The sequence below is a fragment of the Heterodontus francisci genome, chromosome 15 (assembly GCF_036365525.1).
Source record: "Heterodontus francisci isolate sHetFra1 chromosome 15, sHetFra1.hap1, whole genome shotgun sequence".
Classification (NCBI taxonomy): Eukaryota; Metazoa; Chordata; class Chondrichthyes; order Heterodontiformes; family Heterodontidae; genus Heterodontus; species Heterodontus francisci.
Genome location: NC_090385.1, coordinates 24641427 through 24762053, shown reverse-complemented (window position 1 = coordinate 24762053; position 120627 = coordinate 24641427). Strand labels below are relative to the sequence as shown.

At 42.4% G+C, this 120627-nt stretch overlaps 1 protein-coding gene across 2 annotated transcripts; it reads right to left on the bottom strand.

Annotated features, from left to right (window-relative positions):
• Nucleotides 1-21137: 21137 nt before the first annotated feature.
• Nucleotides 21138-119153, bottom strand: slc16a2 (solute carrier family 16 member 2). Of its 2 annotated transcripts, XM_068047262.1 has the most exons (7): nucleotides 119052-119153; nucleotides 118444-118787; nucleotides 75240-75384; nucleotides 33319-33769; nucleotides 30568-30711; nucleotides 28641-28869; nucleotides 21138-23960 (listed from the first exon to the last, which is right to left on the bottom strand). In XM_068047262.1, exons 2-7 carry the CDS (start codon nucleotides 118781-118783, stop codon nucleotides 23734-23736), a joined length of 1536 nt encoding a protein of 511 aa, XP_067903363.1. In that variant the 5' UTR covers nucleotides 118784-118787; nucleotides 119052-119153; the 3' UTR covers nucleotides 21138-23733. The 2 variants fall into 2 exon arrangements, with proteins under 2 accessions (XP_067903363.1, XP_067903362.1); XM_068047261.1 differs by lacking the exon at nucleotides 119052-119153 and having other exon boundaries at nucleotides 118444-119015.
• Between the last annotated feature and the right edge of the window lie 1474 nt (nucleotides 119154-120627).

Here is a 120627-nt window from a genome sequence, read left to right as displayed (position 1 = left end):
TTGGTCAAGTTGGCTTGTTAGTCAACCTGGTATCAAAAAATACTGTAAATTGTGTCCATGTAGAAATCCACAATGTTGGAGGAAAACTCTGTTGGTGGTAATAACTAACTTTTTGTATTGAGGATCACTCAGTCATGCTACAACATGCTGCACTACTGGGAGATGGAACTTGGGTTTGGTCCTTTTGATTCTGCATAACCTGAAACTGAACAGTGATGGGAAAGGTTTTTCTTCAATAAAATTTATACAGCGTATATATGCTGCCATTATTTTTGTTGCCTTTGGTAGTCAAATATTGCCATACATTTGACCATGAGTTTGTACATTCAGCAGTCCCAACACTTTCAGATTTTTTTAAACCTATAATTCTCACTCTCTAATGTAGCTAAATCTGTAGCAGTGTAACAACAACTTTTCCATAGTACCTTTAACATAATAAAACCTCCCATGGCGCTTTACAGGACTATTATAAAACAAACCAAGCCACAAAAGGAAATATTAGAAGATTAGTCAAAGTGATAGATTTTAAGGAATGTCTTAGAGCAAGAATGCAAAGCGGAGAGGTGTAGAGAGGGTATTCCAGTGGTGGGGTAATTAAAGTCAGGGATGCATATGAGGAGAATTAGAGGCATGCAGATATCTTGGAGGGTTGTGGGGCTGGAGGAGATTACAGAAATGGGGAGGGGTGAGGCCATGGAGGGATTTGAAAATGAGGATGGGAATTTTAAAATAGTGTCTGACCGGGAGTTAATGTAGGTCAGCAAGCACAGGGATGATAGGGGACTGGGACTTGGTGTGAGTTAAGAAACAGCAGAGTTTTGGAGGACGCCAACTTTACAGAGTGTAAAATGTGGGAGGCCATCCAGCCGTGCATTGGAATTGACACATCTAGAGGTAACGAAGACATAAATGAGAGTTTCAGCAGCAGATGAGCTGAGATGGACAAGTCGGGCAATATTATGGAGGTAGAAATAGGTGGCCTTAGCGATGGTGCAAATATGAGGTTGCAAGCTCATCTCAGGGTGTAACCTATGAAAGATGCTATATGAGCCTCATTTATTGTAATTCCCTGCAAATGCAGGACATTTTGTTTTCCCCCTGAAATTCTGCACTTGAGTTAGGACTGCGGAACTGGTAAACTCAAATTCCATGGTTACCTTATGCATCTTTCTCCAACCTTAACTGTTTAGGTAAGGGGCTGGATCTTGCCGGAGCTAGACATCTCACAGCATTACAGATTCCGCTCAAAAATGTTTTGTGTTATAACTTGCTGGAACTGCAAGCTGATAACGCCACAGTGAATGCAATGGTCACAGGGACCTTAGTGAACAGCAGGATCAACAGTATTTCCTTGAGCGATGGCATTTAAAGATTGAGAAATAAAGGCACCACTGAGTAGGAGGGTAAATAAGATGCAAAAAAAAATCGATTAAGAAGAGGAAAAAGATGGAAAGGAAAAGTAAGAATTTTTCTTTTTTTAAAAAAACTTTACAATTGGAGTTTTTATAATCTCTTAATTGTCCATATGTAGGCATGTAGTTGAACAGTTTAAAATTATTCCCAATCTGAGCCAGAGGGGTTGATTGGCATTTCATTAACAATTATCACATTATTTAAAAAGTCTTAAACTTAACTTTTAAAGACACCATTAACAGGAAGGCTAAGGGTGGGATACCTTTTGTGCGAAGCAAATGATGGAACGGCTTAAATTTGCCTGCGAATTCTGGTGATATGCTTTTCCAGCACGATCTGGCCCATAATGTAGCCTTCTCCTGTTCTATCGAGACTTGATTTGGAAGGAAGATACTAAGATCTCCAGACTTAACCTTATATTCTGAACCACAGTAATTCAGTTTGATTTTCAGTGGGTTACACAAGTTTGCCAATTAATAATAAAAATAAATCCCTATTGTGAGAAACATAGCCCACTTAATAATAATTTACACCAAGTCAAACTCTGAAGAAGTAAGTTTATTTAACGTTCTTGCAAGATCAGGTGTCCTACAAGCAGGCACCCCGATCAACATATTCAGTTCATGTTTATACAATACAAATCCATTTGTCCATTACATTATTGGTTATAACGTATTATGACACTAACCTATCCTATGGTTGCTACAGTCTCCTCCTCTGTTTACTTCTCCCCCTACTCTAACTTTCTAGCCCCTAACTCTTGTTTTTGTTTTACCTTATTTGGCTCTCCATTGTGTGTTTTAACTTGCAGCTGTCAGCCTTTATCTTAGTGGGGCAGTTTCTTATTCACTACATCCTTTGTTCTAACTCTTGCTGTTTCTCTTTTATCTGCCTAAGCACAATTTTTAAGTGATGTACTGTCCCAAGGTCTTTACTTACATACCCTTATCAGTTCTCTTTGTCAGTGATGTACTGTCTTAAGGTCTTTACTTACATACCCTTATCAGTTCTCTTTTTCAGTGATTTCATTATGTTGAGTACAAATGACTTCTTGGTAACTTTCCACAAGCTGTAGAAACAACATTTCAGTATTTCTTATTCTCACACTATTGAGCTGCAGCCAGGTTGTCCATATGAAATTAAAATTCTTAGCTTGCATCACTATAAGCTGCTTTCACTTTGAAGTAATGGGAAGTTTGCAGTATATCTGGTTAAACTGGTGCATATACGTCACATTTGAAAAATTTAAAGTAGCCCAGCCAAAACCATCTGTTTTACATACTTGGGAGAACAAATTAATTGAAGTATTAAATAGACTGTAGTTATTTCGTAAATTTGCAACAGTATTTCCAAAATAAGTTTGACTTAAATGTTCATATGGTGATTCACTAAAATTTACAATAGCTGCCCTAGTTTTAAGCTAAACTAGCAAATTGCCAATGCTCATGATCAGATTGGGTTTTTAAGTAATGCCTATTTTAAATAAATAGATGGCAATGAAGTTAGAAAATGTCTTCAGAAACTAACTCCACACCTTTGTAGCCAGAGCCTGCAACTTATTGTGACAGTTGATAATGGGAAATTTTGATGTAGCATTTTACATCAGTTAATGTTGTCAGAAAAGATGAAGCAAAAAATTGTGACAACAGGAAATATGGTTTGTGAATAGGAAGTGTATGTCCTATACAATATTTTTCTCCAATCTCCCACAGCATTTCACGGGGGAAATGAGAACATGTTATCTCCAGGTGAAGTATTGTTAGATGCTGAAGGATAGTTGGACCAGGGATGGCAGATGGAATTCAGTTCCTGTTTTTTAAAGTCATACATTTCTTTATTTTTATTCCCATGTTCACATTTATAATAGAAATGTCTTCATTAAAGTTGTCATAGGCAGTTCCCATTGTAAATTTACACAAAGGAATTGAATAATGGGGGGAAAATTGACATGAAGTGTGCACAGATGTACCACTGTGAACAATAGATCTAGGTTTGTTTTGTGGATCTATGACTTTCTAATATACTTGCAACCTCCTATATTTACTGTCTATAAGCTTTTAGATTAATTTAGATAAGTGCATTTTCAAAAGTTTTGTTATCCCAGCTGTTGAGAGGTATACAATATATTACTTGTTCATATACTGTGCTAGTACTCGCATTTAAATATAATGAACTTTGACCAGGACCCACTGCTGCTGATGGATGATGTTCAACATACTGTGATTAGAAGTGGAGGCCTTGCTCTCTCTTGTTTTGTCACTCTGTAACCTCATTCTTTGCCTCTCTTTCTAATGTCTTAGTTCACAATTCATCCCTTCAGCTTTATTACTTCATTTGCTGCCATTTGTACTTATCACCTGTGCTGTGTTGGTAGTACTCTTAACGCTTGAGTCAGAAGATGGGCTAAACTGACACCTCAGTGCAGTACTGAGTGCTGCCTTTGGAAACAACTGCCTGCCAGCTCAAGACAATATAAAAGATCCAGTGGAATTATTCAAAGGAAGATCAGGGAGTTCTCCTGGTATCTTGGACAACATTTTTTCTCCAACTCTACACAATTAAAACTAGTCAATCACTTGCTTCTTGTGGGGTCTTAATGTGTGTAATTAACTGATTTTTTCTTCCGACAAATAGTACAAGTAGTGGCTGCCTTTGAAAAGTAATCTATTGACTATGGAGCATGTTAGGATGTCCAACATTGAGTTTTAAATAATTTTTTAAACCACATTAATTGGAATACAAATAAACTGGGAATTTAGCTGGAACTGCAAGCTCTTTAATTTTTTTGCAATTAATTTTTGAATATTGTCATTTTATCTTGGTAGATGCATTGTGATATACCTGTATCTGTGATTCTTGTGCTGGAAATAAAATCATTAAACAACTGCAGTCATTCAATAAAATGAAATGGCTGTTTGCATGAGCTGATTTAGGAGCTGAATTCTGTGCAATGGGATAATTTTTGGAATCTAGTATTTTCATTGATTATTGTCATTCCTTATATTTCTTGATGGGTTAATTCAAAAAGGATTATTTTCCTTGCTACTTGCATAATCACAAAGGCACCTTCACTATGGGCATGCAAATAAATGCAAATGAGCTTTCAAATTTACAGAACATAACTGAGCATTGCAGTCACACAGACCAGTGGTCTGTATTGCATGTCGTAGCAGTACACCTGTTGTAAAATTCTGAGTTTGGGCATCTTTAGAAGTAAAACTCACTATTTTTAAAATTTGGCTGTTCATGAGTGCAGTAACTGAACAGCTTGAAATTAAAAATAAATACATTCATAAGTCAAAAAATAAATCTTTTCATTAGACAATATGAGCATGCTCCAAAATGAAACCAGAGTAAAAATAAGCTTTTGCAAGATGTGCATAACCGCATTGGGGAACGAATAGTAAATTACTTGTAGCCAGACTCTAGAAACCACCAACTTATCTGAAATGTTTCTCCCTCAAGTTTGTGTTCAAAAATTGATAAGTGTTTTACCCTTGCAGCCAAACTGACTTACGTTGGACAACCTTCATTCACCTGATCCAATTGGTTCTTGAAGACAATTTTCAAGCACAGTGGGGGAAGCTTATTTTCTTCCTTGTGAAGCAATAACAAGCTGATGCATGGGGTGGAATGCTGATAGCACATATGAAGGTAAGAAGTTTTAGCTGTGGTTGAATTTGCGAGAGACTTTTGGGAATTGAACAAAATAAGATTTTCAATGCCCCGTGGAGAGACAATCATGACCCAATGATTGCATTGCAATGAGAGGAATGGAGTGCTGATTGTGATGAAATATTTGAGTCACATTCTCTTCCATAGGTAACAATTCTTAAGGCAAGTGTAGTGTTTTGAAATTGCATTGTGTACACTTGGGCTGCTGTAGAACACATGCTAGCAAACAACAAGTGAAAGTAAAACAGAATAAAGAAGACACCATTATGTTCAACACCCTGCAGTCTCTCACTCATATGCCAAATTCGGCTAAACCTCACTCCAGTCCTGAGAAACATCAAAATGGCAATGAGGTAAACAGAAAGGGACAGTGAAAAACTGGAAACATTGCTTTCAGGTCTGAACATTTTGGAAGGTTTTTGTTTACGTTTACAGCCACCATTTTAAGTTGGAGACTGTTACTGTACAAACTTCCTGTGTGTCACTGTGATCTCACACACTGATCACCAAAATAACCAATCAAAACATATATATATAATTGCATCACTGCAGAGAAGTTTCTTCTGAAACAAACGTGATCCTGGATCCTTCATCACGGCATTGCTGATTAGTATGGTGTTGTCTTTGCCCAACCTACCACCTTTCGATGTGTATTCAGAGCCATCATCCATATTCCCATGTTAGTAAAAGTGGCTGAGACGTTTTGAAGGTGTGATGGTGGGTTTTGCAATCACAAACGACACAAGGAAAAAGGCTTTGCTTCTACACTATGGAGATGAAGAATTAGAAGATATTTTTGAGACACTTACACCTGAGGAAAATGACTACAGCTCAGCAAAAATGCACTGGCAACCTACTTTATGCCCAAGAAAACCACCATATGTGAAACTATTGTCTTCAGCCGCAAGAAGCACCTGAGACAATTGGCCAATATTGCACATCATTTGAGGCAACTAGCAACCAGATGTGACTTCAATGATGTTGAACATGTCGAATGGGAAATCAAAACACAAACTATCAAAAGTTGTCTCCAGTCAACTACGCTGAAAAGCACTCGAGAAAAACAGAAAGCTGTCAGAGCTGCTGGAGTTAGCAAGATCACTAACACTTTGAGTCCAGAGCTACTGAAGTTGAGGCTGCTATCAGTAACTACCACACTCCAAGTTCAAGTCCTGTGAACACTATTCATCACTCATGTGCCAGTAAACCACCTGCAAAGCAACAACAGCCTTCACACAAACAGAGTTATGACTTCTCCAAACAATCAACCACTTTGCTGTGCTTGTCACTCATCAGCAAAATCAACTACTAAGGCCAACACCAACAGAAGGGTGTCACGTCCGCGTGCCACAGCAAAATGGCGAGAGAATGTAGCCAAAGTAAAGGCAGATGATGCTGAAGATACTTTTGAGCTCGCACGCTCTCTCAGCAGTCACATGTGTGACTGTGACCATTGGCAGATCAAATGTAGATGCTGTCATAGACACTGGTGCTTGTCAATGTCATGGGAGACAAAGCATAAACAAAATTCAAGATAGCCACATTTCTGCAAACCAGGGAACGCAAGTTTTTTCCCCTTACAACAGTGACAAACCACTGAAAAATCCTAGGGACTTTTGAAATGCTAGTCTCATTCAAAGGCACTAGAACCTATGCTGTATTCTGTGGTATATCGAGAGAATGTGATGCACTTATCAGTTTCCATACAACAACAGATCTGCACATGATTGCAGTCACATACACAATTCCTTCGCATAACAAAAGCATTCTCAAACTGTATGCTGATTGCTTCACCGACATCAGCAAGCTGAAAGGTGTTACATGTAAGCGACTTGTAGACTCTAATGTGCCCCCAATTGCACATCAACGGCGATGAATACCGTTTCGTGTCAGGAAACAGAGAAGGAGCTTCAATGTCTATTTGACCTTGACATTGAGAAAGTTGGGGATGAGCCTACCCCATGGGTCTCATGTATACAAGTCATCAAGAAACCCAAATACGTGAACCAGATTAGAATCTGCGTTGATATGTGATCAGACCAAGCCATACAACAAGAAAGACACTTGACACCAACAATCGATCACATCATAGAGCAAGTGAATGGTGAGAAACACTTTTCTAAACTTGACCTCAATGAAGGCAAACATCAAATCGAGTTTGCAGAAGAAACGAGATATCTTACTGTATCCTCTACTCACATTTTACTTTTCCGACATGAGCCTCAACTTTGGAGTCAGCTCAGCAGCTGAGGTCTTTCAGCACTTGATTTAATCTGCACTTCAAGGACTTGAAGGCATGTTGAACACCAATGATGACATTCTCACCTATTGCCGCACTGAAAGGGAACGCGAGACACCTACCTGCATGCCTACAACATTTCAGAAAATGTAACCTCATCCTGAACAAAGACAAATGCTTGTTTAATGAAAGCAGAATTTAATTCTTCGGTCATGTGTTCAGCAGTGAAGGAATGTCACCAGATCCACGAAAAGTTGAAGCCATTGCAACTCTTGCGGATCTTACAAATGTGCAAGAAGTCTTTTAGGACTCATCATGCACTGTAGTCATTTAATTCCTGACCTCGCTACACTATCCTCTCCCCACTGCCCCCGCCCCTTAAAACCATGCGATATGACAAAAGAGACCACCAAGTGGGAATGGACGAAATCACACCAACAGGCAGTACACCAGACCAAATGGTATTTGTCAGCAAGTTGCACAAATACCTATTTTGACCCTGAGAAAACCACTCAGCTAGTCGTGGATGCAAGTGCAGTTCTCGTATAGAGAAAGACAGGGAACCCATCAATCGTTGCAATGGCAAACAGATCATTAACTCCAGTAGAGCAACATTATTCGCAAAGAGAGAGGGAAGCGCTCTCAATCAAATGGTGTAGCTTACACTTTTATCTCTACTTATATGGGAGTGAATTTAATGTAATAACCGACCATGGACCACTAGTAAGTTTGTTCAACAATCCACATAGCAACACATCCACTGGAGTGGAATGTTGGATACTCAAACTACAAGAGTATGAATTCCATGTTGAATATTAGCCAGGCAAGCTCAACTCAGTGGACTACCTTTTGTGACCTCCACTGCCAATAGTTGGTCCTACTAGTCATGAGGAAAAGGTTGCTGAAAAACATCTTAACTACGTAAGCATTTATGCGGTGCCGAAGTTGTTAAAACTAGCTGATATCACAGCAGCAGCAAAACAAGATGAGGCTTTGCAATTGTAAATGAAGGCTATAGAATCACGAAACTGGAAAGACGTCTACAAACGAAATCACTCACACACTACAAGGTCCTCACAATATTAAAAATGAGCTAACTGTTACAGACACTTCTGATCTCGTATTATGTAACAACTGTATTGTCATTCAACACTCATTGAGGGGGTATGCTGAAAAGCATACGAAGGACACCAGTGAATTGCCAAAATTAAAAAACTCCTTAAAGAAAAGGCATGGTTCCCAGGAATCGAACATATGGTAGAGTACAAAATCAGTCAGTGTTTGCTACATCAAGCAACTACAATGTCAAATCTTCATGATCCTCTCAAGATGTCCAAACGACCTCCAGGACCATGGTTTGAAGTTAGAATTGACTTCACAGATTTTCCCACAGGTGAACACCTGCTTCTTGTCGCTGACGACTACAGCAGATTCCCAATTGTGGAATTAGTTACGTCAACTTCAGCGAAAGCAGTTATCAACCAGATCTTTGCCTTGGTTTGTCACTTCTTCTTAACGTTTGAGGGATTCCAGTGGACCCACATTCAACAGCGATGACTTCAGCAAATTGGCAAACTACCTAGGGTTCACTCATGGGAGAATCATACTCCGTTGGCCAAGAACTAATGGAGAAAATGAAAGATTTATGCAAACCTTGAAAAATATATGTCCAGCTATAGCTGAGCACAAGTCATGGAAACAAGAGCTATTTCACTTTCTTCATAATTACAGAGCGCCACCTCACTTAACCACTGGAAAACCTCCAGCTACTCTCATCTTTGCACATCCTATGCACACACATCTCCCTGAGCTACCCTGCGGAGATAATGTTCAACAGCTAGGCAATTGAGACAGAAGGATCGAATGAAGATACATGCAGAGTGAAACATGAAATTTAGAATTATGCTGCTTAAGCCAGATGATAAAGTACTTGTGAAATGTGATGGGCAGATTGGAAAACAAACAACCTCTTATGACATCCAACCATTTGTTGTGACCAATACAAAAGGATCAATGATCACTGCTATAAGCGTGATTCACGAATATCGTAAGAAATACATCATTCTTCAAAGCACTGAAAACATCACTTGCAAGCATTGAATCTGATTCCAACATCGACACCTCAGATGAAGAACATGAGTCAAATGAGACCGCACCTGATGTCAGACGATGTTCTATTCGAGAGAAAAAACATTCACCATAGTTAAGTCACGATGTTACGCAGTGAGCTATTATGTTTAAATTTATTGTTTACATTTTGGAAACAAACCATTGAAGTATGCTATGTCTTTCATTTACTAAGAAGGGGAGGGATGTAGTGTTGTATTTTGAAATTGCATTGTGTGCACTTGGACTCTTTTAGAACAAGCATGCTAGCAAAAGGAAAGTGAAAGTAAAACAGAATAAAGAAGACACCATTATGTTCAACAGCCTGCAGCCTCTGTCTCTCTCATATTATAGTAAACCCAGCAAAACCTCACTCCAGTCCCAAGAACATCACAGGAAGCAGTTTTTGTGGTTTTATAGGGTTTTTTGGCTTAAAAGTAACATCGTGCAATTGATTCACATATATTGGAGACTTATTTAGGGGCGGCGCAGTGGTTATCATCGCAGCCTCACAGCTCCTGTGACCCGGGTTCGATTCTGGGTACTGCCTGTGTGGAGTTTGCAAGTTCTCCCTGTGACTGCGTGGGTCTCCGCTGGGTGCTCCGGTTTCCTCCCACAGCCAAAGACTTGCAGGTTAATAGGTAAATTGGCCATTGTAAATTGCCCCTGGTGTAGGTAGGTTGTAGGAGAACTGAGGGAAGGTGGGGATGTGGTAGGGAATATGGGATTAATGTAGGATTAGTATACATGGGTGGTTGATGGTCGGCACAGACTCGGTGGGCTGAAGGGCCTGTTTCAGTGCTGTATCTCTCTATGACTCTATGAAACTAAAAGCCAACAAAACTGAAGAAACTGTTGATTTACAAGAACAACTCAATCGTGAGGTTTCCAGAATCAGCTTCCATTGTTCACATTTTGTCCTAAATCCCCTGTTCATGTACTGTTCTTGCAAATTCTGTTTGTATATTAATCAATCAAATGTTAATCTTTGTTCAAAGGTGAAAAATTTGTCCAAACTAATAGATTAAACTGTAGATGGTGTGGTAATCCTCCCAGTGTCTGATGTTTTTGAGTCAGGGTATAAATCCTGAAAATAGCTATGAACAATGCTGTTCTGTATTAAATTGGTGCAGAACAATTCAAAAAATGTTGTGTAGTACAGTTTCTTGTTACTCCAACTTCAGCTTAATAGTTTGGTTTGTTCTGGTGCTTAAGGCCTATCTCATTAAGGGATATACAGTAACTAAATGTTATTGACAAAGTAGACTTGGAATATTATTTCCAACTAAGCCAGGAAAGTTGGTCCAGAAGCTATCTATAAATTAGTGGAGTGTAAATTTAAAAATCAATGTTAGGAAGAACTTTTTGATAAATATTTGGGGTAAAAGCATAAACATAAGGGATGTTCAAAGTGCAGCTTGATGTTCTAATGGGAGAATTGGAGTACTGGAACAATGAACTTCCGTTACTGAGGTTTTGTTTGTTGATTTTTGTCCTTTATCTGTGTGGAGACTCAGTGCTGTATGGAGATCCATTGCTGAAATTTGCATGCACACGTTCAGGGAAACTCAAAATAACAGCGCTTCCTTTTAGGCACACATGCATGTTGACACGTAACTGGTGTGTTTATTCATTTTATTTGGATGGGGAGGTGGTAGCAATGGGTAGTGCTGGAGCTAGTGTTAAAGGTAATATTGGTGTAATGAAGGTTGGGGAAGATAATGCTTTGTGTCTGGCAGACTGGTTCTGACTGCAACTCTGATGACCATTTGCATGATGATGCCTTGGAAATGACACTCTACACTGAAGGAGATGTAGTGGAAGGCAGGAATTGAATTCATAAGCTAGTATGTCTCTTGATAAATGATGTTTTCGTGTTTACGTGCAGCACTTTGTCCTTTATCTTGTAATCTTCTTTGCTTAGTGCACACACTCTTGCTGCTGCTGTTTTTGCTGCTGCTGGAGTTCAGGAGGTCACGGCACATATTAGTCTGAGTTTGCGCCTGGGGGTAACTGGCTCCTCATCACAGACAGATCCTGACAGTCTTGTGAAAAAGAAACAAAACCTTCAGGATAGGAAAGAAGCTACAATTTGTAAACAGCCATCATTAAAGGCCGGCTTGGGTCTGCAAATGAAACTCGACCCGAGCCCGACCTGGCCCGTGTCCTTTCATTTTTTCCCGCACCCGACCCGACCCGACCATCAGTTAACCTACCTTCCGTTTTTCACTTTGTTACTTATCTGCACAAGCTTAAAAAAGCTGTAACTAAACAACCTTTCTAGTACAAAAAGTACATCAACATTGGAGCCACTTACCGGAGGTGGTGATAGTGTGTCCAGCCGGGCCTGAGCCCGAATGTCCGACCTGACCCGAACCCAACGCATGTCATCTGGTTCGGGTCGGGTAGCCATGCTCTAGCCATCATTACTCAGCTCCAGTTAAGCAAGGTTGCACCACAAGGTGGAGACTGGAAGGTGCCAATTGTGCATCTAGTTTCCAAGACACTCTCTGACACTGAAACTGCAGTTTCAAATAGCCAAAGCATTCCTTAATTTTATTTGCATAAATTAAATTCACAGGGATAGAATTCAGAGTGACAACAGCTAACTTGAATGGTTGCTTCATGCAAGACTCCAAAGTTGCGATTGTGATCAGTTCTGGTCGAAGCTCCGATGCTGGGAGCAGGTTAACAAGCACAAAAAAGAGAACTTGGATGTTTATTTTCCAGCAAAGCGTTTGATACAGTGCCAAATAGGAGATTGGAAGTTACAACATGGGCGGAGTGCTTCTGCAATGAATTGAAAATTGGTTACGACCATATGAACTAGGAGCAGGAGTAGGCCCCTCAAGCCTGCTCCACCATTCAACAAGATCATGGCTGATCTGATTGTCAGCTCAACTCCACATTCCTGCCTGCCCCCGATAACCTTTCACCCTCTTGCTTATCAAGAATCTATCTACCTCTCCCTTAAAGATATTCAAAGACTCTGCTTCCACCACCTTTTAAGGAGGACAGTTCCAAAGACTCACGACCCTCAAAGAAAAAATTTCTCCTCATCTCTGTTTTAAATGAGCGACCCCTTATTTTTAAGCAGTGACCCCCTAGTTCTTAATTCTCCCACAAGAAGAAACATTCTTTCCACATCCACCCTGTCAAGACCGTCAAGATCTTATATGTTTCAATCAAGTTGCCTCTTTCTCTTCTACACTCCAGCGGATACAAGCCTAGCCTGTCCAACCTTTCCTCATTATACAACCCGTCCATTCCAGCTATTAGTCTATTAAACTTCTCTGAACTGCCTGCAATGCATTTACATCCTTAAGTAAGGAGACTAATACTGTACACAGTACTCCAGATGTGGTATCACCAATGCCCTGTATAACTGAAGCATAACCTCCCTACTTTTTGTATTCAATTACCCTCTCAATAAACAATAACATTCTATTAGCTTTCCTAATTATGTGCTGTACCTGCATACTAATCGTGTGCAATTCATGCACTAGGACACCCAGATCCCTCTGCATCTCGGAGCTCTGCAATCTCTCACCATTCAGATAATATGCCTCTTTTTTTATTCTTCCTGTCAAAATGGACAATTTCACATTTTCCTACATTATATTCCATTTGCCAGGTCTTTGCCCACTCACTTAACCTATCTATATCCCTTTGCAGATTCCTTATGTCCTCTTCGCAACTTACTTTCCGACCTGTCTTTGTGTCATATGCAAATTTAGTAACCATACCTTCGGTCCCTTCATCCAAGTCATTTATATAAATTGTAAAGGTTGAGGCCCCAGCACAGATCCTTGTGCCACACCATTTTGCCAACCAGAAAATGACCCATTTATGCCTACTCTGTCTCCTGTCAGCTAACCAGTCTTCTATCCATGCCAATAAGTTACCCCCTACACCATGAGCTTTTATTTTCTGCAATAACCTTTGCACCTTATCAGATGCCTTCTGGAAATCTAAGTATAATACATCCACCGGTTCCCCATTATCCACAGCACATGTTATTCTTCGAAGAATTCCAATAAATTGGTTAAACATGATTTCCCTTTCACAAAACTCTGCCTGATTACCTTGAGTTTTTCTAGGTGTTCTGCTATAACTTCTTTAACAATAGCTTCTAAACAAGGTGGTGGAAGTGGAGACAATTAATAACTTCAAGATGAAGTTAGTTGGCCACCTGAGAGAACTAGACTTGCTGGGCTACAGGGATCTATGATTCTATTTTCCCTATGATAAATGTTAAGCTAACTGACGTGTAATTTCCTGCTTTCCGTCTCCTTCCCTTTTTCCAATCTAATGGAACCTTCCCCGAATCTAGGGAATTTTGGAAAATTAAAACCAACACATCAACAATCTCATAAGCTACTTCCTATAGGACCCTAGGATGAACATATGCACCCGGGGACTTGTCAGCCCGCAGCTCCAACAATTTGCTCAGTGCCACTTCCCTGGTGATTGTAATTTTCTTGTGTTTTCCCCTCCCTTCTGTTTTCTGATTTACAGCTATTTCTGGGATGTTACTTGTATCCTCTATATATTGAACACCGATGCAAAATACCTGTTCAATTCATCTGCCATCTCCTTATTTTCCCTTATTAATTCCCCAGACTCGTTTTCTATAGGACTAACGCTCACTTTGTTAACTTTTTTAAAATATCTATAGAAACTCTTCTTATCTCTTTTTGTGTTTCTAGCTAGCTTTCTCTCATACTCTAATTTTTCCCTCATTATTGTTGAAGCAGAGGAAGCAAGAAGTTGTTTGTAGAGATGGTTTGCCTGGAAGAAGGTGACCAGTGGAGTGCTTCAGGCCTGGGCAATTGCTATTTACATGTATATATGCCATTATCCTAACTTGCTGTGGTTTATACATTCCATGCTGCTTGGGCGTGACTAGACTTTCCATATCATCTGGCATATATGTTAATTGTAGAAACATGGGAAATCGGAGCAGGAGTAGGACATTTGGCCCTTCGAGCCTGCTCCACCATTCAACCAGATCACAGCTGATCTACCTGAAAGCCATTTTCCCACACTGCCCCCATTTCTCTTGATGTCTTTAATATCTAGAAATGTATCAATCTCTCTTGAAAACACTCAATGACTGAGCCTCCACTGTCCTCTGGGGTAGAGAATTGCAAAGATTCACCACCCTCTGAATGAAGAAATTCCTTCTCATCTCAATCCTTACGGCATATCTCATTAAGGGATATACAGTGACTAAATGATACTGACAAAATAGGCATTATTTCAAACCAGTCCCCAGGAAAGTTGGTCCAGACGATGTCTATAAATTAGTAGAGAGTATTTGTTTAGTTTCTCTGCCATTTCCTTGTTCCCCATTATAAATTCTCATGTTTCTGCCTGAAATGGGCCCACATTTATCTTTACTAATCTTTTCCTTTTTACATACTTAAAGAAGCTTTTACAGTCCATTTTTGTGTTTCTCGCTAGTTTACTTTCATATTCTATTTTCCTTTTCTTTATCAGTTTCTTGGTTCTCCTTTTGCTGAATTCCAAAATTCTCCCAATCCTCAGGCTTACTACATTTTTGGCAACTTTATAAGCCTCTTCCTTTGATCTAATACAATCTTTAACATCTCTTGTTAGCCACGTTACAGAGCACTGTTGGGTTTTCGTGCCTCAGAGGAACGTATATTGGTTCTAACGCATTTTTTAATTCTTTAAATGCTAGCCATTGCCTGTCTACTGTTATACCTTTTAATGTAGTTTCTGAATCTACCGCAGCCAACCTGCCCCTCATACCTTCGTAGTTTTCTTTGTTTAGATTTAAGACCCTAGTTTCAGGTTGAACTATATCACTTTCAAACTTAATGTAAAAAGGCTCCTTTACAACAAGATTATTAATTAGCCCTTTCTCATTGCAGAATACTAGATCTAAAGTAGCCTGTTCTCTAATTGGTTCCTCAAGGTACAGTTCTAGAAAACCATCTTTTATACATTCCAGGAATTTGTTCTCCATAGCATTAGTGCTAACTACATTTACCCAGTCTATATGTAGATTGAAGTCCCTCATGATTACTGTATTACCCTTGTTACATACACCTTTAATTTCCTGATTTATACTGTGCCCTACATTACCACTACTGTTTGGTAGCCTACAAACAATTCCTACCAATATTTGCTGCCCCTTGCTGTTTCTTCACTCTACCCAAACTGATTCTACATCTTGAACTTCCAATCTAAGATCCTCTCTCACTAATGTACTGATCTCATCCTTTATTAACAGCGCTAACCCACCTCCTTTTTCCTTTTTTGCTACCCAACCGAAATATCAAATCCCTTGAATATTCAGTTCCCAGCATTTGGTCACCCTGCAGCCACATCTCCATAATGGCAATTAAATCATATTAGTTTCATTCTATTTGTGCCGTCAATTCATTTACCCTGTTCCGCATGCTGCCTGCATTCAGATAGTGCCTTTTTAACATTTTTCAGTATTTTGACCCTATTTGATGCTGGTCTTTGTTTCCACTGCCTTCCAATTTTGCTTGCTACTTTTCTTTCCACCATTACCAGTTTTGTTTCTCTCCTATCTGAAATCTCCCTCAGGTTCCCATCCCCCTGCCAAGCTAGTTTAAACCCTGCCCAACAGCACTAGAAAATCCTCTTGTGTGGATATTGGTCCTGGTGCTGCTAAGGTTTAACCCGTCCCACCTGCCCCAGAACCGGTCCCAATGCCTCAGAAATCTAAAGACCTCCCTCCTGCACCATCTCTCCAGCCATGCATACATTTGCTCTATCCTCCTATTTCTGTACTCACTAGCATGTGACTTCAGGAGTAATCCTGAGATTACTGCCTTTGAAGTCCTGCTTTTTAATCTCTTTCCTAGCGCTCTCAAATCTGCTTTTAGGACCTCATCTCTCTTTCTGCCTATGTCGTTGATACTGATTTGGACCACGACCTTTGGCTGTTCACCCTCCCCCATAAGAGAGTCCTGCAGCCGCACAGTGACATCCTTGACCCTGACGCTAGGGAGGTAACATATCATCCTGGAGTCACGTCTATGACCATAGAAACGCCTGTCTGTTCCCGTTACTATAGAATGCCCTACCACTATTGTTCTTCCACTTTTCTTCTTCCCCTCCTGTGCAGCTGAGCTACCCATAGTGCCACGGACTTCACTCTGGCTGCACTCCTCTTCCCACATGTCACAGGATGCACATTCCATGCGGCCGAGCTGCCCTGCCATGCCTTAACTTCACTTTACAGTCTATTTATTATAAACTGGAGACTAGAAAGTAGAATTACTCACCCATCAGCTCCTTCCCCTGTGCTGATGACACTTTTTCCTCTTGACGTCATGTTTCGAACTCTACCTGTGCTTTGCGCTCTCTGCCGCTTTTTATACCCCGCTTAGCTCTCTCTCCTTCCGGCTCCTCGGTTAAACTCCCCACTGGTCTCGCTCATGAGCATAGGAGAAACAATGACTATCAGCGGCTATTTGATGCATAAAATTAGTTCCTTTCATAGATCATTATCCTAGACTTGATTTCCAGATTCATGTCTCACTTTGAATATGTACAATCCTGCAAACCTCAGATATATCTCCTCAAATGAAATTTCTGCATCGATTCAACCAATCTGCTGTAACTTGGCACATTCTGTGGGAACTCCATCAATCTCCTGTCAAAGTTACAGGAGTAAATTAGGAAAATCTCATTGAAGTTTAGTACCCTAATGTTAATGAAGCTTCTAAAAATATTAAACTGAGCAATGCCTATTCCCTCGATGATTGATTGTTTCTAAATATTTCCAAGTGTCCTGATTGCCTTGTAGCCACAAAATTCTCTTGAGCTTTTGACGCAGTATCCAATTGTGTTATGTCCTAGATCAACTGCTCTTCACATGGAGAGAAATACTCATTGTAATATTTAATACCTGGTTTGTCAGTTTGTGAGATTCAAGTGTAGAGAAAAACAGTATTGAAAGTGAGTAGCACAAATTATGCTGCTGGCCCTAGGGATGGCAAATGGATTTTAGTATAGATAAACGCAAGTGACTAATGAAGCAGAAAAACATGTACAATGCCAACTTACACTTGTGGTGCCTTCAATTAGTAAAATGTCATTATTATTAACTAACTAGCATTATCTAACAAAATTTGACACTGGACCACATAAGGAGATTAGGACAGGTGACCAAAAGCTTGGTTTTAAGGAGAATCCTAATGGAGGAGAAGTAGAAATGCAGAAAGATTTAGGGAGAGAATTGCAGAGCTTAGGGCTTGGGCAGTTGAAGGCACGGCCGTCAATGGTGGAGCAATGAAAATCAGGGATGCAGAAGAGACCAAAATTGGAAGAGCGTAGAGATCTCGAAGGGTTGTGAGCTTGGAGGAGGTCACAGGGATAGGGAGGGGTGAGGCCACGAAGGGGTTTGAAAATGAGAATTTTAAACAACATATTGCTGATCTGGGGGCCATTGTAGGTCAGCAAGCGCAGAAGTGATGGGTGAACAGGAATTTGTGCAAGCTTGGATACAGGCAGCAAAATTTTGGATGACCTCAAGTTCAAGTACAAAAAGAAGGGATCTTCCTTAGCAAGTTATTTCCCTTTGCCATTACAGTTTCTAATTAATGCCATTAGCCAAACTAACCAAGTGCATCTCGAGGAGATTTGACCATAAGTCAAAGCAATTTATTTGAATTATGTATAGGCCACTGAGTTTATATTCAGAATACTGTGCACTGACATTCAAAAGGATGTTGATAAATTTGAAAGAATTCAGATAAAAGTAATTGGGATAAATCCAGGTTTAAAATACAAGTTGTGAGGAGAGACACAGAGAATTGAATTTATTTTGTCATGTAGGCCCCCCTCTTCCAAGAATGAGGCACTCATTATTTCGCCGCATGAACATTAAAAACCTAAAAATGTTGCTGGGAAGAAAAGAGGGCCTATCAGAAGGAATTGCCAGGCCGCTCGCCAGAGAGATATTTTTTGCATGCTAGCAGACAGTGTTGGAACAAAGGACCCAGTCCCTGCTTCCCCAGTACACAGAAGAAGTGGTCAGACCAGTTTAGTCAGTTTAAATTTTAACTTGCCACAGAGTGTTTGAAAAGCAGAAAGCTCTTTCCTCCTGGATCGAGAACATCTTTCTCCTGTCTGCTTCCATCTTGTTCTCACGGAACAGAAAACCATTGAAGACATATGAACCCCAAGAGAGAAAAGTCTCCTACAAAGTTTAAGAAGAATACTGGGCCCCAACGAAAAGCAAGACTACCTACAATCAAGGACTACAGCGAGCTTGAAGCACAGTAAAAACCCCTCTTCAGAGATTGCCTCAAACCTCTCCATTTTACTTTTCTTCTCTTTTCTGTCCCTATTTGTATGTGCGTATCGCATATGCATGCTAGCGTAGTGCGTGGCGTGTATCCATAGGCCAAATTAGAGTTTAAGTTTAAGGTTTAATAAATTTAATTTTTCTTCTTTAAACCTAAGAAAGCCTGGTTGTGCTCATTTCTTTGCCTTATAATTGGAAAGTGGTGAACAAGGATTCACCAAGGGGGAGCTCAAAACATGGTGTGTTTAAAAATTAAACCCTGTTACAATAAGACCAGGAGATGACAGTAAAAGACCCCTGGACAGCTTTCTCACCTGGTCGTAACAATTTACATTGTAGAAATAAACATCGAGGGGAACCATTTTCTAGACCTTTAAAATTCTGAGGCATAGCTGATTTAAACAGTAACAGAGTGCAGGCACAGACAGAGATAATACGGGTTTAATATGACCAAGTGTGTGTTTGAGATGAACTATGGAAAAATATGATTAATACTGCAGTCTGGAACCTAAGAGTTAGTTGGTTCTTTGTTGTATAACATTAACCACAAAATGTTTTCTGAATAATTTTTATTTTGTTGCAGTAATGAAGCTATAATCTTCTAAATATAAATGCTGACCATTTGTACTCTGCTCTCAATTACTATTGATTTTGCTACTGAACTGCAAAAGAAGTCTGCCTCATTATCCCTCACAATGGACTCTCAGCCTTTGTCTCGGGTGATTTATTCTACACATCTGCTCATTCGTAATGATTGAGTACAACAGGCAGCAAATTTCCCAAGGTTTAAATAACCCTAATGAACCCACTGCTCTATAGTAATAGTGAAGGTAAAGGAACTTGGCCACCAACATTTCATTTTGCAAAAAACTACTTTTGTCCTTGCACAATATATATTAATGATATAAATGAGGGAATTAAATGTAATATATCCAAGTTTGCAGACGACACAAAGCTGGGTGGGAGTGTGAGCTGTGAGGGGGATGCAGAGAAGCTCCAGTGTGATTTGGACAGGTTGAGTGAGTGGGCAAATACATGGCAGATGCAGTATAATGTGGATGAATGTGAGGTTATCCACTTTGGTGGCAAAAACAGAAAGGCAGATTATTATCTGAACGTCGATAGATTGGGAAAGGGGGGAGGTGCAGCGAGACCTGGTGTCCTTATGCATCAGTTGCTGAAAGTAAGCATGCAGGTGCAGCAGGCAGTTAAGAAGCCAAATGGTATGTTGGCCTTCATAGTGAGAGGATTCGAGTACAGAAGCAAGGATGTCTTGCTTAAATTATTCAAGGCCTTGGTGAGACCACATCTTGTATTGTGTATTGTGTGCAGTTTTGGTCTCCTTATCTGAGGAAGGATGTTCTTGCTATGGAGGGAGTGCAGTGAAGGTTCACCAGACTGATTCCTGGGATGGCAGGACTGACGTATGAAGAGCGAGCGGGTGATTAGGCTTGTATTCACTAGAGTTTAGAAGAATGAGAGGGGATATCATAGAAACCTACAAAATTCTAACAGGACTGGACAGACTAGATACAGGAAGGATGTTCCCGATGGCAGGGAATCCAGGACCAGGGGTCACAGTCTAAGGATAAGGGGTAAGCCATTTAGGACTGAGATGAGGAGAGATTTCTTCACCCAGAGAGTGGTGAACCTATGGAATTCTCTACCATGGAAAGCAGTTGAGGCCAAATCATTGAATATATTTAAAGAAAGGGTTAGATATAGTTCTTGGGGCTAATGGGATCAAGGGATATGGGGAGAAAGCGGGAACAGATTACTGAGTTTGGATGATCAGCCATGATCGTTTTGAATGGCAGAAGAGGCTCAAAGAGCCGAATGGCCTACTCCTGCTCCTATTTTTCTATGTTCCTATGTTTCTATTTTCAACAATCATCTGGGCAGCCACCATGATACATTTGCTATCTTGATTTACATCCCTTTAATTTTGGGGCCTTCAATAGGCTCGGAATGGAGTACACACCTGCTTTCAACAGGTGAGAACTCTACTGACCCTATCGAATGCTTCACTGGGCAGAGATCCTGAAGGAACCTGGAAATGCTGCACAGACCTCCAGATTATGGCAGAGTATAAATTGGAGGGGCTTAAGAAGTTCCCACCCCATCCATAATTTCCCAAGCAAGTTATGTGAGGCAGAATCCTGGTGGATCTGGATTCCACCCCAAAATGTGTCCTGCCCAATAGTCTGCTTTCCCATAGGGAATAAACCACATTTCACTGTCCCTGACCCTCAGAATTTGGAACTGATACACTTTTGTATTCACAATCACTATAGCACATGTTTATTATATCAAATATAAATGGCAGCAGATCTATTATTAAAAGGTGTGAAATAAAAGAAACAAGCTTATTATTTTATAGTTTTTCAAAGTTTATTTTGTACTTTATATAAAGACATCCTTACATTGATTCAATACATCACTTGGCAACCTCACTTGTGCATAATACAAAATCTGGTGAAGAATTTTCAACATGAAAGACAAAAATGTGTTTTATAACATCAAGTTGTTTTGTTAAACATTAGTGTTCATTGTTAACAAGAAAACATTGCGTATAAATAATTGTTTACCATTCTTTGCATCTCACTTTGCCACATTTGCCCTATTTTTACGACAGTGCTTTAACAGAATGGATTTTAATGTTATTTTGATTGCTTGTCAGCTAAAAGGTGGAGCCCGACATGAAAATTACTTCTTAAATCCATGACCAATCATAACTGCTTGTCATGTTAATCTTTAAAAATTTCATTGATTGTCTCACAAATTGTTGATTTTCCACAACACACTTATGCCTTTTTGATGAGTTTCTGAATCAAGTTTTTAATAAAATTCAATTAAAATGATGGTAAACTATCCTGTTCATACAGCAGATAAATTGTACTGTTGGTTTTGATATTTACAGTTTACCCTGTACAGTGACAGTCTAGAAATCTTTAAATGTTTTGGAAGGTGTAAATTTCAGTGTAAAATTATTTATAGCCAAGCTGATTATACATTACAAGGATTTAAAAGAAACTATCACATATTAAGTTGGACCTGTATTCTTAGTGAACATCCTCTATGCAGCTGTGTCTGATTTCAGACAGAGCAGGAGGAAGGTGAGTGCCAACTAAATGCTTTTCTCTGGGGAGCAGTCAAGTTAATTATCCTGGCAGCTGGTTGCAGTACAGTACTGGCCTAGCCTGGGAGTAGGTCACCTACCTGCTCTTATAATTGGAGATAAATGTGGGGATCAAAGAAAGTGGGGGAGAAAAGTCTCAAACAGAGAAAAAGGAATAAAGAATCTTTCTTGGGGAACAAACATATCCAAAGGAAGGGGAATGAGAGTTGAGACACAGCTACAGGGACAGATAGAGAGGAAAGTTCCCTTATTAAACTTAATTTGCGTGCCTTTGGAAATTAGTCCAAAAAAAACTAAAAACATTTTCTTCCTGCACCTTACCCAGATTTTTTTGTACCATTTGTACATAAGATTTTGTTTCTTGGGTTGGAACATTCCAACTCAATTGAAATATCAGTGGTGATTAACTGGAATTGAGGTAGTCAGTAATGGGAAGCCTATGATGTCAGAGGGAAACAATAATAAGGAATAATATTGGCAACAGCTAAAGATAATACAGCTTCTGTCTTTGGATGTCCTGTAGTTTGTACCACCAGGTTCTTGGCTTGGATTAACTACAAAATCACACCAATATCTGATATCCAATTTCAGAAGGTCCTTAAATGAAAGCACCATTTAGGAGCTGTTAATCAAACCTCCAACTTGTAATGAAGAGTTTCAGCAGATTTAAAATATCTGCTCACATAATTACAATTGGCATGAAACCCTACTTTTTGGATCCAGAAACCTCACGTAAATTACTTCCAGTTGAGTAGTGTGAGGGGGGAGAGAGAAGAGGAAATATAATTAACTTTAAATAATGCATTGTCTCTCTCCTTTAACATTTTTAATTTCATAAGGATGATCCATATACTTTAATATACTTTATATTCATATACTTTAATGAGGTCAAGTGTAAAATAATTGATATTTATCACCTCATATTGATAAAGCAAATAGGATATTCCTTGGTGAAGATTACTTGCGTTGAAAGCATCTTACTGATGTAGACTGATTCTTCAGATTTTTGTGTTCACTAATTGTGCACTTATCAGTGCTTTTGCCTTTCCCTGCTTTCACAATGAAATGTTTTCAACCTCAAAACACTAAAATACAAAAATATTACATGACAAGCAATCAGGCTGACGAAACACCTCTCAGATCTGTCTACAACCAGGTATCACAACTAGTGGAGCATTGAATCAATGTGCTGAGTTCTTGGTCAGCCAGCAGTAAATGACCATGGGTCAGAGAGGAAGTGAGATCCTAACTTGCCATTATTGAACCAATGGCACATTAGCATGGTATGAAAATACAATAAACAGCTTCACAGTGAAAATAATTCTTAAGACATCCACATCTGTGAATGTCCCTGTTCTTTCCCTGTTCTTTCCCGACACACAATCATCAACACTCATTAATTTTAAGAGCTCCTGCTAAAAGGAAAAACACTGACAAATTACAAGCTTTTAGGATCATGGATCATGACTTTTTTTTTAAAAACTAGGTGATTTTAATTCTATAGATTCTGTAATGGTTGGTTGTACCTGGCTAGCAGAATAATGATTACTTCTCTCAAATTATTGTGCTGAAATGCAATCAGTGCAGCTGGTCTCTGACTAAATTCAATATGGTACTTAAGATGCAGGCACAAACCTGGTACATTACCTTAAAAACCTTGGCCACGTTTTGACTTTTCACCCTCCAGCCTTCATGGAGTTTGTTATTTAAGGACTAATCCTAACATTATACTTGGGGGAAAAATGTTATTTCAAATTACATGAATATACTGAAAGAAAACATCATTGTATGTGCTAGGAAGGATCCCATTTTGGAATGTAGGAGAGGATAGCTTGGCATCACTGTCTATGCTGAGGCTTCTGTATTAGGATTGCCAGGGAGCATGTCCCCGTTTAATACATTTTCAGAAGCTAACAACATCCTGTCAGTGCTGGGATCTTCTTTTGCTTGCCTCTTGCGAATTCGGTTATGGATTATGGGGACAAAGAATAAGACTGATCCCCCAATAATCGGTGGAATTCCAGCCAAGTAAAATGCCATTCGATAGTTGCCTAAGTGATCAAACAGAATCCCTGCATGGAGTAATAGGCAAAAGGTTAAGAGAGTTAGTATTAAACTCCAACATCAAAGCTAAAGTTTAAATTAACCACTAATCTATCTGGAAATGTACAATTCTAGTAACACTGCTTAGTCAAGTGATAAGCTGAATGTTTGAGCTGTGGGGGTCCAAACAGATCTCGATTAATATTGGTAATTTCCCCCTGCCCTTTTGTCCTGAGCACTGAATTGATGTAAACATATAAACTGATTTTCAATTTGATAGAACCGTAAATAAAAAATTCACAAGACAAAGATTTTTCTGTAGGCTAATCTTACCAATAATCTCTCCCCAATTTAAGAGAGACTGGGGTTTAACGACACATTGTTTATAACAGTATAAACAAGTTATATTTCTGTATGGAAAAGCAAAATAGTACAAAGGAAAATGAAAATATTCTGGAAATAAAGATGATGGGACGTTTCACCTATTAAACCATTTTATTTTTATTCTCCTTCCCTCTGAGGAAGTACCGAGATTACACTCTGGGTTCCTACCACTAACAGTTTGACCAGTTACATGATAATTGAAGTTGTGTAACACTTGGCCATTCCCCACCACAGGTTCGGGCATTGCTCGTCCACATGATGAATTCTGGATCTTGAGCATGCTATCAGATGAAGGACTCCACATGGAGGCAAGTTCCTTTCCCAAAGGGAAGGACACATGAGACACTGTGCCTTTCCTATACAGATCCTACATTACAGTCAGTACATTTTAACAGTATTTAAATGTGCTGTGTTAAGTCTGTCTGAGAATTATACAATGTTACTGTATAGAAACATATCAAGTTTGTGCTGGTGTTTTCCCGATTTGCTCATTCCCATTAACCTTTGATTCCCTCCAATTCAAGTAACTGCACAATTTTCCAAAAGAATTTATAGGCTCAGCTTCAGCATAGGTTTTGTTTTTCATACCACACAGGGGCTGGAGTCTGACCATCCTCTCAGTTTAGAGTATGTGTATATTTATATACATCTCTGTACATTCCCATTAGAAATTCTTTGGTCAAATTAGCTTCTGGCAGTAGTGCAAAATGGAGAACAGTGAATTGGCAGCCCGTTTTACACCTAATCCAGTCTTCATTACTAATGGCTAAAAAGGGAAATGAGATGAGGTATAAAACTGGCTACCAATTCGCTATTGCCTGTTTTCCACTACCACCAAAGACCAATTTCACCACCGCCCCCCCCCCCCCCCACCAACTTATGTTCACATTTATAAGGGAATCTGCCTAGGTAAACTTTCAAGCTGTAATTATATTCCTGCAGTAGTACCTCTGCCTGCACTTCAGAGAATGTCCTGGATTATAACCAACTCTAGTCACTTTTGCTACTTGACTGTAACTATATAATCAAATATCATATAAAAATAAGGATGGGATGCATGACTTTAAAATGGGACCTGAATTATGTCAATGTTCCCTAGTAAAATTAGTCCAGCACAAATGGGGTGGCTCAAATTCACCTTCATGATACTGCCCTCTCTCCTGAGGACATCTCATTGGACAACCCTCAGATACCTACATGAACAAAAACTGCAGAAGTTGGAAATCCAAAACGAGAACAGGAAATACTAACACTCAACAGGTCAGGTGACAGCTGTGCAGAGAACAAATGTTAGTATTTCGGCCACGGACTTTTGTCAGAAATAATCAGCCAGATTTTTGCTGGAGCGGGGCATCTAGCAGCATGCTTTTAGGTTTTAGCATTTTTTTGCCCACGAAGTTGCCGGAAGTGCAATCTGATAATGATGCAGTGAGGGCAGCTGGGACCTTGGGCAGCTGACCTGGGACAGCACAAACAGTATCTCCTTAACTAATTAAAGGATTGGGAAATAAACACAGGAAGCACTGAGAAGGAGGGTGAATTAGAATGGGCGAATTTAAGAACAGAAGGGAAAATATAGGGAGGGAAAGTAAAATTAGATTGAGAGAGAAAAACAGACAAGTACAAAAAAATGTTTTCCTTGTAAAAATTTGACATTTTTAAACTCCTAAAGCAATTCACAACCCGAAGGAATGAGATTCCATACTTATAATTGTTCACTTTTTGGGCAAGGGATGTTGATTGGCAGTCATTGACAATTAACATGTTGTTAACAGGGTACTTAAGCTATTAATTACTAAACATAACTTTCTGTGGCAAGTTAACTGGGCAATTAATGTACAAATCCAGCATTCATGAAAATCATGGGGATTTTACGGGTGAGAGTGCTGTTTTTGCAAAACTAACAATGGAGTGGTGCAAACTGGCCAACAACTTGTGGTGATTTTCAATTCACAGGTTATCTCTTCTTTGCTAAAAGTTGCTGGCTGAATTTTGCATTGATGACTGTGTGCGTTGTTCACAGGCCTTTACTTTCACAGCAAAATCTGGCCCTTTAGTCCATTTGTTCCCTTCACAGTCTGCCGAACCCACTGAGCGTTTCCAGCATTTTCTGTTTTCCCCTCTGATGTCGGCTCATGAAGGTTTCAGGATACAGGAACAAGCTGCCCATGTATCTGCAGTGGCAACCTACCCTGATGGAACATTCCCCTTGAACTCAGATACCCTGAAAAAAGGGACACCTTGATGACAAGAGGTTAATTCTCAGCGTAGCCAAGCACTATTTGAAATCATAACCCTCAAGACTATGAAGAGAGAGTGGGGAAGTGGGATTAAATTTATATTGATACTGCGCCATGGAGACAGAGTGGCAGAATAGTACAGAGACAACACAAGAAGCACGGTGGTTAAAGAAAGAAAGATTTGTAGATAGGTACGTGCTACTTTGTGAAATGAAATCTAGGGTTCAGAAATGCATTTTTAAAAAATGCTTTTGAGAAGATATTTGGAAGCCGCATTGCAACAGGAACCAGTTCCTTCCGTCTGTCCTTGCAGAACTGTTGCTTACGTAAGCACACTTCTTCTGATACACCTTCAAGGGAGTGGTGGGTCTTCTCCTTTGGTGTAACCTTATTTCATGAGCCTCTCATTTCCTCCTCTTACTGCTTCTGTTTTGCCTCTGTCATAAGGGATTGGCCATTGTGAACTCCATGAAAGAAAGGATGGGATGAAAAAGATTTCTCCACTTAAAGGCAACTGGCAGAATTCATTTTTTTAACAGCACAGCTGAAAAATGATTTTTCCAATTGCAAAGCCTGAGGACTCGTCCATTTTCTGGTTTGGCAAGTTTTATATGTACCTGAAGTCTCCCTTACACAGACTTTAATCAAGTCAGGTGCAATTGTGGTTTAAATGACAAAATTTTTGACAGACTGGCTTTGGTCTCTCATTACCCTAGTACTTCCATTCATGCACCACTTAGGAGTAGGATCCACCTTCTGCCCAGCTCTATTTCCACCAACTTTACTGTTACTTTAGAAAGGCTGGAACTCCACCATATCTAGCTAATTCCCCAAATTCTGCCCCTCGCCTGAAAATGCTTCACTTTTGTCACAGTCATCGAAGTTCTAGCCCCATATATCTGAATAATCACAAACCTGATCCAAGTTCCTTCTGGAACAGTCAAGCTTTTATCAGTATTCAACTGTAAATTAAATTTCGATTTAAAAATGATCCACATGCAGAATTACGAAATGGGACAAAATTGTTTTTTTTTAAATAAAGGAAGATTTGGGCGGCGCAGTGGTTAGCACCGCAGCCTCACAGCTCCAGCGACCCGGGTTCGATTCTGGGTACTGCCTGTGCGGAGTTTGCAAGTTCTCCCTGTGACCGCGTGGGTTTCCAACGGGTGCTCCGGTTTCCTCCCACAGCCAAAGACTTGCAGGTTGAAAGGTAAATTGGCCATTGTAAATTGCCCGTAGTGCAGGTAGGAGAATGGTGGGGACGTGGTAGAGAATATGGGCTTGATGTAGGATTAGTATAAATGGGTGGTTGTTGGTCGGCACAGACTCGGTGGCCTGAAGGGTCTGTTTCAGTGCTGTATCTCTATGACTATGACTAAGATTTCCAACAGTAAATGAAGTTTGTGTTGGGGGGAAGCTTTCTCTGTCTTCTATTTGCAGTGAAATCATAAACATATTCTTCACATACATGTTTATGACTTTGCTATTAATAGCAAACAGAGAACATGTTCCCTGCCAGGTCACTTTTAGTTAGGATTTGCCAACTGATTTATTGAATGATCTTGTATAATAACGGAGTGTGCACATGGGGAATGTTGCCCAGTGGAATCTCTGCTGAGAAGATGAAGGGTCCCACATCAAACAAAGCTTTCTTTCAGTATTTGGCTGGCCTGCAGTGCAATTTCAACATTTTCTGTTTCGATTTAAGATTTAATATTTCATGGTTACTTATGTACAACTGACATCCAAAATCTTAAAGGGGCTTCAGTTCTTGTTCTGGTACATCACTACTAGATCATATCAATCATGGAATAACTTGCGTTTCAAATACAGAGATTGGGAATTCCTTAAAATGATACCTGGGAATTAAAATTACAGGATTAAATAAATTTTATCCAAAGATGGTCAGATTCTACTTAAAGTTAAAAAAAAAATACAGATTAAGAACTTTAAAAAATGTAAGAATGAATGTCAATATCCTGTGTCTTCTTCCTCCAACCCTAAATACTAGCTCAATTTTCCATTCTTAGCCTGTCTGCCCAGTATTAAATGTTAAAACAAATACCACTTTCATTTGTCACTAACCTGCAATGGGTGGTCCTGCAGTCATAGGGATAGCCATAAGTCCCAGAAGGAAGCCAATAGCCTGTGAAGCCTCTCGAGGTCCGACAAGCTCAAAGGCAATAGGTGCCATAATGGTGATGAAACAGCCATCACAGAGTCCCAGGAAAAGACAGACAACAATGACACCTTCAAATACATTGCACAGTGGTATCATGATGGACATAAGCCCTAACACCCAAAAGGATGCCACCTACAAGTGAGAAACATAAGGAGTTTTATTTCTAATAAGCCTTTTTTCATCAGGAATTACAATACCAACGTGAGCACCTTAGATTAAAAATAATAGCCAAATTGGTGCATTACCATTAAACAGCTATACACTTAATAAAGCACCTTCACAGAGGACAGGTGTTGAGCAGAAGCATTAGAAAAGGAATTGGGGTATAGCTCTTTTATTGAACAACCAACTGAACTTATAGCTTTTCCTTGTACTATATTTTTCCATGTTGCCTCATTCACAGAAACAATTGACAGGGTTAAGTTTTGTTTTTATTATTTCTGAACAGTTTGTATCCAAAGCAGCTCTTATTCTATCTCTACTACTGTAACAACTAATAAAAAGTGAATGTTGGCAAGCTATTTGACTTCATTGAGCATCAGAGCTGTCCTGGGCTAACCTGATGTCCGCATATATGTATTTTCCAGCAAGATTCACTTGACAGTGCTCGGAAGTAAGAAAACCTTGCTAAATTTTCCATTCCCTAACCTGAAGGTGATGAGGCCAATTGTAGCAACTGCGTCTCAGCTCTGGCTAATGTCAGCTGGCTAACTCATAATAGACTGGGCACCAACTCTGGTACTTTACTGGTTGGTGTGGCTCGGTACTACACTTGATGGTGCATTTACCCACTAAGTTCCTTATGTCTGGCTCTTATTTACAATTTTAATACTTCAATAGAAATCAGAATAGGCAATTTTAAGTCCTAAAGGTTAACTAACAATTTCACCTTAATAATTCTGAACATGCTACATTTAAGTGCTATAAGAAATCAAGAGATATGGGTAGCGGGCAGGAAGGTGGAGTTGAGGCAGAAGAGCCCCCATGATCGTACTAAATGGAAAGTAGGCTTGAGGGGTCATATGGTCAACTCCTGCTCCTATTTTTTATGTTCTTACATATACTAGGATTATAAAGCCATGAATGTTGACTCTCAAAATGACTCCCATCATAAGAACTTCATGTTTATTATTCCCTAAGCCAACACTCCTATCTCTACAACCACCAGACTCATCACATTGGTTTTGAAGATCTGAGCTGAATCATTATCCAGACAGAGTTGGCTAAATTAATAATTGAATCTAGTCTTGCTTGAAGGAGTTTGATTTCCTGTTCAGTTTTTAAAAACTATATATAAATTCCTCACGTCTGGAAGTTGGTGATATTTCCTACCCTAACATACTTTCTGGGGAAAAACAGTCCAGGGAAACCATAGTAACTGAGCCCAGGAAGGTACCATTGAAATCCCTTTAAAGCCACCAAATACTGCAAAAACCATTGAACCCGGGTCCCATAGACATTCAGGTTGCAACCCAGAGCCCGAGTCCCAATTTTATATTCAGTTTATTCTGAATACACATCTAATGCAGTGAAGATTGAGTGCACTCTTCACTCAGTTTTTGTCTTGTGAGATGTAACTCTCTCACATCTTTGACTAAAATAATTTAGTGGATGACAGTTTGTTGTTATGTATTTAATAGGAGCAGCTTTTTAATGAGGGAAATGTTCTCATGACTTTCCAATTTATATTAACAAAACATAAATGTGTTCATTTAATTTCCATCAGGGAAATCCAGACAACACTGTAATGATGAACATTGGAAATATATACAAGTTTAGAACAGGAAGTTCTCTCCTCAACAATGGAACATTTCTTGTGGGTTGATTTACCTGCAGGTAGATCTTCTTAGGTCCAGGGATGCAGTCACCAATTTTCCCAAAGGCCAGACGTCCAACTCCCGATGAAGCTCCAATGCAGACGAGTAGTATCCAGTTTTTCTCAGTTTCTTTGAACTCTTGTTTGACGTAATTCATCTGCAACAAAATCATGTGATGGATGTTAGAATGAATACAAGAAGTTACTATGGGGCTTCCGACAAAGTGAGTGACCATTTTATCCAATAGATAAAGCATGGAAACAATGTGGGTGTTCTCCCAATCTTCTGCCCTAACCTAGGTAAATGGTGCAAATGGCTATTTTCAGCACTGTTTCCTTAGGGATTCACCAATCTGCCACTATCAGCAGGATATCTGAGGAACCTCCACAGAATTTCTGGGCACCATATTTTTTGATAGTCACACTTGTTATTAATGTTATGCATAAACTGTACCAATAAACAGTGTTAGAAAATACTGAGCTGTTAGGATCTATTTGATATTACTAATTAATTTATAATGCATTTCGGGAATCTCACACATCTGCTTATATACCATTCTCAATGTGCATTATGACCATTCTAATCTTGTAGTGATCTATGGAAAACTGAAAGAAGGATGAGTTCAATCCAAGTTGGATAATTTGCGTTTGTTAAGGAATATCTAATTTGGAGGGTTTTGATGGCCTCTCCTTTCGAGGAAGATATTCCACTGTATTAACTAAGTGACAAATATAATACTTCAAATGAATTTGTCTCTAATCTTCTCCTCTCCTCTCCTGAAGGTTCCAGTTGAGCAATGGTTCTAGCTAACTATTTTTCACTTGTGAGTCTACACAGTGACGCTGCATCAACATGAAGGGGATCACTGCCAACACTGACCGTCCTCTCACCTGAAATCCACATAAGTGTAAAGATCATAGGATATCAATCAGGAGTCAACTGAGATTAACTAACTCAGTACAGCTTGGGGCTTTTCCTGGTCTGTATGACTCAGTTCCCTATTGAGCAGTAATGAATGAGCTGCCAGGGTAGCAACTAACAACTTCTTCACTATGTTTCAAGCAGATAGAAAATAAAATTGTCCTCTTGTGTTAATGTTATACGTCAGTGCATCTTCACTTCCTGCTGTTGTCAAAGAAAGTGTTGGGTACAATTTATTTTCTGATATTTTCTGCGTCCCAATCCACTTTCTGTGTGTGCACATCCAATCTTGCTAATCGTTCACCAGATAGTCAGGCAAAGTCTAGAGAGACTTTCCATCCTCTTCCTACATTTCAGAGTCATATTTTTTGACTTATTTGGAAGGGATACAAATCCTTGATGCATCAGAATATAGAGATGTTGACTTAATCGGCTGGATATTGTGTAGGAGGCAGGGCTCCTGGCGCTGGGCTGAAAAGGCGGGGAGAACCCCACCTCAGCCTTTTCCTGTTCCCACCCCCCAGTCCGGAAGGCCCTGGCCCCGAGGTCATGTTACAAGTTAATAGGCCGCTTAAGGGCCTCAATTAGCCTCTGGGCGGGAAGGCTGCCGTCAGCCTATCCCGCCCCCGGGAAGATCTCTTGGTGACAGGGAGGTGACAGAACCTTCCCCCCCCGCCATCCGCCGTGATACTCCGTGGCGCCCCCCCCCCCCCCCACCCCCACCCCCACCCTGCCTCTGGGGGCCCCATAAAATCCCGGCCAACGTATATACATTTTAAATATTATATTTTGTGGAAACTACTATTTAACATGCTTGTTACACAAAGTTCTCAGTAGCACTCTTGCCTCTGAGCCAGAAGAAAAAGCCTCCACATCGGACATGTGAGCACATATTCTAGGCTGGCATGTCAACATTGTGCAATCAGAGGTGCTTTCTTTTGGGTGAGATATTCAACTGAGGCCCTGTCCACCACCACCTCAGGTGGAAATAGAAGATCCATAGTGCTAACTGAAGAGGAGCAGTGGAGTTCCCGCAGTGCCCTGACCAAAATTTATCCCCAAACAACACCACCAAAAACAGAATATCTGCTTATTTATCTTCTTGTTGTTTGTGGGGTGTTATCGTGTGCCAATTATAATGTTGGCTACACTTCACAAGTACTTCTTTGGCAGTGAAAGTACTTTGGGACATCTTGAGAGGCTGGAGGGCTGGCAGCAGGGAGTTATACAAAGTTATAGCTTGGCACATGTAGAGTTGTACCAAATGTCTAGTTAAATTTTTAATGTTAACAAACAGCCCAAGGAACGGTCACCAGCATATAAAGATTTAAAAGAGTTTGCTTTGAATTTACCAGAGTTTTACTACAGCCATTGTAAAGTGGTGTCACATCATTTCTGTTTGAACAAAGCCACATTGAGATCATTGTCACAAAAACAAGAAATGCTGGATTCACTCAGCAGGTCTGGCAGCATCTGTGGAAAGAGAAGCAGAGTTAACGTTTCGGGTCAGTGACCCTTCTTCGGAAGAAGGGTCACTGACCCGAAACGTTAACTCTGCTTCTCTTTCCACAGATGCTGCCAGACCTGCTGAGTGAATCCAGCATTTCTTGTTTTTGTTTCAGATTTCCAGCATCCGCAGTATTTTGCTTTTATATTATTGAGATCATTGTGTTGTGCTCCAGATTCTTTGAAATCAACCATATTTTTGCATCAAATTATCAAATCAATTGATCTGAGATGCCAATCATTAATCCAATTTGGCAGATCAGTAGCAGTCCTTCTGTGCTCAGAACCATTTCAAAAAGGTATTCCCAAAAAACAGTAGCAAGATTGCTGCACTTACCAAGTGAACATATGGTACAAAGTAGCCCAGGACCGCAGTGGCAATTCCAAAGGCCCAAACCCTGTATGTTACCTTCCTGAACACTCTCAGATTTAGGTATCTCCTGCACTGATGAAGACATTTCGGGCTTTCTGTTGTGTGAGGTTTCTTTCTTTCTTCAGCAGCAGGCACAGGTAACAGAGGTTTATATGTCAATGATAAAAATATCTGTATTAACATGAATACACTAAGAATTTGCAGTGTATGAGCTAGATCCAGGGCATCACCAATCTTCTTTAAGAAAAGAGGCATAGTGACGGAAAACACGCTGCTGCCAGCTGTCATCACTCCATTCGCCAGGCCTAATCGGCATTTAAAGTAGTGGCCAAGGATGACTAGTGAAGGCTGGAAAGCAAAAGATGATCCACATCCAAAGAGAATTCCATAGGTGAAATACCTCAGTTCTAGAGACCTGTTGAAGACAACAGAAAGTTGCATTACTGTACTAACATGAAAGGGCCTGCTCCCATTCAGGGTCAAAATTTTCTCCAGATAAACCCACTAAAACACCAGGTTTCATTTTATAAAATTGCTTGATGGAGATCTACTTTAATTTGCAGGAAAAAAAGAGACTGACACCATCTGCCTTAGTCCATTCGAACCAGAGAGCCACCATACACCAAATAGGGAATTCATGGAATGTCTCAAAAAATTCCCCAAATTGAATATATCAATTCTGGTACCTACTAGGGTGATAAAATTATCAAATACTTTTTCATTGTACAATACAGTTAATGAGTAGACAATCTTCTTTGATTCCAGCATGGGATATGGAATCTTCAATTTATGTCTCCCAGAGTGGACTATTAAAGAAGGTGAAGAATTTGAGCGAAATCTATGGTATTAAAATCACTCACTGTGAACTGGGGCATAAATTCCGGGACTTGATTCCTTTGCCATCTGAAGTTAACATTATGAGAAGCTTCTAAAGCTGCTTTCCCTGGAATGTTAAATTGAATCAGTTCCAGAGATAGAAAGCAGTGCCTAAAATTAAGTGAAGTAAGGGGAGGTGGGGGGGAACGTGGTTGCTGGTGGTGGTGGTTTGTCACTGAAATATATAAATTCTAAATGGAGTAGATAAGGTCCTTCAAAGTAAGTTAGGATTCTAGGACCAAAAAACTGTACATTTAGATTAAAATTAGTGAAATATAGATTAAAAATATATTAGGTAGTACTCATTGTTCAAAAGGGTGACATATATTTGGAATAATCTGTCCAACAAGTAGTGGAGACAATCACATTAAGGACTTTCAACTCCTAGGCTACACTTGGGTGAGTTGAATGGTCCTTTCTTATCTTTGACATTTCTTCTGTTCCTAAGATTATCTTATTCTGCTATGCTAGTCACTCTTCTAGGGAGCACTTCTATAGAGGAGGAAACCCATTATCTATTTGCTGCAGCAGTGTGTGAATTGCACTGCCTACAGAACTGATGATTAACACCTCTGAATTAATATTTACCATAAACTGAAAATTTTAAAATTTCAACTGCTGTACAATTTACTTGTGTTTCTACAATTGCAGTGTTAGCAAGTCAGAAGGCTGGAGGTTCCAGTTCTGTTCTACTTTTGCAATTTAGGTAACAAAAAGAAATGGTACCAGTGTACACAATTAGAGCCAAGTCTACAATTTCTGAGGCTGTGCCAACATGTACCAGAACATTATGGACTCAGAAAATTCAACCCCACTCACCCAACATCCACCACCCAACTCCCACCAAATGTACAAGTCACTCATGAAGATGAATCACATTCCTAATCTTTGGTATGTTAAACAAATACCAATCTAAGTCATTTAGTTATGGGCCTTTGGATCTCATAGGGTCATCCAAAATCAGCATTGCAGGGTGAGCTATCCTTCAAGATGCAAGCAGAAGATTAACATTATTGCTGGTTGAGCATCTTCTGTACTTATTACACTGAACTTATATTCATTGAAACAATCGAGAAACCAGTTTATCCAGAAAAGTAACTACTTAAAGCATAAGTATCATCAGAACATCAAAGTCAAAATCATAGAATAGGACAGCTCAGGAGGAGGCCATTCAGCCCATAGAGTCTGCACCAGCTCTTTCAAAGAGTAATTCAGTTAGTCTCACTCCCCTACTCTTTCACCAAATCCCTACAATTTTTTTATCCTTCAAATATTTAAACAATTCTCTTTACAAAACTACTACTGAATCTGTATCCACCATCCTATCAGGCAGTGATTTCCAAATCCTAACCACTCATTGCGTAAAAAAGATTTTCCTTGTGTCATCTCTGGCTCTTCTGCCAATCACCTTAAATCTGTGTCCTATCTTTGTTGACCATTTAGCCACTGGAAACAGTTTCTCCTTATTTACTTCATCTAAATTCTTCATGATTTCAAACATCCCTATTAAATCTCCCCTTAGCCTTCTCTGCTCTAAGGAGAACAACCCCAGTTTCTCCAATCTCTCCACGTAACCGTGATCCTTCATGCCTGGAACCATACTAGTAAATCTCTCTGTACTCTCTCCAAAACCTTCATGTACTTCCTAAAATGTAGTGCTCAGAATTGAACACAATATTCCATCTAGTGTGTATACATTAATAACTGTTTTTTAAAAACCTGTTCTGCCACCTTCAAAGATTTGTGCACAAACACCTCCAGGTTGTTCTCTTCGTGCAGCCCTTTAAAATTGCACTTATAGCTTTTATTGTCTTTCCTCATTCTTCCTACCGAAATGTATCACCGCACACTTTTCTGCGTTAAATTACATCTGCCATGTGTCTGCCCATTCCACCAGCATATGTCCTCTTGAAGTCTATTATTATCTTCCTCACTGTTTAACGACACTTTCAAATTTGATGTCATCTGAAAATTTTGAAATTGTGCCCTGTACCCCAAGTCCAAGCTGCAATGTAAATCAAAAACACCATTGGTTCTAGTACTGAGCCATGGGGAACCCCAAGATAAATCCCAACAGTGCAACAATACTAAGATTGATTTGAGCACATCATTCATAAAGGATGATGAGAAGTTGTGTTCTGCAAACATTATTACAAATACTACTTTGGGTTGACACGTCAGTGCAGAGCTGAAGGAGCACTGCACTGTCCGAGATGCTGCCTTTTGGATGAGACATCTGCCTTCTCAGGTGGACATTTCTTCATTCATTAAGGATGATGATAAGTTGTGTTCTGTAAACATTATTACAAATGCTACGTTGACTACTTTGGCATCTCCTGCATAGTAAACAACTCATTCAATTTCATGCTGCTACATGTTTTGCACACTGCTTTTATCAGAAGCAGTGAGTCACTCATGATCCTTTTATTTCTCTCACTTTGAAGCCAAAAGAAGTGAACCTGGAAACTTTGTCAAAAAGGAAAAACAGCCCTCGGCTCAACAAGTCACATTTAGAAAGAACTCCAGTTGCTCTCTTCTTTTTCTATCTGGACATTTTCCAGCATTCCCTCTGATGTGAGAAGCAAACGGTTGCCCTTAAAGGTTGCTTTGCAAAGCTTTGGCACAAAAGAGCAAAGTTAGATACCAATTCCAATACCAATGGTGGAAGCAAGTACAATAGTGGCGTTTAAGAGGCATCTTGACAAATACATGAATAGGATGGGAATAGAGGGATACGGTCCCCGGAAGTGCAGAAGGTTTTAGTTTAGGCAGGCATCAAGATTGGCGCAGGCTTGGAGGGCCGAATGGCCTGTTCCTGTGCTGTACTGTTCTTTGTTTGTTAATTCCAAACTAGATGTAACTGCATGGTAAACCACTTACTAGTGTTATGATCCTGTAGTTTTTTCTTTTCTGGGAAGTAGTGTGCCTTTAAGGCTGTAACAGGATCAGTACTGCTCTAGGGACTGAGCAAAAGAATGCATTCTCGTTGCCATAGGATACAGCCAGCTTCATATATGCATTCTTGTTGCTGTAGGATACAATCACTCAGGACCAAGGACACGAGATATAAAGTTGCCGATTGACATTTGAAACTAGCTGAAAAACTGGCTTTTGACTCACAGTTAATAGATACACAGACAGACAGCTGGACCGGCATGTACTGGAGGAAATGAGACCTCTCCCACGGTTTATTTAAACCCTATTTATTATACTCTCAGAATTCTGATGTCGAGGCAGATTAATTTCTTAAAAGAAAATAACCGAATTCCTTTAACTGCTGACTATAATTGCTGAAATTCATTGCTGGAAAAGAAAAGCAATTCAACTGCTGAACTAGGCTACGGACTGTTCTACTGTTGAAGAACCTATTCTTCCCCATCGGCGGCTGTGAGGACTTCAAGCAACCTTAGACTGTTCCACACCGGAAGAGTCCACATCAGCAGGAGCATAAATCTGCAAGGACACTAATTTTTTTCTATTTTAAATGTTGTTTATATCCTGGTAGTGTCTAAGAAATTAGTTTTTCTAATTAAACAGTTAATTTGTTGATCTAAACACACCTGGTTTGGTTTGCCTCATTCGGGGGTTAATAGATGGTCAACTTGGCTATGGTTTTCTTTAATTTGGAAAGTTTAAAATATATTAGACGTTCTGTGGAAGGACTAGAATGAATCAACAGTGTGTTTCTCCCACCACAATCAGAATCATATATTTTGATTGGGGGGCTTTGACTTGAGTGGTCGGTCATAACGCTAGGAACGCTACAACTAGGAACCAATGACTTCATTCTCTCCTATTTCAGTCCAATAGTAAAACTGATTTCAGGAACAAAATGCGATTAAGCTTGCAGTGCAAAGTGAAAGAATAGCAGAAATACTAAATAGGTCATTTTCTTCAGTTGCAACACAGCAAATAGATATTAGGGTTGAACCGTCAGATATGGTGTAGAATAGATGGTGGACATAATTATTTCAAAGGTCCTGAAAGAAGTTAGAGAAGAAATAGAAGAGGCTCTGGCCTATAATTTTATAAAACTGTGTCAGAGGAATGCATGGAGACAAACGTGCCACCCACTTCTCTAAAAAGGGAGACAGATAAGCCAGGAAATTTACACCAGTTTGAGTTACTTCAGTTGTCAGTCAACCAATAAAGTCTATAATTCAGGACGAAATTACTAAATGCGTTGAGAAACATAATCTTAATCAAGGCCTGTCAACACAAATTTTCAAACTTGGTCCTGCATGACCAATCATAAGATAATGGCACGTGGAATCAAGGAGAAATTGAAATTGCATCCAAAATGGGTACAAAGTCAGCAGAGCGACTGCTCCGCATCTGGTGTGAGGCCAGAGTCAAATTTGACTTTGGCCTTTAATTAAATGCTGTGGACAAAGTCTGGGCTCCAAATGGGCAGTCGCCATTTGGGGATGGCAGTTAATCAGCTGACTGTCACGGGAAGGGGCAATAGAAAACTTACCAAAGCAAAAGGTAAGAGGGAAGGGAAGCTAGTCAAGCTGGAAGAATATGGTGAGTGGTATGGTGTTGCACAGGGGTCTGTGTTGGGGAAACTGCTCTTATTGACTATATACATAAATGATCTGGATTTTTGATTAGGGAGAACCACAATTTGCTCATGGCACCAAATTGGGCAGGGGTGGGTGATTGGCAGGAGCGGGGAGTATAGAAAATTCCGCTGAAGATTGTGAAAGAATATAGGAAGTCATATATTGTGAAAGATTGTAGGAAGTCATATATAGGCTTGGGGATGGGTAGATAGGTATTGGATGTATAAAAGCAAAATATTCCAGATGCAGGTGGAAATATGAAATCTGGTTTCAGATGAAGTTCAATGCAGGAAAATACAGAGTAATAGATTTCATAAATAATTGGGAAAGGAAATAAACTTTAAATGATACGATTTTAAATGCAGTGGAGGAGCAGAGGGACCTTGGGGTGCAGATTCACAGCTCAAAGATAAGGCTACAAAAAATAAAATTGGAATCCTTGGTTTTGTATCTAGAAGCACAGAATATAACAGCAAGGAGGCAAAGTTGGATTTGTACAAGACCGTAGTTAGATCATAGTTGGAATATTAGTGGGCGGCACAGTGGTTAGCACTGCAGCCTCACAGCTCCAGCGACCCGGGTTCAGTTCTGGGTACTGCCTGTGTGGAGTTTGCAAGTTCTCCCTGTGACCGCATGGGTTTTCGCCAGGTGCTCCAGTTTCCTCCCACAGCCAAAGACTTGCAGGTTGATAGGTAAATTGGCCATTATAAATTGCCCCTAGTGTAGGTAGGTGGTAGGAGAATGGTGGGGATGTGGTGGGGAATATGGGGTTAATGTAGGATTAGTATAAATGGGTGGTTGTTGGTCGACACAGACTCGGTGGGCCGAAGGGCCTGTTTCAGTGCTGTATCTCTACGTAAAAATAAAAATTAGCTATGATTTTGTGCGACCTTAAGAAATTGGCAGTGCATGTCCAAGGTACAGACATATTCACGCCAGTCCTGTGGGCCTGGGAGAAAATGAGGAAGAAGTCTTTGGGTATCTTCAGAAGTGTGATCACTTGCACCCTCTTTTATGGGCTTTAAAGGCTCCCCCTTGCCCCTGCCTCCTAAGGTACAGGATGAGAACATGTTTCCTTGCACGCAATAAAAAATATAGGAAATATATGTAGTGGCCAGCCTAACATTTCACTATTACCTTTCACTTAGCACCGGCAAGTTCTGGTCCAACTCAGTGCTTGCCACCACAAAGACCACACTGCAGTCCTCTTGGCCATGGCAAAGTGCAGATCCCAGAGTGGGGTTTGTACACCCAGGGTTGTGCTGAACATGCAGGATGCATTCATTTAATATTCTTCACTGAGTTCTTGCAGACCAAAACTGAATATAACTATCTGGAAAGGTCTACAACAGGAACAGGCCCATTGTTCATTAAGACCATGACTCCACATGAGAATTATTGCCTTTGCTTTTTTCCCAGTTGAAGGCATTGGCGAGGCTGCATTTAGAAGCACTATTATTGCCCAACAAGTATCTCTTCTTTGGATTTCTTCCCCCTCATTCCATGTCTCCTGCTCCCTTGGGGCGAGATCTGCTAAGCTATTTTGTCATTCACAAAATGTTGTGTTCTTATCTGTTTTTGAAGGCATTGTCTTGGGAATGTGGTTGTGACTGGTTGTCCTTTTCCTCTTTCTGTAGATCCTTCCCAAGGTGAGGGTCCAGGACATAATGGCACCACAGTTCTGTGCACAGCAGTCCATGTTGCGCCAAGTATTCCCCCTGTGCTCAGCATCAACCAAGCTACCAGCAACTTAGACCAAGCAATGAGTGAGTGTGAGGACGACACACCGAGTGAAGCACTTAGTCACACATGAGGAAGCAGAAGAGAAAGATGCCAGGTTGGAGCAAGCTGCAAGCCCATGTCACATTGTCAGGACATAGGCAAGAGATTGGTATCCAACTAGGACTGCCTTCAGATGCAGGTTAATGCAAAAGTGCAAAGCATTAGGTTCAGCTTCAGCGACTGCCATGAGCAGCATGCAGCACTTGTCCAGAAACATGCAGCAACGCATTGGATGTCACCACAGTGCTGCAAAAGACTATTTTTTAAATGTAGAATTTCCTAGAAGGGACCAAGTGCAGAACAGCTTTGAGTGCTGCAAACAAGACCTCGAGCATCCTCTTCCAGGAGTCTGTCCCTGCTGGATTGGTAAAGCAGTGACAGCGAGCTTCACTCATATCGTAGAGACACTGTGGCTTGTTATCTTGCCGTCTGCTGCCTCTCCATGTGCACTATCCAGCAGCAGTGCTGTTGCTGCAAGATGATTCAGAGGTGGTGTTCTCTCAAGGTGGCTGCATATCCTGCCAGACCCTACCGAAGACTGAGCAAGTGCCTGAGAGATGGCAGGTACTGGCAGTCATTGCCTTGTTGCACTTGGCTCCAGCTGTTGAGAAAACATTTGATGCCCTACACTCAGTGCTGCATGGGCCTGACCATCACAGGCAGCTTGTAGAACCCCACGTCTCTTGCCCACCACAGGTGCTCCTGCCACTTGTGAAGCACTTCGTAAAAGCTGAAGCTTAAGAAGTAGCTTTAGCGCAACAAATAGTTACCAATGGGAGGCAACAGTTTGGGATACAGATAAAGTTAGCTTTGTGTAGGCTCTGAATATTTAAACGTTATTTCCCCTTCAATGCTGTTTGAGTGGTGATGGGGGCGGCAGAGGTTAAAATATGGGGAATGGGAGCCTAACTGGCAGCTCAGCTTAAGAACAGGGAATGGGGGTGGGTTGACTTATGAGGAATGGTTGGTCAGGCCAGGCTTGTAACCCCTGGAGTTTAAAAGAGTAAGAGGTGACTTGATTAAAACATAGAAGATCCTGAGGGGTCTTGACAGGGTGGATGTGGAAAGGATGTTTCCTCTGGTGGGAGAATCTAGAACTAGGGGTCACTATTTAAATATAAGGGGTCGCCCATTTAAGACAAAGATGAGAAATTATTTCTCTGAAGGTTGAGAGTCTTTGGAATTCTCTTCCCCAAAAGGCGGTGAAAGCAGAGTCTTTGAATATTTTTAAGGCAGAGGTAGATAGATTCTTGATAAGCAAGGGGATGAAAGGTTATCGGAGGTAGGCGGGAATGTGGAGAGGTTACAATCAGATCAGCCACGATCTTGTTGAATGGCAGAGCAGGCTCAAGGGGCCGAGTGGCCTATTCCTGCTCCTAATTCGTATGTTCATATGTGGAATTTGTGAAGCAACTGTACTGAAAATGAGATAAGAATGAAAGCTAGAAGGTGGGAGTAAACATCCCTTACTGGAATTAGTTTGCAATTACTGAGTTTTCGGCCATTTGGCCTGCCTGCACAATGGGAACCGACATCTTTGTCTCCTCTTCGCCATCGCCCTCTTCCTGTGGGCCTACTGCCTGATGGCCTCCGCATCTTCCAGCTGCGTGTTCATTCCTCTCTGTGTAGCACGATTATGTAGCATAAAAAGCTTGGAGACATTGACTGGTCCGGAGAGCAGCACCCTGCCAGAAAAACAACCAGCAGAGACATTGCTTAAGCATTTCTATAGTGTGCTTCACTGGGAGTTGGATGATGATATGTGCATCGTCATATCAGAACTCACTTTTTTTTTTAATTCTTTCATGGAATGTGGGTGTCGCTGGCAAGGCCAGCATTTGTTGCCCATCCCTAATTGCCCTTGAATTGAGTGGCTTGCATAGCCATTTCAGAGGGCAATTAAAAGTCAACCACATTGCTGTGGGTCTGGAGTCACATGCAGGTCAGACTGGGCAAGGACAGCAGATTTCCTTCCCTAAAAGACACTGGTGGACTAGATGGGTTTTTATGACAATCGATGATAGCTTCATGGCACCATTAGTGAGACTAGCTTTCAATTCCAGATTTTTAATTAATTGAATTTAAATTCCACCAGCTGCTGTGGTGGGATTTGAACCCGTAGCTCCAGCGCATTAGCCTGTGCCTCTGGATTACTAGCCCAGCGACCTTACCATTACGCCACCATCTCCCACTGTTGTGTATAACTTGTGAACTGAGGTTAGGATGGTTGCAACAGGCAGCCTTGGTCTCTCAAGATCCATCTGAACATCCTGCCATCACCTTCAAAGTGATGCAGGCACTGTGGACTGCTGGAGAATGAACGTATGCATAACACTGTTAACTACAGGCTGACCTTGTTGTGGTCGAAAACAAGCTGCACATTAAAGAAAGTGGAAATCCTTCTTGTTCTTGTAGGCATTGGGATTCTTCTGAAAGAAAATAAAAAAGGATCTAGATAGCACCTTTCATATCCTCAGAGAATCCCAAAGCACTTAACAGTCAATCGATGACTTTTGAAGTGCAGTCACTGTTGCTTTATAGGCAACGATGGTAGGCAATTTGCGCACAGTAAGGTCGCACAAACAGCAATGCAATAAGAACATACGAAATAGGAGCAGGAGTAGACCATACAGCCCCTCAAACCTGCCCTGCCATTCAATACGATCATGGCTGATCTTTTGCCTCATTTTTACTTTCCTGCCCGTTCCCTATAATCCCTTAATTCCCTGAGAGATCAAAAATCTATCTCAGCCTTAAATATACTCAACGATGGACCATCCGCAAACTCTCTGAAGTAGAGAATTCTAAAGGTTTACAACCCTCTGAGTGAAGAAATTTCTCCTCATCTCAGTACTAAATGTTGCCGCCCTGGTGCCAGGGTCAAGGATGTCTCTGAACGGACAGGGGGCATTCTGAAGGGGGAGGGTGAACAGACAGAGGTTGTGGTACACATCGGTACCAATGACATAGGCAGGAAGAGTGACGAGGTCCTGCAGGGGGAGTTTAGGGAGTTAGGTAGAAAGTTAATAGACAGGACTTCTAGGGATTACTCCCTGTGCCACGTGCCAGTGAGGCTAGAAATAGGAAGATAGTATAGCTAAACACCTGGCTGAACAGCTGGTGTAGGAGGGAGGGTTTCAGATATCCGGATCATTGGGATCTCTTCAGGTGGGACCTGTACAAGAAGGACGGGTTGCATCTAAACTGGAGGGGCACAAATATCATGGCTACGAGGTTTGCTAGCGTCACTCGGGAGGGTTTAAACTAGTGTGGCAGTGGGGTGGGAACCAGAGCAGTAGGACAGCAGGTGAAATAAATGAGGGGGAACCAGTAAATAAGGTCAGTAAGACTAAGAGGAAGAGCAGGCAGGGAGATGTTGCTGAGCACAGCGGGACTGGTGGTCTGAAGTGCATTTGTTTCAACGCGAGAAGTATAACAGGTAAGGCAGATGAACTTAGAGCTTGGATTAGTACTTGGAACTATGATGTTGTTGCTATTACAGAGACTTGGTTGAAGGAAGGACAGGATTGGCAGCTAAATGTTCCGGGATTTAGAAGCTTCAGGCGGGATAGAGGGGGATGTAAAAGGGTTGGGGGAGTTGCATTACTGGTTAAGGAGAATATCACAGCTGTACTGCGGGAGGACACCTGGGAGGGGTCATGCAGTGAGGCAATATGGGTGGAGCTCAGGAATAGGAAGGGTGCAATCACGATGTTGGGGGTTTACTACAGGCCTCCCAATAGCCAGCAGGAGGTAGAGGAGCAGATATGTAGACCGATTTTGGAAAGATGTAAAGGTAACGGCTGTAGTGGTGGGTGATTTTAACTTTCCCTATATTGACTGGGACTCACTTAATGCCAGGGGCTTGGATGGGGCAGAATATGTAAGGAGCATCCAGGAGGGCTTCTTGAAACAATATGTAGATAGTCCAACTAGGGATGGGGCGGTACTGGACCTGGTATTGGGGAATGAGCCCGGCCAGGTGGTCGAAGTTTCAGTAGGGAAGCGTTTCGGGAACAGTGACCATAATTCCATAAGTTTTAAGGTACTTGTAGATAAGGATAAGAGTAGTCCTCGGGTGAAGGTGCTAAATTGGGGGAAGGCTAATTATAACAATATTGGGCAGGAACTGAAGAATTTAGATTGGGGGCGGCTGTTTGAGGGTAAATCAACATCTGACATGTGGGAGTCTTTCAAATGTCAGTTGATTAGAATCCAGGACCAGCATGTTCCTGTGAGGAAGAAGGATAAGTTTGGCAAGTTGCGGGAACCTTGGATAATGCGGGATATTGTGAGCCTAGTCAAAAAGAAAAAGGAAGCATTCGTAAGGGCTGGATGGCTGGGAACAGACAAAGCCCTTGAGGAATATAAAGACAGTAGGAAGGAACTTAAGCAAGGAGTCAGGTGGGCTAAAAGGGGTCATGAAAAGTCATTGGCAAACAAGATTATGGAAATTCCCAAGGCTTTTTATACGTATATAAAGAGCAAGAGGTTAACCAGGGAAAGGGTTGGCCCACTCAAGAACAGAAGAGGGAATCTATGTGTGGAGCCAAAGGAAATGGGCGAGGTACTAAATGAGTACTTTGCATCAGTATTCACCAAACAGAAGGACTTGGTGGATGATGTGCCTAGGGAAGGGAGTGTAGATAGTCTCGGTCATGTCGTTATCAAAAAGGAGGTGGTGTTGGGCATCTTGCAAAGCATTAAGGTAGATAAGTCCCCAGGGCCTGATGGGATCTACCCCAAGATACTGAGGGAGGCAAGGGAAGAAACTGCTGGGGCCTTGACAGAAATCTTTGTATCCTCATTGGCTACAGGTGAGGTCCCAGAGGACTGGAGAATAGCCAATGTTGTTCCTTTGTTTAAGAAGGGTAGCAAGGATAATCCAGGAAATTATAGGCCGGTGAGCCTTACGTCAGTGGTAGGGAAATTATTAGAGAGGATTCTTCGGGACAAGATTTACTCCCATTTGGAAACAAACAAACTTATTAGCGAGAGGCAGCATGGTTTTGTGAAGGGGAGGTCGTATCTTACTAACTTGATTGAGTTTTTTGAGGAAGTGACGAAGATGATTGATGAAGGAAGGGCAGTGGATGTTGTCTATATGGACTTTAGTAAAGCCTTTGACAAGGTCCCTCATGGCAGACTGGTACAAAAGGTGAAGTCACACGGGATCAGAGGGGAGCTGGCAAGATGGATACAGAACTGGCTTGCTCATAGAAGACAGAGGGTAGCAATGGAAGGCTGTGACTAGTGGTGTTCCACAAGGATCAGTGCCGGGACCTTTGCTGTTTGTAGTACACATAAATGATTTGGAGGAAAATGTAGCTGGTCTGATTAGTAAGTTTGCGGACGACACAAAGGTTGGTGGAGTTGCGGATAGTGATGAGGTTTGTCAGAGGATACAGCAGGATATAGATCGGTTGGAGACTTGGGTGGAGAAATGGCAGATGGAGTTTAATCCGGACAAATGTGAGGTAATGCATTTTGGAAGGTCTAATGCAGGTGGGAAGTATACAGTAAATGGCAGAACCCTTAGGAGTATTGACAGGCAGAGAGATCTGGGCGTACAGGTCCACGGGTCACTGAAAGTGGCAACGTAGTTGGATAAGGTAGTCAAGAAGGTATACGGCATGCTTGCCTTCATCGGTCGGGGCAAAGAGTATAAAAATTGGCAGGTCATGCTGCAGCTGTACAGAACTTTAGTTAGGCCATACTTCGAATATTGTGTGCAATTCTGGTCGCCACACTACTAGAAGAATGTGGAGGCTTTGGAGAGGGTACAGAGGAGGTTTACCAGGATGTTGCCTGGTCTGGAGGGCATTAGCTGTGAGGGGAGGTTCGATAAACCCGGATTGTTTTCACTGGAACAATGGAGGTGGAGGGGTGACATGATAGAGGTTTACAAAGTTATGAGCGGCATGGACAGAGTGGATAGGCAGAAGTTTTTTCCCAGGGTGGAAGAGTCAGTTACTAGGGGACACAGGGTTAAGGTGCGAGGGGCAAAGTTTAGAGGGGATGTTCGAGGCAAGTCTTTTTACACAGAGGATGGTGAGTGCCTGGAACTTGCTGCCGGGGGAGGTGGTGGAAACACGTACGCTAGCAACGTTTAAGAGGCATCTTGACAATTACATGAATAGGATGGGAATAGAGGGATACGGTCCACGGAAGTGCAGAAGGTTTAAGTTTCAGCAGGCATCAAGATCGGCGCAGACTTGGAGGGCCGAATGGCCTGTTCCTGTGCTGTACTGTTCTTTGTTCTTTGTAAATGATCAACCCTTTTTCCTGAGATTGTGCCCCAGTGTTCTAGATTCCCCAGCCAGGGGAAACAAACTCAGTGTCTACCCTGTCAAGCCCCTTCAGAATCTTGTATGTTAGAATGTGATCACCTCTCATTCTTCTAAATTCCAGAGAGTGTAGGCCCAATTTACTCATCACAGGACAACCCTCTCAACTCAGGAACCAATGTAGTGAACCTTCGCTGTACTGCCTCCAAGGCAAGTATATCCTTACAGGTGTTGGTTGAGGGATAAATGTTGGCCAGCAAACAAGGAGAATTCCCTGCTCTTCTTCAAATGTCATTCAACCTTTGTGTCCACTGAAAAGGTAGACAGGGCCTTGTTGAACGTCTCACCTGAAGGATGATTGTTCCAACAATGCAGCACTACATCACTACTGCAATGAAGTATCTGCATTTGTGTCCATCTGTCCAAATGATAAGGCCTGACACAAATTGAACAGGCATAACAAAAAACATGACACTACGTGTTCTATCACCTATGAAAGACAAGGAAGTATTAGGACCTTAAGAAAATATGGAATGGCAAAAGGCTACTTTGGGCAATCAAGGCAGCTCCAACTTTTATTCAATCTCAGGAGGGAACAAGTGAAATTTCTTCCTCACCCTTTAAGAGAATCAAGTGAAACTCCAGGTTATCAACTAACATTACAATCTGCTGCTTCAGCACTGACCAGTTGCATTCCGGATGAGATTTTCTTGATTCCAAAATCTTCTTTTGGTCCATTCAGTATTGCTCAATTATTTAACAGAAAAAATCTTATGAGAGAAAATCACCAAGTTCTGCACAAAACAATAAACACAATCCACATTTATACAAAACACATCAAAAACAAGTATTTAAATAAATTTTAATTATTGCCTGAGTACAGCACCTCCTCTTCCAGCCACTGGGTGTCAATGTAGCAAAAACAAAACTGGCCATTTTCAAAACTGTTCCTCTTAATGGACAAATGGGGCTGAATTTTTGGGGCCCCTGAAGACAGAAATGGAGGTGAGAGGGGGCGCACTGAAAATACCGGTGTCAGGTGGTGTGTCAATTTCAAAGCAACAATACCGTCGCCAGCAATAATCAGCAACGCGAGGGGAGGGTATCACAGGAATCTTGTGCTCTCTCCAATTCAGGCCAATTAAGATAAAAGCTCATTAAGAGCTTTTAAAGAGTTGCAGTTTGGATTTTAAAGAGTCGGATAGGTTACCCACACTTTCAGAAACTGACCACCTGAAAACAGGTGGGTACAGAGTGGGGAGCCAATCATGGCTGCCCCAGGGCAACATCCCAGTCCCATAAGAGGGTCAGAGGGGCAAAGGAGTACTGGGTAAGGGAGTTCCCTTGGTGCCACGCAGGTGGCAGGGAGAGTGGATATCACTGATTGCACCCATGTGGCCATCAAGGCACCCAGTGACCATCTAGTGAGATTCATCCACTTGCTCAACATCTAACTGGTCTCATCCTCCGCCAGTCCAGGCTGCCTCAGATCTTCACTCCAACCTCCAAAGTGCGTGCATGGATCCTAGGGGACAAGGGAAATTCCTTGAAGAGATGGCTACTCCCCCTCGACAGGAGCCACAAAGGTGATATAACCAATGCCACGTGCTCAGCAGGAAAACCATTGAGCAGGGCATCCAGCTTCTGAAGATGCAATGCTGGTGCCTGGACCAGTCAGGTGGCACCCTCCAATACCCTCCTGCAAGTGTCTCAGTCTTTGTGGTGGTCTGCTGTGCTCTCCATAACCTACAGAGATGTAGTCCTTGACCACAGCGAGGCCCTGGAAAGAGACAGCTCACTGGGGGAAGAGCACGAGTGGAGGCAGAGGGAGATGATGCTGAGGTACCCCTGCTGCACAATGAGGTTTCTGACCCAAAACAGACCTGGCTCCTGCTTCCTGCCTTTATGGCGAAATTTCAACCCATGATTTTTTTCCAAAATAAATGGTCCTGTTTCTGTCAGGACCTGGCTGACCCTCCTTGTGTACAGCAGAGGGAAAAAAACATCTTTATCCCTTTTAACATTCTTCTTCTGTATCTGCAACAATTCCAAATGATGCAATTAAATTGCCTGCACTTGGTGAAACTATGTGGTCTAGTTCACAATTTAGTTTCTAATTAATACTTGGTCAAGTTTTGAATGGTGCAGGAATTCGAGTAGTGTATTTAGGAAGGGTGTACTCGAGGACTGAGTAAAAGCACATTGTTAAGGTAGAGCAAAGGGAGTTTTGCTCTGTTTATCTGACAAATGAGCCTGGGGTGTTGGCACAGGGAGCCATAAAGTGGAAAAAAATTCATTCTTCTGTCATAACATCACCTTGAAAACCATGCCAGCAAGACTAAGTTACCTGCTGCAGCTTATTGTGCAATAACTCCTGCTAGAAATTCTTCGAAATCAATTTCTGGTAAATACAGGATTGAGCTTGGTGATGATGACCCTCCATAATTAGATAGCCCCCAGATACTGTCCAGGGTCACACATGAAGAAAGGCCACTTGGGAGAGATACTAAGTGAATGATACCCCACACAATGAGTCAACATATGCAAATGAAGAGGGAAGTAGAACTGGAAAAAACATGCCCCCGAATACCAATCCTCTTCTTGACTCTCTATGCATTAGAATGTGGCATGTGGTAACACAGCATTTCCAGGACACAAAGACATGGATGGCTGTTCAGCTTCATGTTTAGTGTGTTGCCTCTGCAAAATTCAATTTTTCAGGCTGTAGCTACCAGACTGAATTGTATGTAATTCACTATTTTTTAAAATTACTTCTATGGTTTTAATGGTGAGGAGCTTTTGTTGCATTAAATAATGAGCTGCAATTTTAAAGGATATATTTTGCTAAAGGCAAGACTGTGCCACATTGACTTTATGTTTAGCTTGTGCATCAAGGTGTCCTAAGCCATCTTAGATTCCAGTACTTGGAAGCTGCCCCCATGCTGGGTGGAGACGCATTGGGCAAGAATTCTCCCCATGCCGATCCGTCTGCTCCCCGTCCCTACATTGGCCTGTATTCCTCATGCTGTCTGTTCCTTGTGGGTCGGCCCCCTGTTCAGCTGTCTGATGCTGCTAGGATTATGTTAATATCTCACACTTGACGTAAGAAAGATTCTCCCCTACACTGGGGAAACAAAACACAGATTGCTGAACACCTCTGTTCAGTGCGCAAGAATGAGCCTGAACTTCTGGCCATTTGCCATTTTAATTCTCTGTCCCACTCCGACCTCAGCCTCACACACTGTTTCAATAAAGCTCATCGGAAGCTCGAGGAACAGCATTTTATAGCCTTCCAGATTCATCATCACATTCAAGAATTTCAGATCATAACCACTGCTGCCAATTATTCCGGACAGCAAGTACTGGTAATGGTTTGGGCTATTGCCACTTACAACTCTTCTAGACCCACCTTTTCTTCCTTTACTTAACCCCTTTTTGCCTTGCACCATCATTCCTTTTGGCATTTAAATCTCTCCTGCCTTCCATTCCATTACAAACGTTCCCTTTTGTTCTTTCCTCCCATCCCACCTTTCCCTGCCCTTGTGGACATTTTCTGAATGTCACATGGGTCCTACACAGTGTCAGGAGCCTGTCAGCTCAGAGGAGGCGAAATCGCATGGGGAGTCATCGATACCTGCAAATAACAGGCATTCATTTTCTTAATTCATTCATGGGATGTGGGCATCACCGGCTGTGCCAGCAGTTATTGCCCACATCCCTAATTGCCCTTGAGAAGATGGTGGTGAGCCGCCTTCTTTAACCGCTGCAGTCCACATGGTGTAGGTACACCCACAGTGCTGTTAGGAAGGAGTTTCAGAATTTTGACCCAATGACTGTGAAGGAACAGCGACATAGTTCCATGTCAGGATGGCGTGCGGCTTGGAGGGGAACTTGCAGGTGGTGGTGTTCTCATGCATCTATTGCCTTTGTCCTTCCAGGTGGTAGAGGTCGCAGGTTTGGAAGGTGCTGCTAAAGCAGCCTTTGTGCGTTGCTGCAGTGCATCTTGTTGATGGTACACACTGCTGCCACTGTGCGTTGATGAAGGAAATGAATGTTGAAGGTGGTGAATGGACTGCCAATCAAGCGGGCTGTTTTGTCCTGGATAGTGTTGAGCTTCTTGAATGTTGTTAGAGCTGCACTCATCCAGGCAAGTGCAGAGTATGCCATCTTACTCCTGATTTATGCCTTGGACAGTCATTGGGGAATCAGGAGCTGAGCTACTCAAAGAATTCCCAGCCTCTGACTTGCTCTTGTAGCCATAGCATTTATGTGGCTGGACCAGTTCGGTTTCTGGTCAATGCTAATCCCCAGGATGTTGATAGTGAGGGATTAAGCTATAGTAATGCCATTGAACATCAAGGGGAGATGGTTAGATTTTCTCTTGTTTGAGATAGTCATTGCCTGGCACGAATGTTACTTGCCACTTATCAGTCCAAGGTCAACAAAGGAGCAAAACAGCAAGCTCAGGGCTGGGCTAAGTGAAATAACAAATTAATCAGAACCAATAAGAAGGAACAATTACATATATAAATTCTGTAGGGAGAAAGGTGAAGGAGTTCACCTGTGTGACCATGTGTGAGGAAGTGTATCCAGCTGCAGCTACTGGCTACCCGCATTACGGAGCTGGAGCTGCGGGTGGATTCACTATGGAGCATCTGCGAGCTGAGGACGTCATGGATAGCACGTTTAATGAGGTGCTCACACCGCAGGTAATGGCTGCACAGGCAGAAAAGAGATGGGTGACCACCAGACGGAGTAGTAGGCGCAGGCAGGTAGTGCAGGAGTCCCCTGTAGCCATCTTCCTCTCCAACAGATATGCCGCTTTGGATACTGTTTGTGCAGTGGGGGGGGGGGGGGGGGGGGGGAGATGGAATGACCTCCCAGGGGAAAGCAGCAACAGCCAAGTTCGTGGCACCACGGAGGGCACTGCTGCACAGCAAGAGAGGAAAAAGGGTGGAAGAGCTATAGTGATAGGGGATTCTATCGTAAGGGGTGCAGATAGGAGTGTCTGTGGCCACAAACGAGATTCCAGGATAGTATGTTGCTTCCCTGGTGCTAGGGTCAAGGATGTCTTGGAGCGGCTGCAGGACATTCTGAAAGGAGAGGGTGAGCAGCCAGAGATTGTGGTCCATATTGGTACTAACGACATAGGCAGGAAGAGAGATGAGATCCTGCAAAGTGAATTAGGCAGAAGGTTAAAAAGCAGGACCTCCAGAGTTGTAATCTCAGGATTACTGTGCCACGTGCTAGTGAGGGTAGGAATAGGAGGATTGGGCAAATGAATGCGTGGCTGAAGAGCTGGTGTAGATGGGAGGGCTTCAGCTACTTGGATCATTGGGATCTCTTCTGGTGCAGAGTTGACCTGTACAAGAAGGACGGGTTGCATCTAAACTGGAGGGGGACCAATATCCTTGTGGGGAGGTTTGCTAGCACTTCTCGGAAGGGTTTAAACTAGTCTTGCAGGGGGGTGGGACCCAAAGTAGTAGTCTCTCAGATGAGATAGTTGAGGTAAATGTAGAGGTTAAAGCAAGCTAGTCCAGTAGGCAGGCCGGGCAGGACAGGGAGCATGGAAGGTCTGGTAAGCTAAACTGCATTTACTTTAATGCAAGAAGCCTTACAGGTAAGGAATATGAACTCAAAGCATGGATCAGTACATGGGATTGTGATATAGCTATTACGGAAACGTGGTTGAGGGGTGGGCAGGACTGGCAGCTCAATGTTCCGGGGTACCGATCCTTCCGGCGTGACACAGGTGGAGGTAAGAGAGGAGGGGGAGTTGCACTATTGATTAGGGAGGACATCATGGGGGGAATGTCCAGTGAGGCCATATGGGTAGAACTTATTTATTTAGAGATACAGCACTGAAACAGGCCCTTCGGCCCACCAAGTCTGTGCCGACCATCAACCACCCATTTATACTAATCCTACATTAATCCCATATTCCTACCACATCTCCACAAATTCCCCTACCACCTACCTATACTAGGGGCAATTTATAATGGCCAATTTACCTATCAACCAGCAAGTCTTTGGCTGCGGGAGGAAACCGGAGCACCCGGCGAAAACCCACGCGGTCACAGGGAGAACTTGCAAACTCCGCACTGCGCCACCAAACTTAGAAATAAGAAAGGGGTGATCACTTTGATGGAATTATACTATAGGTCCCCCAATAGTCAGAGGGAAGTGGAGGAGCATATGTGGAGGGAAATCACAGATAGGTGTAGGAATTATAGGGTTGTAATAGTGGGTGATTTTAACTTCCCTAATATTGACTGGGACTGCCTTAGTGTTAAGGGATCAGATGGGGAAGAATTTAAGTGTGTCCAGGATATTTTTCTGAAGCAGTATGTGGATGGCCTTACTAGAGAAGGGGCTACACTCGACCTCCTCTTAGGAAATGAGGATGGGCAGGTGGTTGATGTGTCAGTGGGGGAGCACTTTGGGACCAGTGACCATAACTCAAGATAGTTATGGAAAAGGATAGGTCTGGTCCTCAGGTTGAAGTCCTAAATTGGGGGAAGGCGAATTTCAATGGCATCAGACAGGAACACTCAAAAGTTGAATGGGAGAGGCTGTTTACAGGTAAAGGGACGTCTGGCAAGTGGGAGGCTTTTAAAAGAGAGATAGGAAGAGTTCAGGGCGGCATGTTCCTGTTAGACGGAAGGGCAAGGCTGGCAAGTTTAGGGAACTTTGGTTGACGAGGGATATTGAGGGTCTGGTCAGGTATAGGCAGCTGGGATCGAGCGAGTCCCTCGAGTATAGGGGATGTAGGACTACACTTAAGAAGTAAATTAGGAGGGCGAAAAGGGGCTATGAGATTTCCCTGGCAGATAAGATAAAGGAATTCCTAAAAGATTCTATAAGTATAGTGAGAGTAAAAGGGTAGCGAGGGAGGAGAGTAGGTCCCCTTCAGGATCAGTGTGGCAATCTATGTGTGGAGCCACGGGAAGTGGACGAGGTCTTAAATGAATACTTCTCGTCTGTATTTACTGTGGAGAAGGTCATGGAAGCTACTGAGTTCAAGGGAGGGAACAGCGATATCCTGGAGCATATCAACATTACAAAAGGAGGTGTTGGAGGTTTTGAAGCACATTAAGGTGGATAAATCCCCAGGGCCTGACCAGGTGTATCCTAGGATGCTATGGGAAGCAAGGGAGGAGATTGCTGGGGCCCTGGCAGAGAATTTTGTATCATCGTTAGCCACGGGTGATGTACCGGAAGACTGGAGGATAGCTAATGTTGTGCCTTTATTTACGAAGGGCAGCAGGGATAAGCCAGGGAACTACAGGCTGGTGAGTCTTCCATCAGTGGTGGGAAAGTTATTGGAAGTGATTCTGAGAGACAGGATTTATATGCATCTGGAAAGGCATGGTCTGATTAGGGATAGTCAGCATGGCTTTGTGCATGGGAAATCATGTCTCATGAATTTGATTGAGTTTTGCGAGGAGGTGACCAAGAGGATTGACGAGGGCAGGGTGATGGACATTGTCTACATGGACTTTAGCAAGGCCTTTGACAAGACCCCGCATGGTAGGCTGGTCCAGAAGGTTCGAACACAAGATCCAGGGTGAGCTAGCAAATTGGATACAAAGTTGGCTTGGTGTTAGGAGGCAGAGGGTGGTAGTGGAGGGTTGTTTTTCAGATTGGAAGCCAGTGACCAGTGGTGTGCCACAGGGATCGGTGCTGGGCCCTTTTGTTTGTCATATATTAATGACTTGGATGTGAATGTAAGGGGCATGATTAGTAAGTTTGCAGATGACACCAAAATTGGTGGTATAGTGGACAGTGAAGAAGGTTGTCTAAGGTTACAACAGGATATAGATCAAATGGGAAAGTGGGCAAGGGATTGGCAAACGGAATTTAAAGCAGACAAGTGTGGTGATGTATTTTGGGAAGTTAAACCAGGGCAGGACATATACAGTGAATGGCAGGGCCCTGGGGAGTGTTCTTGAGCAGAGAGACCTTGGGGTGCAAGTACATAGTTCCCTGAAAGTGGTAACACAGGTAGACAGGGTGGTGAAGGCGTATTGGCATGCTTGCCTTCATCGGCCGAGGCACTGAGTACAAGAGTTGGGATGTCATGTTTCAGTTGTACCCAACGTTGGTTGGGCCGCATTTGGAGTTCTGTGTGCAGTTCTGGTCGCCCACACTACAGGAAAGATGTGATTAAGCTAGAGAGGGTGCAGAATAGATGCACAAGGATGTTGCCTGTTTGGAGGGGCTTGAGTTTATAAAGAGAGGTTGAACAGGCTGGGTCTGTTTTCCCTGGAGCGAAGGAGGCTGAGAGGGGACATGATAGAGGTATATAGAATTATGAGAGGCATAGGTAGGGTAAATAGCCAGAGTCGGTTTCCTATGGTATGGGTGACTAAAACTAGAGGGCATAGATTTATGGTGAGAGGGAGGAGGTTTAAAGGGGATCAAGGGGTAAATTTTACACAAAGAATAGTGGGTATCTGGAATGAGCTGCCTGAGGAGGTGGTGGAGGCAGGAACAGTAGTGACATTTAAGAGGCATCTGGACAGGTACTTGAATGAGCAAGGCATAGAGGGATATGGAATTAATGCAGGCAGGTGGGATTGGTATTATGGTCGGCATGGACGCGGTGGGCCGAGGGGCCTGTTTCAGTTGCTGTATGACTATGATTAGAGGGTGAATAGAGGGTCAAAGAAGGACCTGTAAAAACTATAACTGGAGATATAAAACAGTAAGCTAGTATTTTAGCAGTACAACAATAAGAAGGTAGGTGGAGAGATGTAAATAAAGTAGAATTTAAGGCTGAGCCCTAGATAGCATCTTAAATGATTCCTTTCCTAGTGAAAACTTGAAGAAAATACCATGCACCATGTTCTCCCTCAGTAGCAATACTCCAAGTAGAACTAACTTCAGCATAAATCAGCTGGAAGCCCGAGACAGACTAAAAGGTTCCAAAGAAATGATTCTCCAAGAATCGGTTACTTCTCTGAAAGTAGTGAGAGAGGGAGTTAATCATTACTGGGGGTGGGAGGTACACTGTACAGGCTACGGACATCCCTTTAAATATAGTGCTCTCCAACACGCTGCTGACCCAACCTCCTACACGCAACACAGTCTCCTACAGTCCCTAACTGGATGATGAACATAGAGGCAGTGGGGTCGGGCCACCAGCAAATTTTATAAGTCTGGAAGATTCCGGCTATTAACTTTGTTTCTTTCCCCACAGATGCTGCCTGACCTGCTGAGTGTATCCAGCATTTTCCATTTTTACTTATGATGGGTTCAGTGACTCAGATGGACAGACAGACTGGTAATTTAAATACAGAGACACACACACCGGAGAAGCAGAAAAAGACACAAACAGAGCTTGAGAGAGAGAGAGAGAGAGAGAGAGAGAGAGAGAGAGAGAATGTGTCATACAAAACATGCATGCAAGAAACGAAAGTAATGTGAGGGATGACAAACTAAATTGGACCGATTATGGCCATCTATTGTTTTTGAGCTTGCAAACAAATCCCTCGAATGTATTGGTTATTCCTGTCAAATAATGCTGGTAGAATGCTGAGCTTTACTAACAATCTTTGCCTGCTGCTATCAGATTCAACTATATTCCATATACTATGAAGTGTTTGTATCAATGAAGCCATAAAGAGAAACAGTTTCCAGTTGCAGAAAGTAACCAAAGGACACAGACCTAAGGTAACTGACAAAAGAACCAGAGGGTGACATGAGGAAACATTTTTTATGAATGCGGTGAGTTGATGTGATCCGGAATGCACTGTCTGAAGGGGTGGTGGAAGTAGATGTAACAACTTTCAAAAGGGATTTGGATAAATACTTGAAGAGGAAGAATTTGCACTGTTATGGGGAAAGTGTGAGGGAGTGAGACGAATTGAATAGCTTTTTCCAAAGAGCTAGCACAGACACAATGGGCCAAATGGCCTCCTTCTGTGCTGTACCATTCGATGATTCTAGGATTTCAATCAAAGTAGCAATCACCTCAGTGGAATTGTGACTGCATGTAGTTTTTTAAAAATGTATGAACCATAAGACTGTCCAGAACGTTGAGGAAGACCAAGGGTGCAGGCAAAGAGCGCGTGACTCAACATCAATTCCATCATTGCCTCTGGCTCTAGTTCAAGCTCACTGAACTTTAGTTTACTAGATTGTACTGTTATTGAGCTTCTGTGACCTACATAAGTAGATTTCTCTTTTTTTCTGTGTAGCTGATTGAGTGGCAATGAATTGTGTGCACTAATATAGAATGGACGCATTCAAAGCTTTAAGCTCAAATATTTTAGGAAGTGGTCAAAATTCTAAGAAAGAATGCAATTAATCCTTTGTTCCAATTGTCGGTTCAATCCAATAATCTAAATATTGTTGATTTGCCAAGCACTGGCATGGCTACTGCAACTAAGTGAGGTACGCTGTGGGAGCATGTATTACCACTAGCAATAACTGGGGGCTTGACACAATGTTCAGAGTAATGAATTGTTCTATCTGTTCATGAGATGTGTAAGTCGTTGGCAAGGCCAGCATTTATTGCCCATCTATTTATTGAACATATTGACATGTGGGAAGCGATGCCTATGAAGTTTGTCACCGCTATCTCATTCTTTAAAATAATATATGCCCAATATTGGCTCCAATTTCTTGGCAGGTTACTGCTGACACATTTATGGAAGAAAATGAAGTTTGAGAAATGAGTCAAAATGGAAATAGTTTGTAGACACTGGCCTAGAAAATGGACCCCATTACACCTGTTTCTCGGGCAGAAAAATGGGGTCAAAATTGACCAATTCCACCAGGCAATATCCCACAGCCTGGAAGCACCTGAAATAAATGTTGGGCCCCTTGCCTTTGCTCATGAGGGGATCCAAGTCAGTTTATGGACCTCTCTATGCAACAGGTTAGTGCTGAGCAGAGCACACACTAGGAAAAGATTTTCCAGTGATCACTGCAGCCTAACCAGCAGCTGCCAATAAAGACTAAGTTCTTATTTTTCCACCTTACTTTTATGTGGAGCCAGGAGATGCAGGAGTTATTCTCCCAGCTCAACATCACTCCTGAGGCGCACATCAATGATCCTACCCTTCACCCAAAACCTGTCGGTCACTGTTGACGAGACAGCCAGGCCAAATTAGTCCTATTCAAACCAGCACACTGCCTCGGGATGCCAGATTGCCGTTTGCAGCTCGCTGGAAATATGCTGATGAAGCCTGAGGACTAATTTCGAGTGACCTCAAGCCCCCAGTTCCTGGCGTGCATTCCCAGCAATCCTGTACCAGAGTACAAATTTGAATTAACTTGTCAAAGTTGTCCATGTCAGTATGTGTAGGCCGCAAAGGAAACATATCAGTTTTGTAGATCACAGAATAGTTAGTGCAGGAGGCCATTCGGCCCATCGTACCCGCACCGGCTCTCTGAAAGAGCAACTCCCTCAGTTCCATTCCCCCGCCTTCTCCCTGTAACCCTGCACATTCTTCCTTTTCATATAACAGTTTAATTCCCTTTAGAATGCTTCAATTGAACCTGCCTCCACCACATTCTCAGGCAGCACATTCTAGACCTTAATCACTCACTGCGTGAAAAAAGTTCTCATTTCATTTTTGCTTCTCGTACCAAATACTTTATATCTGTGCCCTCTCATTCTCGATTCTTTCACAAGTAGGAACAGTTTGTCTCTATCTACTGTCCAGACCCCTCATGATTTTGAATACTTCAATCAAATCACCTCTCTGCCTTCTCTTCTCCAGGGAAAAACAGTCCTAACTTCTCCAATCTATCTTCATAACTGAAATTCCTCATCCCTGGAACCATTCTCGTGAATCTCTTCTGTACTCTCACCAGTGCCCACCAGTCTTTCCTAAAGTGTGGCTCCCAGAACTGGATGCAATACTCCAACTGAGGCCAAACTAGTGTCTTATACAAATTCAACGCAACTTCCTTGCTCTTGTACTCTATGCCCCTATTAATAAAGCCCAGGATACTGGATGCTTTATTAACTGCTCTCTTAACCTGTCTTGCCACCTTCAATGACTTATGAACAAATACACCCAGGTCCCACTGCTCCTGCATCCCGTTTAGAATTGTACCCTTTATTCTATATTGTGTCTCCATGTTCTTCCTACCAAAATGAATCACTTCACAAATCTCTGCATTGAACTACATCTAATATTGTTCTAAGTACGGTTACTAACTCTCTAGGATTGCCCCAGAATCTCCATGATTAAAGACTAATCTCTAGGACAATGCTGCGAGCAACCCAGGAGAAAAATCATAGGGGGAATTAAAAATTTGTGTCTTTAATATTTTCTTTGAACGCTTTTATTTACAAGATAGAAAAATATCAGACTAACAAGAAAAGGCTGTTTAATTGACAGTCAAGAATCATCCAATCAGGTAAGAAAGATCCCATTCAGTTTCCAATCAGTGTGAGGAGGTAGTGCACTCTGGGATGGGCATATTGAGTGACCAATGGCAGGTGTGTGGAGGGAGGGGGTGGGGTGAGGTAAAAAAGGTCATGCAGAGACACGTCCAGGAATACATCCAGAGTCAGCCACCTGAGTGTTAAGTGGTAAAAAATATGGTGTAGCTGCAGCTAACTAACAAGGAAAGATGTCTTACATATAGAGTTAGACAGCACAGAAACATGCCCTTCAACAAAAAAAAAACTATAAATGTTGAAAACCTGAAATAAAGAGCAATAATGTTGGAAACACACAGGAAGTTAATAGGTATGTGAATGTGAAAGCTGGGTTAACGTAGCAGCTATGAATGTGGCCTAATGAAGGATCCTACCTGAAATCTTAACCTCTTTCTTTCCAATGCTGACTGACCTGGTGTACATTTCCAGCACTTTACCTCACATGTTTAACCTTGGTAGTTGCTGGGACCACAGGTAGACTTGAAGAAATTGTAATTGAGGGCACTAGCTATTTAATGCGTATCCCGGCAACGCTGGTTCATCGAGTGATCATCAAGTACCTGTAAGCCCAAACTTCTGCATATACAGCTGCAAACAGTGATACTGCCTGGGAGAAAACTCCACAGGTCAGCAGAAGCAGTTTGTAAAGATTCACGGGCAATTTTGTGCACACTTTCTGTACTGATTTTGGTAGAATAGCTTGAGCACCAGCAACCCTTGCGGTCATACTCCAGGACGGACAGCCAGGACACAGCTCTATTCAGACTCTTATCAGCAAATTCAATTGGATGACAAACGATACAATTGGGCAACATTGAGTAAATGATTAAAATTTGATCTCAGTGGCATCACTATTGAACACATTAGCTCCTGTGTACATTATGTGGAAGATATCTGTGCAACCAAAAAGAAATGCGACTGCTGGACAGACACAAGGCAGGATGGCATAACTTAATTTTTTTTACACTTTAAACAGTTAAACTTATTCAGCATTCATGTAAGTTATTAAGCAGTTGACAGCAATAAAATGATTTATTTAAAGAGACAAAGTGAATTTCAAGCTTTCCCAATAACAAGGAGTTAAAACTCTACAAAGCACTTTACAAAAACAACAGTAGGTCAGGCAAGAGGTTTATAGTCTCAACCACTGTGAGAGGCCAGTTTGGGGGATGAGAAAACAAAATGTAAATCTCTTGCTGGCTGCTAAGCCAGACGATTTGTTTACAAAGCCAAAGGACTTGTTGCTGCAGCAGCTATATTTACAGAACTGTGTATCACTCGAGGCAACTATAAACCAGAATGTATGTGATTTGCATTGCACCGTAAGGCAATCAGGGTCTGCAGTGGTTTTAAAACACAATACAGACATGATGTTCAAATCTCCAGACAAAGAGGGAAAAAACGTACCCAACGTCGCCCTCATCCTGCTGGCCACCTTAGTGTGTGGCTGAATCAAGCTGTGTGCAGAAATCCAGCACGCAAACACCAAGTGTCACTATGTGCTGAGGTTCTAACTGTCCCCCGTGTTGTGAAGGATTGGTCTGGTCATATTGCCGCAGAACACTCCACCCAATTGGACTGTGCTGTACCACCTATCCTCCGTGGGAAAGTTTCTGTGGGAAAACACTTTTGACCACCAATCCATCAGGCAGTGGTCTGCACAGAATATCCTCAAGGCCCTACGGGAAAAGGAGATGGTGGTTCCTGTCGATTGGTTCCCCGAGCAGACTGCCAAAGTCATTTGGCAGAACGCCGCATCACCAGAACTTTCAAACAAACACCAAGATGTAGCTCGGCTGGTGGTTAGAAGAGCCCTCCCAGTCAGAACCTTCCTGCACGCCCGAAGTCTCACCCCCTCCGCACAATGCCCTCGAGGTAGCTGTGGTGCGGAAGAGACGGTTGCCCACCTCCTTCTGGAATGTGTCTTTGCAAAGCAGGTGTGAAAAGAGATGGTGATTTTTGTCAAGGTTTATGCCAAGCAGCTCTGTAACACAGGAATCTGTGCTCTACGGGCTGTTCCCAGGGACGCACACCGAGATAATCATCAACTGCTGCTGGAGGACCATCAATTCAGTGAAAGATGCTCTTTGGTCTGCCTGAAACTTACTGGTCTTCCAGCGGAAAGAGTTGTCCACGACCGAGTGTTGCAGACTGGCACATTCCAAGGTCCAGGACTATGTCCTGAGGGCCGCACTAAAGCTTGGGCAGCTGCTGCAAAGGCTCACTGGGGAAAGAGCACTGTGTAAGGTCCCCCCCACCAAAGTGAACTGAGGAGCTGGATCCATGGAAACCCCTCGGGCTGTATACACCAAATATGGGTTTGCTGTAAAATGTACATGGCATATAAAATGGAATGGAAGGGTTGTGAGGCAACTCACTACTATATTGAAAAAAAAACTGATTTCCTTTGCACTTTTTGGAATGTCAACTTGGTGCTGTTTTGAACAGTTTTGTAATGTATTTTTTACAGATTTTTATGAATAAAGTATATTTTTGGGGAAAAAAAACACAATACAGACCCTCGAGTGTGGACTATTGTTCTGTGTGATTATGTAACGTACCAACATTCAGCATCACAGGTGGGATGTGAATTTGAGCATTGGTGCTGTTCTGACCTTTGCTATATAGTTGTAGGCAAACACTAAGAGAAAAGACAGTTTCCTATAAGGACCAACGTGAGGGGTGGATGTGGGGGAGCTGGGGGCAGGTATGGGGAGAATTAAAAACCAGTCACTTCACCCCACATACTCATTTTTAGCAGTTAGTGAAGGCTCATAAACATAGAAAATAGGAGTAGGCCATTCGGCCCTTCGAGCCTGCTCCGCCATACATTATGATCATGGCTGATCATCCAACTCAGTAACCTGTTCCCGCTTTCGCCCCATACCCTTTGATCCCTTTAGACCCAAAAGCTATATCTAACTCCTTCTTGAAAACATACAATGTTTTGGCCTCAACTGCTTTCTGTGGTAGTGAATTCCACAGGTTCACCACTCTCTGGGTGAAGGAATTTCTCATTTCAGTCCTGAAAGGTTTACCCCATATCCTTAGACAACGACCCCTGGTTCTGGACTCCCCCCACCATCGGGAACATCCTTCCTGCATCTACCCTGTCAAGTCCTGTTAGCATTTTATAGGTTTCTATGAGATCCCCCCTCACTCTTCTGAACTCCAGCGAATATAATCCTAACTGACCTCATACGTCAGTCCCGCCATCCCAGAAATCAGGAATCAGGCTTATGAGTAGGCATCTCGTGCATTGACATGGGGAAATACCAAGGGAAAACTATAAGTAGTATTTTACTTATATTCCTTAATAAAATGTTATCCCACCAGACAACAGGGACTGGATTTTCCCTCTGGGGGCAGGAAACAGAGATCAGGACTGTTTCCAGTTCCTGAATCCACTCCGGGAGAAAAAAAGTCACTCACGTGATTTTCCCCCGAAGTGGCCAATTAATGGTCAGAGGGCAAGATCAGTGTCCAATTAGGACAGTGGGTGGGCTCTCAAAGCTGGAAGGCCAGTCGGAGGCCTTCCAGCTTGAGAAGAGCGGCAAGCTGCAATGGAAGGAAAGTGAGAGCAAAGGCACTTCAAAATGGAGATACCCTCTACACAACTTTTTAAAATCTTTACTTAAATAGATTCAGGAGCCAGTCTACCACGTTGGAGGGAGGAAGAGGGGAATCTCTCTACAGGGGAGCCTGTGGCTGCCCCTGCACCCAAGCAGACAGGGAGGGCCTCTAGGCCTGCCTGGAGTATTGACCCCCCTGCCCTGCTGTTCAGTGCCTGCCTCCAGGCACCTAAACTGACCCCCATTGCCTGTGAGAACCTGGAGGCTGACTGGAAAATGACAGTCAGCCTTTTTTAATTAGTCTCAATTAGGTTCATAAGAGCCTAACTGGCTACCCGCCACACGCGGGTGGGTAACCTTGCCGGCCCCCGATCGCACCTCTATTCCTGGTCCCAATGGGGGCCGAAAAACCAGCCCCTGCTGCATGTTAAAATCCACCCAAGATTAAGTACAAATACCTTGAATAAGTACTTGCCTGGAGATGAACACCAGCAGGTTATTTGAGACAGTCACTGATGAATCTATGTTGAGAAGGGATTTCTATGACATCCTCTGTCCTTTTTTTTTTAAGCTGTAACATAAATAACTGGCAAGGTACTATTACAGAAATACCTCACTGACTGTAAGTGAACACAACTTCCATCACACAAAGTTCGCAGTTTTAGTAATGCTGCTTCAGAGATGTAGTGAATGTAGCTCCGATATTGCTACTTAAGAATGGGCACACTACCCCAAAGGTGCCTCTTGTGCACTTTTGTTGCAGTTGAGTTAGTAGAATGAATTCAGATCCTGCATGCTCCACAAGAAACCTCACTCAAAAGGAATGTGGGTCAGAAATAGGCTACAACACTGGTGAGGATTCTCCAAGCGACACTCCCTTCGAGCGCAGCTCCATTGGGACCAAAGGTTCAGTGAATTTACCCAATAATGCATGTTTGCAGAAGCTTGGCTACATGTTCGCTTGCCTGCTTGCTTAGTCAAGGAGCACATGAAGATAAAATAAGTGAAGAACTCATCCAATTGACAATTCCTCTGTCTGCTGCATGCTGTAACAATTTGTGGAGGACATTAGATTGACATACATCTAAAGTGTAGGGAAATTGTACCGGTCCTTTCAAAACCAACAGGCAATCTGAGGAATAGGATCTCTGCATCACAGCCTTCCTCTTTTTGGACAGAAAATACTTAATCTCGAGTGCCTTGAAGACCAATGCGTCACTGTTGCTTTACCTTCTCCAAGATAAAAAAGTTAGAAACTGGCAACACAAGTTTTATTTTAAAAAACTTTTTTTTTAGTAAAAACATTATATTGCTAATTTTCCAAATTGTGGTTAAAAAGACCTGCACTCAATGCCTAGTGGGGGACCTGCTTTGCTGGATGGCATGAGTTCACAGCTCAGTTAAATATTTTGCATATGCTGCCATATGTGCAGGGACTGCTGAATCATCTGGTGGGCAGGGAATCAAAGTGCAGCAGGTTTTAAAAGGTCCTAGTCCCATTGTGCTAGTTAGAGTTCTGGTAATAAAAAAAAAAACTGGTGTCGGTAAAGTGAACATGAAGATTATTGTAAAATTTCAAGTAATGTCCTTCAGGAAAGGAAACCTGCTGTCTTTAACTAGAGGTGACATCAGTCCCACTCCAACGTGCTGGACTCTCAACTGCCCTCTAAAGTTGGGCTAGCAAGACACAGTTGTATCAGTCATCACAGGGACTGCAGTGGTTCAAGGCAGCCAAACAAGCCTTGGCCACAACTGAGGCTCTTGAGGTTGAGTCAATCATATTGTTTAAGAGGGAATCAAACAAGAACGCAAAAAGAAAAAAAAATTTAAAGGTAAAGTGCAGGGAATTGAGATTAGATCGGTAGAGAGTCACCTCCAATACTGGTGTGATGGATTCAATTGCTTCCTTCCGTATGGAATTTTTATGACTGATTCTCGCCTTGTGTGTTTCGGAGTCTGTGCAGAATGGAATGAATAATATTTATAGATATTACATTTTCAGGGTTTAACAGGAATGTTCTATCCTTGCTATACTGTACTGCACCGTCTCAGATTTGCACTTACTAAACTGGAAAAGGAAAATGTAGTACTTTACCCCGAGAAAATATATTGTCGCACTTCCAGAAACTTCAACTTCTCCTCACTATTAATTCCTTAAAAGCCGAATGCAAAATGTTTGGAATGTGGTTGAAATACAGATCAGAATTTTGTCTTTTGAGGAAGGCTAGAATCTCCCTTTGGTGATCTAGATGCCAATTTCACACATTGAAAATCAGCCTATCAGCAAGAATATCGTGGAGAATATAATGCATCGGGTTCAGCCAAAATCAAAATCCAAGAGAGCACAACTTGAAAGTGTATTTGAACCTAAATAGTAGAATACTGCTTTCTGTTTGAAAGGGTTTCCCCTCCCTTTCCCCTTCTCATTTCTGAAGATGCCTATTCCTATGATTTCATGGGTCCATCTAAACTGACCTCTTTAAAAGTGGTGTTCTTGTTAACTACAATCAGCACATGCGTTTACCTGGCCAATATCTAGGTCACTGGTAGTGAGCCCAGGGGGTCCACCAGTAAACCTCCGTCACTGTGTTTCAGCTCACTGATTTTAACACATGGCTTCATGTGATCTTCCTCAATTTCAGACAGTGATAGTCCATATGGCTTAGGTTGTAATCTACCAAATAAATTTATTCAATAGCAAACAGATAACTAACATTAGCAATGACAAAATACACACCTACATTTATAAGCTTAACATTGCTGTGGGTCTGGAGTCACATGTAGGCCAAACCAGGTAAGAACAGCAGATTTCCTTCCCTAAAAACATTAGTGAACCAGATGGACTTTTATGATAATCAATGATAATTTCATGGCACCATTACTGAGACTAGCTTTCAATTCCAGAATAAAAATTTGGAATTGTAAGCTAGTCTCAGTAATGCCGCCATGAAAGTATTGTCGATTGTTGTAAAAAAAACTCACCTGGTTCACTAATATCCTTTAGGGAAGGAAACCTGCCGTCCTTACCTGGTCTGGCCTGTATGTGACTCCTGAACCACAGCAATGTGGTTGACTCTTAACTGCCCTCTGAAATGGCCTAGCAAGTCACTCAGTTGTCAAGGGAATTAGGGATGAACTACAAATGCTGGCCTTGCCAGTGACACCCGCATCCCATGAACGAATAAAAAAATCCCTCCCTGGAAGATAGAAAAATTATACAACCACATCTGCTGCATTAAACTTCAATATGAAGTGGACCTAGCTCAAAGTCCTGAATTATATAACCTCCTGTGGCAATTTACAATGAACGTCTAAAGGAGTCTCGCTCACCTATTGATATCATCCCCAGGTGGATTCCTAAATTAAAGCGTCTTTTATGCTCCATTAGATCTGCCAACCAAAAATATATTCACACAAAGCCCACATATTTCAGAATTTTTGATCATTCTTTTCATTACAGAAAGGATTTTGGTATTGAGTTATGTTTAAGTGTTCTGTTTTAAGAGAAAGTGAATTCATACAAAAAGTCAGAGGCTAAAGGAATTAAAATGTTCATCAAAACCATGTGGTCATTTTGTGGAATGCTGCAACTCAGACTACTCCAAATTGAGGCAATTCTTTCATTCAAAGTTCAAGGTTTATGTGCCAGGATAGCATCCATTCATTTTAAACAACAGCAACAGATGTTTTCTTTAGATCAATACCCCACTGTGGGTATTGACGGTCCTGCTGTTAAATCATTAACAGAGAGGAAGTCAGCATCACAGCCACCCATGCCCCTCCCATCCTGACTGGGAACATGGAAAAAAAAGATAGACACAGAGGCAGTCATGTTACATACAAGAAGCTGTGTGGTGTCGGCTGGGGGGCCCAGAGAGTGAAGCTGAAATGAGAGACTGTTTTGCAATTAGAAGTTATCTAGACAGAAGGCAATACCAAAAACAAGTCAATCAGTCCTCAAAAGGGACAGGGCACATGGCTTATTACTTATGTCTGTTTTTCAAAAGTTAGAAACAAGATTAAGTTAAGTAAAGTGGAATTGTGTTGACTGTTACTCTACATGTTCACTTGTTGCCTCTGAAATAAGGATAGTTAATGAAAGAAAGAACCTAAAAGTATGATGTATGGAAGGGAGCCCTCAGTTTATGCAACAGCTTAGTTGGACTGTGCCTTCAAATACAGATTTCAAAGGGGTGGCAGGCTTTCAAATGATTTGTATACAATGCTAACAGATGCTGTAATTTATTATATGTCATACCTGTAACATTACATTTTGCAAAACGGTCAACGACCATGTCAGAAACTTGATCTAGCTACATTGCTTTCTTTTTTCAAAATAGTTGATTCAATACAGTAAATGCAAATGTGTGAGTAATCATCATATTTGTAAAATTACGAAGATTCCCAGCTATCTGACTTTGGCTTCCTCCCCTGCCAAACATTTTTAGATGGGAAAACCTGTCTTTGTTCCAGGTCATGGGGTAAAAAGAAATGCTGTCAGATAATTGATCTAAGGACTTGCAATTAAACTGAGCCTAGAGCAGCCAAATCATTTTGTTCTTTATTGTTTTTCTCCTCTCTGCTGATAGCCACTGTTCAGTTCACATAATGATGGCTTCCAGTATTCCCTGAGGTAATTTGTGGCCCCTATGATCTGAATCTGCTCATACACATTTGCTGTATTTTGCTTGGGGGGGGGGGGGGGGGGTTATATTTAAAGAGGTGGTGTCACCATCCTTACATAGAATTACACAAAAAAAAACTTACAGCACAGAAACAGGCATTTGTCGCCACTGTCTTTGCCAGTGTTTATGCTCCACACAAGCCTCCTCCCACCCCAACTTTGTCTCACCCTATTAGCGTACCCTTCTATCCCTTTCGCAGCCTTATCTAGCCTCCCCTTAAATGTATTTATGCTATCCACCTCAACCACTCTGTGGTAGCATGTTTTGCATCCTAACCAGTCTCTGCGTAGACAAGATTCTCCTGAATTCCTTATTGGATTTATCAGTGACTATCTTATATGTGACCACAAGTGGAAGCACCTTCTTTATGTCTACCCGATCAAGCCTTATGGGCTGAATTTTAACGTTCCAAACTTTTCACAGCCCTGAAGCTGGAAGTGAGTCAGAAGCCTGGAATTTCCAACAGCACATTTCTCAGTGGCTCTAACCCAGCTACAGCATTTACATCTGACCTCCGGGTTTCCTGACCAATTAAAGCAGGCAGGCGCGATGACAACCTGCTGCAATCTGTTTCAGCTTCACTATTTAAAGGGATCCTGCGAGGGTCAGAATGGAAGCATTCTCAAATGTCACCAACAGATGCCTTTTGAGGAAGAGCATTCCAAAGACTCACGACCCTCAGAAAAAATTTCTCCTCATCTGTCTTAAATTTATTTTTATCTTATTTTTAAACAGTTCTAGATTCTCCCACAAGGGGAAACATCCTTTCCACATCCACCTTGTCAAGACCCCTCAGGATCTTATATGTTTCAATCAAGTCGCCTCTTACTCTAAATTCCAGAAGATACAAGCCTAGCCTGTTCAACCTTTCCTTGTAAGACAGCTCGCCCATTCCAGGTATCGAACTTTGACCGCCATTGGAAATGTGTGCCCACTGATCCACTTGGAAGATCTTCCAGAGGCAGCAAATGTCAGCAACTGCCTGTTGGGAAAGTCTGAACTTCTTGAGGCATTGGTGCTCAGTCACATCTAGAATGTTAATCCTCTGACTGCATACCTTGTGCTGGGGATATTGCCTCCTGCGAGCTGGAGCTCTGTGCTCATCCACTCTGACCTGTGCAGTGGCAAGTGGCTGAGGAAAAGGCAGCGACTGCTCCTGCTGCCCCTCTTGTTCCTCAGAGTCTCAAGGTAGAACCGCCTAGATGACTCCCATGCTGCTGTAAAAGCTGACAGCTGGGATGTGAAGATCAAAGGTAAAAAACTCCAAGGTAGCAGAAATGACCTTCAAATTATTGGAATTCACCTCCAAAGCAATGAAAGCACACTCCCAGAGCAAAACCGTTTCACTTAGGCAAGGAAGCAGCTGTCATATCTCAGTATTTAAAGCCTTTCAATTACTCAGTCCTGTCAATCTCCGCTGTTCCCTTGCCCTGTTTTGCTTGGCAAGTTTCAGGAAACCCATGTGCTCAGAGCTAAAGGCAGAATCTTGGGTTAAGATTGTATTTAATTGCCATTTAACATATTTAAACCTCATACCCGGCCGTCCCGGGGGGTGGGGGGTTGGTGGTTTCCCACGCGCACTAATGAACGTGCTTGGGTTAAGTCAGCAGGTTCCTACTAGCTTCCCAACACAACAGGCTGTAATATTTACCAGTCTCTAAGGTACAATGCCTGTTTCCAAAGAAGTTTGGAAAATTGTCTCATTAATACCTGACATTTCCCCACCACTTGTCCTCTATTCTGGAGTGAGACTGTCCAGGCTTGGTGGCTCTGTACTCGGATCCCATAACAAACTGTCTCTAAACCCACTGCTTCTTCCTTGAATCCCTTCCACCAGATTCCATAAACTTCTCTTTCAACTCTACACACCTTTTCCAGATCAAAGATATATTCCTAGTATTTTTCTGTTTACATAGCAAATGTTCTATGACATTGTTTATGCCAAGTCAAAGGAGATGTTGTTTTATTGAGACAGCAGCATTATACAGTGAAATAATGTATGTGCTAAAGTGCAGCTGTGTTTATGTGGCCTGTCCCTTTAAGGCCACAGAACATGAACATACGAATTAGGAGCAGGAGTAGGCCATTCAGCCCCTCAAGCCTGCACCGCCATTCAATAAGATCATGGCTGATTCTAACCTCAACTCCACATTCCTGCCACAATTAACCCAATTTTGAATAACTGAAAATTTTACAAAACTATGCAGAACCATTTACTAGATATATTGGTGTGCAGTAGTCAGTTTCTTAAAAGATTTTAAAACACATCTTTTAGGCTCAGGAACCTTAAAACAGCTTAATTTTAAGAGCCTCCCTGAAGGCTTGCAATTGAGCATAATTAGCAGAAAATTGTAATTGTGATGAATTTAATCTGGGGGCATGGCCAGTTTTATGGACTAGGCCAGTATCAGTTAAACTAGCGCAACAGATCATGGATGCTAGATTTAAGCTGAACATAATGTGCACTTTAAATTCCTTAGTCATTTGGCTAATTTCCCACAAGCAGTGGAAACACCTGCCCCAAGAGTCTCTTAATACTTTCGATGTTTTGCAACATGACAGACTCTAAACTATGTAGATTTTAATGGCTCTCCTGTGGAGCTGCTCACAAGTCAGAGGACAAGAACTTTATATATAACTTACAATACATTATTCTGCTGCTGAAGTGTAGCTATGTGCAACTTGGTGTGTCCCTTTAGGACAACAGGGTGTAATTGCTGTGCCTTGCGCATGTCAACTGATTGGTTACAGCACATCAAGTCAAGTAGAAGTCAAACTGGCTTTCTTACCTTTTAAGAAATGTAATTTAAAGTGTTACATCTGATGTCAATTAGAAAGCATTATCTATCCTTTCCTTTGGCCAACAGCAGTGTTATGAACAGCGGAGAAGTGGTGTAGGTGAATGCAGATAGTGTTTTAGTCCTAGTGTTTTTAAGGGTCAAATAAATAGACAAATGACAGGTTTTCTTGTAGGTTATAAAAAGGATGAATGTTTATTTTTACACAATAACCAAAGAATGTTCACAACCTTTCCTACTCATGCATACATACACGCACGCACACACACACGCATACAAAGATAGAAAGTAGAGTGGTACCATGCAGTTAAAGTCCAATTGTGATAAAAGGGTTCATTGTTTTAAGAAAACCTTTAGAAGTTTTTCGGGAGGAAATCTTACATTGGTGCAGGCCTGAACATTCGTTGTCTTGAAAATAATGAAATGTTACAGGCTCTTTGTAGTTAAGTCTCTACCTGAAGTCAATGGGGAAATTCCTGGTTCACTTGTGCAGATGGAGAGTCCCAAAGGCACTTTGCAATTTCTCTGCTGCAGTAGTTGGACGATGATGTCAGCAAGGCTCCTGCTTAATTGGAACAGTCTCACTGCTGTTCTGCTGGAAAAAGAGATTCTCTGGCTCGCTCTCTCCAGAGAGGTACCTTTTAAGGTAGAAACTTGTCAGACTGGGATGTCAGTCAGGTGACCAAGGGCTCTCTCCCCTGGGATGATTCATACACTGTTCCAGGATGTGGGAATCATTGTTTCATGGTGTCTGAATGCGATCCATTTTGATGGATAGTGCCACTTCACACCTATTATTTTAGTCTTGGTTGTGGAGTCAGTTTGTCTGCAACAGTCTTTGTTGGCTCCATTCCTGAAGCCAGGAGTTGTTTGCATGGGATGGGCTGTTTTACATTTCAATGGGTTTTCTCCCAAAGCTAATTCAGATGTGGACAATGGGTTTTGTCTTCAACAGACAGATATGTTTATTGACAGTACAGGAGGGGTCACCTGACCTCTACTTCATTTTGTCTGCCATAAATGTGTCCATATGTAGTTCAGTTCAACAGTTGACTTTTATTACATAATTCATCGTTCTCTTCGTGAGTGTGACAGTAGCAAATAAAAATTAATGTTCTCTTCTGCTAAAGCAGTACACTTGCCTGGCAAGACATTTTATAAGACTGTGGTTCTAAAACAGGGGTCCATGGACCCCTGGGGGTCTGTAAATACTTTCCAGTGGGTCTGAGAAATAATCTGAAAGTGTAGGGCACCGTGGTCAAGAGTAAGCGAATGAGCAGTACTAGAGGTGGGCTTTGTGTGAATAGCTGCTTGACGCTGAAATAGGGTGAATCAAAAACATCCTGCATGACAATGGCTACCCTGATCAAATAATCTCTTGCTGTATATCGCGCAAACTTATGAACGGGCCTAAGGCCGTCATTTTCTGCCGTGAAAAGTGCCCAGTCTACCTCAAATTACTCTGGAAGCGTAATGTATCCCAAAAATTTGAGCCACAGGTAAAGCTAACTGTTTCATGCTGCTACTATGCAGTAGGAAAACGCATGGTGTTTGCTGCTACCAGGATGCTGCTGTCAAGCCTAAAAGACACCCTGCCTATCATACAAATGAGTAATGTGATATATGAATTTCAATGCCAGTGTGATGCTAGGTATATAGGCTGTATGTCCCAAAGGCTGGCGGATTGCATCAAGCATGTCCCTTCTGCTGTTTGCAACGGGCAAGGTATGGGCTGTACCCGACCAGCCCATGCTTGCAAAACTCAAAACAGTGTCCAACATTAGATGTGATTCCGCGATTGTACAACATTTGCTAAATATTCTGCAGTATGCCAAGAATTACACTGACAACCAATGTAAGATTGTCAGTAGGGCTCGCAGTGTGGCGCATTTGCGCATACTGGAAGCTATATATGTTAAAACACAGGGCCCTGTTCTTTGTTAACAGAAAGAATATGTACAAACATGCACCCTTTTTCAGGGGCAGCACAGTGGCGCAGTGGTTAGCACTGCAGCCTAACAGCTCCAGTGACCTGGGTTTGGTTCTGGGTACTACCTGTGCAGAGTTTGTAAGTTCTCCCTGTGACTGTTTCTGCTGGGTGCTCTGGTTTCCTACCAAAGACTTGCAGGTTGATAGGTAAATTGGCCATTGTAAATTGCCCCTAGTGTAGGTAGGTGGTAGGAGAATTGTGGGGATGTGGTAGGGAATATGGGATTAATGCAAGATTAGTATAAATGGGTGGTTGATGGTCGGCACAGACTTGGTGGGCCGAAGGTCCTGTTTCAGTGCTGTATCTCCATGATACTAAATAAAATAAGTGACAGCCATTTTCTGGCTCATTCTTCAGGGCAATGCCTTGACCAGAGTCAAGCTGCCTAGTTTAAATTTCAAACAAAGCTTGGCAGTTAACTGTCAGTCACTGTAAACTGGTGCATTCTCCATGGCAACACCTCCACCAGAGTTCACTTGCCAATCAGCACTCTCTTCTTATGCAGTACAAGTTCTTGTTTTCCCATTCACTGGTTATTCTTGCAGATTGTCCTGATGAGTGCAAGGTGAAAAGCTTCGACAACATGTCTCTATTTTCAGCAATAACCACAGAGTTGCTGCACAACAGTGACCACACCTGAAAAGCATTTCACTGGCTGTCAAGTGCTTTGGAGCATTTTGAAGTTGTGAAAAGTGCTATATAAATGCAAATCTTTTCTTTCTCTGCATACTAACTGATGGATCAGTCATCAGCTATCTCTATTTGAATAATATGAATAGATGCAGAAGGCAGCATTCAGTTAGTATTTAAAAAAATACTTAAGCAGTGATGTTTTCTAATGCTAAAACTGCCAAATGTATCCCTTTTGGACAACATTTTCATTGCTTCACATGAAATCCATGAAACCACTGAAGTTTACAACATAACAGACCTCAATTTGGCCCACTGTGCTACACTAGATCTTTGCTACAGCAATCCAAGAATAATACCACCACACTTCTTTCCCCATAGCCCTATACCTTCCTGCTTCAAATCTTTATCCAATTTTATTTTAAGAGACAGTGGTCTCTGCATCAAGCTTCAGTTGCAAAGCAGTCCATATTTTAACAATCCTCTGCATTAACCTCTCTCCTCACTTGATCACAATTTTAATTTGAAGTTTCCCTTGTTACTGATTCACCAAGAGGTGAAAGTATTCTTTAAACATTCCATCAAGATCTTTCACAATATTAAAACAACTCAATATTGCCTCAGTCTTATACTTGTTTCATATACTTTGAGTTTATATTATTTCTAGTTAAATGACAAAATTGCTCAAAGTGGTATAACTAGCTGGAATATCAGTTTCACTGCAGTACAAGCGGAGTAGTGGAGAAATGGAAAACTGAAGTGCTACAGGGCCAATGCTGGTGGAAAGGTGTAACGATAACATGACAAGTTTACATGGGCACTTTCCATTATATTGGCGGGCACAGAAATTTATAAGGGGAAAAGCTGACTAGCAAAATGCGACAAGTAGGGTTTTGTAGATACAAAGTGTGCACAGATGTAATGGCCCAGATGTTGATGCTATCAGCACTCACCGTTATTATGGAGTAAGTTGGACAGCAACAGTCCGCACAGTGGAAGCCTGGAAGTTGCTATCCATTTTGTTCTGCTTCTCAACAAGCGGTGATACTGGGGCCTCAGAGACTTGGCATTAAAGTACATGTAACAGCGTGAAGGTGCCCACAAGCTACCCGCTAAACACACCAGAAAAAGTAGGGCTGGCAGATTCAGGTGTACGAGAGTTTTTAAACTGCATGATAAGTCTTAATTACTTCAAACATCCCTGGCTCTGAAAATGTCGTTTTGCAAGGGTGCAGTCTCATCCCTTCCGAATGTAATTTTTATTGGAGATTTCAAAACCACATTTTTCTCCCACTGAAACCTTGACATCTGATCTTTTGTTGTCCATCTGGGACACCCTTTCTGCTAAAGAATTGGTTGTGTACAGATTATGGATTCCAATTTATCTTCATAAATAAATTAATTCCAGAATTTTGTTCTTTGATGGTATGAGTGGTTTAAATACTTTGAAAATTCATGACTCCTAGATATTATTTCACAACTACCTGAGCAGTAAAAAGTCTTTCCAGTTTCCCTATTAAAATTAGTCAAATCTGAGAATTTATGAACATTAGCAAAAGACAGATATAATCACTTGCATTGCACAGCTAAAATATCTCAGCTTGGCACCTGTAAGCGGATACTGGGGGATCAGTATGTGGTAACACAAAATAGTACGAAATAGGTTCAAGCCCCTAATGCTTCTCCATTCACTGAGCAACCAATTCTAATATATAACTGCAAGGTGAGCCAATGCAAGACAAATGTACAAGTACCAATGAAAAAATTAGAAGGAAAGTTATCTCAGGTTACTTTCATGCAATTCTTGGCAGCTGGCTTGGAGAATGGCACTACTGCAGGCTGGAAAGCAGGTTGCATGCTGCCCAGGGATGACAAATGACAGAGACCTCCAACTATCAGCAAAAGAATATTACATGAAAAATGACAGGAGTTTATATTACTAAAAATAAAATACTGAGGCCTAGGGTGGGCATTCAGGTACGAAGATTGAACAGGATAGAACTGTGTTGGATGGACCATAAAGTATGATCAAATGTAGCAGGTAGTTCATCAGATCAGGTGGATCTGCAGTCAAGGATAAAGGTCAGAGTGGAAAGAATTCCATTCAGCCTATCCTCGTTTCCAGTAACATCCAGGCCTCTTTTTAAGGACATGGCTTCATCTGGCATCCAGGTACCAATGCAGCTGATCAGCCTCCAAACAACTTTCACGGTGACACACTTTCATATTTCAGCAATAAACTTTATTAAGCATGACTAACTTAGTGTGTGTATATTAAGACAGAAATCCACTCTTACTTTGTGAAGGAGCTGGAAAGAAGTCCAATAAAAGCCACTGCTGCACCGCCCATTGCTGTCTTCCTGCATCCAAACCAGTCAGTGAAAATGCTGACTACTGGAGAACAAAAGAAAATCATCCCCATTGAGACTGCACCTACCCAAGCTGCAAGGAAAAGGAAACAAGAAAATAGTTTTAATAGGCTGTAGGATTTGATCTCCCCTCCCACCACTTAACCCACCATCCCACAACCTCATTGTTCACTGGACAGGTTTCTCCTCGCTGGGGAATCTAGAACACAGGGTCAAAGTCTCAGAATAAGGAGTCAGACATTGAGGACTGAGATGAGGAGAAATTCCTTCACTCAAAGGGTTGTGAATCTTTGGAATTCTCTGCCCCAGAGAGCTGTAGATGCTCAGTCGTTGAGTAAATTCAATACATACAGTTTTGGGTATGAACAGAATTAAGGGATATGAGGATAGTGAGAGAAGGTGCAGTTGAGTTAGATCAGCCATGATCTTATTGAAGGGCCACATGGCCTACTCCTGCTCCTTTTTCTTAAGTGCTTATGCTGCAATGTGACATTCATTTCTGGTGGAAATGACAGCTCCAACTTTGCATCTGAATAATGCCTTTAATGTATTAAAATGTTCCTAGATGCTTCATAAAGAGAGGGGCAAACAGATAAGTACAAACAGAAGAATTGGGTGGTGGTGAGGTGACCAAAGGTATGATCAAACAGCTACATTTTACTGATGCTTTTGAGGGTGGGGAGAGATGTGGTGGAGGAAATTCCAGAGTGCTGGTGTATGTTGATTGGAGGCAATGGTGGAGCAGAGGGAGGAGTGGAACCCAAGTAGGCCAGATTCATCAGGATGGAAAGGGTGATATAATGTTTGTGAAGACCATGGAGGGTCAGTAAATTAGGAAGAGAATTTTGACAGTGATTTGGGAATGAAAAAAGTCAGTGGAGGTTGGCAAGAACAGAGGTGATAGGTGAGTACAACATAGTACAGGATAGAGTATGTGTAGGGTAGATCTCTGGAGAAAACAAAGGAAGGTGTTGGAGAAATCAAATCTAATTCAAACTCACTCCAAATACTTTGTGTCCAGTGCAAAAGTCCACTTCCGTAAGCAACCCTTGGTCCCTATGTCCTTATGTACAGCCTAGTCTAGGATAGTAGGCCTTCAGGAAAACAATGAATCCTTCTTGCAATTTAGGTTATGCACTGGAAATGGTGCAGCATTTCACCTGGTTCTTGGGAATTTGGCAGCTGGGTCACTAGGATGTGTTTTAATAGGCTGTTTTAATAATGTCTTGTGGGCTTTGGACATAAGATAACAATAATGAATGTAACTAAGCACCAAGCTTTCTACTTATGCCTGCTATTGTCCACCTATTGTAACTCCTTTTTTGAAAAGATGTCTGAATATTGTATCTAGTCAAGGGCTAGCTCATGAAAATGATGAGCTGATCCTCATCTCAGGTAGTTCGATCAAAGAATACAGCATAATAGACACTAAGATTAGGAGCATTTTGTCTGTGGGTCATTGAGGCGCATGTCATGATACCAATGGAATTTGAGCTAAAGTATCCATTGATTTGTGAAATTCAACCCGGAAAAAAAGCAAATAAAAGCAAAAATAGAAGTGAGATGGCTGGGCTTTGTTGGTGGGGTTGCGAAGGCTCAAGGACCAGATTGTAGCTTGTACACCACTGCCCAAGATACCAGAAAAAGCTTGCTAATTTCAATCTTGGTGTTAAAATAAGCCTTGGGCATCCCATTCGAAGAGGCAACCATGGCAGCCTGGGAGATGCAAGATTTTCCAGTCAGCCCAGCTCCCATTTTCAGTCTCTAAAACATGGATATAGTGAAGAGGAATTTACTCGTGCAAATATTCTTTAAACCTTCCCTGAAAAGGGAGCTTTTATTATTAAATATTACTATGTACCTTTATGCTTGGAAAGTGAAACAAAACAGTAAGCCTCTCAAAATCTTGCTTTGGAACATTTAGGATTAGGTGGTCAAGCAGCTGTAGCCATAGTTCTATTTTTTCACAATAGGTTCAGTACTTTAGTGGTTAAAGTTTCTTAGTAGGGGGCAATGGGGGATGGGGGGGGGGAAGAGAGAAAGGGCAACTCCATTTTTCTTTAAATTAGCTTAAAGTGTTGTTTGCAGAGGGTGGGCCTCATATTTAAGTGCAACATCTTGGTGCAACAAGTTTAGAATCTACACTTTGTACAAAGTTGGACATAGGGGATATAAACAAATTACTTCAAAACACATACATCTAAACCACAAAGAAATCCAATTCCTGAAATGTGAACGAGACCAACTGCACATTTTCCAAGTAGCTGCAATTGTCCATGTTCGACTTAGACTCTCGCATGAATTGTTTAGTTCAACAATCCAGCGTGGGGCTCAAGCAGAATGCTGTCTACAGAGCAAAGCAGCTTTTCACCAACTAATTGCACAAAGTGCTTCCAAGTTCTTTGAAAAACTCAGACTCAATAGGAATTTGATTATGTGTTTCTGAAGATCTCAAAGGCCAAGTAATAACCAGCTCTGGCTGTTTTCACTCTTAATGGAATGGCTTTTCTCTTAATGTGAGGAACAACTCCATTGTTGTGCAAAATGTTAAACCTTTCTTCTAACAGAGTTTTATTTGTTTCCACAGGCTTGCATTTTCCATTTAAGACACCACAGCCCTGAAAATTCTCTGGCTGTGATCGCAGTGGGAACTGCTCCCACCTGTGCCTTCCAGTTCCAAATCTGACAAATTTTGCTGGTTCAAGGAAAAGCACCTGATTTACATGGGGCTGGCAGCTGCTGTGCTACTGAAAGTGCATCTCAGTGTCCAACTGCCCATGCAGCTTGAAATTCTGGCATGTGCCTTTTTGTGTATGTAATGTTCACTTCATTGCTTAAAGTGCAACATGTGCACCCACTATACAGAAGTCAGTTAGTATGCAGGTACAAAAGGTAATAAAGGCTAATGGAATGCTATCCTTAATTATGAGAGAAATTAAAAATAAATGTAAGGATGTTATGCTTCAGTTATACAGGGCAGTGGGGAGACCACATCTTGAATACGGTGTGCAGTTTTGATCTCCTTATTTAAGGATGTAAATGCGGTGGAGGTGGTTCAGAGGAGGTTTACTAGATTGATACCTGGAATGGGCATGTTGTCTTATGATGAAAGGTTGGACAGACTGGGCTTGTTTTCACTGGAGTTTAGAAGAGTGAGGGGAGACTTGACTGAATATATAAGCTCCTGAACGGTCTTGACTTGGTGGATGTGGAGAAGATGTGGGGGAGTCCAGTACTAGGGGGCACTATTTTAAAATTAGGGGTCGCCGTTTTAGAACAGAGATGAGAGAAAGTTCCCCCCCCCCCCCCCCGAGTTGTGCAACTTTGGAACTGTCTGCCTCAGAAGGTGATGGAAGCAGAACAAAGAACAGTACAGCACAGGAACAGGCCATTCGGCCCTCCAAGCCTGCACCAATCTTGATACCTGCCTAAACTAACACCCTTCTGCACTTCCAGGGCCCATATCCCTCTATTCCCATCCTATTCATGTATTTGTCAAGATGTCTCTTAAACGTCGCAATCGTACCTGCTTCCACCACCTCTCCTGGCAGCAAGTTCCAGGCACTCACCACCCTGTGTTTAAAGAACTTGCCTCGCACATCCCCTCTAAACTTTGCCCCCCTCACCTTAAACCTATGTCCCCTAGTAACTGACTCTTCCACCCTGGGAAAAAGCTTCTGACTATCCACTCTGTCCATGCCGCTCATAACTTTGTAAACCTCTATCATGTCACCCCTCCACCTCCGTCGTTCCAGTGAAAACAATCCGAGTTTTTCCAACCTCTCCTCATAGCTAATGCCCTCCAGACCAGGCAACATCCTGGTAAACCTCCTCTGTACCCTCTCCAAAGCCTCCACATCCTTCTGGTAGTGTGGCGACCAGAATTGCACGCAATATTCTAAGTGTGGCCTAACTAAGGTTCTGTGCAGCTGCAACATGACTTGCCAATTTTTATACTCTGTGCCCCAACCGACGAAGGCAAGCATGCCGTATGCCTTTTTGACTACCTTATCCACCTGCGTTGCCACTTTCAGTGACCTGTGGACCTGTGCGCCCAGATCTCTCTGCCTGTCAATACTCCTAAGGGTTCTGCCATTTACTGTATACCTCCCACCTGTATTAGACCTTCCAAAATGCATTACCTCACATTTGTCCGGATTAAACTCCATCGGCCATTTCTCCGCCCAAGTCTCCAACCGATCTATATCCTGCTGTATCCTCCGACAATCCTCATTATCTGCAACTCCACCAACCTTTGTGTCGTCCGCAAACTTACTAATCAGACCAGCTACATTTTCCTCCAAATCATTTGTATATACTACAAACAGCAATGTTCCCAGCACTGATCCCTGCGGAACACCACTAGTCACATCCCTCCATTCAGAAAAACACCCATCCACTGTTACCCTCTGTCTATGACCGAGCCTGTTCTGCATCCATCTTGCCAGCTCCCCTCTGATCCCGTGTGACTTCACCTTTTGTACCAGTCTGCCATGCGGGACCTTGTCAAAGGCTTTACTAAAGTCCATATAGACAACATCCACTGCCCTTCCTTCATCGATCATCTTCATCACTTCCTCAAAAAACTCAATCAAATTAGTAAGACACTACCTCCCCTTCACAAAACCATGCTTTTTCTCGCTAATAAGTTTGTTTGTTTCCAAATGGAAGTAAATCCTGTGCCGAATAATCCTCTCTAATAGTTTCCCTACCACTGACGTAAGGCTCACCGGCCTATAATTTCCTGGATTATCCTTGCCACCCTTCTTAAACAAAGGAACATTGGCTATTCTCCAGTCCTCTGGGACCTCACCTGTAGCCAATGAGGATACAAAGATTTCTGTCAAGACCCCAGCAATTTCTTCCCTTGCCTCCCTCAGTATTCTGGGGTAGATCCCATCAGGCCCTGGGGACCTATCTACCTTAATGCTTTGCAAGACACCCAACACCTCCTCCTTTTTGATAATGAGATGACGGAGACTATCTGCACTCCCTTCCCTAGGCTCATCATCCACCAAGTCCTTCTCTTTGGTGAATACTGATGCAGAGTTTTTGAATATTTTTATCACGGAGGTAGATAGGTTCTTGTTAGGCAAGGGAATCAAAGTTTATCGGGGATAGATGGGAGTGTGGAATTCGAGACACAAACCGACCAGCCATGATTTTATTGAATGGCGGAGCAGGCTCAAGGGGCGACTGGCCTACTTCTGCTCCTAACTCATATGTTCACATGTATGCAAGTCCAGTCTCTCCATGAATAATTTGCATTTTTTTTTTAAATAGCATTGGTTGTATCTGACATACCAGTCCCAGATACAATCGATATTCTGTGTACACAACTTCTTTCAAATTTATATTTGCTCACAAATGTATACATGCAGGACTGTGGGAATCAGTTAAAGCTGACTGTCACATTATCCTGAAATGACCTAAATGGATTGTAGTGACAGGACAATTATTGATTCAAGAAGCTACACCGTCCAAGTTAAAAATTAACAGAAAATCAAATGAGGTTTTATCTTTTTAAAGGGCAATTACACTGAGTGAGAATTTCAGCACTTGATAAAAAAATTGAATCATTAGACATTTAAAAGAAAATTAAGGAACAGATAGCTTTCCAGCAGTAGCAACAATGCCTAGCTAAAGAGCTCTCCAGTACTAGATTTAATATATGGGCTTTATACATCTTTATCAATTCAAGTAGTTCTAAATATTATATTTCCCCTTTCACAAAGGCAGTAGCTTATACTGGGGATATGGTGCTTCTTATGGGATCTTCAGTAGTTTAATTCAGACCTTTACCAATAAGAGCAACTTGTATTTATATAGTGCCTTTAATGTAACAAAACATCCCAAGGCGCTTCACAGGAGAATTATAAAGCAAAGTTTTCCACATTAGGGCAGATGACCTAGTCAAAAAGAAAAAGGAAACATTCGTAAGGGCTGGAAGGCTGAGAACAGACGAATCCCTTGAGGAATATAAAGACAGTAGGAAGGAACTTAAGCAAGGAATCAGGAAGGCTAAAAGGGGTCATGAAAAGTCATTGGCAAACAGGATTAAGGAAAATCCCAAGGCTTTTTATAGGCTGGTGAGGCTTACGTCAGTGGTAGGGAAATTATGAGAGAGGATTCTTCGGGACAGGATTTACTCCCATTTGGAAACAAACGAACTTGTGTGAGGGGCAGCATGGTTTTGTGAAGGGGAGGTCGTGTCTCACTAACTTGATTGAGTTTTGATGAGGTGATGAAGATGATTGACAGAAGGGCAGTGGATGTTGTCTATATGGACTTCAGTAAAGCCTTTGACAAGGTCCCTCATGGCAGACTGGTGCAAAAGGTGAAGTCACATGGGATCAGAGTTGAGCTGGCAAGATGGATACAGAACTGGCTCAGTCATAGAAGACAGAGGGTAGCAGTGGAAGGGTGCTTTTCTGAATGGAGGGATGTGACTAGTTGTGTTCCGCAGGGATCAGTGCTGGGACCTTTACTGTTTGTAGTATATATAAATGATTTGGAGGAAAATGTAGCTGGTCTGATTAGCAAGTTTGCGGACGACAAAGGTTGGTGGAGTTGTGGATAGTGATGAGGATTGTCAGAGGATACAGATCGGTTGGAGACTTGGGCGGAGAAACGGCAGATGGAGTTTAATCCAGACAAATGTGAGGTAATGCATTTTGGAAGGTCCAATGCAGGTGGAAAGTATACAGTAAATGGCAGAACCCTTAGGAGTATTGACAGGCAGAGAGATCTGGGCGTACAGGTCCACAGGTCACTGAAAGTGGCAATGCAGGTGGATAAGGTAGTCAAGAAGGCATACAGCATGCTTGCCTTCATCAGTTGGGGCATAGAGTATAAAAACTGGCAAGTCATGCTGCAGCTGTACAGAACTTTAGTTCGGCCACACATGGAATATTGCGTGCAATTCTGGTCGCCACACTACCAGAAGGATGTGGAGGCTTTGGAGAGGGTACAGAAGAGGTTTACCAGGATGTTGCCTGGTCTGGAGGGCATTAGCTATGAGAGGTTGGATAAACTGATTGTTTTCACTGGAATGACAGATGGAGGGGTGACATGATAGAGTTTTACAAAGTTATGAGTGGCATGGACAGAGTGGATAGTCAGAAGCTTTTTCCCAGGGTGGAAGAGCCAGTTACATAGGGGACATAGGTTTAAGGTGCAAAGGGCAAAATTTAGAGGGGATGTGCGAGGCAAGTTCTTTGCACACAGGGTGGTGAGTGCCTGGAACCTGCTGCCGGGGGAGGTGGTGGAAGCAGGTACGATTGCGACGTTTAAGAGGCATCTTGACAAATACTTGGATAGGATGGGAATCGAGGGATACGGTCCCCGGAAGTGCAGAAGGTTTTAGTTTAGGCAGGCATCAAGATCGGCGCAGGCTTGGAGGGCTGAATGGCCTGTTCCTGTGCTGTACTGTTCTTTGACCAAAAGTTTGGTCAAAGAGGTAGGTTTAAGGAGCATCTTAAAAAGGGGGAAAGAGAGGTCGAGTGGCGGAGAGGTTTAGGGACGGAATTCCAAAGCTAAGGGCCTTGGCAGCTGAAGGCTCAGCCATCAATGGTGGTGCGATTAAAATCAGTGATGCTCAAGAGGCCAGAATTAGTGGAGTGTAGATATCTCAGAAGGTTGTGGGGCTGGAGGAGATTACAGAGATAGGGAGAGGCAATGTCAGGGAGGAATTTGAAAACAAGGATGAAAATCTTAAAAATCGAGGCATTGTTTAACTGGGAGCCTATCAGACATAGAAATTTATAGCACAAAAGGAGGCCATTTGGCCCATCCTGTCAGTGCTGGCTGACAAATAGCCATCCAGTCTAATCCAAAAATCAAACTTTTTCTTATGTGCTGGTCAAGAATGCAGAGGTTAGAAAAGAGTCTCCCTGGATGGAAGAAAAGAATTTTAAACCTTGAACAAGCTTGAGCTTTTGAGAGAGTTCAGAGGTGCAGAGGAGAAAATAAGTGTTTGGCACAAAACAGTCAACTAAGCTTGCAGGCAGCTTTAGCCATGGTGATATGGAAGTTCCATTTGAGACCAGAGGAAACGGTGATGCCAAGAATGCCAGGAACAGAAGAAGGATGGAGCCATGAAAAGATAAGAGATGGCTGGAGTTGCATCAACTTGTAAGAAACATTAAGGAACTGAATGTTGGAAAAGCTGAAGGAAAATAAAAAAAACTGTACTTTTGGGCAATATAATGAATGCTGGGATATCGAATAGAGTGATGCAACTAAAGTATACTTATAACAGTCAGGTACTTTAAAATAGCTCACTAATCAGAACCAGAGTACAAATTCAAAAGCACCGTCTAAGAATGATGGTTCTAATAATTAAAAGGTTCACACTCTAGCCAAGGTGTTTACATTTAATTTTCTTTTCAGATCATACACTAGTTAAAACACAGTACAAAACATCTTAAGAAATGGGTTTAAGTACCTCCTGATGCAATACAATTGCATCAATGGCTCCCAGGGCAGATCCAAGCATGGGCCCATGGGACCTGTATCAAGGGCCCCAGTCAAATATAGGGCTTCCAGTAAAACTCATCATATCACAGAAAAACCACATACATTCACTAGATCAGAATATTCTAGCATTTAAAAATACAATCAGAAAGAGGTGCGGTAAGCCTGGTGTTTTACTGGTTTGAGAGAAGGTCTTATGTGGGGGCCATGGAACGGTCATGAATGTTTGATGCCCACAATCCCAAGAATTCTTAATTCAACTTCGAAGGTACCGAACCTTTGCAGACATCCAAAGCCATTAGATCAAGTTTAGAGGGATGCTGTGGCATAGTGGTAATATCACTGGACTAGTAATCCAAAGGCCTGGGCCAATCCCCTGAGGACATGGGTTCAAATACCACCTCAGAAGCTGGTAGAATTTAAATTCAATGAATTAAAAAATCTGGAATTGAAAGCTGGTCTCAGTGCCATGAAACTATCAGTTGTCATAAAAACACACCTGGTTCACTAATGTCCTTTAGGAAAGGAAATCCACTGTCCTTACCTGGTCTAGCCTATAAGTGACTCCAGACACACAGCAATGCAATTGACTCTTGACAGCCCTCTGAAATGATCTGGCAAGCCACACAGGTCAAGGGCAATTAGAGATGGGCAGCAAATGCTGGCCTTGTCAGCAATAATCACATCCCAAGAAAGAATCCAAAAAATTATGGATTGATGAGGAAATTATGAAATCGGATATCTCAGTTGGTATAAGTTTATTTATTTAAAAAGCGTCAATAAAATGCATCACTGAAGAATTTCTGGGGCAAAAATCTATAAATTGCAATGGCAGGCTGAAAACAGAAAATTTGCTGAGTTGGTAAATAAAGAGAAACTAGATATTTCAAATGCTCACAGCTGCAAGAATCAATCACTCAGAGCTCCCAATACAATATCAGGGCAGTGCATCTTTCTGAAGTGATATTTTGTAGCGTTAGAACATCACATTCTGCTGTTGCACTCACCAAGTGATATTCTGCCCAGTGCTACTGAGAGAGGGGCCATCATGGTTTGGAGAGCACAAGGGGAACTTCTATCGCATTATCTTTTGTGCAATCTGAATGCGAAGTTAAAAATATATTTGTTGTAACATTACTGTTAACCTCTCCCCTGTAAAGCACCCCAAGCTATTCTTTTACACAAGGACTGTTGTATTAACGAAAGTTGTTGTGTTGCCCAGCATTATGCAATTGGTTGGTCTCTTGCCTGGTTAGGAATAGAATTAGAAGTTATAAGATTGAGTATAGATAAATGACTTAAATATTCCATGAATATGATCTGCTACAGCCATGGAAATGGTCTGTGAAATACAACTGACCAGGCCTACATAATGGCTGTTTTAGTGTGGATGTTTTCCTTGATTATCTTTGGGGATTATGGAGAAATTTTGCAGAAACTACCCAAGAGATAATAAAAACTGGGAGAGCTCAGGTGAGGGATTGAGGAGAGGGGAAGGGAAGAGAGGTTACCTGGTGATGATTTAAATGCAATTTTGTTCAAACGTCAAAAAAATGAAGGAGGAATATCAAGAGTTGATCCAACTTATGCAATGCCATTCCAGGGACAGTGTGGAAGGTACAAGGTCCTAAAGAAAGTTAAACTTTTACTCTGGATGCACTGCCTGGTTATACTTGATGTCCAATTTGTAATTTATCACAACTTTACCAGAACAATTTTCTCCGCACATTCTTTAAAATAGACTGTGAAACAGCATTTGCTAAAGCCTATATAGCTTCCTAAATCTTGAGCATTTAGTGCAATTCAAAAACATTTTGAAAGAATAAAAATGTGGATTTAAACCAATTCAGAATGTTTTCACAATTCTATAGGTTAATTTTTGGCATATATCACAGACAAAACAATGTTGTTGCAATTAAAATGCCTAAACTATACAAATTAGGCTGCCTCACCATAGCCTAAGAAAGGAAACAAATGATCTACTGTACATGATTGGTGAACAAAGCTTAATGGACAGTGCTGTCAGTAAATAAGCTGAATAGTGTTACACTGTTACACACGTGCTGATTGGCCTACTCCTATTCCTACATGATTACTGCATGCCATTTTTAAATAGACAGTTTGCACTGAAATGCAGACATAGGAATTTACAATTGAAAATGCCGATACAAAAATGTGATAACAGGACAAACAAAGTTTTGTAGAAAGGAGGTATATGCAGATTTAAGATTTTTAATATCCAATTATAAATGGTTTGCTTTATTCCCTGTTGGATTTGGCTGCCATGTTTCAATGATCGAAGAGCTAGCACTCACGAACATAGTGAGACTGAAAAATGGCCACTAGTATTAGGAACTAGAGGGCAGCTGGCAGCTGTGGAGCTCATCTTTGGGAGAGGAGCAGAAAAAATTGGAGGGAAAATATGCAATCTCCTCAAAGACTGTGCTGGACTCCTGTTAGAACTCCGATGTGACTCCAGTGAGAGTCCAAAAGGAACCCTGTTGTGCCAGGTCTCCACTAATTCCAGGATTTCCCAATCAGTCTTGTAAGAGCCAGAAACTCCACTGACCACTTCCAAGGCCAATAACATTGGGAATGGCCTGAGGCATAGGGACTCCCTTTGCTGAGAGTTCCTGCTTCCCTAGTTCAGTTGGGACCCAGTCTATTGGTGATGGATAGAATGCTGAAAGAGCAAAATGCACCTAAAAGAAAAGCTGGTTCTGTTCCCTTCCATAGGGGTTGGAGGTAGTCATGATGGGTCTTGTATGGGTGAGGTGAAGACCCTTGGAAATGCTGATCAATTTTCAAGCAGAACATTAGACTAAGGAACTTTGCTATCAATGCGGGGTGGGGGGGCTTGATACAACAACTTGCATTTATATAGCACCTTTAACAAAATAAAACATCCCAAGCATTATAGACAAAACCTGATACCATGCAAGTAAAAAATTAAGGCAGGTGATTAAAAGCTCAAAGCCATAGGTTTTAAGGCAGGAGTTAGAGAGGAGGGAGCAGTAGAGAGGCAGAGGGGTTTAGGGAGTGAATTGCTAAACTTAGGCCTGGGCTGCAGAAGGCACAGCCACTAATGGTGGAGTGATGAAAATCGGGGATGCACAAAAGGCCAGAATTCTTTCTTGAACCTCCATTTCTGCCCTAGAACACTGCAACACAGAAGGATGCCACTCAACTCAGCTCTTTAAAAGACAGATACCCAATTAGTCCCGTCCTTGCTCTTGCCCTAACTGCTGGTTTGTGCACAGAAAATATTAGTATGTGCGGATTTTCTTTTCCCTGAAAAGAAAACGTATTTGGCATACTTGTGATGTCATTATCACACATCTTACAAGAATATTTGGACATATCATTTAAAAAGATGTGCTTAAAAAAAGGGGAAAACTAGGCACTTGGAGATTATATGGAGGGTGGGGGTTCAGATGGGAGATGCACTGTGCACAACTGCTACGTGCATGCAGATCAGGCCCAATGGCACATTGATTGCCATGTTGTACCGAAGTGGACATTTATGCATGTTGTATGGTTTACCAGATAGATCTAACATCTAGGCAAACAGCTAAGGTATCTGGGGTTTTCACAGCTTGCAATATTAGTACATGCATCCCTGTCACTGCTATTTTAACAAAGGGATTCATCTGTTTCAAAGAACTTAATTTAAAGTAAACAGCTGAAATATAAGAACATAAGAAATAGGAGTAAGAGTAGACCATTCAGCCCTCAAGCCTGCTCCACCATTCAATACAATCATGGCTGATCTTTCCTCCCAGCTCCACATATCCCTTGATTCAGGGATATAGAAATAAAAGCCATCTAAGTACAGTTGCATGCTTTACAATCCACATTAAATTGCTGCAATGTAAAGAATGGAGTTGTTCTCCTTGGAACAGAGAAGGCAGAGAGGAGATGTGATTGAAATGTACAAAATTTTGAGGGGCCTGGATAGAATGGAGGTGAAGGGCCTTAGCAGAGAGGTCAGTGACAAAGGGGTATAGATTTAAAAATGATTGATAGAAGGGAGATGAGGAAAAAAAATTCTCAGCCAGAGGGTGGTGGGAGTCTGGAACTCAATGTCTGAAAAGTTAGTTGAGGCAGAAACCCTCATCCCATTCAAAAGGAGTCTGGATATGTACCTCAAGTGCCGTAATCTGCAGGGCTACGCACCAAATGCTGGAAGGTGGGATTAGACTGGGGGTGGATCATTTTTCAGCTGGTGCAAACACGATGAGCCAAGTGGTCTCTTTCTGTGCCTTAAAATTTCTATGATTCTATCATAATTGATATCTATTTACCAATGCAGAAGGCCTAATGTGTTGGTTTAGGAGTTTACTGTTGCAAAATCATTCCGGTATTCTATATACCTGAAGTCCTGCATGTCTAGCTATTTCAATGTACAACTATTGAGCAAACAGAGGCTGCTATTGCAGCATTTGTGGAGAGTACAGAAACACAGGAAACATTTAGAGCCCTGAAATCTTATGGTGTTGATCACTGAGTTTATAGTCAGGCTATCTCACATAACATCAGACACCAGAAGAAATGTAGTTGCACCAGATGCCAACAGTGAGGACAGCCCTAGAGGTAGAGGAAGCTATGCACTTTAAAACTTCTTTAATAGCAAAATGTTGCACTTAAACACTTGATTTGTATCATATCTTCCTTGATCTATTTAAGAGTGGTAACTTGGTGCAATTTGATTAATACAGCTGAAAATGGGTTTTATCACAAAAAAAACATTTCTAATCAGTGCCCATCCATTGCCAGTGAATAACCTGATTTTACATTTTGAAAATAACTTTTAAAACTAACCATTTGCTAGTTATATTGGGGTACGGTAATCAGTCTTAGTAAATTAAAAAATTATATTCAAAAGCTTTTAAAAAGTGCTCATTCTCATGTCCAAAAGAATCAGCTTAATTTTTTTTTTCTTTTTTTTTTTAAAGAGTTTCCTCAAAGGCCTGCAAATGAGCATAATTAGTGGAAACTTCCAAAGACGATTAATTCATCCTGTGGGCATGGCCAGCTTTTAGCACAATGTTTTTTTTAAACTAAGCACAAAAAAAAAATTGCGGATGCTTGATCAGTACTGAACATGATTTGCATTTAAAATTCCATGATCTTTTGCACTGGTTACGTTGATTTTGTGCAAATTCCACCAAAAAACCTGTGCAACTAAGCAGAAATTCTATCTCGCAGCGCAGATGTGTAAAGTGTTGTGCAACTTTGGAACACTCTGCCTCAGAAGGAGGTGGAGGCAGGGTCATTGAATAATTTTAAGGCAGGGGTAGATAGATTCTTGTTAGACAAGGGAATCAAAGGTTATCGGGGGTATAAGGGAATGTGGAATTCGAAACACAACCAGATCAGCCATGATCTTATTGAATGCAGAGCAGGCTAGAGGGGCCGAATGGCCTACTTTTGCTCCTATTTTATCTTCTAAAAACTCAAATCAATAGGATTAAAATCATAACACAAGTGGATCACATATTAATTTGTACTTAGCCGTCAGAAACAATTTAAAACAAAGATTGTGAAAGTGCCTTCCTACAAATAGGCGTGAACCAATTCCTGGGTTAAATGCAGGAAATGCTGATCGTTTTTTTTTTTTACTTCTGGCATCGCCACAATTCATAACTCATCACAGGAATGCAGCCAATCTGCAAGACTACCATTTGTGTTTCTATATACAAACATCTGAACTATAAACAAAAGTAGGCCATTCGGCCCCTCTAGCCTGCTCCACATTCAATAAGATCATGGCTGATCTGTATCTCAAATTCCACACTCCCATCTTCCCTGATAACCTTTGATTCCCTTGCCCAAGAATCTGTCTACCCCTGCCTTAAAATTATTCAATGACTCCATCTCCACCATCTTCTGAAGCAGAGAGTTCCAAAGTTGCACAACACTGCGAAAAAAGTTTCTGCTGTAGCAAACAAAGATCTAAGATAGCAGGTCAAAAGATTCTAGAAACATAAGAAAAGGAGGCCATTTAGCCCCTTGAGTCTGTTCCGCCATTCACTGAGATCACGGCTGATCTGCTACCTAACTCCATATACCTGCCTTTACTCCATATAATTAATACCTCTGGGTAACAAAAATCTATCAATCGCAAGTTTAGCAATTGACCCAGCATCAACTGTTTGTGGAAGAAAGTTCTAAACTTCTACCATTCCTTGCATGTATAATTGTTTACTAATTTCACTCCTGAAAGATCTGATACTAATGTTTAGACTGTTAGAGAAATCTCCAAGCCTATTTGTGAAGACACTGAGACTAGGATGCTTTGGTGGAGATTGTTTATTGCTTGTCACAGAGCTTACTTTTGCTCTCCAAACACCCAGAGCCAGCGCTGGCTGGCTCACACACACACAGATATGACTCTTGAATACAAATAACTAATTAACACCCGACACCCTATTAACTTGAACCACCAGGTATTTATCATCCATTATCAGAACACAGCCTAACAGAGTCCCCCTTTTTTCTTTATATATTTAATTTAAAGAAAGAGAAATAAAAGCAAATAATGACACATTTTTCTTTACATTACTTATTACCTTTCAACAGCACCAGCCATTAACATGCTGTATATTCCCCCCTTTGTTTAAAGAAAACGTGATCTTATCGTAAAAAAAAAAAATCATGTTTTCCTAACTTATCGTAACACAAGATGGCCCTCTTTGAGGACATCCGACAATTTTTTTGGAACAATCGCATTGGCTGCATTCCTGTGAGGAGTTATGAATTGTGGTGATGCCAAAATTTGGTAAAACAATCTGACAACTGATGACTTGTGTCAACCCATTTTATTTTGGGCATTTCTTTTCTTTTATACTCGCGAGATCAATCCTCAACCTCCTTTCTGTGACACTTGTTGAATGGACATTGTCCCAGAGAGAATGGTTATCTATGTAGCATTCTTCAGGAAAACTTTTCTCCAATTGCCCCTTATATAAAAAAAGTGTTCCTTTAAAATACTCGATAAATACATCCCCATATCTATCGCTTCTGTCAGTGCAAGTGTCTCAGCAGTTAAGGTGCTTTTAACTATCCTTTTTATTTTCTTAGATTCCCAGGCTAAGGGACAACATTTATCATTTTTTTTCCCACCAAAAATATAATGTGCCCTGCTGTGCTTGAATAACCATCAGGAAGATTAGCGTGTGAGGCGTCACTAAAAATGAATAATTTCATTTTTTCTGGGTCACCTAAGGCTGGAAACTTGTGTACATTTGTCAAAACTCAATCTCGTCAATGTCTTATTTGCTTTCAGCAATAAAATCGTACCAATAAAATGTTGCCAAATCCACCTTTAGTTGAATACAACCAGCTTTTAGTAGGACGGACCTAACTGAAAAATACCACACCCTGAACGCATCATTTAGCCCAAAAACACACTTGTTTAGCTTCCATAATTTCCCTTCTAGATCTCTAGCTTTTTTTGGTGACTTTAAAAATACTTCCCTTTGAAATTTCTCCCCTCGCAAAAATGCTGCCCTGATGTCAATGGACTTGCATTCCCATGAATGTGTTGCTAAAAGGGCTAGAAAAATCCTCAAACTTGCTTTTCCTGCTGTTGGGGCATCCACTCTAACTTCCTGGTAGAGTAGCCGTTCCTCAAATCCCCGAGCTCCAAATCTGGCCTTCACTTTATACGTACCATCGGGAAGTACTTTCTCTGTACAGATCCATCTATGAGACAATGCTGGTTGTCCTCTATCTGGCACCTCTGTATACACTAAACTCTCTCCAACTATCAAGCTTTTTTTGCTTGGCATCCTTTATCAATTTACCATCTAACTTGTTAATAGCCTCTAGAGCTTCTCTATCAAAAGGGCTCCTACTTCTTGTGGCACCCATTGCCTGCTCTCTGATCCTTGCTCTAGTGGAAACACGTCCCCTACTAGAGTTCAAATCCTTTTCTGGACTACTACTACTTGAGCTGTCCCTCCTACAACCAGACTTCCTTTCACAAGTTTGTGACCTTTTCCTTGGACTATGATCATCTTCAGGCCCACTATCTGAACTTACACTACATTTTCTGGCCTTCCACATTTTCACTTCCTTCTGCCAATCTGCAGGTCTGATATCCTTTCCCTTGTCTTGCACATTCAGCCAATGTTTGTATTTCCCAGTGGTCTTTCCTGCCCTTCCTATAATGGTGGCTTCCGTCTATTCACTAGTCCCTTCTGGCATATATGTCACTCTCGTCCCAACTTTCGGTAGTTGACCTTCGGGATAAATGGCCTTCTCTGGATCTTCACTATCACCTGGTCCACTCTCAGTCAGCCCATTATCTGCCACAATCTGTTGCTTGCAAAAGGTCCAACATATGTGCATACGAAGTACATGGTGCATCATTAGCATCCATCATTTGTTCAGATTCTGTCAATGTATAAATCAGTGCCAATAAGCTGCAAGGAATGAACTCTAATGGTTTGGTTGCCATGGTGCAAAGTCACCATTTTGCCATAGTGCCTATAAATTTCCTTGGGCCTCTCCATTCTTTCTGCCCTTCTCTTTTGGAATACACCATATCCACGGTATCAAAATTCTTTTGATGGCCTGATCTGATACCTCAAAGCTCTCCTGATTTTTTCTGAAATCTCCACCTTAATAAGTGTTCTTCTCTCTGCATGTTTCAAATGTTTTGCAAAAATTGAACGAATTGTAGTCCCCTCTAAAGCTGGGGGATGATCCCACATTACTGAAGGTCTTTTCAGCTTCCTGCCATAAACTAATTGATATGGGCTGTAGCCCCCAACCATTTGAAGCGGGTTTTTCGCCTGTACTGCCCACACCAGAGCAGTAGTCAATTTATAATTAGGCTGGTCTGCTAAAATTTCAGAGCATTTCGTCAATCACGCATGATTTCTCACAAATCCCATTACTAAAAAAGGACTTTCTGCATTGCTACAATATTCATATTTTCACATACTCCTGAACTCATTGACAATGGAGGAGAATTTGCCAGTTTGAAACCTAGCCAGTGCTCCCAGACCCGTTCCTATCCACCTTCCCATTATCTTGTCCACTATTACTTTTCTGTCATTCCTATTAATTAATGTTGACAGACTGAATCTAGTTGCTATGTCTATAAAGTGTAGAATAAAAATGTTTTTGTCTTTATCTCATACCTTCTAGTCCATCGCTATGGTTTCATTAAAGTCCCTCGCTAATGGGAGACTCACTATGGGTTGCGATGGCGTCCTCCTTCATTTTTTTACAGATATCAAAGATATCTGTGGAAAATGTGATAAGTTTAGTGTAGTCATCATCTATTACCCCTGCATCTTTTAACAGAATCTTAAACCTATGACAAGATGGATGTGCAAACTGTCCATTTATTTTTGAAATAATTTCTCCTTCAGATCCCAACCCCCAGATTCCATTACTACTTCTTTACATCCTGCTTAGATATGTTAGGTCTCGCTAAAGGAATACAATAATGTCCCAACCGTGTAAACTGCAAAACTACAGATTTCCCAAAGACAATCAATCGCCATGTCAGGTTCCATATCCAATTTCATCAGAGCCTTTTTCATAGACGGTTTACTTAACAGCAAAGGTATATCACTGGATATTACATCCATACTAATAAAATGGTTTACCCCTGCTATTTTACAGGGGGAACTAACCACTCTTTTTAGTGATCTCAACGTGTTGACATCCCCAAACCTGAAACAGGTAGAACTGTTGTATTCTTTAACCTTACTTCAGTCTTCCTTACTTAAAGAATCTATGTAACACCTTAACCAGTCCACTCCACATACTGTGGACGTACACCCACGTCTCGTACTGCACAATTGACCAAATCTGCATCTAGGACACTCATTACCGGACTGAAGCTTCTAGTAAGCAGTACAATTCCTTCTGACTGATCAGTAGCGTTACCCTCACCTTCCACGTCATGTGTCATCTCAAAAACCCTGTTATTCCTTTTTGGACAATGCAACGCATAGTGACACTTTGAGTCACATCAGAAACACCTGTTGACCACCCCTTGGTTATTCCTGGGGTTCATCCTTCTGCCATAATTGCCCCAATTCCTGCAGTCAGTTATAGCTTCCAAAAGGGTCTCTATCCTCATCCATTTTGAGAGCGTTTCTCCTTTCGTACCAGCATTTGGGCCCCATACTTGAATGCCCTCGAAATGCTACTAGCATTGCATCCTCCACCTTCGCTGTCACTGTTGAAGAGCCCACCTGTGCCATAAAAGCAGCCGGAGAGGAATGTTTTCCCAAAAAAATTTTAGGGCGTCAGACACCTGATCAAACAGCATATCTTTTTCATTGAATTTAACTCCAGTTAATACCAAGAGCCGATCCATGTTCGATATCCTAGCACAATCCAACAATTTGAAGGCAAGTACTGATCTAGGAATTTCCAAACAGAATCATTGCAACCTTGCATATAGTCAGTTAAACTTTAAACTCCATAATATATTCTCCTATGGAAGAACCATCCATTTTTTAAAATTTATCAAAGTCCAACTGTGCCTCAGGCACTCAATAAATCATCTTTCATATAAATGTTATCCTTAAATTTCAAGAGATTGTTCAAACCTTCCTCATCATCCAAATGATGAGCCTCCACCTCTGAGAACACTTTGCTCCAATCTTGCTTCTGGCAGGAAGTGAAAGTGCAAGGGCTATTCCTTGCTTCCTGTTAGGTAAAGATGTAACCCATGTCCATAGATCAACTTGAGTCTACCATTGATCGCAAGGTTCGGCTTCACAAGACAGTGGTGGAAAATCATATGCCGACACCTTATACTTGGTTTCAATCATCTTTCTTCCAAAAATAAAACACTCCAAATACAGCTTTCTCAAAAAAAAACCTCCAATTCTAATCTCCTGCCTGAAAACAAGCCTGAGTCTCCAATCTTCACTTTCAGGCACCATTCTTTGCTACAAATGTTAGAGAAACTTCCAAGCCAGTTTGTGAGGAAGGCACTGAGACTAGGCTGCTTTGGTGGAGATTGTTTATTGCCTGCCACAGAGCTTACTTCAGCACTCCTAACAACACTCACAGCCAGTGCTGGCTTGCTCTTTATATGTACACACTTGAATACAATTAACTAATTAACACCCAGCACCTGCTCACCCTATTATCTTGAAATACCAAGTATTTATGATCCATTCACGGAACTTCAGACCCTAACATAGACCATGCCCCCTAGTCCTAGAATCGCCAACCAGTGGAAATAGTTTCTCTCTATCTACCCTATCCATTCCCCTTAATATCTTGAAAACATCAATTAAATCACCCTTAACCTTCTAAATTCTGGGAAATACAACCCTAGTTTATGTGATAACTCATCGTAATTTAAATCCCTGGAGTCCAGGTATCATTCTGGTAAATCCACACTGCACTCCTTTCGAGGCCAATATTTCCTTCTAAGGGTGTTGTGCCCAGAACTGAACACTGTATTCCAGGTGTGGTCTAACTAGGGCTTTGTATAGCTGTAGCAAAAGGCATTCTTAATCAATGTCCACCACCTGCGAGTAACCCGATTTTAAATGACTTTAAAAAACTATACAGACCATTTGCTAGTTATATTTGTGTACAGGAGTCAGGTTCTCAGTAATTAAAAGAATTATATTCAAAAACTTTTAAAATCTGCCTATTAGCGTCCTTGTACCCAAAAGAACCAGCATAATTTCAAGAGCCTCCTTAATGCTTTTTTTTGTAATAAACACATATTCAGCTGTAGTAATCAAACTTTACAAAGTTACCGCTCTTAAACATATCAAGAAATATTATTTAAAGCAAATTTTTTTTTAAATGTTCAAAAACACTGCCTGATTGTACTGGTTCATGGCAGATTTCACCTTTGTCAATATGCAAATAAGTTTGAGCGTAAACTTGAGGGAAAAAGAATTTCTCAAAACTGGTGCAATTTTGAACACAATTTGTGCCCCGATCATGCCCAAAGAGCCTCCTTAAAGACCCACAAATGGGTGTAATTTGTGGAAAGTCGCGACAATGATTAATTAGATCTGGGGGCGTGGCCAGTTTTGTGGATGAGGTCAGCTTCTAGGACAACATTTTTAAATTAGTCAAAAGATCGCAGAAACTTGATTCGCATTGGATGTAGCATGCGCATGAAATTCCGTGATCTTTAGCACTCTTTTTCCGACTTCCGGCGAATTGCACTGAAAAACAATGCAACCTGGTGAAATCTCCAGGCCAGATGGCAGCGCCGATAAAGTTTAATGCAGACAAATGTAAAATGCTACACATAGGAAGAAAAGAAATAATGTATATCAAAATGTGAAATGCCTAACATGTAACAGATATCGAAATGAACAATGACTGTGGTGAACTTTCCCTTCTCATCCTTCTCCACCTGCCTGCAACTTTGGCCACAATTGACCATCATCCTCCTCCAATGCATCGCCTCCATTGTCCAGCCAGATGGGACTGCCCTTGCCTTGTTCCATTCCCATCTATCCAGTTGTAGCCACAAAACCTCCTCCAATAGCCTCTCCTCCCTCTCCCACATTGTTACCTCTGGAGAACCACAAAGGAGCTACCCTTGCCCTCGCCTTTCTCCTCATCTACATGCTAACCCGTGGCAACAGGTGGCGCACAGTGGCGCAGTGGTTAGCACCGCAGCCTCACAGCTCCAGCGACCCGGGTTCAATTCTGGGTACTGCCTGTGTGGAGTTTGCAAGTTCTCCCTGTGTCTGCGTGGGTTTCCTCCGGGTGCTCCGGTTTCCTCCCACATGCCAAAGACTTGCAGGTTGATAGGTTAATTGGCCATTATAAATTGCCCCTAGTATAGGTAGGTGGTAGGGAAATATAGGGACAGGTGGGGATGTGGTAGGAATATGGGATTAGTGTAGGATTAGTATAAATGGGTGGTTGATGGTCGGCACAGACTCGGTGGGCTGAAGGGCCTGTTTCAGTGCTGTATCTCTAAAACTAAAACTAAAAAACTAAAACTAAAAACATCATCCCAAAACACACCAGATTCCACAAGTATACTGGTGCCACCCATCTCTACCTCATCACCACCTCTCTCAACCCTTCCATTGATTCTGATTTGTCACATGGCTTGTCCGACATTCATTATTAGATAAGCAGAATTTTCTTCCAATTAAATATTGGGAAGACTTGTCTTTAGTCCCTGATGCAAACTCCGCTCCCGAGCCACCAACTTCATCCCTTTCCCTGGCCACTGTCTGAGGCTACATTGGACTATTTGCAACCTCAGTGTCCTATTTGAGCCTAAGCTGAGCTTCCGACACCATATCCTCTCCATCACCATTACTGCCTATATTCACCTCCGTAATATCACCTATCTCTGCTTCCGCTTCAGCTCATCTGCTGCTCATCCATACCTCCAGACTCAACTATCCCAATGCTCTTCTGGCCAGCCTCCCATCTACCACCCACCAAACTGATATTTAGCTAATGTTAGAAAGTAAGAAGGGCTACTGCCTGTGGGATATTTGTGTAACTCTACACATGCTGCTGGTATTATTCTGTTTCTACTTTTATTATCTGTTAACAAGGATCAATTTCGAGCTGTCTGTGATCATGCAGTAGACCTACCCACAGTCTGGACAAGGCTGTTTTCATCAGCCTTATCAGAATGACATTTGGCAGTCTGTTGCCAATATTGTGTTTTCGCAAAGTGAAGCCTTGAAAAAAATCATTATCCGTACTTGTCATTCAATCTATAAGGCAGTTGGAGAAAAACACTCCAGTCAATACTCGCTATCTGGCTGCGGCTGATAGTACACATAGGATCTGTCTGGTAACTTATAAACAAAAGTATCAAATGAATTTACTGCACAACAGGCTCATTCAAAATACCAGTAAAGAAACTGGAAAGACAAAATGTTTCCAATTCGGTAAATGTCAATAAAGGATTTTTAGGGGATGGTCGCATAGTGGTTATGTGAATGGACTAATGATCCAGCAGCCTGGACTAATGATCTGGAGACATTAGCTCAAATCCCACCTCGGCAACTGGGGAATTTAAATTCAATTAATTAAATAAATCTGGAATAAAAAACTAGTGTCAGTAATGGTGACCATGAAACTACCAGAATGTCATAAAAACCCATCTGGTTCACTAACATTCTTTAGGAAAGGTTGTCTGCCATCCTTACCCAGTCTGGCCTTTATGTGACTCCAGGCCCACAGCAATGTGGTTGACTTTTAACCCTCTGAAATCGCCTAGCAAGCCACTCAGTTGTATTCAAGAAGATGGCTCACCACCTTCTCAAAGGCATTAGGAATGGGCAATAAATGCTGACTTTGCCAGTGACACATCCAATGAATGAATGAAGGAAGTGAAGATTTTTCTCATTAAGAAAACACCTCTCCTCTTTTGAGATTTACAGATCTACAATTGTCTTTAAGAACAGGTTTATTTTTTCAGATGGTGGTGGTGATAAAGGAGAAATTTGGCCAATGTGTAGAATGTACACACACATAAAACTCAGGATTTGGATGCCACTACCCGCTTTTCTCCCTTTATCACATTGGATGATAATTTATATCCATCTTTTGAGGTTTCCTAATATCATCCACAACTCATTGACAGACAGCAGGTAAGCACACTTTTTCTGGGCCTCTACCAATGCTAAAGTAACCACTAACCTGGAGGTGGGCAGGTTGACTGAATCATCAAGTCACTCCTGCTCTCTCTAGGAGAAGCTTTTTGCCTCCCTCTGAACTTAAGATCATAAGATCATAAGAACTAGGAGCAGGAGTAGGCCGTCCGGCCCCTCGAGCCTGCTCCGCCATTCAATAAGATCATGGCTGATCTTTTCGTGGACTCAGATCCACTTACCCGCGCTCCCACAGTATCCCTTAATTCCTTTATTGTTCAAAAAGATATCTACCTTAGCTTTAAAGACGTTTACTGAAGAAGCGTCAACTACTTCACTGGGCAAGGAATTCCATAGATTAACAACCCTCTGGGTGAAGAAGTTCCTTCTTAATTCAGTCCTAAATCTGCTCCCTCTAATCTTGAGGCTATGCCCTCTTGTCCTAGCTTCACCTGCCAGTGGAAACATCCTCTCTACTTGTATCTTATCTATTCCCTTCATGATTTTATATGTTTCTATAAGATCCCCCCTCATTCTTCTGAACTCCAATGAATATAATCCCAATCTACTCAGTCTCTCCTCATAAGCCAACTCCCTCAACTCCGGAATCAACCTAGTGAACCTCCTCGGCACCCTCTCCAGTGCCAGTATATCCTTTCTCAAGTAAGGAGACCAAAACTGCACACAGTACTCCAGGTGCGGCCTCACCAGTACCTTATACAGCTGCAACATAACCTCTCTGCTTTTAAACTCAATCCCTTTAGCAATGAAGGACAAAATTCCATTTGCCTTCCTAATTACTTGCTGTACCTGCAGACCAACCTTCTGCGATTCATGCACAAGGACACCTAGGTCCCTCTGCATAGCAGCATGCTGCAACTTTTTACCATTCAAGTAATAATCCTTTTTCCTGTTACTCCTACCGAAATGAATGACTTCACATTTACTAACATTGTATTCCATCTGCCAGACCTTTGCCCACTCACTCAATGTATCTATGTTCCTCTGCAAAGTTTCACAGTCATCTGCACACTTTGCTCTGCCACTCATCTTAGTGTCATCTGCAAACTTTGACACCCTACACGTGGTCCCCAACTCCAAATCATCTATATAAATTGTAAATAATTGCGGACCCAACACCGATCCCTGAGGCACACCACTAGTGACTGATTGCCAATTTATCCCCACTCTCTGCTTCCTGTTCGTCAACCAATCCTCTATCCATGCTAATACTTTACCCCTGACGCCATGCACAGGATCTCTTAATTATTGGCAATGCGCATGGGGGATGGAACCATATTAGCACATTAAAGTGCTGAGCCACTGAAGTCACTGTAATAGTACCTCATCCAAGTTCATGTCTAGATAGCAAGTGTCAGTAGGCAATTCAACGAAGTGAGGTCAAAGCCCAACCAGTTCAACAGATTCACACTTTCCAGCATTAGATGGCAATCAAGAATGGTGACTCTTTCCTAACCAAGGGCACAAAGGCCAGCTGTAGTATAGCTTTTGTCACCCTGGCTGTGGCCAGCTTATTCATAGCACAGTACCTGAAATTGAGACTTTTTAGATTGCATAGATCAGTACCATGCCAGGAATGTGAATTTACCAACTGAGCTATCAGAGAGCTGGTTCATGCACATTTGTTGGTGAAACATTTGAGGAGAGACAGTGGTGAAGTGGAACATTTGGGAGCAATGAACTCTTTAAAGGGAAGCTAGAAAAATACATGAGGGAGAAAGTGATGGAGGAAATGCTGGTGGGGTTCGATGCTTGTTTAGAGCATAAACACTGACATTGGACCAAATTGCCAGTTCCTGTGCAGTAAATTCTATGTCATACAGACATATAGAGTCAGAGACATTTATGGCACAGAAGGAGGCCATTCGGCCTATTGAGTCCATGCCGGCTCTTCACAGAGCCATGCAGTCAGTCCCACTCCCCAGCTCAATCCCCATAGCCCTGCAAGTCTATTTCTCTCAGGTGGCCATCCAACTTTCTCTTGAAGTCATTGATTGTCTCCACTTCCACCACCCTTGTGGGCAGAGAGTTCCAGGTCATTACCACCCACTGCACAAAGAAGTGCTTCCTCATATTCCTCCTGCATCTTTTGTCCCAAACTTTCAATCTCTGTCCCCAAGTCCTTGTACCATTTGTTCATTTGTTAATGGGAACAGTTTTCCTTGTCTAACTTATCTAAGCCTGTCATAATCTTGTACACTTCTACTAAATCTCCCCTCAATCTTCTTTGTTCTAAGCAGAACAAATCCAGATTTTCCAACCTAACCTTGTAACTAAAATCATCCAACCCTGCAACCATTCTGGTAAATCTCCTCTGCACCCCTTCAAGGACCCTCACAACTTTTCTGAAGTGTGGTGACCAGACCTGGATGCTATATTCCATTTGGGGCCCAACTGGAGCTTTATAAAGATTGAGCACAACTTCCCTGCTTTTGTACTCAATGCCTCTATTTATAAAGCCGAAGATCGCATGTGCTTTACTAACCACTCTGTCAATATGTTCTGCCACCTTCAAAGATCGATGTACATGCACCCCAGGTTCCTCTGTTCCTGCACACTCTTTAGAACTGTGCCATTAAGTATATATTGCCTCTCCCCATTCCTTCTGCCAAAAGGCATCACTGCACGCTTGTCAACATTAAATTCCATTTGCCATTCCATTTGCCACTTGTCTGTCTATTCTGCTAGCCTATCTATATTCTGTTGTAGGTGATCGATTCATATCATCCTCACTATTTGCCTCACCTCCAAGTTTGGTGTCGTCAGCAAATTTTGAGATACTACTCTGCATTCCAAGATCAAAGTCATCTATATATAGCAAAAAAGAGCAGTGGTCCCAGAGACCCCTGGGGAACACCACTGTTGACCATCCTCCAGTCCGAAAAGCAACCATTTACTACAACTCGCTGTTTTCTGTCCTTAAGCCAATTTTTTATCCAATTGGAAACGGACCCTCCTCAATTTTGTTAACCAGCCTTTTATGTGATACCTTATCAGATGCTTTCTTAAAATCTACATAAAGAACATCCACCACATTCCCTTCATCAACCGTCTCTGTTACTTCATCAAATAATTCAATTAGATTAGTCAAGCATGATCTGCCTTTTACAAATGCATGCTGGCTATTCTTAATTAACTCAAATAAAAACAAAGTGCTGGAAAAACTCAGCAGGTCTGGCAGCATCTGTGGAGAGAGAAGCAGAGTTAACATTTCAGGTCAGTGAACTTTTATCAGAACTTAATTAACTCAAACCTCTCTAAGAGTCCATTGATATTTTCCCTGATTATTGTTTCCAAAACCTTACCCACCACTGATGTTAAACCAGAGTTGTCCAACCTTTTCATGTGGAGGACCACATGACAATTTTTGTCTTACGTGGAGGGCCGGTGAGACAATTTCGGAAAGATAACGGCATTAACATTTATCTTACTATTAATCAAAAGAGGAACAAATGTACATTTTTGTGAAAAAATTTTGCCCTACGCCTCTATGCATACATTACCCTCTCTGTCCCTAACAGACCCCACTCCTCCTCTTACTACTCACTCACTATTTACATGCTGACAGAAGATCTTTGGGTTCCCTTTTATGTTGACTGCCATTCTATTTTCATATCCTCTCTTTGCCAGTCTTACTTTCCTCTTCACCTCCCCTCTCAACTTATTGCATATGGTCTGATTCCCACTTCATGAGTTCACCTGACAGGCATCATACACCCTATTTTTTGTTTCATCATCATCCCTATGTCTCTCGTCAACCAAGGAGCTCTGCTTTCAGCCTTGTTGGAATGTTCCTAGCATGTACCTGAAGCATCTCTTCCTTAATGATAACCCATTGTTCCAATACAGCTCTGCCGACCAGTCTTTGGTTCCATTTTACCCTGGCTAGATCTCTTCTCATCGCATTGAAATTAGCATTCTTCCAATCTAGATAGTCTACATTATTTTGTTCCTTACTTTTCAGCATTACCAGTCTAAACCTTACGATACGATGGTCACTCTTACCCAAGTGCTCCCCCACAGACACTTGGTCCATTAGCCCACTTCAGGTGGAATATCAGCATTGCTGCGGCATTCCCGATGGTGGGACCAGAAGCTGTCATAACCTCCGCTCCCACTGCAAATCCCGTTTCCCATGGGATTTTGTATTTAAATGAGCCATGCGGCAATGGGTACAGGGAATATGTGGGATCATGCGGCGGGGGTGGCCTTTCATCAGTGGAACCCACCATCACTGCCCCAAGCACCATGATCACTTCAGATATAAAACATTCTGTGCTTGCAGCCTCAAGGAGCAGCAGCCTTCCTTTCATGCAAGTATCTTCAAAATAACTTAGTTGAGGCTTTCACTTAAATCAAAATGTTTTTGCCTCCCTTATTTTGTGAAAGTCACCACCAACTTCATATCATTTATCTTCCCTACAGCCAAGGTGAATGACATGGCAGCCAGCATCCCGCCCTACGGTTCAGTGATGCCTCTCTGCAGGATCTCCTCCAGGCTGTCAGGGAAAGGCAGGAGGTCCTCTTCCCTGCAGATGGAGTCAGAAAACCATCCCACCTCAACAAGGTGGCCTGGATGGAGATAGTAGAGAAGGTCTCGAACCGTGAGGTAACTCTTAGAACATGGCTGCAGTGCCAGGAGCGCATCAATGAATTGCTCAGATCAGCGAGGGCTGCTCCATTGGTTTCTTCCATGGCTCTGTGTCTTTAAGGCAGAGGGTACGCAAGAAATGCAGTGGAATGCGTGAGCAGCCTTGGTGCCGTCTACTAAATGATGATGATTGGCATTGTTTAAGTGATTGGATGTGTCGTGCGAAAGCCAATGCAGAACGAGCGATGTTGATGCATGCATGCAATAGTTGTGATGCATCATTTGCCATGTCATTAAATCTGCACTGTCTGTTGCAGGAGAAACAAAGCCACAACCAGCGCAAGCCTGCTAAAACAGGAGGCGGCGTCCCTGACATCAGGCTACTGACCACAGCTAAGGAGGTGGCTTCGGAGATAGTGAGAGAGGAGGGAGGCAGCGCAAGCGGAGATGGCGAGGCAAGAGCCACAAGGTGTAAGGATGAAGTATCATCTCCGCTCTTGCAGCCATATGTGGAAACTGAAGGAAATTGTGTGAACTCGTGAAGCACATGCTTAAAGTGCCTGTGTTTGTATCTCCACTGCTGATGGCCACACTCAAGTAACAGAACACCATGTGGCCCAAGAATCCTCCTCTGGGGAGCAAGAAGAAGCCAATGTCCCAGAGGGTGCACCATCATCTGCCTCTTCTTCCACCTTCGCCAGCGCAGATACCTCCACACAGTCCGCGGAGTGTTTAAGATTAGAATCTGGGTCACAAGCTGGTGTGCAGGACACAGACATGTCCCAGCAGCTGAGGGAGTCAGCCGGGTCTCCTGATAATCGGAGGACTGCTGGAGACCAGGCTCCTGCTCAGCCCCACATTCATGCTGGTCCTCTGTTTGTAGCTATGGGAAATCTGCTGAATGTGCAGCAAAGCAATGTGGAAAATATGTCAGAGTTGCCTGAGGTCATGTGTGGCCTTGCCCATGCCATGGAGGAATCAATGCAAGCCACGACGTCTGCCATGTCCCAGGCTTTTGAGCATATGGCATTGTTACGACCGAGGCAGGAGCAATGCACTGTCAATTCAGTCCCATCACTCCACAGGTCGCAGCATATTATTATAGTTTTCCCACCCAACCGGAAAAACAGCCAAATTAAACACTCTGGTAACCCCCAGAATAAACAGACCAAACCAGGTATCTTTAGACAACAACAAATTAACTATTTATTAAAACACTAAATCCTAAACACTATTAAGGCAAATCTATGTCTAAAGACTTTATAACTTATTGTAATCTAACACCCCCATTCACACACATACATTCAAAAATCACGGTTAACCGCTTTCTTTTAAAAATAAGGATCTTTTAAAAATTAGCTGTTTCTTAAGAATAAATAAATAAGTCTTTGTGGGTTACATTCCTGATGGGTGAGGTATTCTAATATGAAAATAATCAAATGCTACTCGAAGTCTCCACACGGATTTGATGAAATAGTCCTTCGAGAGATAGGCATTCAAGGCACTTTGGCTGCAGAAGGCATCAAGACCACCGGCGAATTCCATAAAATACAGTCAAGAGAGATTCAATCTTAAAGCAAAGACTTCCTGGCTTTGAAGTAAAGGAAAGGAGTTTTGCTACCTTCAGCAATACAAACGGTCTCTTCAAAAAAAAGGCTTTTTCCTCCTTAGGCAATTAACATGGCCTGTAGCTCCTTGTAGAATTTCTGCTGAAAGAGAATAATCAGTTCTTTTCTTCAGTAGCACGCCTCACTGGTGGCTGGTTCAAGCTGGTTTTTGCCAGTTTTACACACAGTCAAATTGAAACATTATACCATGTGACCTCCATCTCCTGCTGTCTCGGTAACTCTGTATTAAAGGCACACTGTTTTAATCTGAGGAGAAAATAAATACGGTTCCGTGACAGCTTCCTTAGTCAAAATTCTGGTGAGCTCTGTGGCAAGTCTGGTTGAGCACACGAGCCATATGCGATCTGACCTGCACTCCATCGCTGTTGCTGTGGGCTCCATGCAGCAAAGTCTAAGTGAGAGGGGAACGAGGAACCTGGACCTCCTCCAGGTGCTCCTTCCCCTCAGAGTGACAGGCAGGTGCCATTGTGCACACAGATGGAGGAGGAGTGTGTGCCAGCTGCCCCGAGGCCTTCCTCTCAGGACACCCCCAGGGAAAATAGCGTCTCATCCTCCCCCCCAACATTGACCCCCTTACCTCCAGCAGGCGAGCACATGGGGGATACTCAAGCAGCACACCCCCAGCAGGATAGAGCCATGAAGGACCCGCTCCTCCAGAGGTTGCCCGCCATGATCATCCACAGCAACGGAGGAGCCCCTTGAGCAGATTGCCTCGACATCAGCTGTTAATATTGGGGTAGCACCTAGACGTAGTGACAGGAAAAGAAAACTGAAACTGTTCTGAGCACGGAGGTGGCACGGGTGATGTAGAAATGTTAACGAATGCAAGATATGGGTCGGATTTTGTGCAGAAGGCCAGGCTCCTGGCGCCTGGCTGAAAAGGCAGGTCTGCATTTTTGCAGCCTCCTGGAATGATTCTCTGGCCTTTTGGGTCTAAATTTTAAGGTGGGATCCCGGTTCTTTTAAAGACTTGAAAGGGACAGAGATTCCCACCTCCAAGAGCTGCCGGCCAATCAGAGGGCCAGCAGCTCAACAGTATCAGCAGCAACACCGGGAGGGTGGCCACTGCTGGTACTTCAGAGGCCTCGAACCCAGGCCCAGCTGTGGCACTCCGGAACGCAGTCCAGACGGCCCCGGCGATGGGGAGGGGTTCCCGGGGAACTGGGGGACCCCTTGGCCACAGATTTCCCACAAAGGAGGCCCACCAACACCACACCCCCCCCCCCCAAGCCCACGGGGAAGCTCCTTGCTTTGCAAAGTAAGATCCCAACGGTGGTGGGAAGAGGCCCTTACTTGATCTTTAATAAGCCACTTAAGGGCCTCAATTGGCCTCTGGGCGGGAAGGCCGTCGTCTGCCTATCCCGCCCCGGGAAGATCGGAACCAGGAATCCCGTAGTCGAGTTGCGTGGCAGGCAGTTCTGCTCCGATTCTACAGCACTCCCCGCCACGAAACCCGCCTTCCCGGACGGGCACAAGATCCAGCCTATGGAGTGTGTTTGTGCTCCCAAATAACAATTTATCCTATTAGTGATTCCATTAGTACATAGTACAGACCTATAAAAGCTTGTAAAAGCTGCTAATAGTTTAATACTCTTTGGAATTGTAAGTGCATTTGTGTTTGTCACTGGCGTCATGCCAGTGGTTGGAAATGTATTGAGGTTTTTTGAGTTTAAAATGCGAGAGCCCAATTGCTCCTTTGAATGTTATAATTATTCAAGACTCTGCTGCCTGTATCCAAATTAGCACTGAGTGCCATTCACTCACCACCCTGTTGCTTACTGGCCTACAATGGCTCTCAGTCCAGCAATACCTCAAATTTAAAATTCTCATCATTGTGTTCAAATCCTTCCATGGTCTCCTCCAGTGCTACAACCCTTTAAGAGGGTTCTTCTATCTCTGGCCTCTTGTACGTCTCCAATATCTTTCGCCCCACCACTGGTGGTTGTGCCTAAGCTCGGGAATTCCCTCCCTAAACTTCCCTGTCTCTCTACCCCTCTATCTTCCTTTAAGACTCTCCTTAAAACCTACCTCTTTACCTGTCCTAATACCTCCTTGTGGTTCAGTATTGACTTTGTTGGACGTTTTACTAAGTTAAATGTGCTACATAAATGCAAGTTGTTGCTGTAACGATATGTAAAGGAATGTGGCCAGTCTTGTCCTGTAGTGATGCACATTACTGAAAGATATCATGACTCATTGTTTTGCAGCCTTTCTTTCTTAAATTATCACATTAAGATTTCACAGTACTTTTCTTAGCACTGTAGAAAATCACATGCTGCTGTTCAGCAGAAGCAAATTTCAACTAAATTAGATTCGACAGCCAAGTAACCTACATAAGAGATACAATGAGATCATTCTAACTGCAGCATACTGAACTGTTACCCTTTCCTTCGGGACCCTTGGCCCCAATATTTTGAAAATAGATTATTTCTGAAGACTGACAAAATATAAAAGTCAATTTGACGGTTTTTTAGAGATACAGCACTGAAACAGGCCCTTCGGCCCACCAAGTCTGTGCCGACCATCAACCACCCATTTATACTAATCCTACAATAATCCCATATTCCTACCACATCCCCACCTGTCCCTATATTTCCCTACCACCTACCTATACTAGGGGCAATTTATAATGGCCAATTAACCTATCAACCTGCAAATCTTTGGCATGTGGGAGGAAACTGGAGCACCCGGAGGAAACCCATGCAGACACTGGGAGAACTTGCAAACTCCACACAGGCAGTACCCAGAATTGAACCTGGGTCACTGGAGCTGTGAGGCTGCGGTGCTAACCACTGCGCCACTGTGCCACCCCGGTATTTGGTATTTGCAATAAAAGCTGCTTAAGTAATACAGTTGCTGAAAAGTTTGTTAATAATAGCACCATTTTATTTTCGGGGTTACATCTGAACAATGCCCATTTGAACACAGTACTAAATGACACTAACACCTATGGAGTCATGCACCCCTATGAGTTCACGCTATCAGGAGTGATGGGGAGAAAATTGGAGGGAATTTTTTTTTTAAATAAACTCATCTTCCACCTATCACAGGCAATGTTATGGCAATAGCCTTCACAGCCACTTGAGGAGGCACACTAACAAGGAAAGAACATGCCCTCATATGACAACTTGCAAGACCACAGAACATCCCAAAACAAATAAAATCATAAGAATAAGAGCCGGAGTAGATCATATGGCCCATCGAGCCTGCTCTGCCATTCAGTAAGAACATGGTTGGTTTTCTACCTCAACTCCGCTTTCCCGCACTCTCCCCATATTCCTTGCTCTCTTAGGAGTCCGAAAATCAATCGATCACAGTCTTTAATATGTTCAATGACTGAGCATCCACAACCCTCTGAGTGAAGAAATTTTTATTTTTTTATTTTTTTTTATTTTTATTTAGAGATACAGCACTGAAATAGGCCCTTCGGTCTGTGCCGACCATCAACCACCTATTTATACTAATCCTACACTAATCCAATATTCCTACCACATCCCCACCTGTCCCTATATTCCCCTACCACCTACCTATACTAGGGGCAATTTATAATAGCCAATTTACCTATCAACCTGCGGCACAGTGGCGCAGTGGTTAGCACCGCAGCCTCACAGCTCCAGCGACCCGGGTTCAATTCTGGGTACTGCCTGTGTGGAGTTTGCAAGTTCTCCCTGTGTCTGCGTGGGTTTCCTCCGGGTGCTCTGGTTTCCTCCCACAGCCAGAAGACTTTCTGGTTGATAGGTAAATTGGCCATTATAAATTGCCCCTAGTATAGGTAGGTGGTAGGGGAATATAGGGACAGGTGAGGATGTGGTAGGAATATGGGATTAGTGTAGGATTAGTATAAAATGGGTGGTTAATGGTCTGAACAGACTCGGTGGGCCGAAGGGCCTGTTTCAGTGCTGTATATCTAAATCTAAAAAAAATCTTTTGATGGTGGGAGGAAACCGGAGTACCCGGCAAAAACCCACGCAGACACAGGGAGAACTTGCAAACTCCACACAGGCAGTACCCAAAATTTACCTTCATCTAAATCTTAAATGGCCAGCGCTTTATCCTGAGGCTATGACCCCTTAGTTCTAGACTTTCCAGACAAGCCCTCCAAGAATTTTATATATTTCAATGAGATCACCGCTCATTCCTCTAAACTCCAGAGAATATAAGCCCATTCTACTCAATCTTTCCATCCCAGGAATCAATCTAGTGAACCTTCGTTGCACCCCATCCAAGGCAAGGAAATCAAAACTGTATACAGTACTCCAGGTGTGGTCTCACCAAACTGTATATAATTGCAGCAAGACTTCCATACTCTTACTCTCCCATCCCCTTGCAAAAAAGGTCAACATACCATTTTCCTTACTAACTGTTTCTGTGATTCATGTACCAAATCCCTCTGAATACCAACATTTACAAGGCCTTCACCTTTCTAAAAATATTCTACCTTTCTATTCTTCCTACCAAAGTGAACAATTCCGCATTTCCCCACATTATGTATGTCATTTGCGACATTTGTGCCCACTCAATTAACTCGTCTTTCATTTGCCAAGTTTGTGCCCACTCGCTTCATCTGTCTATATCCCTTTGCAGCCTCTTTCATAGAATCATAGAAAGGTACAGTACAGACGAGTCCATTTGGCCCATCAAGTCTGTGCCAGCTGGGCTATAGATAGGTTAAGTGAGTGGGCAAAGACCTGGCAAATGGAGTATAATGTGGGAAAATGGGAAATTGTCCATTTTGGCAGGAAGAATAAAAAAGAAGTATATTATCTAAATGGTGAGAGATTGCAGAGCTCTGAGATGCAGAGGGATCTGGGTGTCCTCGTGCATGAATCGCAAAAGGTTAGTATGCAGGTACAGCGCATAATTAGGAAAGCTAATAGAATGTTATTGTTTATCGTGAGGGGAATTGAATACAGAAGTAGGGAGGTTATGCTTCAGCTATACAGGGCATTGGTGAGACCACATCTGGAGTACTGTGTACAGTATTGGTCTCATTATTTAAGGAAGGATGTAAATGCATTGGAGGCAATACAGAGAAGGTTTACTAGACTAATACCTGGAATGGGTGGGCTGTCTTACGAGGAAAGATTGGGCAGGCTGGGCTTGTATCCACTGGAATTTCGAAGAGTAAGAGGTGACTTGATTGAAACATATAAGATCCGGAGAGGTCTTGAGAAGGTGGATGTGGAAAGGATGTTTCCCCTTGTGGGAGAATCTAGAACTAGCGGTCACTGTTTAAAAATAAAGGGTCGCCCATTTAAGACGGAGTTGGGAAATTTTTTCTCTCAGAGGGTTGTGTGTCTTTGGAATTCTCTTCCTCAAAAGGCAGTGAAAGCAGAGTCTTTGAATATTTTTAAGGCAAAGGTAGATTCTTGATAAGCAAGGGGGTGGAAAATTGGAGTAATCAGTTGAGCCATGAACTTATTGAATGGCAGAGCAGGCTCGAAGGGCCGAGTGGCCTACTCCTGCTCCTAATTCGTATATTCATATGCTCGTATGCTTGTATGTCCTACTCACTGGCTTTCCCTATATCCCTGCAATTTTTTCTTCAAGTATTCATCCAATCCTCTTTTGAAAGCAGTTATTTATCTGTTCCGACCAACTATCAGGCAGTGCATTCCAAATCCCAACCACTCGTTGCATCAAAAAGGTTTTCCTCGTGTTACCTCTGGTTCTTTTGCCAATCACCTTAAATCTGTGCCCTCTAGTTATTGACTGTTCAGCCATTGGCAACAGTTTCTCTTTATTTACACTGTCTAAACCCTTCATGATTTTAAACACCTCTACTAAATCTCCCCTTAGCCGTCTCTGCTATAAGAACAACAGCCCCAGCTTCTCCAGTCAATAAACAAAACTGTAATCCCTCATCCCATGAACAATACTAGTAAATCTTTTCTGCACCCTCTCTAAAGCCTTTGCATCCTTCCTGAAATTTGTTGCCCAGAATTGAACTCAATACTCCAGCTGCAGCTGAACTAATGTTTGAGATAAAAGTTTAGCATAACTTCCTAGCTTTTGTAGTTTATGGGCTGAATTTTACCAGCCCTCCAACATCAGGGATATGGCGGGGGGGCCTGGAAAATTCTTCCGGGAAATGCCAAGATGACCCGCCACATTTTACTGGTGGTGCGAGGCCTCGGGGCAGCCCCCCCAACCCCCGCCGCATGGCGACGGAGCCTTCATTTGTGTACTAAAATTAATGCCAATACATGCTAATGAACTTACCTGGACCAGACAGCCATCCCAGGACGATATTCCGACCGGAGGCCAGAAGTCCCGCTCCTTCACTGGTGGGGACAGGTGAGGAATGTAATTTTCAGGTTGGGAGGGGGGGAGGAGCGGAGAAAACTGATTCAATTGGCTGAGGGGATGGTGGGAAGGGGTTGAAGGGCAAAGAGTACAAAGTTTGGGGTCGAAAGATGGAGACTGGCAAAAATGTTTTTTTGGTGTGGGGGGGGTGCAGGGAGATGAAAATAAATTTATTGGTTGATGATTGGGGGGGTGGAACAGGGGCTTTGTTCTCTAATGTTTTTACATAAATTACATGCAGTTGTGACTTAAAAATTTAACATCAGTTGTCAGAGCTTGAAGCCCTTTAAAAACGGTGCCAGCACCTGTGTGGTAGTGCCAGACACTATTGCCGGGGACGCAGCGGCCGCCCCCTTACGTCATCAGGGGTGGCCACTCTGTTTCCTCCATTTAAATGAGCCCCCGCGGAGGCTCAGCAACAGCAGATCCGCGCAGGCAGACCACTGAGATCAGAGTGCACCGCTGTAATTTGCGGCGCGCTCATAAAATTCAGCCCTATGTATTGATTTATAAAGCCCAGGATTCCACGTGCTGTATTAACTGCTTTGTTAACCTGACCTGCCACATTCAAAGATTTCTGCACAAACACTCTGTTCATGCACACCCTTTAAGATTTTAACATTTAGCATGTATTGTCTCACCTCATTTTTCCTGCCAAAATATTTCAGCTAACACTTTTCTGTGTTTAATTTCATCTGCCATGCGTCTGCCTATTCCACCAGCATGTCTACATCTTCTTGAAGTCTATTACTATTTTCCTCACTGTTTACTATACTTCCAAGTTTCGTGTCACTTGCAAACTTTGAAATTGAGCCCTGTAACCCCAGGTATATCAAAAACAGCAGTGGTCCTAGTACAAGACCCTGCTAAACAATGGGCAGCACTGTGGCGCAGTGGTTACCACCACAGCCTCATAGCTCCAGCGACCTGGGTTCGGTTCTGGGTACTACCTGTGCAGAGTTTGCAAGTTCTCCCTATGACTGTGTGGGTTTCCTCTGGGTGCTCCGGTTTCCTCCCACGTGCCAAAGACTTGTGGGTTGATAGGTGAATTGGCCATTGTAAAAAAAAAAAAATTGCCCCTAGTATAGGTAGGAGAATTGAGGGAAGATGGGGATGTGAGAGGGAAAATGGGATTAATTAGGATTAGTATAAACAGGTGGTTGATGGTTGGCACAGACTTGTTGGGCCAAAGGGCCTGTTTTGGTGCTGTATCTCTCTATAACTCCACTGTATGCCTCCATCTAGTCCGAAAAACTGCCATTCACCACAACTCTGTTTTCTATCCTAATTTTGTACCCATACTGCTACTGCCCCTTTTACTCCATGGACTTCAGTTTTGCCAGTAAGTGGTACTTCTTCAAATGCCTTTTGAATGTCCATAAACACAACTCACTGCCCTCATCCACCCTCTCTGTTACCTCATTAAAATACTCAATCAAGCTCGTTAAACATGATCTGCCCTTAACAAATCCATGGTGGCTCTCCTTTATTAGTCCATGCTTGTCCAATTTTCTCCCAGATATTGTTTCTAAACGCTTCCCCATCTCCGACATTAAACTGACTGACTTGTAATTTACAGGTTTACCCTTCTCCACCCTTTTGTAACATTTGCAACATTTGTAATCAGAAAGATTAGAAGATTCTCTCAACAACCAAGCTTGCATCCCAGCCAGATCGAGTGACTTATCCACTTTAAGTACTGCCAGCCTTTCTAGTTATCTATTCCTTGTCTATTTTTATCTCATTTAGCATTCCAACAACCTCCTCATTTCCCATAGCTTTAGCAAAGTCCTCTTCCTTAGTAAACACCGATGCAAACTACTCATTTAGTACCTCAGCCATGCTTTCTGCCTCCATCAATAGATCTCTATTTTGATCCCTAATCGGCCCCATTGTTCCTGCTAACCCTTTTACTGTGAATACGCCTATCGAAGACCTTTGGATTCCCTTCTATGTTAGCTGCCAATCAATTCTCATACTGTCTCTTTGCTCTTCTTATTTCCTTTTTCACTTATCCTCTGTACTTTTTATATTCAGCCTGATTCTCTCTTGTATTATCATACTGACATGTTATATGCCCCTTTTTCTGCTTCATCCTACTCTCCAACTCTTTTGTCATCCAGATAACTTTGGCTTTGGTTACTGACTCTTTCCCACTCATGGGAATGTAACAAGACTTTACCTGAACTATCTCCTCTTTAAAGACTGCCCATTGCTCCATTACATTTCTACCTGCCAGTCTTTGACTCCAGTTTGTCTAGGTCACATTCCTGCTCAATTTGCTAAAAATTAACCCTCCTCCGGTTAAGTATTGTTATACTAGATTAAAGCCCGGCTCGGGTATAAAATTAAAACCCGACCCAGGCCCGACCTGAGCACAGCCAACCCGAACCTGACGCAACCCGGGCCCCAAGTCCTTTAATTTTTTTTCGCGCCGGACACGAATATCGTTCATCTGTTCCAGCAGCAGGCTATTCCTGCAGATGGAGTTGTGAGGAATCATGGGTGAGCCTGATCCCGTGACTTCCCGCAAGCAGCGCTGTCCAGCCCGACCCGACCCGAGCCCAAATGCTGAACTCGGAATATAGACTGACTCGACCTGAACCCAACACGTAGTCAGGTCTCGTCAGGTTCGGATTGCTCCTTATCCTTTTCCATAACTAATCTAAACCGAATGATACTATCACTATTCCCAAGAATGCTCCCTCCACAATGGCATTCACCACTTGATGCACTTCATTCCCCACGACTAGATCCAGCAATCTTCCTCTTTTTAGGCAATCCCTCTGGATCGAGGATACTTGCTTCCACTCCAGTTCGATGGGTTCTGAGTTGGCTGGTGGGTCAAATGCGTGATCTGTAGACTCTGCCATGAGGGGAAGATGGTGCTTTAAGGGTCAGGTAGATGAGTAGTTTGGAGGTTTGTGCGTTCCCTCCAATGCCTCGGCTTTACTTTCGCATGTTCCTGACAAAGTCCCTCGAGGTGTACAATGCCTTCCCGAATGAGCTTTCTCCATCTAGAACTTCACGAGCCAGGGACTCCCACGAGTGGACGGAGATGTTTGATCTCTTCAAGGATGCTTTGAGGACATCTCCAAAGCATTTCCAGTGTCCTCCTGGGAGTCTCCTGCCGCGACCAAGTTCTGAGTAGAGCAACGGCTTTGGTGAGGTGAGGTGAGGTTAGAGTGACTGCCCTTGACAACAAGGCAACATTTGACCGAGTATGGCATCAAGGAGCCCTAGCAAAACTGGACTCAATGGGAATCAGGGGAAAAACTCTCTGCTGGTTGGAGTCATACCTAGCGCAAAGGAAGATGGCTGTGGTTGTTGGAGGTCAAACATCTGAGCTCCAGGGCATCACTGCAGGAGTTCCTCAGGGTAGTGTCCTAGGCCCAACCATCATCAGCTGCTTCATCAATGACCTTCCTTCAATCATAAGGTCAGAAGTAAGGATGTTCACTGATGATTGCACAATGTTCAGCACCATTCGCGACTCCTCAAAAACTGAAGCAGTCTGTGTAGAAATGCAGCAAGACCTGGACAATATCCAGGCTTGGGCTGATAAGTGGCAAGTAATATTTGCGCCACACAAGTGCCAAGCAATGACCATCTCCAAGAAGAAAGAATCAAACCATCTCCCCTTGACATTCAATGGCATTACCATCGCTGAATTCCCCACTATCAGCATCTTAGGGGCTACCATTGACCAGAAACTGAACTGGTGTAGCCATATAAATACCGTGGCTACAAGAGCAGGTCAGAGGCTAGGAATCCTGCAGCAAGTAACTCACCTCTTGACCTCCAAAAGCCTGCCCACCATCTACAAGGCACAAGTCAGCAGTGTGATGGAATACACTCCACTTGCCTGGATGGGTGCAGCTCCAACAACACTCAAGAAGCTTGACACCATCCAGAACAAAGCAGCCCGCTTGATTGGCATACCATCCACAAACATTCACTCCCTCCACCACCGACGCACAGTGGCAGCAGTGTGTACCATCTACAAGATGCACTGCAGCAATGCACGAAGGCTCCTTAGACAGCACCTTCCAAACCCGCGACCTCTACCATCTCGAAGGACAAGAGCAGCAGATGCATGGGAACATCACCACCTGCAAGTTCCCGTCCAAGTCACACACCATCCTGACTTGGAACTATATCGCCGTTCCTTCACTGTCACTGGGTCAAAATCCTGAAACTCCCTTCCTAACAGCACTGTGGGTGTACCTACCTCACATGGACAGCAGCGGTTCAAGAAGGCAGCTCACCACCACCTTCTCAAGAGCAATTAGGGATGGGCAATAAATGCTGGCATAGCCAGTGACGACCGAATCCCATGAATGAATAAAAAAAAAGTCTGGTGTCAGGCATGCAAACAATATATCCCACCAAGTGGAGCTGGTTTTGGGTGATCAGCACCCTGATACCGGGCAGGTTGGGAAAATCCAAGGAAAATAAAGAGAACAACGCCAACTGCTGTTCATGGCCTTTTTCGACCTCACAGAAGCCACGAAGGCTTACGGATCATCCTGCTCAAATTTGGCTGCCCTGAGAAGATTGTCACCATCCTCCATCTACTCCACGATGACATGCAGGTTGTGCTCCTCACCAACGGAACTACCACAGGCCTTATCTCAGTCAAGACCGGGGTCAAGCAAGACTGTGTCATCACACCAACCCTCTTCTCTATTTTCCTCGCTGCAATGCTGCACCTCAATTCCAGCAAACTACTCACAAGCGTAATCTACAGAACAGACGGGAAACTCTTCACCTATGCTGCCTTCAATCCGAAACCAAAATCACTCAGTCGCGAGCTTCAGTATGCAGATGGCACTTGCATGTGCACTCACTCTGATACTGAGCTCCAGATCATTGTCGGCTCCTACTCTGAAACATATGAGAAGATGGGGCTTTCACTAAACACTTGGAAAATGAAGGTCCTCTTCCAACCAGCTGCCACAACACATCACCCGCCCCCCCAACCAGAGGCCAGTTAGCCTATTGTCAGTGGTGGGAAAACTTTTAGAGACAATAATCTGGGATAAAGTTAATAGGTATTGGGAAAAGTATGGACTAATAAATTAAAATCAGCACAGATTTTTAAAGGTAATCTGTGCTGCCTAACGTAATCGAGTTCTTTGATAAGTAATGGAGGGGGTTGATGAGGGTAATGCGATTGATGTGTATATGGACTTTGAAAAAGGCATTTGACAAAGTACCACATAAGAGACTTGTTATCAAAATTAAAGCTTTAAGGGCAGTGGCGACATGGATACAACATTTATAACACACTTGCTCACTTTAAGGGTCTGTTTTTGTGTGAATTATTTTGTGTTTGTCTACTTCAGGAATGTGTATGAGAAATGGTAAACTCTCCCACTTTGTTCATCCAGTGTCAGCATTCAGCACTCCCAGGCCAAATTTTACACAGTAAAGCTTCTTCTACTCTGCTACATCTTTAGAAAGGCACACTGCAGTAGTGTGAACATTTGTCACATCTACCGCCCATGATTTCTCTGAATGAGATTGCTACTTTAATGTGTGACAGAAACCACACCTGCCAAATGGAAACATATTAATTTCACCATATGGAACACTACTTGAACTTTTTATTGGACATTGAACATAACTTGTTTAAAAAGACCACAGAGCTGAATGGCTGAAAATATGGTTGCACATTTGCATTCTGAGAGACAGTTGAATAGAGAGACAATGGAAGTGCTCAGTGATTCAATTAACAAGATTGGTCTGGAAAATAGTGATGATCCACATCTTGTCTGTGTAAGAGCCAGCACTCCACCCCCTACTGAGTGTGTCTGGTAAGCTTTGAAGAATCAACAACCCTCCCCAGAAAATGCTGTTTCAAAGAGCTGGTCACATGACTTACCTGCTGGCCAGACTGGGAACTGTTTGATTTGTGCCTGACAGAAAGGTTTGGGACAGACTGCAATATAAAGACTAAAGAGAAGGAAGGTCCCCCTCTCTCTCTCAAGCAAAGTCCCAGCTACCCACAGAGCAGCTCACGCCTCAAGACAGAGGACCTCGTCAGCCTTCTGGTACCAGAGAAATAAGTTTGAAAGTGTGCACTGGACCCCAGCGAGAACTGCAAGACTTCAACTCCAATCAAGGACTTTGCATCCAAACCGAAAGACAGTAACTGAATTCCATTTATTGCTTACCCTACTTCAACCCCTCCCCCCCCACCCAATTCTTTCTTCCCCTCTGTATATATTTGTGTGTGTGCTTATCACATATGCATGCTAGCATGGTTGCATCATGTATTTTAGTAATTTTAAATGAGTGAGAGTGGTAAGGGTAATAAACTTACATCTTTCTTGTTTAAACCTAGGGAAACCTGTCTGATTTGTTAATTTGCAATTACAATGAGAGAGCAATAAGCAAAGATTCACTGAGGTGTTAAGCTAAAAACACTGTGTTTTAAAAGTTAAACCCTGTTACGGACAAACCAGGAAAGGGGCGAGAGGGGAGCCTGAGACCCCTTCCTCACCCGGTCATAAGAAGTGCCAGTTACGGCCGGGAGTTGCAATGTGGATGTATCCCTTCTGGGAACTGAATCAAGTCCACCCAAACCAATTCCAGGTAGAGACAGACAGAAAGAGAATGAAGCCCTCTGTGTAGACTGGACTTGAAACCAGGTGCTAAAGACATGTGTCTAACCCACTGCACCACATTTAAAAGAAATGTTATAAATCATTTGTCCAGCTAAACTAAAAAAGCAGATTTCCATGCATGTGATATTGTAAAACAGTTATTTACAGTTCATTTTCTTGTCTTATAAACCACTAAAATCACATTATGTAACATAGTAGTTCGCAGAAATGGAACATGTCCTTACCAGCAATGTGACACTAGAAATATCTCTGCTTGTCAGGCTGACTGTAAATCATTTTTAACTTACTCAGACATATTCAAAAATAATACAAACGCAAAATACTGCAGATGCTGGAAATCTGAAATAGATACAGAAAATGGTGGGAGCACTTAACGTATCAGGGAAAATCTGCTTCTCTCTGCAGATAATAAAAAGAAGAAATGCTGGAACCACTCAGCAGGTCTGGCAGCATCTGTGGAAAGAGAAGCAGAGTTAACGTTTCAGGTCAGTGACCTTTCATCAGAACTTCTCTGCTTCTCTCTGCAGATGCTGCCTGGCGTGATGAGTGTTTCCAGCACTTTCACCTGTAGAATTATCTCACCTTGGGAAAACCTACTTTCTTCTTACTCATTTGCAAAAAAAAATCACTAAGTTTGGTTTGCAAGTATTGAGTTTCGAAATAACTCCAAAAAATAAACAAACTCTATTCGTTTGTAATTCGCTTCGCTCTTTCTGCTAAATATCACTAATACACGTTTCTATACTAAGCAGGGTATACTGTACATATTAAAGACACACGCATGGGAGGCACCAACAGTTGGTAGAAAACTTTTGCAACTTAGATGGTTTTGGAGTTGGAGGGAAAGGGATTTCGTGTCGGAATCTGGGACAAACTTGGGCAATTTGCACTCACCAGTTTTAAACTGAATGTTCGGGTCGTTCCGATTCTCCAACTCTTTCAACAGCATCACGTACAGAATGCCGAACGAGTTCTGGATGCCGAAAATGGAGCCATTGCACCAAGTGGCAGCGAAAACCACCACCCAGCCGTAGCCGCCTTCGGGGACTTGGAAGCCAGGCTGAGCTCCGGGAGCGGAGGCCGGCTCTGCCGCCAGCTGCGAGTTGTCCTTGGAGGAGCTCATCTCCAGAGGCTGGACTCTATCCTCAGCCTTTCTCTCCAGCTGCAGCCCAGCTACATCCCCCAGCTGCACCGTCTCTCCCATCTGCTTGCGCTCCGGTGTCTCACCGTCCATTCCCCTGTGTGGAGAAGAGAGAACACACACACACACTCAGTGGGAATTAATGCAGCGTTCGGCAGCAGCGCGTACACTTGTTTTCCAGATCAGTGTTATTTGCACCCAATGCTTTTGCATAATATGTTTTGGCGTTGCTTAACCAGCGGTGGACTGGTCACAACTGCAGTCAGATGAGCCCTTGCAGAGATGGGCTGATCGAGGTGAGGTTTTCTAAATAAATATATATATATTATCTATATATATATATAAAAAATCAAGTGCAAACCTGCCTGCCGTTGCTTGCTGTCTGCCTGTTGCCAAAATAAATGTAACTACCAAATCAGTCAGTCAGTTCCAGAGAAACGAAATCTCCGGACAGTACACAAACAGCAGAGACTCCGCCTCTGTCTCCATTCTAACAGTAAGATGATGGGGGTGGTGGGGAGTGGAATAAGACTATCGAACCATAGAAAAATTACGGCACAGAAGGAGGCCATTCAACCCATCGTGTCCGTGCCGGCCGAAAAAACTAGCCACCCAATCTAATCCCACCTTCCAGCACCTGCTTCATAGCCTTGCAGGTTACAGCACTTCAGGTGCATTTCCAGGTATCTTTTAAAAGAATTGAGGGTTTCTGCCTCCACCACCGTTCCTGGCAGTGAATTCTAGACATAGCTAGGATTTAAAGTCAGGATCCCGAGGCAGCACTCAGTGCGAGCCATACTCACGTCCCATGATACTTGTGAACAGGAACTGAATACAATTGAAGTTAATCAAGAGCCGGAGTGTCGGAGCTCCTGCAAACAGACGTGGGCAATGATCTCGTCCCCTTTCTGATCAGTGTGCAGCAGCTCATCGATCTGAAACGTTCATTCTGTTTCTCTCTCCACAGACTCTGCCTGACCTGCTGAGTGTGTCCCGGATTTTCGCTTTTTGTTTCAGGTGTCCAGCATCCACAGTATTTTGCTTCAGTTTGAGGCAGGTGTAATCTGGGCATGGCCAGTTCCAGCAACTCTGGTATTGTGGTCAGTTTCCCCCTCTCATGTACATACTTGTGCCAATAGATTGTGTTACGACCAGGTGCGAAATGTGTCTGGGGGTCTGTTACTTTCTTCATCTGGTCTTATTGTAACAAGGTTTAATTTTAAGCACACTGGGCTGAATTTTACCGGCCTCTCGACACCGCAGGTCATGGTGCGGGAGCCAGTAAAATTCTGTGGGGAGAAGCCCACCTCAACCCGCAACATCGAGAAGAGCCCGTCGCATATTACCGGCGGTGGAGGGACCTCGGTGCGGCCCCCCACCACACGGCGGCGGCACCACAATCAACATATGATAATGATTACTTACCTTTGCTGATTATGAAGCCTGCCACCTCTCCTCCGACACCGCCGGATCTTTAGTTGAACGGGCGGCTGCCACGTGCATTACAGAAGGGAGGAGGGAGGGAGGGATACACAGGGATCTAACTCTGCATTCTTAAAGGGAGGAAGGAAGGGGGGATGCACAGGGGTCTCACTCTGCATTCTGAAAGGGAGGGGGTCTGGGATTACTGGAGGGAAAGCTGTGCTGGCATGAAGGGAGGTACCGTGTACCATCCCTCCATTAACAGTGTATGCACTGTGTTTGTGAAGGGGCGATGACACACTAGGCGCCCTGTGTGTAGGGAGGGTGCCAGAAAGGGCAGGAGCATTAAGGTTTTATAGATGATGGGGCAATCAATTCAGCTAGTAGGATTTTGATGTAGTCATATTGTGCCACTCTGAGTGTTGGCCAGGATGGGCAATGCCATGGCACGGCACATCGTTGATCCAGGAAAGCAGTTGCCCTGTTAGGAACCTTTGAATACATGCAGGGTTTAA

Bases quoted from the DNA above. Each gene is read 5' to 3' on its own strand.
- slc16a2 (XM_068047262.1), bottom strand. From the start codon at position 118,783: ATGGACGGTGAGACACCGGAGCGCAAGCAGATGGGAGAGACGGTGCAG. The intron at 28,870-30,567 runs GTAAATCAACCC...TCTCACTTGTAG, and splicing joins CTAAGAAGATCTACCTGCAG to GTGGCATCCTTTTGGGTGTT. The intron at 23,961-28,640 runs GTTAGTGACAAA...TACTCCATGCAG, and splicing joins TGCAGGACCACCCATTGCAG to GGATTCTGTTTGATCACTTA.